The 141996-nt window shown below is 54.3% G+C and overlaps 2 protein-coding genes across 2 annotated transcripts; one reads left to right on the plus strand and one right to left on the minus strand.

Annotated features, from left to right (window-relative positions):
• Window positions 1-19323: 19323 nt before the first annotated feature.
• Window positions 19324-111045, minus strand: WLS (Wnt ligand secretion mediator). The gene is made up of 12 exons (XM_041747126.1): window positions 110835-111045; window positions 70107-70379; window positions 48726-48850; window positions 44446-44607; window positions 43202-43338; window positions 39937-40105; window positions 37864-37961; window positions 37548-37611; window positions 35721-35864; window positions 34457-34540; window positions 28886-29039; window positions 19324-20249 (listed from the first exon to the last, which is right to left on the minus strand). Exons 1-12 carry the CDS (start codon window positions 110938-110940, stop codon window positions 20140-20142), a joined length of 1626 nt encoding a protein of 541 aa, XP_041603060.1. The 5' UTR covers window positions 110941-111045; the 3' UTR covers window positions 19324-20139.
• On the plus strand, window positions 110939-112167 carry LOC121487069 (basic proline-rich protein-like). The gene is made up of 2 exons (XM_041748518.1): window positions 110939-111083; window positions 111404-112167. The coding sequence occupies exons 1-2, from the start codon at window positions 110939-110941 to the stop codon at window positions 112165-112167; spliced, it is 909 nt and encodes a 302-aa protein (XP_041604452.1).
• Window positions 112168-141996: the final 29829 nt, after the last annotated feature.

Genomic DNA, 141996 nt, shown 5'->3' on the forward strand with positions numbered 1-141996 from the left:
CTTCATTTTAAAATGGGTTTGGAATGAAATCTTGCCATTTGCAAAGACCCAGACTGCGAGAGGGCGTTACGCTAAGTGAGAGCAGCCAGAGGAGGACAAACACCACAGGATTCCGCTCGCAGGGGGAACTTAAGAAACAAGACAGATGAACATGAGGAGGAAAATAAAAGAGAGAGGGAGGCAAACCCAGAAACAGCCTCTTACGTAGAGAACAGCCTGAGGTTCCTGGAGGGCAGGTGGGGGGTGATACAGGTGGTGGGTGTTTAGGAGGGGGTGGTGATGAGCACTGGGTGCTTATGTCGGTGAGAGTCGCCGAGTTCTACACCTGAAACCAATATAACCTTGCTGTTAACTGGAATTTATTTATTCATTTATTAATTATTTATTTATTTATTTATTTATTTTTAAGGATTTTTTTGTTTATTCATGACAGACACAGAGAGAAAAAGAGGCAGAGACCGAGACCCAGGCAGAGGCAGAAGCAGGCTCCATGCCGGGAGCCCGACGCGGGACTCGATCCCAGGACCCCGGGGTCAGAAACACCTCCACCAACGTGGCTGAACTCTACCTTGGCCCGTGGCAGGTGTATCCCAGCGGTCACTCACGTGGCCTCCATGGGACCACAGTGGCCCCGGGCTAGTCGTCCTCGGCGGCCGCACCAGCACCCAGCTCCCGCGCCCGCGCCGAGTCTGTGGGAGTCCAGGGCCCTCTGGCCCCGTGGCTTCTTCCACCGTCAAGTTCATCAGCTGAGCGTCAGCATTGTAAGATTTGAGATCGAGGGGTCGGTTTACCTCGGCGTGACGAGGACCCACGCGGACGGCGATCCCGCCTCGGGCTCGTTGGCAGCCCGCCCCGTTTGGAGGCCCCAGGCCGTCACCACCCGTGGATAACTGATCCCATCTGCGTGGCCCTGTGTCTTCGACTCGAATTTATCCGGACCAGCGTGTTTCGGAGGCTAAAGGTCTATCTGGCCCTTGTCAATGGCTATCCTCTCTCCTTCCGGTTCCTTGACAGAAAAGCTGGAAGAAAGGCAGGAGCTGAGCAGTTTCGCGTTTTCTAGAATCAGTGGAAGCATCACAGTCAGTTTGCAGGGTAATGCGTTGCCCTTGTGAGAGGTAAGAGCTTAGGAGTTTGGGAAAAGACTTCCCACCTGAGCCCCCGCCTTTTGCAGATCCTCCGTTGTCTGGCCCGGCTGCGCTCCGTGATTTTAACAGCGCTCCAGGGTCCCTGAGAGCGGGCCCATTTGCTAAATTGTCGCTCAGGCTCCTCCCACGGAGAGTCTCCTGCACCACTGAGCAGAACCGGGGCTGCCTCACTGCAGAGAAAGAATCCAGGAAGGACCAAGCGATCCTGAGCGGCAGCTTTGCCCATTCTAACAGGGAGACGGGGCAGAAATCACCGCCCGGGGCCTGGGATCCAGCAAGTCCAAAGCCCGGAGGGAAAGGGACCCGAGTTTTCTCCGAATTCTGCTCAGATTTATTAGGAAACTAGCTGCCAGGTAAAACCAGAAATCCAGAAAGGACGTATTTGTTGGAGCGTGGGTGTGTGAGTCACCTCGGCCTTGGAGCAGAGTCCGCGTGGGCCTGACCCAAGGAAACAGGAGGCGGGACAGGACGAGGCTCCGAGTGTGCGTCGCCGGGGACAGGTCCCCACTCGGAAGGCCGCGGGCACGGAGACCTCGCGGCAGGGGAAGGGGCGCGGGCTGGGTGTTGAGCTGCCAGGGACGGGAGGCCAGAAAAGATGGTGACACGCCATCACTTTCCTGCCATATTCTTTTAGAATAATGACCTTAACATGGGGCACTGCTGTCCACGTTTGATTATAGGAAGCCAAGCGCATGGCTCTGGAATTCTAGAACTCCTTGGCGTAGATTCGTGCCTCGAAAGGATCCCGCCAAAAGCAACCAACGGCCACTCCCATAGCAATGCTGCCCATTTACAACATGGGTACGTCAACACTACGTGCATTCTCGGGTGACTTACTAAAAGGCACTTAGTCCTAAAGAATGTGAAGGGGGCTAGGGAGGGCCCCGGGCCCCCAGGGCCGGGGGAGGCCGGGGAGAAGGCTCCAGCAAGACGTGGAGTCTGCACGGGCAGGGATGGCTACGAGGAGACCCCAAGGGCCTTCAAAGTGTGCCTGGAAGACAGTAGTCTCCGGGTTCCCAGCACTCTGTGTGGCCCCTGCACCGGTTAGGGTTAGGGGTAGTGTTAGGGGTTAGGGTTAGGGGTTAGGGTATCTGTAGGGGTTAGGGTTAGGCTTAGGGTTAGGGGTATCTGTAGGGGTTAGGGTTAGGGTTAGGGTTAGGGGTAGTGTTAGGGGTTAGGGGTTAGGGGTTAGGGGTATCTGTAGGGGTTAGGGTTAGGCTTAGGGGTTAGGGTTAGGGGTTAGGGGTATCTGTAGGGGTTAGGGTTAAGTTTTGAGGTAGGGTTAGGGGTTAGGGTTAGGGGTTAGGGGTTGGGGTTAGGGTTAGGGTTAGGGGTTAGGGGTTGGGGTTAGGGTTAGGGGTTATGGTTAGGGGTTAGGGTTAGGGTTTAGGGGTTGGGGTTAGGGGTTAGGGTTAGGGTTAGGGGTTATGGTTAGGGTTAGGGGTTGAGATTAGGGTTAGGGTCAGGGTGCAGTGCAGTGGATGAAGACTGCACCCCTGGGCAGAGGTACAACCCCAGGCTCAGTGGCCTCAGGCCCGTAACCCACCCTTCCTTGCCTGGGATAGCGGGTTGTGGCTTTATTTCATCCAGGGGGAAAATTAATCCCAACTCTATTCCAGAAACTTGGGGAATCTAGGACCTCACCACCAGCTGCTCAACAATGCCAGGTTTCAGGGCAGGAAGTTCTGTGTTTCTCAGGCATTAAATGCCTGCGTCCTCTACACACATAGAAACACACGCACATGCACACGGGCACATGGAGACAAAGCAAACCAGCCTCACACAGTCGCTGGTACGCCTCGGGCGGGGACCTTCCACCCTCGTGGCAAACCTATATGGCACGAACTGTCCCAGGACTCGCATTTCACAGGGGTGGAAAGTGAGCCAGGTGCCCAGTCTGTCCAACCACAGGCGCGGCGCTGGAAGTGGCAGGACGGCGACTTGGACCCAGGTGCGCCCGACCTGAAGCCCGGGCTCCGAGGTGAACTCGATGCAGAAGGGCTGTCCCACAGTTTTGCAGAAAGCCAGCCTAGAAGCATCCCTGCCCTCTGTACCCGGCTCTCTGGGGGACAAACGGAGTCTGGCGGAAACAACACTAAAGGCAAAGTGCTCCTGGTGCGCCTCGCAGCCAGGCTCAACGGGGCTTTGGCCGACCTTGAGGATGGCGGATAATGACCCCTACGTGTACTGGACCCGGGTCCACGCGGCAGCTGTGCCCTCCATCCGCTCCCTCGGCCCCGGGAGCTCTGCCGCGGGCGCGCTAAGCCTCTGCCGGGACCGCTGGCTTCCCGAGCCTCTCGCCGGCTGGGTTTCGGGATGGAGAGGACTCTGGACGGCCGGTTCCCAGCTCACTGGACAAAGCTGCCCCTTAAAGGAAAGACCTGGCTTTGAATCTTGGCTTTTGCACGTGATAACTATGCGGCTGCGGTCAACTCCCTTCACTTCTCAGGTTCTCAGATCCCTCATCTTCTAGAAGGGGTCATTAGTGGGGGTCATCATGCTATGTCCCAGGACTGAGGAGCAGAGCGGTCAGAGAACTCCAGGAGTGTCCACCACTGCCCTCGCCCCCCAAGCCAGTGCTCACCCCTCCCTACCAACAGTCCCACGCGTCTCTAGGCTCCACAGGGTCTCGCCTGCTTCCTTCTCCGCTACGATGGGACCGAGACGGGCAGTTAACAGGTGGTGAGCTGAACTCAAAGGAACCCATCAACATGCAGAACGGAGTCACTCAGAATCTTCCTCTTTTGAGATCTTTTTTTCACGGAGAACTGAATTTATTTTACTTCATTTTAATCAGCCCCATGGTGGGGGGGGGGGGGGAACCGGGTGGTACAGTCAGTTAAGTGGCTGACTCCTGATTCGGGTTCAGGTCACCATCTCGGGGTCATGAGATGGAGCCCCCCATTGGGCTCTGTGCTGAGTGTGGAGCCTGCTGAGGGTTTCTCTCTCCCTCTCCCCCTCCTCACCCCACTCTTTTCTCCCCCCGCCTCTAAAAAAGAAAAGAGAGAAGAAGAAGAAAAATAAATAAGTAGTCACATGGAATTAGTAGCTACCACATGGAACAGCTCAGGGCTATAGGCTCATTCTCTGGAGAAGGTAAAACAGAAGTCAAAGGACTGAAAAATTTGGGGGAGATTTTTGTATCATTAGAAAAATTAGCACACCCAGGCGGTTGTGAATTTGGAGAAAAGCCAAAGGAAGATAAAGGGAGGAAATGGGAATGTTTGAAGGTACTCAAGCACTGGCTGGGAGGGAGAGATGACTGCGAAGATCAGAGAACTTCTGTCTTGAGTGAACATCGACGCCGAAACCCCATGACAGCAGAACCCCGAGATTGAAACGCATCCTGACACGACGGAGAACTAGCTTGATGGAGCGCTTGCTACCGTAAGACCCACACGGCCCGAGACCATGCTTTTAATTCGATCTCCGGGCTTGTGGGAAGAGATGTAGGACGCCTCCCCTCCCGCCCCAGAACCCCGCAACACGTGAGAAGCGGAGGTGCGAGCAGTGCACCCACAGCCCTCCGCAGCGGGCCCGCTGGCAAACGCGGGGGTTAATTAAAACCTCAGTGGAAAGCTAAGTAACAAGGCAGAGAGATTAAGCCTGGGCTTCGAGCTGGGGCTCGAGTTTTTAACAGGTGGGGAGCACCCTCTGGCTCTGAGCAAAAGCAAATGCAAATGCAAACCCTGTCTAGGGGAGAGCTTCCTCACTTTGGCTTTCTAGGATGGTCACTGATTAAGATCAATAAGGTAAATATCAGCTCTGCAGAAAATAGAACCAAACACACAAGAAGCCAAACCACTATGAGGAGAGGAAGAGGAAACAAAGAACACCTAGTTTAGATCTTGAAGGACTTTAAGTAGTGGAATAATCACATATTAAAGCAAAATAGCTATGGATTAAATCGTTAAATAGAATGTAAACTCACAGAAGTAAGCATGCAATGCCATCAAAATGGGAGATTTCAAAGACCATTAGACATAACTTTTATAAAGGAAAATTGTTATTATTCAAATAAAACCCAGTGGGTGGGTTAAACAGAAAAAGAATTTGTGAAATGAAAGACAGAGTTGAAGAAATTAAACAAGGTATATCTGAGGGAGGACTAGAAGATGATAAATAAGAAAGATTAATAAATAATGATCCAGATAAAATAAAAATTAATAAAAAATATTCCAGATATAAATAACAGATTGAAAACATATAATTTTATTCCTTTCCCCCAAACCATTAAAACTACGGTAGTGGGATTTTTTTTTTAATTGCTATAAACCCACAAGGATGAGCAGAATATGAGAAAACATAACAGCAACAAACTTTTACAAAATGGAAGGCAGATGAACAAGTAATAATAGTCATTAGAACTAAGAAAGCCAAATACTCAGTTGTTGATAAAAAAAAAAAAAAGCTGATTTGGAATCAACCTGATTTTCTAGTAAAAGAAACACAAGTAAAGTAGAAGGAAGGACATAATAGAGAAATTTGTGTAATAGGACTAAGATAAAATAGAAACTACCAAAGTAAAAGTTCTTTGAGAAGATTATAAAAATAGATTAATCTCTGGTAAGATCGAGAAGAGAGAAGGTAAGAACACACATCAACAAAGGGCCATATCCACAGATAGGCAGAAGTTTTTAAAAGGTGGGAATAGAATAAAGTATTCACACCGATACTTTCAAAGAAATGAAAAAAAGATTCTTGGGAAAATATTACTTCTGAAAGTAACTGAAAGAGAACCAGAAAATCCAAATAGCCTTGTCATTACGAAATAACTTGGCACAGGAGCCCAAAATCTTTCTGCAAAGAAGTTCAGATAGTTTTACTGGCACATGATTATATGATGAGATGGAAGAGCAAATGTCCAAGAAGAGCCAAGACGTTTTGAAGACAAACAGGACAAAGGAGCTTGATTTTCTAGACTTGCATGACTAACTACGGAGCGAAGGTAATTAAGACCCCAGAGACACAGAACTACGCGAACACGGTAAGTTCCGGGAGGAAGCAGGTGGTAGGAATCACGGGTGGACGGAATACACGGGGCGAGGTCACTGGCTGCCAGATAGGAAGGAAAGGAAGGACTACCCTTATTTTCATATCCAAAAATTGATTTCTGATGGCATAAAATCTTACACACGGAGAGTGAAGCTTCAAAACTTTTAGAAGAAAATCTGAATATCTGGGCAGCCCCGGGGGGCCCAGCGGTTTAGCGCCGCCTTCAGCCCAGGGCATGATCCTGGAGACCCGGGATCGAGTCCCACGTCGGGCTCCCTGCATGGAGCCTGCTTCTCCCTCTGCCTGTGTCTCTGCCTCTCTCTCTCTCTCTCTCTCTCTCTCATGAATAAATGAATAAAATCTTTTAAAAAAACTGAATATATTTATAACCTTAGGATTTATTAAAAAGATAAAGTACCACCCCTCAAACTGATAAATCGACTACCCTGACATCACCAAAACACACCATAAGAAAGTGAAAAATATCAAATGCCTTGGTGAAGGATATTCATACAGATATCACAGATGTACCTGACAAGGAATTACGTCCACATTGTATTCTTAAAAATTCTACAAATCAATTAGGACAGCACAATAAAATATAGAAACCGAATGCAAATAGGCATTTTACAGAAGAAATAACATAAATACAGATATGAAAGTATGCTTAATCTCAGTGATCAGGAAAATGAAAACTAGGACCAATGACACACTATTTTACACACTAGATCACACACTAGATTGGGGGAAATTAATACAAAGGCAAGTGTTTATGAGGATGTGGGTTAACGGGAGCTTTTACGCACAGCTGATAGCAGTGAAATCTGTATGATCATTTTCCAGACGATCAGCATTTAATAAAGTTGAAAACTTGCATTTTCTATGGCCCATCAGCTCCACTCCTCAGTGTGTAACTAGGGGGATGCCGGCACACACCAGCGAGGAGGCGGTAGGAGAAGAAGGCCCAGGAGAGGGGCGTGGGGGGCTCAGGCCGCGGGGGCTCTGGGGGCAAGCTCCTCCTTGGGGTTCGCTGCTCAGCTGGGAGGCTGCTTCTCCCTCCCCTCCCTGCTCCTGCTCCTGCTAGTTCTGTCCACTCTCAAATAAAATTTAAGAATCTTAAAGAAAAAAAGAATGTGAAATGAGTAAAACTAACTATATGACCAACTCAGGATGCATCCCAGGTAGTTTCCGATTCTAGAAAAAAGTAGTTCGTGCAGCTTATTACCTTTCCCTGATGTCCAAAGCAAACAAAACATTGTTTAAACGTCCACACGGAGGTGATACAACGGAGGAATCAGGCAAAGGAAAACTAAAGCAGAGGAAGCCTTGGGCGCTTCCCCGTGTCACCTGCCCACAGCTCAGGGGCGGGACAGCGACTTTGGGGGGCTTTCGCAGGCTTTGGGGGGCTTTCCGCATTTCCTCTAATTGCTCGCAGGAACGTCCACAGCCGCACAAGGACCCCTCTCGGGGCTGTGACCACCACTGGCTAGTAGCCCACGCCCGGAGCCCCAAGCTCGCCGCCTGGGGCGGCCGCGGAGCCCCCGGGTCACGCAGGGGTGCGGGGAGCGGCGCGGGGCCTGCAGGGGGGCCCCTGGGCGCAGGTGCCCCCCCCGGGAGGAGCCTGGGCCCCTCGGGACTGAGGCACCAGGGCGCTGGCGGCGGCACCTGCACCTGCACCTGCACCTGCGGGGGGGGGGGCGCCCCGCGCTCAGGGCGCGAGCACAGGGCCTGGACGGCTGCCTAGGCGGGGCGGGTGGGGCCGGGGGACCCCGGGGGGGGGGGAGCAAGGGCGCGGAGGGGGCTCCGGGGGCCGCAGGGGGCGGGGGGCACACCCGGGGAGCCCCGTGCCGCCGCCCGGGGGAGGAGCGCTTGTCCCCGGCCTAGGCCCCCGCCCGCCTCGGGCCGCGGTGTCCGCGTGCACACGTCCCCCCGCCGCCTCGCAGGTGCTCGCGGTGACTGCGGCTGCGGCGAGGTCCTCCCCGAGGCGGCGAAGCGGCGGCGGGCGGTTCCGAGGCGCGTCCGGGCTGGGGGCTGGGCCGCGCCCCCTTGGCGCTGTGTGCAGTGCGCGCGCCCCACAACGGCACCTGGGCGGCCGCTGGGAGCCCCCGGACGCAGGTGCCCCCGCCCGGTCGCCGCAGCTGCGTGGGGCCCAGCTCTGCTCCCCGGGGGCGGGGCGCGTGGGGTGGCCGCGCCCGGGCTGGCGGGAGGCGCGCCCCTAGCCCCGGCGGCCGCAAGGAGGAGCCGGGGTCGAGCTGGCGTCCACGGGGACCCCGCGGCTTCCCGGCTGGGCCGCGCCGCCGCCGTCGGGTTCTCCGCACAGACGCCGTGTCCTGGGCCGCGGGTGCGGCTCCTCCGAGCAGCTGGGCGCCTCTTAGGTCCTGTCTGGATGCGGAGGCCCGGGGGGGGGTGGGCGTGGGAGCGGCGCTGCCCAGGACCCCGCGGCCCTGACCCGAGGCACCCAGCGGCCGTGCCACCGGGGTGCATCCAGGGGACGTGGCCGCCGTGATGGGAGGGGCGCCTGGCGACGGGGCGCAGGGCAGCTGCGTCCTAAGAGCCCGGGGGTCGCCCGCCAACGGATGAAAATGTGGCGGGCGGGCGTGTGTGCGCGTGCCTGGTGCATGGGTGCGCCTGCCTGTGCGCGTGCATGCGGGTGCGTGGATATGTGTGTGCATGTGTGTATGTGTGCATGTGCGTGCGCGTATGCGCGTGCGTACATGTGTGTTCGTGTGTGTACGTGCATGTGTGTGTGCATGTTGTGTGTACGCTTGAGTGTGCGTGCATGTGCGTGCGTGTGTGACTGCATGCGTGTGTGCATGTGCGCGTGTGCATATGTGTGTGCATGTGCGTGTGTATGTGCATGCGTGTGTGCATGTGCGCGTGCATGTGTGTACGTGCGCGTGCATGTGCGTGCGTGTGTGCGCGTGTGCGCGTGCATGTGCGTGCGTGCATATGTGCGAGCGTGTGTGTGCATGCGTGTGTGCATGTGCGTGCGTGTGTGCATGTGCGCGTGCATGTGTGTGCGTGCATATGTGCGTGTGTGCTTGTGTACATGTGTGTGTGCATGTGTGTGCGTGTGTGCATGTGCGCGTGCATGTGTGTGCGTGCGTGTGTTCGTGCATCTGTGCATGTGCGCGTGCATGTATGTGCGTGCGCATGTGCGTGCGTGCATATGTGCGTGCATGTGTGTGCGTGCATATGTGCGTGTGTGCATGTGCGCGTGCATGTGCGTGCGTGCATATGTGCGTGCGTGTGCATATATGCGTGCATGTGTGTGCGTGTGTGTGCATGTGCGCGTGCATATGTGTTCGTGCGCGTGCATGTGCGTGTATGTGCGCGTGCATGTGTGTGCGTGTGTGCATGTGTGTTCGTGCGCGTGCATGTTTTCGTGCGCGTGCATTGCGTGCGTGTGTTCGTGCGTGTGTGCATGTGCGCGTGCATGTGTGTGCATGTGTGCGTGTGTGCATGTGCGCGTGCGTGTGTGTGCGTGTGCATGTTCGCGTGCGTGTGCGTGTGTGCACGTGCGCGTGCATGTGCGTGCATGCGTGTGCGTGCATATGTGCGTGTGTGCATGTGCGCGTGCGTGTGTGTGCGTGCATATGTGCGTGCATGTGTGTGCATGTGTGTGTGCATGTGTGTGCGTGCATATGTGCATGTGTGCATGTGCGTGCGTGCATATGTGCGTGCGTGTGTGCATATGTGCGTGCATGTGTGTGCGTGCGTGTGTGCGTGCGTGTGTGCATGTGCGCGTGCGTGTGTGTGCGTGCATATGTGCGTGCGTGTGTGCATATGTGCGTGCATGTGCGTGTGTGCATGTGCGCGCGCATGTGCGTGCGTGCATATGTGCGTGCATGTGTGTGCATGTGTGTGTGCATGTGCGCGTGCATGTGTGTGCGTGCGTGAGTCCCAGTCAGGCGTCAGGGCCCCTGGGGTCCTGCCCGTGCAAGGCCGCCGTGCAGGGTGTTAGGGGAGGGAAGGAGGTCAGAGGCGGGGCAGCGCCACGCGGTCCCGCTCATCCAGGAATCTCGGGCACAGGGTCACGGGGAGGGGGTGACACGAAGCACAAGAGACTCGTAACCCCGGGGGGCAAGCTGGGGGTCGCTGGAGGGGGTCACGGGGCCGGGGTCACGCGCGAGGCCGGGCGGGCCAGCACGGGGCGAGTCTGAGCGCTGCCGGGGAACCAGTCACCCCCACGCGGTAACTCAGGAGCCGCGTGGCCCCCACGCAGCCCCGGGAACAGGTCCCAGGGGGTCGCCCGCCGGGATCCTCCCCCCGACCACAGCACAGGCGACTGCGGGGGCAAGGGGCGCGCCCGCAGGACCGGGCCGCGTGGCGGTCAGTTGCCCACGCGCGAGCCCCTCCAGAGCCCCGGGGTCCGCGCGTGGGGTGGTCGCCGCGTGGGGGACAAGCCTTGGCGCCGGCTCGGGTTGCTGCGTGGGGCTGTGGGGCAGACACGGGAAGGCTGCGCGCGGGAGGAACTCAGGGGCCGTCACTCACCTGTCCTCGAGGGCACCAGGGAGGGTCCAGAGCCGCAGAGTGGGGGGGGGGTGTCATGGGGGAAGGGGGGGGGATGGGGGAGGCGAGGGGAGGGAGAGGAAGGGGATGATGATGGGGGAGGGGATGATGGGGAGAGGAGGGGGTCATGGGGGAGCGCAAGGGGATGATGGGGGAGGGGATGATGGGGGAGGGGATGATGGGGGAGGGGTGATGATGGGGGAGGGGAGGGAATGATGATGGGGAGGGGTGATGATGGGGGAGGGGAGGGAATGATGATGGGGAGGGGTGATGATGGGGGAGGGGAGGGGATGATGATGAGGAAGGGGTGATGATGGGGGAGGGGATGATGGGGGAGGGGAGGGGATGATGATGGGGGAGAGGATGATGATGGGGGAGGGGATGATGGGGGGAGGAGGGGGTCGTGGGGGAGGGGAGGGGATGATGGGGAAGGGGATGATGGAGGGGGGAGGGGATGATGGGGGAAGGGATGACAATGGGGGAGGGGGACGACGCTGGGGGAGGGGAGGAGGGCCCGGCTGACCCCTCGCGCCGCCCCTAGGAGCCAGCGCCGCCCTAACTCCTCTTCCTTCCCGCGACGCCTGCGCTGAGCAGTGTATTGAGGTCCCACGTGAGGAAACTGAGCCACAGGCCTGGCTCCTGGTTTCAGCCCCTCTACGAACCGGGACGCGGAGATCCAGGTGCCAGGTGAGTGGCGGACACCAGAGCAGCTCCAGGGGTGCTCCCCGTCCCGGGGTCCCCGCCCCTAGAGCTGGGAGCCGGCCCAGGGCCCCAGGCCAAGGCGGGTGGGGCTGGAGCGCGTGACCTCGCAGGGCCGCCGCCCGGGTGCCGGGGCTCCCTCCCGCTGCCACCGTGGCCCCCGGCGGGTGCCCATGCGGCCCGGAGGAGCCCGCGGCAGGTGCCCACGCAGGGCCTCGCCGCCGCCGGGCCGGGGGGCTGGCTGGCCCCGGAGTCAGTCGGTGCAGGCTAGACCGCAAGCAGGACTAACCCGCACCGCTCGGCTTGGGCCCGGCCGCGCTGGCCACAGCGGACTTCCAGGGGCCTCCCGCGCCCACGCAAGTCCGTCCTCCTGCCCTGCGGGGGACGCCGCCCCCACCTGTCTCCTCGGGGTCCCTTCCCGGGCCGCCGGGCCTCGGGCACCTGCTGGTCTGCATCCCGGGGACCTGCCCCGCCCGTCTCCGAGGCGCCCCCCCCATCGCCGCGCAGCCCAGGGCCCGACGGAACCCAGGGATGCACCTTCTCCGCTTCTCAGGAAGCTACTTGGGGGTCCCTGGGCCCCACAGGCGAGCGCCTCAGTTTACCGTGCTGCCCTCACTTGGGGACGTAGTCTGGAGCGGGGGTACCGAGTCACGCCCCCCACCCGGGTGCTGACTGTGCACGGAGTGGGGGTACCGAGTCATCACACACCCCAGTACTGTGCACAGAATGGAGATACCGAGTCATGCTTCCCCCAGTACTGACTGTGTCTGGAGCAAGGGTACCGAGTCATGTTCCCCACTTGGGTACTGACTGTGCACGGAGTGGGAGTACCGAGTCATGTTCCCCAGTACTGACTGTGCACGGAGTGAGGGAACCGAGTCATGCCCCCAGTACTTACTGTGCATGGAGGGGGTGTACCGAGTTATGCCCCCACCCAGGTGCTGACTGTGCACAGAGTGGGGTACTGAGTTTTGCCCCCAGTACTTACTGTTCACGGAGCGGGGGTACCAAGTTGTGCCCCCCAGTACTGAGTGCACAAAGCAAGGGTACCAAGTCATGCCCCCCAGTACTTACTGTGCACGGAGGGGGGTACCGAGTCATGCCCCCACCCAGGTGCTGACTGTGTGCAGAGCAGGGGTACCGAGTCATGCCCCCCCGCCCTGGGGGCCCCGGGGATGGTGGCCCCTCTGAGCCTCAGGTCCCCGGCCAGGCTGACCGCCCCCCCGCCCGCCCCCAGGCCCCCGCTACCCGCATCCGCGTCCTCCCGCGCCCACAGGTCAGAGGCGGAGGCGCGTCGTCTTCGGACACCCGGAGCCTGGGGCTGCGCCGCCCCCAGGTGGAGGAGGCCCCCGAGCGCGGGGCGCACCCCGAGGCCCGCCCTGTGTCCTGCTGCCCCGGGCTCTGGTCCGGCCGGGAGGCGTCGGGTCATCCCGTCCCGTCCAGTCCCGGCGGGGGGGGGGGGCGCCCACTGCGCGGCAGGAGACGCACGAATCCCAGGCGCGGGTCGGGCCGCAGCAGCTTCCAGACGCTTCGGGGGCGGGAGAGGGGGCGGGGGGCGCACCTGCCGAGCCCGGAGCTCTCCACGGGGGGGGGGGGGGGGCGCCTGCCAAGCCCGGAGCTCTCCACGGGGGGGGGGGGGGGGGGGAGCGCCTGCCTAGCCCGGAGCTCTCCACGGGGGGGGGGCACCTGCCGAGCCCGGAGCTCTCCACGGTGGGGGGGGCACCTGCCGAGCCTGGAGCTCTCCACGGGGGGGGGCACCTGCCGAGCCTGGAGCTCTCCACGGGGGGGGGGCACCTGCCGAGCCCGGAGCTCTCCACGGGGGGGGGCACCTGCCGAGCCCGGAGCTCTCCCTGGGGGGGGCACCTGCCGAGCCCGGAGCTCTCCACGGGGGGGGGCACCTGCCGAGCCCGGAGCTCTCCCTGGGGGGGGCACCTGCCGAGCCCGGAGCTCTCCACGGGGGGGCGCACCTGCCTAGCCCGGAGCTCTCCACGGGGGGGGGGCACCTGCCTAGCCCGGAGCTCTCCACGGGGGGGCGCACCTGCCGAGCCCGGAGCTCTCCACGGGGGGGGGGGCACCTGCCGAGCCCGGAGCTCTCCCTGGGGGGGGCACCTGCCGAGCCCGGAGCTCTCCACGGGGGGGGGCACCTGCCGAGCCCGGAGCTCTCCCTGGGGGGGGCACCTGCCGAGCCCGGAGCTCTCCACGGGGCGGGGGCGGTGCTGGCTCGTGGTCGTCCGGGGCGAGGCCGAGCCCCGTGTCGGCTCCGCGGGGCTGCTGCTGCCCGGCGCTCCCGGGACCCACGGCCTCTGGGGCCGCAGCTGCTCCGGGGCCACAGGGGTCGGCGGGCACCTCGCCCGGGAACAGCAGGTCGCGGTGCGTGGCGCAGGTCACGGCCGGGGCTCCGCGGTGCAGCGCCTGCGGGCTGGGGGGGGGCCGGGTCCCGGGATCGAGTCCCGCATCGGGCCCGCAGGGAGCCTGCCCCTCCGGGAATAACTAAAATCCTTTAAAAAAGGGACTAGTGTCGTCAACCCAAGTTCCGTGTCCTGGGCCCGGGCCTGGGACAGCGAGTCCAGGGCGAGTCCAGGGCGCGGCTGAGTAGATCGGGGCGCAGGGGCCTCTCCGCGGCCCACCGGCTCCCCAAGGCGCCACGACGCGCCGGCGCCGGCAGAGGGCGGCAAAGGCCACGGCGCGCGGGGCCCGGCGCAGCGCTTCTTGGGGACTTGGGGCCGTCCTGACCCGGGGACCCTCCCCCTGAGCCCGGGGACCCTCCCCCTGAGCCCGGGGACCCTCTGTCCTGAGCCCCGGGGACCCTCCATCCTGACCCAGGGACCCTCCGTCCTGAGCCCCGGGGACCCTCCCCCTGAGCCCGGGGACCCTCCATCCTGAGCCCCGCGGACCCTCCATCCTGACCCGGGGACCCTCCCCCTGACCCTCGGGGACCCTCCATCCTGACCTGGGGATGCTCCGTCCTGACCTGGGGACCCTCCGTCCTGAGCCCCGGGGACCCTCCATCCTGACCCAGGGACCCTCCCCCTGACCCCCGGGGACCCTCCATCCTGACCCAAGGACCCTCCATCCTGACCCAGGGACCCTCCCCCTGAGCCCCAGGGACCCTCCGTCCTGACCCAAGGACCCTCCGTCCTGAGCCCCTGGGACCCTCCATCCTGACCCGGGGATCCTCCATCCTGACCCGGGGACCGTCCCGCTGAGCCCCGGGGACCCTCCGTCCTGATCCCAGGGACCCTCCCCCTGAGCCATCCACACTCACCTGCGTGTCACCTGGAATGACTGGCAGCAGTTGGACCTCTGGCCCCACCTGGTTTACTCCCTTTCCCCGCAGGCCCACCCTACCTGCACCCCCGCTGTCCGTCCTGCCCCTGCCCTCCGCTGTCCCCGCTCTCAGTGTCGTGGTCACACCCCCACACCCCCGCCGGAGCCAGCACAAGGCTCACCCCCGACGGCACCTGCTCTGCGGCTGCAGCGGTGACACGGGCAGCGCATTTCCGTGGCCGGGCCTCCCCGCCGCAGTGAACTCGCTGTAGGACCTGATGGGCCCGCACCCCGGCGGCTGTGGACTCGGGCGGGTCCCGGAGCCACAGGTACATGGGGCACCCCGCAGGGCCTTCGCTCCTCGCCCCCGCCCCCCCCCGCCCCGCATGGAGGCCCGGGGGGCCCCTGCGAGCTACTGTCCGGCTGTCACTGTGCCCAGGGGCTGTGGCTGTGCCCTGGGGCTGTCACTGGGCCCTGGGACTGGGGTTGTGCCCTGGGGCTGAGGTTGTGCCCTGGGGCTGGGGCTGTGCCCCGGGGCTGTTGCTGCCCTGGGGCTGTCACTGGGCCCCCGGGACTGGGGTTGTGCCCTGGGGCTGAGGTTGTGCCCTGGGGCTGTCACTGGGCCCCCGGGGACTGGGGTTGTGCCCTGGGGCTGTGGCTGTGCCCCGGGGCTGTTGCTGCCCTGGGGCTGTCGCTGTGCCCTGGGGCTGTCACTGGGCCCTGGGGTTGGGGTTGTGCCCTGGGGCTGGGGCTGTGCCCTGGGGCTGTGCCCTGGGGCTGAGGTTGTGCCCCAGGGCTGTGGCTGTGCCCTGGGTCTTGGGCTGTGCCCAGGGGCTGTTGCTGTGCCCCGGGGCTGGGTCAGAGCAGGGCGGGGGGGGGGGGTGCCCACCGAGCCCCCGAGGGCCGCCCAGCCCCTTCCCAAGGCTCCCGCGTCCCGGATGGAGGAGGGCCGCTTGGGCAGCGCGGGGCAGGCCGTGGGGAGCAGGCCCCTGCCCGCGGGGTGGGTAGTCGGGGCAGGCGCAAGCTTCCTACCGAGAGGAGCTCCCGGTGAAGAGGGCAAGTTCTAGGTTAGAGGGAAGTGCGGGCAGTGAGCGGCCTGGCAGCCTGCAACAGCGCAGCTCTGGGCGGGCGGGGGTCGGTCCATGAGGCTCCCCCACCCGCTGTGGCCAGCGCCTCCAGCCCCGGTGTCCCCCGCAGGTCCCCGCTCCAGGTCGCTGCCGCCATCCTCTGCCGCCAGCAGAGGGCAGACACCTGCCGCGGATGGAGCCTGGGCCGGAGCTTCCCGGAACCGGAGGAGGAGGCCCGCGGGGGAAGCTGCGGCCCACGGCCCGGGGGCTCCTGCTGCAAACACGCCGTCCCCGCGGGGACCTGAGCGGAGGCCTCCTCAGCCCCCATCCGGTCACGTCACGGCCAGGCTCGCTCCCTAGTATGTGACGCAGGACCTTGTCCTCAGGACCGTCGAGGGGACATTAGGGCAGCGTGTGCAGCACGGAGTTCCTCGTCACGGAACCACCGAGGGGGAGCGCAACAGCCCCGGCCGTGTGCGGGCACGTGTGGGTGGGGGCGCATGTGTATGTGCACGTGTGTGCGTGCATCTGTGGGTGCGTGTATGTGCGTGTGTGCCTGTGCGTGCACATGCGTGTCCGTGCATGTATGTGTACGTGTGTGCCTGTGCGTGCGTCTGCTCCACGTGTCTGTCGTGCACGTGAAGAGCGGTGAGCACGGGGCGCTGCCGAGCTGCGGGAGGCTCCTCGGTCTGGGTGAGTGTGTGTGTGAATCACGGGCACCGCGGCCGCACCCGCACCCGCACCCGCGCTGCACGAGCAGAGGACCTTCCCGCGCACTTGCATCAGGCTGGGCCGCAGGCTCCGCAGGACAAGTGACGGGTCACCGGGCGGCCCACGCAGTCCCAGCACCGCGGTGACGGACACTCCTCGCCGTGAAGGCAGGGCTGGCGACCCTGGTCTGCAAGGGGCTCAGAGCACCGCAGGTGGCAGGCGCCCGGAGGGAGCTGCAGGGGCGCCTCGGCCACGGCCACTCGGGTGGTCCCTGCGGTCCCCGACTCTCGGGAAGCAGGTGAGCGGGCCCCGTGGCTCCTTGGCCGACCTCCCTCCGGCCGCGGGAAGACCCAGGGCGCCCGCAGAACTGGCAGGGAGGCCGCGGTCCTCCCGGATCCACGGCCCTTAGTGGAAGCTCCCGGGGCACCTGGCTCACTGGCTGGGGTCGGCGTCTGGCCCAGGCCATGACCCCGGGTCCCGGGATCGAGTCCCGCACCGGGTCCCCGCAGGGAGCCTGCTCCCCCCTCTGCCTTGGTCTCCACCTCTCTCGATCTCTCATGAATGAATAAATAAAATCTTTAAAAACAAAAAGGAACAGCTCCCCGACCTCTGGGGAGCCGCTCGACTTCCCTCCCGTCACTGGCGGTGCCCAGCCTGCGCCCGGAGCGAGGTGCCCTCAGAACCCCCGGCGGCCCTGGTCTGCGGACAAGAGGCAGCGCCGAGGGGGTGCCCCGGACGTCGCTCCTTCCCTCCGGTCTCAGGGTGGACGTCACCTTTCCCTCAGAACCGACCCACCAGCCAGCGCCCCTGATCCCACATCTGTGTCCCTGGGGCTCGGGCCTCCTCTCACTGACCTCACAGCGGGCTCTCGTCCGCGGCCTTACAGACCCGCCCGGGTCTCTCCTCCGGGTACAGGCGCAGCCTTCCTTTTAGGTGGGCGCCTCCTGGAGCAGCCCCCCAACTCCCGCCTGCCCACATGACCCCGTCCAGCTCGTGCCCCCCACCACCTGCAGGGTCACAGACGAGCAAACCACCAGATCCAGCAGGTCTCATCCCCTCAATGCTGCAGCTCCCTCGGGATTCCTGGCCTCTTCCCCCGTGGACCCGGCTCTTTGGCTTTTTTGGACAACTTGCCCTTTTCCGGGCAACCTGCCTCCTTCCTCAGCGCTCTGGCACTGCCCCTCCCGAGGCTCCGAGGCCCCGTCCTCGCTCGCAGTGCCAGCGGTGCCAACGTCCCGCCCCGAGCGCGCCACTTTCTTTATCTCTGCTTTCCGATGGCTGCTTGTCGCCTCTCCCACAAGGTGGCTTTTAAAATTCAGCCCCGGCAAATCCAAGCTCCCGTCCTGCCCGTCGTGGCAGAGCCTTCCGGAGTGTTTGCTCAAAGTGGGTTCTCTAGGAACTGACCCCAGTCCACGGGGTGAGCCACTAGCAGCTACTGGAGTTGATCTGAACGCAGTTGACTGCGAAGGGACAGGAGCCACCCGGGGCTGAGCGGCTCATTCTCCCGAGACGAGGACGGGGGGTGGCTGCTGGGTGCAAGGCTGGGGGACAGGGCCGGGATTCCTGGTGCAGGGTCTCTTACAGTGAGTGGCCCAGCTGGTCACCTTTCTGGAGGATCCCACTCTTCCACGGACCCAGGGGATGCCCCAGGAACCTTCTGGGCAACTTCTCATGTTGGCCAAGGCTGCTGGAGTAGGCTCCTTCCGCTTAGACCCGTAAGTAACAGACCCCCTGGGCCAGCTCTAGGAAGCTCTCGCTCAGCAGGGCCTGGAGGCTTGACTCCACCCTTTCCACGAGGCTCCCGTTCATGTCTGTCTTAGCGCCAAGTCACCCCTTCCTCTCCACGTCCTCCACGGCCACCCTGGTTCCGGCCTTGCCCTCCCTGCGGTGCTCATCCAGCTTCTCCAGGCTCCAGGGGTCGCCGTGGCCATGCGGCTTCTCGGCCCAGAGCCTTAGGGGAGGCCCTACAGCCCGTCGACGGCGTCCAAACCCCACCTCGTCGTGGCTCACGGCGCCACGGGGCCCACGGATGTCGACTCTGTGTACCGAGCGGCCAGGCCCGGGGCCAGCCCCAGCCAGTCTCCGCAACGTCCCCTAGGGTTGCCGTCCTGCCGTCCCCTCTGCCCCCTGGTCTTGCTAAACTCCTATCTCCTGAGGAGAAACTGTCCATCCCTCGGGACGGGGCGATCAGTCACGCTTCGGGCTCCCCCTCCGTCCCCGACGGTGAAGCGAGGCCGCGCTCCATCCCTGGCACCACAGCGGCCCATCACAAAGCAGAGGCTGAGTGCCCGGGCCCCTGCGCCATCACGTGCTGACCGGCCGGGAAAGGCCCGGCCGAGAGCCAAAGCCAATGTGTCTCCTTCCGTCGTGGCCTGGCGTCACGTTAGCCAAAAGCAGGGCCCAGGAGCGGCGGAGCTGCGGAGTGGGTACCTTACGGGGCACGCGTCCCGGGCCTGCGGCGAGCAAAAACGGTCACAGAATGGTTCCTTGGCTCCCGGAAGGACATGTTTCCGTGGCCTCGAGCTTCAGGAACATCCTGAACTGGGCCGCAACCCCGCGGAGCGGTTCAAGTTTCCGAACCGGTTAGTAGGCGAGGACAGCCCGGCCCGGAGGCTGCACCAAGGTCACGCTGGGAGGGACGCGGGGGTAAAACCATGGGCCGGACGGGCTGCTGGGGAAGGGAGCTGGGGGGAGCTGCCCGCGTCCTCCCCGCGCCTGAGGCTGCCCGTGTGAGCAGCCCCTGCCAGCCGAGGCAGATGAAGCACCTGGCACAGAAGACACTCCCCGGCTTCCAGAAAGACCTCCCGGCCCCCAGACACTGGCTCTCCACGACCCATTTCCCCCCACCCCCCACCCCAGAGTGAGCAGGGCAAAGCCTGGGCGGGCCGCGTGCGCCGGGCGGAGGGCGACGTGTGCGTATACAGACGTGCGTGTACAGACAGGTTTATTCAAACGGTGGGATCTACACGTTGGGAGGCTGTGGGAAGCATCTTATCCAAAGAAAACACATTTTAAGCAAGAGGTAAAAAAGCTTTTCAGACCCAAAGGCCATTTAATACAATGAATCCTACTTGGGTAGTTTAGCAAACAGTTTTTCAAAACCCACATCCGACTGGTTAGTACTGGAAACACAGATTTGGTTTCAAAGCTGAGATGCCCCTGGCGTAACAGACCTTCTCATGAAATGCAGTTATTTCATATTATGCCATAAAAAATAGGGACATGTATCTATTGACAACTTAAATATTAACTCAGTAGGCTACCTGGTGATATAAATAGAAAAAAAATGAGACCAAAAAAAAAAAACCCCAAGTGGTCACAGACTAGGTTTGAGAAGACTAAGCCACCAGCCTACCCCGGCCTGCAAAGGTGTTAAAATCTATCCTAGAATCTAAAACAGGAAAAAGAGTCAATATTCCACTCCACAGAGACCCCTCCGGCCCGAGCCATCCCCTGAGGAGAGCACCCCAGCGCAAGAGGCTTCCTGAGCACCTGCTACGGATGCTCCTACGTCACTAGCTCACGACGAGCAGAGAGCGTGTCCCATCGGAGGCTGTTCCCACGCGCACGCCCTAGTGGCCGCAGGGACCGTCCTCCGGGAGCCGCAGCCGAAGGCCAGCGGACACGCGTCTAGGCCACCAGCCCACGAAGCCACGGCTGGAGCCCCGCGCCGTCGGCCCCGCGCTGGCACGCTCCCCACTAGCTGGCGGGGCCGTGGGGAAGTCCGGCGCGGCGCGGCGCTCCTACTCCTGGGCCTCCTTGCGGGTCAGCTTGTAGATCTCGGTGGGGCCGTCCACGTGGGTGATGGTGGTGGTGAGCTGCACTTCCTCCCCGCTGTGGACGCCCAGGTCACCTGGAACAGGGTGCGGGCGTTAGACGTGCCGGAGGCCCGGGACCGGCCCTCCCCCCCCTCCCGGCCTCAGACGCCGGCGGGGCGCCAACGTGGGCCACATCCACTGTGGGCCACATCCACCCTCGGACTCGCACCCCGCGGGGCTTCCAGAGCCTTCCCGGCCCCCAGAGAGGAGACCCCAGCGACCATGCGCCTGCACCACGCTCCGTCCCCGCGGTCACCAGGAGCGCATCAGGAGGGCTTACCCTCCTGATCCCGGTGCTTTCCAGGGGCTGGTGTCTGCCCCCCCCCCAGGGCCACACGCAAGAGGAAACAGGGAAGGGCAATAAGGACACGGCCCGGGGCAGGGGGGGGGGCACCACAGAGAGATCAAACAAATGCACAACTGGCAGAGGGGAAATGGAAAACCAAGAGGCTGCCGTCCTCCGACAGCGTGTGTGGGGCGCACGTGCACTTGCAAATTTGCAGACAGGGAGCGACGCTGGAGAGAACCAGCCCAGGGTGGGGTCTGCGACGTTCACGCTCTGTTCATATTTATATTAGGTATTTTTATTATACACAGTATCACGTATTATTACAGCTTATATTTGTAGTTTTATATCTATACTGTGGAGACCTATTTTCTGGGACTAAGATTTTTCCTAGTTCAAAGCCCAGGATTAAGGAAATACGTGCTATTTTCAGTTGGGATGGGAAGTTGGAAGAGAGCTTTGGCCCTACGCCCGCCACTAATGTCACCGATGGTGGGCATCAGTGCATTGCACGGGCTCAGACCCCTGGGCGTCACCCGGACACGGGTCCCGCAGGCTGCAGGGCCGGTGCCCTTCACACGTGCCACACGCCGCCAGGGTTCCCCTGCAGACCCGTTTGCCAGCAGCGGCGCGGCCCAGGCGGTCCTACTGAACGCTGGCGTGCAGTGCTCTACCCAGGCCTCCCTACTTTCAGCAGCAAGGTCCTCGGCTCTTGCAGGACTGCTGATAGGATTTGGGGCCCTGTGCACTAGGTCCAATCCACAGGCTGGGGGGCAGAGCAGGTAACGGGAGGCGGCGCACACCAGCGGGGCGCGAGGGCCACGCTGACCCACTACGTACACAACAGGCAGGGCCCCAGCCCGCCTTCTCGCTGCGGCGGCTTCTAGCCCACTCCCGGGCCTAGCACCGTGCCAGGGCCTCAGGTTTCTCAGGCGAAGCCGGTTCTGGATCTGGGTGAGCCCTGGAAACCCCAAAGCCGCCGTCAGGATCTGCGTGTCTGTGCAAGTCATCACAGTTCCAAAGGGAGGCCTGGCCACCCCCGTGGACCCACCAGCACCGCCAAGTGTTTACCCGAAGAATCCCTTTCACCAAAGACTCAAACCAGACACCAGAATGGAATTGTACTCAGGCTTCGAACCCAAGGTGCTACTCTTCAGGCTTACAATGCCGACTCTCCTCACATGTCCCACAAAATGTGCAGGATCCTACAGCTCCCTTGGGCCAAAATGACTTCAGCTTGTTTTCATGAGCTCCCGCATCAGTGTCTGCCGCGTGCTGACCCCGTCCAAACACTCTGCAGACACTAACGCGCTCAGTCCTCGTGCCAGTACTTCGACAGGGACGCTGTCATCATTTCCACTCTATTCACGAAGAAACAGGCACAGAGAGGTCAGTCACTGGCCCAGCCAAGGGCCGGCTTGGTGCACTGGGATGTGGGATTCAGACTCCACCGCAAGGCTCGGAGCCGGGCTCTCAAGCCTGGAGGTAAACCTCCCGGTTTCCAAGGTCCAGTGGGTCTGCCGGCAACGCAGGAGTCCACGTGCAGCGGGTCGTGGCCATAAACGCACGCGGGGTCTGGATAAACTGCTCAGCACGTTAGCTCTGCCTCTGTATCCGATGAAAGAGAATCCAGAGCGCGCCGTACGGGCGCCCTGACGGTCCCCAGAGCTGGGACTCGGTGTCTGCCCCGCGGGCGGCTCCTGGGGCTCTGCGTGCCGGGAAGACGGGGAGGCTTAGCCATCAGCTCCTCTAATGGGATCCCGTTTGAGGACCCAGGCCAAGGAGGCCCAAGCGGCCAAATTGTGGTTTTTTGTGCCCTGAAAGCCAACTCTTCCCCCTTTAGGGGGAGAACATGGGAATACGGCAGGAGTGGGGACCCTCCGTTTCTTCCAAATCCCATCAACCCCTACCTCTGCCAAGGTCTCGCTCCACCTGCTGTTCTCCCTCCCTCTTGGATCCTGCTACTTAGTGCACAGAAGGGCTTAAAACCTTTTCTAAACACAAAATAAAACACCTTTTCGAAAATGTGGTATGTTTCTTATTTTGGGAAGAGGGGAGAATAAACGGGGAGACAACGGAGAAAGGTGAAGAAAGGAATCCTTCAGTTTGCAGAAGTCTCCTTCCCTGGGTCTGGTGTCGGCTCCTGTCGGCTGATGGACAAGACCAGGGCCTGTTCTGTGCAGCTGTTGTGGAAGGAGGCTAACCTCTGGCATCCGATTCCATCACTAAGGACCATCGCTGGGTCCGTATTTACGACCTGGCGTCCGAGGCACGCGGCTACCTGCCGGCACCTGCGGCTGAAAGCCTCCTGGAGACCCGGAACGCTCGGAGGCCCCGCAGGGAGGCCCCGCAGGGAGGCAGCAGTGGCCGCAGCTCCCCGCCGCGGCTGCATCTCGACGGCCGTCCCTTGCGCGTCTGCGGCTACCGTAGGAGAAGGGAGAACCGCCCCGGCTGTTCCAGGGGTCTGGGAGACCCGCAGCCTCCGGCCATTATGGGGCTCCCAAAGCAGGCGGACACCCCACTGCCTCCATCTGGACGCCCGGGAGCTCTCACGCCCCGAGGTCCTGGCTCTTCACGACCTGCTGGAGCCGGATTCCAGACCACCTGTGTGTACCCCCAGAGCTTACGTCCTTCCTGTAACACTCTCGACCCCGTTCTTCCCTGCGGAATTTCCTCTAGTCTCGTACTGACCAAACCCCTACTCACCCTCAAAGCTAAGCTCAAACATAACTAATAAAGTCCAGCCCGGCTCACGGCACGATGAGGAAAACGAGGAGCAGGTGGTGTTTGCAAAGCTAGATGGTTTCCACGTAAAGGATTATGGTTTACTCTGAGGTTACGTCCTTCCTACATTTGGGATGTGAAGAATACAGTGGACAGTGGGTGTTAAAAAAATCTGTAAAAAGTTTTTTTTCAGGTGATCCCTGGGTGGCTCAGTGGTTTAGGGCCGCCTTCGGCCCAGGGCGTGATCCTGGAGTCCTGGAATTGAGTCCCGCGTCGGGCTCCTGCATGGAGCCTGCTTCTCCCTCTGCCTGGGTCTCTGCCTCTCTCTCTCTCATGAATACATAAATAAAATCTTTAAAAAAAATTTTTTTTTCTAAGAACGTGAATAGCCAGTGCAGTAATCTGATAGGTAGTAAGTGCTCATTAAAACCCCCACCACGACGTCCGGGTACAGGCCGGTCCAGATCCTCCCGGCTGCACGCACACGGCGAGCTCCAGCCCTGCAGGGACGGGCGCAGCGGCCTGCAGCCAGCCGCCCCTCGGTCGCCTTCGGCAACTGAGGTGGATTATTCCGGGAGGGGTGAGCCACTGCCCCCCGGCCCCCAAGGACCTCCAGGGACCGGGTCCCTGGCGCCTGCAACAGGGTGGGCACAACCAAACCTACAAGTTTTGAGTGAAATCCTAATGCTATGGGCCGAACCCTAGCCTTGCCGAATGTAGCTGTTCAAGTCCTGGCTGGCAGCCCTCGGGACGTGACGTGGGGAGACGCGGCCTTGCAGGAGGTCTGGACGTCACCATGAGGTCACGGGGCGGCCCTCGTCCGGCCTGGCCTGAGTCCTCATGAGAAGAGGCCGCGTGACGGCACGGAGGGAACACGCAGCCACGAGCCACGGGGAAGCCGGACGCACTCGGTCTGGGGCCTCGAGCCTCTGGAGCCGTGAGGACATGCCCACGCTTCGCGGTTTCAGCTCCACGGGCTGCGGTGCTTGACGGAGCCCGGCCATCGGGCAGCTCGGGAGGCGCGACGTGCCCCAGACGACGAGGCGGCCGCCACCCACAGGGCCGCAGCAGGGACTGGGCTGCCCACTCGCACCTTCACCGGGAAGCGGCTCCGGCGGGGGCCACCTCGGGTCCGCGGGCTCCCACCACGTGCGTCGCGCTCACGGGCACCACGGGGCCGGGTCCCCGACACGCCGGGGAGAGGCCCGCTTGACAGAAACAGAACGGGACCGGCTGGCAATGGGCGTCTCCTGGTCCCTTCGTCAGTGTCATCCGGTCAGGAATTCCGTGGCTCAGGTTTTCTTTCTAAACCTTCTGACCAGAAGTCTACGGACGAAGGCACGGAGATGAGGCCTGTTGTTAACCAGTGTCCACTTCATAAGCAGCTCCGACGGTTCTCCCCACGATCCCAGGGAGACGCTGTGGTCGCTCGGCCCTAAGGTCAGTGCCGGCCTGCCCGGTGCCTGCCCGCTGCCTGCCCGGTGTCTGCCCGGTGTCTGCCCGCTGCCTGCCCGGTGTCTGCCCAGTGTCTGCCCGCTGCCTGCCCGGTGTCTGCCCGCTGCCTGCCCGCTGCCTGCCCGGTGTCTGCCCAGTGTCTGCCCGGTGTCTGCCCGGTGTCTGCCCAGTGTCTGCCCGCTGCCTGCCCGCTGCCTGCCCGGTGTCTGCCCGGTGTCTGCCCGCTGCCTGCCCGGGTCTGCCCAGTGTCTGCCCGCTGCCTGCCCGCTGCCTGCCCGGTGTCTGCCCGGTGCCTGCCCGCTGCCTGCCCGGTGTCTGCCCGGTGCCTGCCCGGTGCCTGCCCGGCGCACACCCGGGTGCTCCACAGACCGCTTACGGCGATGCTGAAAACGACTTGAAGGAAATGGCAGGAGGAACAGGGCAGAGGATGTGAATGGTGCTTAAAAGAAAGAGGCCGAAGTGATCTTTGCTAAATCAAAAGTCTGCGTGTGTTGGGACGTGTGTGTGCACAAACGTCCCTACACACGCACAGGACATGATCCTATTTAGAGCCCCTGGTGGCTCAGTGCTTGAGCGTCTGCCTTCAGCTCAGGGCGTGACCCCGGGTCCCAGGATCGAGTCCCTCATCAGGCTCCCTGCATGGGGCCTGCTTCTCCCTCTGCCTGTGTCTCTGCCTCTCTCTGTGTCTCTCATGAGTAAATAAGTAAAATCTTTAAAAAATAATAAATAAAAAAATAAATACACGCGTCCAAAATTTCACACGCGTATGTGTGAAATAACTGACGTGGCCGCAACGGTGCCACCAGCTGGTAAATCACCAGCAAGACAGAACCCAGAGCCCCACAGCCTGGGAGCACCCAGCAGCCGCCGCAGAGGGGCCTCGTCCCTCCCTCGGGCTTCATTCCACCCCATCTCACCCAGCCTGACGCCGGGCCCAGGTACCGGTGGCTCATTTCTAAGGGTCCCTGCCCTGTCTTATCCACACAATAAAAGAGGCACAGACGTGCAAGGGAAAATTTAAAAAAAAAAAAACACTTTTGGGAAAACAACCCTTTCTAGGACCTGCCATCCGCTGTGTTTCTCTCAGTCCGTTCCTTGAGCAAAAGGGAGACGCCGGAGTCTCTGCTGCTTTCGTTTCCGTCCTACCCCTGCCCCTCCTGCCCCCTCCTGGCATCTCTCTCCACGTCCAAACACAATGACCCCCTCAATGTTCTATTTCCTCGTCCCCTTTGGCTGCATCAGAAACCACCTGCCAAGTCCCTGGAGACGAGCTTTTTCCAGAGGTCCGCCCAGGACCCACCTCAAGAAGGCAAGAAACCACACACCTGGGATTCATGCTCCACAGCAAAAGGCCTGAATTCTTGGCTTGGACCTTACAAGCAGGGGAGCAGGGGAGCCCAAGCCAACTCAAAAATAAAAACTTTGCATGAGAAAGGAAAAGGAGCATGGGGCGGCTGGGGGAGGGGAAGGGATGCCATCCAGAGGCCCAGAGAATTCAAAAAATACAGCGTATCCCCCGAGTTCATTTTCTAGGTTTCCATGTAATATTTCAAACCAGCTCTTTCCAAGGAGCTTCAAAATCCTGGCAAATGCTCCGTAACTCCTGGGAGGCCTTGGGTGGCTGGCGCCAGTCGAGGAGACAAAAAGTGAAGGAGGGCAGCCGGGGAGCGGGATCGGAGAGCCCACGTGGCACAGCCGCCTCCAAATGCACGAGGCCACGGAACCACGTGGGAGCGAGATGGCAAACGAGCTGCCGGGGCTGCGGGTCGCTGCGCCGTCACAGCTGATCGTGTCCCCATCGCACGGCTGCTAAGGTGTGTGACGTGTGTTCGTGACCGGGACAGGGTCCCAAGGGGTCTACCTGCTTGGCCCTAAGTACCAGGGGCACCTCCCGGTCACAGCGGCAGATCCAAGACCAAGCAGGCATGCACAGTTCTGGCGGGGGGCCTGGGGGAGGGATGGGACCTGCTGCTGAGAACTAGCTTTTGAGCTTTCTGTGAAACTCCAGGTCAAGCTGCCTTCAACCAAAAACAAAAACAAAAACCAAACAAAACAAAGAACAACACACAAAAAAACAAAAAAGCACAACGAAAGAAACACCCACGGGGAACAGACCCGGTGCTAGTGTCAACCGCAGGCCTCAAGCCTCGGGGTGGCTGTGGTGCAGGGTAGGGCGTCCATCCTGGCGGAGGGGCCGACCCTGGCCTGCAACCCGGGCGACTGGCCCGGCGGGCGGCAAGCGGTCAGGCAGCCTGGGCAGGGCGGGCCGCAGCCCCGGCCCCCACGGCCTAGAAGGGCTGGACGGGCAGGTCCTCGCCAGCGGCTGGAAACCCCTGAGCCGTGACACAATCAGCCCGGGCTGCCGCTTCCCGGCGAGGTTCTCTCCTGCCCTTTGGCCATGAGGAGAAACGCAGCTATAGACGTGCGCGGCCCCGAAGGCTCCAGGACAGCACCGCTGGGAAAGCGGCGCGGAGGTCAGGCGGCAGGAAGGAAGCACCTCACCTCTGGGCTCCTGCTGGAGACTCTCAAGAACATGCCCACGCGGCTGGTCGGCTCCGGCAGGAGGACCACGACACGAAACCGGACCCCTGATCACAAGCCCGGCATCCCTTCCTGCTGCGAGGAGGCCCACTTTGAGGGGCTACGTGCCCCACGTCCATGCTCAGGGTGGCGGCCAAGCAGCCGGAAGGACCCTCCGACGCGGTGGCGGGCGCGGTGCAGAAGGTGGAGGGTGGCTGAGGGCTGGCCGCGGCCCCAACCCTCAGCAACGGGCCCTCTACCTCCCACACCGTCTCATGCCGTCGCCCCTCGTGTTAACCTCAACTCTCAACATCACCGGCCCCATCTGTGAAGTCTGAAAACGAAGCCCGAACTCTTACTTCTAATGCCTCGACTCAATCAGCACTTCCCAAGCGCCCTCCAGGACCTGTCGTTGCTCAGGAGTTAGCTCTCCAGCGGAGCAGGAGACACGGGAAGCTCATCTAGGACACTTACGGGGTCCTCTGAAGGGTATAATCGTGTTTCCCCAGGACTGTTCCTTAGAACACGATTTCCAAAAAACAAACAAACAAAAACCCCCAAGAAACCTAAAACAAAACACTGCCTGGAAAAAGGAGTATAGGGCCAAATGATTTAATAATTTGGGGAAAAGCTGTCCGTCCCACCCATTTAAAAAAGGCCTATGGTACAAATTAAAGTACTAACAGCATTAAGATGTCTTGCAGGAAAAGCCTCATTAATGCTGATTAAAAACCCAATGACTCTCAAAGTCGTTTGACTACTCAGACATATCAATATCCTACAGCAACAACATTCGATTGAATACAGTTTGCCGGACTCCAACGAGGGCGATCAGGAATAGGTTTCTAGAAAGAGAAAGCATTCTGAGTGGGCCCAGAGGATGAGGAGGGTTTTATTAGGGCCCAGGTGGAGCCAGGAGAGGAATCCACTCGTTCAGAACAGCAAGGACACGGCTCGGGTAAAGCAGGGGTGGAGCCAGACAGCGCAGGGCTGAGTAGTCAAAGGAAAAGGAGCTCTCCGATCTGTCCTTTCCTGGGCCACCAATTCCAAATCCAGGGCACACCCTAGGCAGCGACAGCCGCTTCCCTCTGCCACGGCTGGTGGAGAAGCCCCAGGTCCGCGCCTCCCTTCTCCGGACCTCAGGTCCCCATCTACAAAATAACCAGGCCGGCCAAGTCCCCCGAGGCTCCTGGAGGCATCAGGAGCCCCGCAGGAGGAGGAGGCCCCGGGGGCAGGGACTAGCCATCGGCCGAGGCGCGTCAAGAAGGAGCAGGAGAACCGCGACGCCGGCTCAGTCTTCAAGTCTCAGGACCCGGTCCCAGGCCACCTGGTATCTTAAGATCATGCTTTTCAAACCGGAAGAATAAACGTGGCTTAATCCCAGAAAGTCGATTTTGTTCAAGAAATTGAGGAAAGAAAACTTAAGCTTTAAAATAAAATGGGCACATATTTCAGACTAGAATGCTTAAAAATTTAAAAAAAAAAAAAGAGAGACAGAGAGAGACGACGACTGAAAGAAGTATCTGCCTTGTGGTGGCTTTCGTCTCACGGCTCCCCAGTCCCCGGGGGGTGCTCATGGACACCTGGAGGGAGCCTGACTGGGGACCCCAGGGCCTTTGCTGGGTGAACCCCACAGGGGCTGAGCCTACTTATCCTGAACGAAGCTGTGCTGAGACTGGGACTCACCATTGGACTGGTCCTCCCCGTAGTTCTTATGGGACGGCGCGTACAGGAACATCAAAGCAAAGACGTACAGGTTCCACATCCCATAGATGCCCGTGAAGAAGGCGCTGTTCACCTGGACCGTGACGCCGCCCCACTTCCAGTGGCCTTCGGTCACCTACGGAGAAAGGAGACGACATTCAGCTGGAGCCAAGAAGAGACAACAGCGAGACCGGAACCAACCGACACAGGCTTTCGTGTGCGTCGCAGCTCTCCAAGACCGCGGTGAGGCTGCTTTTGTCTACGTTCATGACCTGAGCGTGGCTGGCAGGGCTGACGGCCTGTGGACCACGCCAAGCACCGGCAACTAACAACCTGTGCCAGCTCTGAGATGAGTGGAACGGCTCCGACCACCTGTGCCAACCACAGGGCATCACCGATGGCCAAATGCCCCTGTGAGAACATGAGCTGGGTTATGTGAAGCGTCTCCAGGAGCCCCTTGTAGGAGCTACAGTGGAAGACAGAGGACGATGGAGGACGTAAGGGCCTCGAGCTGTATCTAGGTGTTAATGACTCAGCGGGCAGGTGGCTTTCGTGAGCCTGGATCCACCTGACACCTCCTCGTAGCTGTAGCCCACGACCCCCTGGGGCCCCAGGCGGAAGAAAGCTGGAAGCACAGGCGTTTCCTTCTGAAAGACCTGGAGCGTCAGTTCACTGGGTCAACAAACTGCAGACTAACCCGTTTTAGTTGGGCCCTGGTGAGCATTAACTTTTCATTTTTGTGATGCACAAACCACTATCGCGAACCCTTATTTTCGAAGATAATTCATTTGATATAATGTACTCGGGAATATATTTTTTTTTTTTTGAAGAAGAATTTTATGACCATCACTGGTTTTGGAACCATGTGTGAACGTTCAAGCTACTTAGAACTAACTTCTTAGAAAGGTCGCCAAGTGTCACTTTTCTTAACAGAATATCCTAACTTTATAAAAAAAAAAAAAACAAAAAACAAAACTACAGTAGTTCAGCAGTTAGGGCATGCTTAAAATGATTTTTAGGGATCCCTGGGTGGCTCAGCGGTTTAGCGCCTGCCTTTGGCCCAGGGCGTGATCCTGGAGTCCCGGGATCCAGTCCCGCGTCGGGCTCCCTGTGTGGAGCCTGCTTCTCCCTCTGCCTGTGTCTCTGCTTCTCTCTCTCTATCTCTTGTGAGTAAACAAATAAAATCTTTAAAAAAAATAAAATGATTTTTAATGCATATAATGGAGGAGGAGAGGAAGTCTTAAGATAATTCCTGGAAATTCACGTACCCGCTTTCACAACAAAGGGACCTGTTCTGTAGGTGACGCGGGGGAGGCTGGGTGGCTCCAGGCTAATTTTCCTCTTCTCTGTGAAGGCTGTAGGCCCCAATAGGTCTCCCTCCTGCAAGAGACCCTACTTCCCATGACACAAAGTGGGAATACTCGGTACTGAATTTTCCTGAAATGGACCCTTACTGGGACTGGCATAACCAGCCCAAGGGAATGTCCACCTGTCCACCTGGTCACCGTGGTACTCGACAGACGGTATTAGCTGGATGAACATGGACAAAAGTACAGGCTGGGCGGGAGCGCCAGGGCAGGTGCACGGCAGTAGACAGGGACAGAGACAGGGACTCTGAGGAAGTATCTGATGGCAAAGGGAAGAGACTGTATTCCCCGGTAAATAATGAGAATTGCCCTTTAAAGTAAGCCCATGGGCAGTCCGTGTTATTTCACTTAAATATTGCAAACACAGATATCCGCAAAACTAAGACTTTCTAACATAGTAACAAGGGGGATGATAGTTGACATTTATTCAACGCTGACAGGTCAAGCACTACAGTAGGGACTTCACACGGACGGTACTAGGGCAGGTGATATTCCCACTCATCACGTGGGAAAACTACGCCGTGTTGAGGCACGTTGTCCTTCCCCAGGTTGCTCCGTTGGAAAGTTGCGGCTCTGACTCCAAGACAAGGGACTGTTAACCGTCACGCGGCGTCAGAGCAGGGACGTTGTCTTCAACGGGGGAGTCTGTTACGTTGGCATATGGAGCAGCTACCGCGGAGCCCGAACTTCCTTCCAAGGTTGACTTGATTGACCACAAGGCCCCTTACTGTGCAGCGTGTCCATATTCACACACACACGGACACACACAGATTTGCACACCGAAATCCACACAGAATCCAGTAGCACATGCACATGCGCCCTAGAGATCCTAGACGTAGGAACGGGCGGTGCTCAAAGCTGGACGTACACGGGAGCCACAGCTTCCCGGAGGGGCCACGGGATCGAGAGGCCCACACCGCGGGGCGCACACCGGTGCTCCGAGGGCCCAGGCACTGGCGGATTCACGCCCATCCCACGTCTGCCGTGCGACACGGGCACCTCGGGGAGCACCGAGCTGCAGGACTGCCCGCACCATTTACCCAGTACCTCCAAGTGCACTACTTCCTAGGGCAGTGGGTGTCCACCTCCCCTCTCGGTCGTCCCGCCTGGGACCCCGAGCTCACAGCCCATTCCCACCACCACGAACCACAGTACACGGCCTCAACGGAGCAGGCCTTGGAAATTCGAGATCTTACTAATGCCAAGGCAGCGGCGAGGGGACAGTCCCCGCATTTTAACTCCTGGAGGGGGGAGAAAAATCAGCCCCAACCAGGAAAAAAAAAAGAAAAAAGAAAATCCTCTTCCCTCTGCAGAAGTCTTATTTCTAAAAGTCCCTGCTTTTCCCGATTTAACATTCGAACAATTTACTTTTGTGTGAAACCACCCAATTATACCCCTGGAGCCAAGTGCAGGTCACATCCCTCTACACCCAGTAGTCTTGACAACCAACATTCCACTTAACAACAAGATTTCCGAATCCCAGACACAGGCTGCCTTGCTGGAAACACTTCCTCTGTGAGTGGCGGAGGCAGCGACCCCACACGGAAGGGCCGGGCAGGCTCGCCGGGAGTCTGCTGCATGAGGCTTGACCCGGACGTCAGGCCCCCGGGGGTCCCCTTGGCGAAGGTTGGCGACCTTCTCCCCGCACCGCACTTCTGTCCCCTGCTGCCCGCCACCTCCACGCCGAACGCCTCTTTTCCAGACGGAAGGGGCTGAAACACCAGACTGTGATGTGCCATCCCCTGGCTGCTACGACTGAGGCCATTAAAATGCCCGGCATTAAAGCGCTGCCCCTCAGGGCCAGCTACAAAGCCTCAAGGTCGCCGCACCCCACAGCGTCCTGCGGGTCCTGCATTCCCGGCCTCGGAGCTTCAATATCCTGGCGAGATCCCCTCGCATTATATTTCATGGGGCTTAAATGCAAGCTCTCTCAGCAAGCCCGCGAGTATAATGGGAGTTTTCATACAGCCCTTTTACCTAAGGCTGGGATCTATTTCAAAAAGTTACCCAATGGGTTTTCTTTCAGGTGAGCTCATTGCTGAGACATTCCAAAATGACATTAAAAAAATAAACCCTCTGATGACTATATTAGTACAGTACCCGGGACATTGAGACTTATGCCTGAAAACGTCTTAGATATCTATAAATAAACCTTAAAAAAATAGCCCAGCAGGAGGAATGTGAGGACCTAATGGAATCCGAAAGAGCTCGCTGCTACCCCCTTGGAGCCGAAATCCACTTCGGGCCGACTGTCGCGGCGGATATAAAAAGCCAGCCACGGGCTGGAGCCCTGATAGAAAATACTGGGACAATGCGATATTAATCCTTTCCCCCCAAGAAAAGCCACCGACTCTGCTCCTTGGAAGAACTGGCGTCCCCGGCTTCCAAATGGTGCACCAGTTACTTAACACGAGCACGGCTACGTCGGGCACGCGTGGCCTCCTCGGCCAGCCGTCAGGGGGCGGGGGTGCTGCGGGGCCGTGGGAGCGTGGCTTTGGCTCAGGGGACGGACACGTGTGCTGGGACCCAAAGTGCCCTTTGTTCCCGCCCCGAGAACGCGCCTTGGGGTCACCTCTCCGCCCTGAGCCCAGCCTTCCTGAAGCTTGTGCGCCCGAGCCCGGCGCCCCGCGGTCCCTCACGCCCCACCCGGCCCTGTTGGCGCCACCGCGCTCTCCCAAGCATCGGAGGGCCGGACACGCTGGTCACGGGAGGATCAGCCCCAGGACACGTCAGGCCTCAGACGCCCTTGCTGGAGCCTCAGCCGGGTGAGCAGGGCTCACCCAGAGCCAGGATACTTTGCTGCACTCGCAGTGGGGGCGTCTCCAGGGCTCTATAAAGGGCCTGATGCAAGCACAGCCCCGGTGAGGCCCCGGCAGACACGGGATGAGCGGAACCCACGAGGACACGATGATTAGGGATCCTTTTTCCCCACGCTCGTTTCAGCCTCCAACCCCGACACTCACAGGCCCGGGGGCTCCTCGCGTGGCTCGGGGCGCCCTCGGGTGGCCGCGCGTCCCATTCACGGGGTCCGCGAGCCGAGTGAGGAGAGCCGAAGCTTGACCGTCACCAGCCTCGAACTCAAGTTGTTTCAGTTACAAACGGAGAAGACAAACTGCTGCTTGTACCCCCCCGGCACCACCTGTGATTCTGTCTCCAGCAGAAGCCACGACGCTTCCGTGTCAGCCACAACACAGACCCGTGGCGTCTGTAACACGTACAACCGCTCGTATCTTTGAAACCCCAAGTGCTGCAGGCCCGAGGCGTGTGCCGCACAAGGGAAGCACGGGAGCCCTCCCCTAGGAGGAAACGAGCCCCACGGGGAGACAGCCCCGTGCTGGGCGTCCCCCCAGGAGGAGGCGAGGTTCCGGGTCTGGCCCCGGCCTACTCGGTGTTCTTTGGCACGACGCTCACCCTTGCTCACCGCGTGCCACACGCCCTGCAGCAACCGCTCTGCAGGCCTCGCTTCCCGGGCCCTCACGCCCGCCTCTTGCAGCGGTGCCATTAGCACGTCCACGACACGGGGGAGAAGCGCCCACCTCGGGGCCGGTAAGCAAGGTGTTCGCCCCCAACCCCCAAGCTGGGAAACAGCAGAAACGGGAAATGCCTCTCAGACCTTTAGATCTCGTATCCTAGCAATGGGGTGCCCGCCCCCACCGCCCTGCCGAACCCGCGGGATTTTTGTGAAGCTCAAGTGAACGACAGGCCGTACGTCGGATCTACGCGGGGCTTTCCGCTTCCTAAAACCAGTCACCGACGTTTTTGAATTATTATCACTATTAAGGTTTTCAGGGAGAAGCCAAATCTTGAGTGTGGGCAATCACCAGCGGAAAGGTAAGATCCCAGCAAGGGGACCTCTGAATCCTACTTCAGTGGAAACAGAATTATTACCGAGAATGGCCGACGGGCTGTCAAGGGATCTCCGTGAAGGCGGATGAGGATCAAGTCAAGCTAACGGGCTTGTTAGGGTTCCGCGTTAGGGCCTGAAAAGTGTGTTTTCTTCAGTGAACCAGGGAAGTGCCCTGCGATCCGGCTGCAGGCTTGTCGTTTACGCAGCGACTTCCTGCTCCTCCCAGGAGCACACAGGCCGGGGCCTTGGAGCGCCCTGAGCGGCCTTCTGGAACCTTCTGTGCAGAGCCGAGGCACGGCTCCAGGGACATCCCACCGCGACCCTGCAGGGTCCACTCACCTGACTAACGATGAAGAAGATGACGGTCATAGCAGCACAGGCCAAGGTGATCAGCATGAGGAACTTGAACCTGAAAATCAGCCCCTGTTGGGAAGGAGACAGAGTTTAGTCGACCCTCCCGTGGCTAGACCGGCACGGACCCTTTTCTTGATATAAAAATCTCTATAAAAAAAATCTAATTTTAAAGAAATCCATAAAACAAAACCCCTCAGAGCGACTAGTAAAATAACTGCACGGAGTAGACATTTCCCCTGCAGAGGTGAGGGCGGCTGAAACCTTCACCGGCCAAGCATCTCCCGGGCTCTTATCTCCCACAGAACACGGATATCAGAGCCTGGGAAATTACATTCACGGCACGTCGTGAGGCTGCTAATTTCCCTGCTAAGCTGGTTATGCTTCTCTGCAAGGGTTCAAAGTCACCAAATCCAAGTTTTCTGTGGTTGTAATAAAATTCTGCTCCAGTGAACAAAAAGAAATGTGCATATTAATCAACATGAAGTGGATCTGGTGGAGTTTTCTCGTGTGTCACTCCAGCTCTGGAGACAGCAAAGCTTCGGCAGGCGCCCAGGGTTTCCCGAGAGCAGGATTTAAGGCAACCTGTGTTGCAGGGACAGACACGTCTTATTCAGGGGCTCACAGCTGCAGATCCGCCGCATATAAAAAACCCCAGGGTGCTGCAGAGGAATTAGGCCCACGTCTCCAAGGACAGCCACTTAGGCTGAGTCCAAGGGATCCTTGAAAAATTAAGACTGTGTTGCCTGCATGAGGTCGGAGGATGTTGAGCGCTTTCCCTTGCATGAGGCACATAATCTAAAAAAAGGAGATTACTGAATTTTATCTGATCACCTGCTGGATATTTTAGGGGAAATGTGGCCTCTTAGAGTCTGAAAATCAGATCACCTGGGCTGCAGCCCGGGCTCCAGGCGATTCTCAGCAAGGGAACCTTGCCTAAAGCCTCCCTGAGCCAGGCCCTGACCCTTCCCCCGCCCAGCTTCCCTTCTGGTGTCAACCACATTCCACCCCAAAGCTGCAGAACCTGTCCAGCAAGCTCCCCCCTTCTGAGGACAGAGAGACTGTAAACCTCAGAAAACATCCACAGGGGCTGGCCTCTTACTTGGCCCAGAGGTCGTCCTACGGGACGGGAGCGCCTCTCGTGTGCAGCGACGCAGGGTGCGGACCGCCTGGTGCAGGTGCGTGCTGTGGTCGACACCAGCGGGGAGACTGGGCCCCCCCCCCGCCCCGCGCAGCCTGGGGGCTTGCTCACCTCGTAGTGCAGCCGCCGGACTTTGCTCATGGCAGGCAGGCTGGACTGCTTCCCGCTGATGTTGCGGAACACCTGGAACACCATGAAGCACAGGAACAGGAAGTAGAGGCACAGGCAGATGCCGGCCACGATGATGAAGGCCATCTGAGGCGCCCAGTAAAGGAAAGTGCAGGCTCACGGTCGGCACACGCGCCTCTCGGCTCCGCGGCTGCGGCGCCCTTCGACTCCCAACGGTTCGGCAGCTTTTGGGGGGACCGACACTGGCACCTACCTACCTTCCAGCGCCAGAGGCAGGGCCTTCCTGACACTGAAGCCCAACAGAGGGACGCTCCACGTCGCTCTCTGAGGCCAGGAAGAAGCGGAAGGAAGGGAGCCCCCTTATGAGAAATGCAGACCCAGGGGCCACCCCAAGTCAGCACCCACCTCTCAGCAAGATCCCCAGGAGACCTGTACGCACGTCGGGGAAGCGCCAGACCCCTGGGTGCTGGATGCCAGTGGCGGCTCGCGTAGGACCGACGCTGCCTCCAAGTCAGCAGACGGGTCAGCGCACGGCCCAGGTTCCAGGGCCTTCCAAGGGCAAGGAAGCCGAGCATGGTCGTGCTTGAGGACCGCTGGGCTCCCCCTTGGACGTTTATAAGGCCCCGGAGCCGCCGCGGCATCGGGAGGTGACGCCGGGGGTGGGAGCAGCAGGGGACGCTGGGCCGGGGTGGGGCTGGGCTTGCCCTTCTCGGTCAGCACCAGGGCAGCCCGTGGCCTGAACGGAGAGCAGGGCCCGGGGGTGGGGGCAGGAGCCGCCTAGAAAGCTCCACGCGAGGACCACGCAGACCCAGGGCACGCTGAGCCTGACCCAAGTCCTTTCCGCGATCGCCCACCGCGAGCCGCCTAGTCCAAATCACGAGCAAGCGTGAGCTCAGGGCGCGGCTCCCTAGGTGGCCTGCGGGCCGCGGCTCCTCTCCTCACGCCGGCCGGCCCGAAGGAAGGGCACGTCGCCTATCACTCCGGGGACACTTTATTTGCCTCCTGGGACTTCACGGCTCCTGCGCAACGGACGGGCGGAGGACAGCACGAGGGAAGTCCACCCCGCGCAGGGACGCCACAGTCGCGGGGGGGGGGGGGGGGGCCTGGACTTGTCGTCAGGCGAGGCCACGACGCATCGGCCTGCTCCTGCTCCTGCTCCCCCGGGCCTGCGACACCACGGCGCCCGCACAGGCTGCACGGCCAGACAGGCGCACGGCCCGCGGGGAGGGACTGCCCGGGACCAGGACTGCCGCCGTCCGCCCCAAGCACCCCAAGCACGGACACCTCACTCAGGGACACAGAACATCGGATCCAGCCTCCCGGGGGACAGGCGGCCTGGCGTCGGCCCGCGCAGATGCTGCTCGCGGCTTACCCAGGGCCGCGCCAGCCCCACCGCGCCCTGGCCTCACCCCTGCGCTCGGCCAGGAGCACGCGAGGAAGGAGTCTCGCTCACGCCCGACCTCGGAAACGGGCTGCCCACAGGGCCCGGGGGGCTCCGCGGCTCCGGGGACGAGCCAGGCACGCCCGAGCGTGCGGCCAACAGGCGGCCGGCAGGTCACCGCGAGGCCAGCAAGGCCGGCAGCCGCCGTCCTGCCCGAGGACACGCCGCGCCCTCCGCGCTCGCCCGCTCTGGCCCGGCTTAAAAGCGAGCATTCGTTCTTCGGATGATTGGCCCTAACTGTGCCATTATCACTGGTGAGGATCAGAGCTGCGGCTGGGCGCACGGACGTCAGCAGGACCCACAAGTGGTCCTGGGGCACCAGGCAGCTGCGGCAAGAAGGAAGCCCTGCAGCCGTCACGGAAGGATACGGCCAGCTCCGTTCCCACATCTGTCGTCCAGATGCTGTAGAAGGGGTTCGTGAGCTGTACCCCCCTGCGAAGAGAAGGAGACGGGAAGGAGCATTAGCCCACGGGCAAAGGGGAGCCGCCCCGTCCACCCCCTCGGCGCCTCCGCCCGGCCGGCCCATGTCTAAGCTCGGCCGTACCGAGCCTGGGGCTCAGGAGCAGCGGGGCCGATGCCCGGACCCCACAGGCTCCCGCCAGCCTCCCACCTTTAGGATGCTCCTCCCAGAGCCGCGGTGGACCCGGGGTGCACACTGAGCCCAGGCCCCCGGCACCTGCTCACCTCTCACACATGTCAAATATGAAGAGGCAGAAAGAGCCGACGGCAATGGGTCCCACCTGCTTCCAGTACCCGGCTATGTGATTCCGCTCATGCTGATCCTGAGGCAGAGCAACATGGAAAATGAGGGAAGAGACAGCGAAGCCGTTCCGGGTCCGTCGGGCCCTCCCACAGCCCCTGCGGACCACCTGCTCATACCAAGCACACGGCCAAGAGCAAGTCCAAAACCCCCGTCCCAAAGGACGGAGGATGTCTCGGCCCATCCACAGGGTGAGCACAGGATGCCCCGGACACAAAGGGCCTTGCACCCTTAGCAGCCCAAGCTCTGTGCAAGATCACGCATTCAAATTAAATTCTTTGTTTTTCTTTAAAGATTTTATTTATTTATTTCAAAGAGAGTGCGCATGCAAGCATGAGTGGGGGGTGTTGAGGGGAGAGGCCGAATGACCAGGCTCCCCACCGGGTAGGGAGCCTGACATGGGCTTGACCCCACAACCCTGGGATCATGACCTGAGCCAAAGGCAGATGCTTAACCACTGAGCCACCCAGGTGCCCCCAGAACTAAATTCTTTTTCTTTTTTTAAAGATTTTATTTATTCATGAGAGACAGAGAGAGGCAGAGACACAGGCAGAGGGAGGAGCAGACTCCATGGAGAGAGCCCAGATATGGGACTCGATCCCGGGACACGGGGGTCATGCCCTGGGCCAAAAGCAGGAGCTCCACCCTGGAGCCACCCAGGCGTCCCCAGAACTAAATTCTTTTTTCTTTTCTTTTCTTTCTTTTCTTTCTTTCCTTTCTTTCTTTCTTTCTTTCTTTCTTTCTTTCTTTCTTTCTTTCTTTCTTCTTTCTTTCTTTCCTTTCTTTCTTTTTCTTTCTTTCTTTCTTTCTTTTTCTTTCTTTCTTTCTTTCTTTCTTTCTTTCTTTCTTTCTTTCTTTTTCTTTCTTCCATTTATTTATATTTTTTGTTTTTAATTTTTTAATTTTTTATTTTATTATTTATTTATTTATTTATTTTTTCCCCAGAACTAAATTCTTATGTGAATCATCACTTGTGTTTGTTCAGGCCGCCGATGCCTAGAGGACAAAATAAAGACTCGGAGGCATTAAAATATGTCAAAAGATACCTCAATGTGTTTCATGGTTAGGAAACTACACATATGTTCCCCACATCTCCACTGCAAACAAGCGTGGTTCCTCTGATACACAAAGACGCTAAGAAACAGAAGACGAAGGAATGTAGAGCGAGGAAACGGGGAAAGGCAGAAGACAAATGTCAGCATCCAGGCTGGAGCCCGGGTGGGACGGTGCACACAAGTCCCCCCGGGCCGCCCACCCGGCTGCTGTGCTGCTGCTGGGCCCGAGGCCCGGGGCCCCCACCTCTGCCGCAGGGGGCTCTGGGTGCATCACTGCAGGAGCAGCCCTACGCCCACCCCGGCTGCCCCAGCTCTCAGCCAAGCTGTCTCCCCTCACGGCTCCCCCAGAAGGGCTGCGAGACTTCAGACGCGATGACCCACCCCGATGGAATTCAAGAGCAGTGCACTGCCAGGAGGCCGCTGCCTGACGGGAGGCCCCGCTCCAGCTGGCAGCGATCGCCGCAGCCACAACGTGATGACGGCACCGCTCTTATTTTTATCCACGGTACCTTCAGTGCCTCCTGAAATAGGATGTGATGCCTGTGCAGGCGGAGCCCAGGGAGGTCCGTATGTCAGGGTCACAGGGGTTACTGGGCCGCCTGGACACACCGCCAGCTGGAAAGAGTCAGGCCCACATGCTCCGGGGGTTACCTTGGTCCTGGGATGAGCAGAGCTGAAGCCAAAGCAGAAGTGTGTGGACTTTCTGTGAAATACTCACGTTGTCTCGCTTGAATCTCAGGAAAGCTCTATGCCAGGCCTTTAAAATCCATTTTACAGACGAGGAACCTGAGACTCTGAGCCACAGTCACTCGCCTAAGGCCACCTGCCTCGTCACAAGCAGTGGAGGCAGAGTGTGAACCGCTGTCCCGACTCCACGGCTCAGTTCTGCAGCCACTAGCTCACCGGCCCGCGGCCTGCCCTTCCATCCTCGGGAGCTCTTACCATCATATGCTCTCCACAGAAGATGATCCAGAAGGACAGGAGCATCGCGTAGAAGATGCCCTGTCGGATGTCGCCGAACAGCAGCATCCAGGTCCAGTCGAATCCAATGGAAAACCATTCCACGGGGATGTTGATAAAAGTCATGGAAATCCCAAGAGCAAAGATGACTCTGATCATGAGAAGATACCAGGAAAGCCATTTTATTCATCCCCAAGGCAGATTTTCAAAACAAAAAAACAGAAACTCCCAACCCAGTTGCTTGAGAATTAGGACGGTACATATTGAAACCACAGCCACGTGACGGCGTCCTCAGCTCTCACCGTCAGTTTCTACACTGAGGCCATGTGCCCCACGTTGTTCACTCCCCTGCGGAATGAAGGCGTGTGACACTAACCCTCCCGTACAACTGAGGCTCACCTCCTTGTGCCCTGCGCTGCACTCTGGGCCCACGTCAGATCAGGAGTTCTGTGGTGCTGTCCCCTCCTCTGCCTTCATTTTTCTTTTTTTAAAAAATATTTTATTTATTCATGAGACACACAGAGAGGGGCAGAGACACAGGCAGAGGGAGAAGCAGGCCCCGTGCAGGGAGCTCGATGCAGGACTCGGTCCCGGGACCCCGGGATCACGCCCTGGGCTGAAGGCAGATGCTCAACCGCTGAGCCGCCCAGGCGTCCCCTCCTCTGCCTCCTTAAACAGACCTCACTGGACATAATTATGCTCTTTTACGTCTTCAGATAATCATTAGCCTGATCATTCACAACATCCACGATGACGACAATATCCTCAGCAATCATGAACTAGGCGACCACATTGGTTTCAGTAATAAATTCCCCCAACAGCAAGAAATACAACTTCTTTTAGCAGCTTGCTTACTTTTGTGCTTGCTTTTCCCCGTGTTGCACGACTAACTGCCACCGCTCTATCAAACATCGTTCATTGTTTAAGGGGCTCATCCCTACTTTCAATCACACCTACGGAATATGCAAGTGCTGATCACGCAGGGATCTCAGGCTGGGCATTTGCGGGGGGCCTCTGATAACTGGGCGACGTAGGGCTCCTCAACCCATGGAGAAGACTCGGCGGCAGCTGAGCCACGTAAAGAGTGACCGGAGATACTGGCGAAGCGCGCACAGGCTGCCACGGGGACTTCTACCCCTGACAGACACGGAGACTGGGAGGCCTCGTGGGTCGAGACCGGGGACGTGGAAGGGCCTTCCAAGCAGGGGAGAGCCTGCATGAGGCCCAGAAGCCTGGACAGCCTCAATCATCTGGGCAGCTGCAAGCCGGACATCGAGGAAATGACGGGACACAGCACCAGAGAAGTAGAAAAAGGCTGAGCTCATGAAGAAACGTGCCCGCCCCATTAGAGAATCTGAAATTCAGCTTGAAAAAACGGAGGCTCCAGTAAGAAGTTTAAACAACGGGGTGACGTCATTCGTTCATTAAATAAACCCATACTTCTTGAGCTCCTACTATGTGCCAGTCACTATTCTAGGCGCTGGGGACATGGCAGTAAACAAAGCAGGCAGGATCCTGGTCTAATGATGCTTGCATTCAAGAGGGGAGACAGGGGTCTGAGAGGAACGAACGGTAACTTATGAACTAGGAATGTAATGGAGAAAAATAAAGCCAGGTAAGAGAATGGAGAGACAAAGGGTATTATAGGAGGCGGATAAGATAAAGGCTAAAAATAAAAGACATTACGGCTGGCCTGAAGGACACTGAGCCACGGAGGTAGCTGGAAAGAGCATTCAGGTGAAGAGAGCAGCAAGTGCAAAGGCCCCGAGGTGGGAGCATGTCAGACGTGTATGAGCATCATCAAGCTGGCACAGAGGACAGCAAACAAAATCAGGGGTAGCAAGGGTCCAGGTCATCAAGGGCTTTAGAGGTCAGAGCAAAGGAAGTAAGAAGCCAACAGGGAGCTCTGAGTAGAGGAGTGACAAGATCTGATTTACACCAGAAAGGGAACACTGGCTGCTGTGACAACAGACCACAGGAAGGAAAACAGTGGAAGCAGCAACAGTGGAGAGGCGCGTGCAACAGCCCAGGTGCGGACTGAGAGGTGATGGGGTGATAGATGAGGGGGCAGCGATGGATACGGTGAGACGTCCTGCTGGGCTGGATGAGGGCTGGGGAGAAACCCGGGAAGCAAAGATGAACTCCCACTCCCTAACCCGAGCAGCTGAGAGGCTGGAGCTGCCATTTCCATCCCCATTGGACGGGGCTGCCGGGGAGAGGAGCCAGTTAGAAGCAGGAGGGCACAGAACACTGTCCTTGCATGTGTTACATTTTCGGAAAGTGAAGACATTGAATTAACAGCTGGAATATTTGGGTTTAGGGCTGAGAGGCCGAGGGTAAGGACAAGAATGAAGAGTCATCGACACTAGATGATTTTCAAGACCATGAGGCTAGACACCACTCCAGGAACAAGCAGAGCTAATAAAGAGAAGACGTCGAAGACGGAGCCCTGGCTCCAAAGTTCAGGAGGGCGGGAAGCCGGCTGGACACGGCTCCGGAGACCATGACGGCCAGCGGAGGAGGAGGAGAACCGTGAGAAGGCGGAGGAGGCTCCGTGCACAACAAGGAAGTGACCGAAGACGCTGAATGCTGGTGCCAAGTCTAGAGAAGTGAGAGCTGAGCCGTGACCATCGGATTAGGAGCGTGAAGGTCACGGATGACCCTGCCAAGAGCAGGCTCAGTGAGGGGTGGGGCGGGCTCAAGAGAGGGCCGGCGGAGAAGAGGGCAGACGAGGCTCTTTTTAGGAGGGTTGGTGTAAAGAGGAGCAGAAAAATGGTGCGGTGGCTTCCGGGGGGAGTAGGAAAGGTCAGAGTCTTGTCCAAGAAAGCGAAGGATACAGCACGTTTGTAGGGTGATGAGAATAACCCGGCAGAAAGGAGAAATCGGGAACGTGGGACAGAAAGGGAATGTGTGGACGAGAGTATTGTCCTCCCGGGGATGAGGGGGTCGGACTCAGGCGCAAGAGCGTGTGTCCCGTCTCTGTGACAGAGACAGTTATGACTCAGACCACGGGAATGACAAGCAAAGAGAGAACCGAGAGCCAGAAACAGGAGGTGTACGGTCCCCAGGGTTTAACGGTGATTTGCACGTGAAACCTGAAGGAGTAAGAAGAGTCCGGGATGACCGGGTCCAATCACCAGCCCGAGCAACACACGGACCACTGGAGGCAGACCCCAGGGAACCAGGCCCACGGCGGGCCGACCCGGGGAGCCCGGAGCCTTACGAGGGCTCTGAAACCAGCTCTTACTTCTCCAGAAGCACGGGCGGTCGGGACATCATAGTGATCCTCCTCCAGTACCACACCATGATGATGAAGATGCTGGGCGTGAGGAAGGTCTTCATGGCAAACCACACCTTGGTGAAGCCTCCATTCTGGTGGATCCCCTGGACAGAGACCAACCATAATTTTGAAGGTGAGTATATCTTAGTGCCGCTTTCTACCAGCAAATGCATCTTGGGGAGACGCGAGAGGAGCTATTTTCTGCTGAACTTTCAATCCAGAGCTTTAGCACTCAGGCATGGACCCTCTTCACGTTCTCCCAAGCCCCTCCCTCAGGCAGAAATCTAACTAAAAGGCAAAAAACAAAACAAGACAAAACAAAATGGACCCAGTCTATACAACAGGAATCCTTACAAACATGATCAAAGATTTTTCCTAAGTTTTTTTTTTCCCCCTAAGGTTTTTTAATTGAAAAGTTGAGATATTTTAAGATGCCCAAAATGTTGGGATTGGTAAAATGCATTAAGGCAAATCTATTCAGTGGAACGCTAGGCAGCACTGCCAAGTATATTATATTCTCAATATACTATTAAATGAAAAAAAGCAAGGAACAAATCAGTTGAGTGTGATTTTTTTTGGGGGGGGGGGGTTTGGTAAAAAAACCATATGCTCCCATCTATCTATGCAGGAAAAAGATCTATAAGGAGAGACATCAAAACCTCAACAATGATTCTTTCTCTACGTATTACAGGTAATTTTTATGTTTTTTTTTTTAATTTTTATGTTCTTTTTTTTAAATTTTTATGTTTTTCTACATGCCTGTACTTCCTAATTTTCTACAATAAATACATATTTCATATCACTTTTTTCAGATTTATAAAATGCCTTTCGCTTCATGTTCTACTTTTTTTTCCATGTTAAACAAAATCGAAAAAACCTAAAACGACTGCTTTAACACTTGTGCTTGTGAGGTGAGACATGTTAAAAAAAAAAAAAAAGGTTCATCCTGGTGTTATGATGTCACTGTGACCATTACGATAAGATCTTCAACGGGCACGTAACTGAACTGCTTTCCACGTCTGCAGTCTCTCGTGTACATGTAAGCCCCCAGTCATCGTGGGGATGTTATTCCTATTTCTCAGGTGGAGCAGCTGACACACGGAGGTGCCAAGGGTGACCCGGACCCCCTTCTGATATCCTTGCTCACAGCCCCGTGTCCTGAGCCAGCGTCCCAGTGCCACATGCCGCTTGGGTCCATGAGATTCACTCACCACCAACTGAATATCCTTTATCTCCCCGATCCCAACGTTGATTTTCTTCTTCTCGTTCACAGGCAGCCGGATGTTCAGAAGATAGTACTTGTGAGCTACGGACCCAATTTCCATGAAAGGAAGGACATCGCATTCGTAGTAACGGCCCTCGTACTCTGGGGTCTGCAAGAGAGCAGGGGGTTTGAGGCACAGTCACGATTTCCACAGGCTACGGGGGATCGCTCTGGCCTTGGCCTCGCGTCACCCGTCCTCACGAGCTGATGCTTAACGGTGCACCGCAGAGCTCCAGGGGACAGGGCACGCTGGAGGCTCGGCGTCCACCGGCTGCTCCTGCCCCCGCCCCCCAAAACCCAGCCACATTTGAAGTAGAACCAGAAGTTTTAGATAAAAAGCGACTCTCCTCTATCTCTTAACACTTCCGCGGTTCTCCAGTCCTCACAGTCCTCGCATCAGACTAAGCTGGTCTACGAGGACCGCAAGGGCCTTCTACGCACAACGCATCACTGGAGACCTCGCGGCTGCGTAGACCAGTCAGCTTCTAAGACATTCAGGGAGAAGCCGCTGCTGGTGTTCATCACACTTTTCGATGACGGCTAATTATTTTCACGGTTTGGGCCTGAAGGAGAAGCTACAAGAAGGCGAAACGATCCTCTTTTTACGGATTTCACAGAAAAAACAGTCAGTCAGGGAGCACTTAGAATCTGGGGAAGACCGAAAGGGCAAAAGGTAATAATGGGGTTAGTCTGCTAGAGACGCACACTTGGGGTTTTCTGCCCAAAAGGTAAGATGGCAGGAGGGAGCAGAGATTTTATTTTATTTTTTAAAGATTTTATTATTTATTCATGAGAATACACAAAGAGGAGACAGAGAGAGAGGCAGAGGCAGAGGCACAGGCGGAGGGAGAAGCAGGCTCCATGCAGGGAGCCCGACCTGGGACTTGATTCGGGGTCTCCAGGGTCACGCCCTGATGAAGGCAGGTGCTAAACCGCTGAGCCACCCAGGCTGCCCAGAGATTTTAATTAAACCAAATTTAGCCCAATTCTGAGAAAAAGTCTTAGATTTCCTGCCAATGATTGAAGAGCTACTGCCCAGAGCATGGTTATTAAAGAGTGTGTGTGTGGGGGGTACAGGTTGCTTTTGAAAACTAAATTCCGCTCTGACTCACCCAGGACCCTGGGCCGTGTGCCCCGGCCAAGGAGCTGGGGGTGGGGGTACATGTGGGAGTGAGGAGGCAGGAGCTTTAGCAGCCAGGGACTCCCCTTGGGAAGAGTGAAGTGTCTGCCATCAGCGGAGGGTTCCTGTGCCAGCATCAGTGCTTGCTGGCATGCGGCTCTTGAGCAAGTGTGATTTGTTGTTCCTGAACCTATAATCTCATGACCCACACAAATATTTTTCAGTCTCAGGAGTAAAAAGTCCAGGGAGAAACCAGAGGAAGGTACGAGGAGCCTGCAGCCCAACGTGCGTAGAAGGGCCTCTGCTCCTTTTAGGATCTTGGGGGATTCTTTACTGGACGCTCAGAGCTTGGAGGGCAACACACAGAATTTCAGCAGACCAACAGCTGAGTGCACAATCCACCCTCCCATTCCTCACTCACAGCAGCCACTACTAGTCACTCGCGATAGTTCTTCGTCGTCGGAGGTTCGAGGGGCTCTCAGCAGTCGCAGTTGACGACTCTTGGCTTGCGAGATTTAAAAAATCCTCCTGTAGAGAGCTTCCTGCTTCTCCCCAAACTTCAGCCGCAGCCTGGATGAACCTTCCCACACAGACTCCTTCCCTCCCCTCTGCTCCTGCCTTTGTCCTTCTGAGTCGGGCCGGTCCGGGCCCTGCAGGCACTACTGACAATACACTGGAGGCCCTGATTTGGCTCCAGATGAAGCTGCGCCGAGGAAGCGGATTACCCTCCGTGGAAACAGCATGAAAAAGATTTTCTAACGTGTTTCCATTGAGGGTCTCGCTTTATTTCTACAAATTGAGAGTTTTGAGAGGGAAGGGAACCAAAACTGAGTGTTAATGCCACTGATTCGTTTCTCGCCCGAGGTCCCACAGTCGTAGCGACATTGGTTTGGGGACAGGGGCCTTCCACGTCCAGCCTCCAGCTCTGACGGCGAAGAGGACCCTCAAGTACATCGGGGAGGAGACAGTGATGCCGCCTCAGACATGCTGTGCCGAGGGAGGCCTAGATCTGCCCCCGGCTGGGCAGCTGTGAAGGTCACCTGCCTCACTCAGCCTCTGTCCTCCACGTAAAACACGATCCCTGGGGTTCCTTCCAATTCCCCAGGACGGTCCCCGGGGCGTCCCCCACTGCTCGGTCCTCACGGCGGGGTAACACTACCACTCCATGAGACGTTACCGAAGCTCAGCAGATCAGATACATCAGCTCCTGGGACCCTGGCCCGACCTACCTGTCTCAGGGACAAACCCGCTGAATCCTGTCAGGGACTCTTCCTATGCAGAGGTTCAGCCTCTGCCAGTATTTAGGGCATTTAAGAAGAAAGACACTCCCCCCCTTTCCCCCACCCCCCTCAGCCCTCCCCCAACTCCAGCATGAGCCTGTCTAATTAGGACAAATTACAGCAGGTGGCAACTTGACTTTTTTTTTTTTCCCTCTCGACTTCACAATCCACCAGGGACTAAAAAGCTTTAGAGCAATTTCTCATTTAATCTTCAGACTCAAGACTAAATTTCAGTGCAATCAAAAAGCAGAGATTTGATGATTCATTTCCTTCACACTTTTCAAGGTTTAATATCTTTCTTGAAAGGGATCAACACATCCTAAAGATAATTAAGCAGCCATCATTAAGAAGCAGTTGCAGGCTTCTTAATGACCTCCTCCTCGCTCTGCTGCTCGGCGCCCTCCACGTGTTTAAGTAAGGTGAGAAATGAGTTTCCCCCTTTCCGAGGATGAAATTCCATATGCCAGAGCTTCATATCCTTTAGGTTAGGCATCCAACCAATCTCACCTCTGGAAGATACAATCAGCTTGCAGTGACAGTTGAAAAGGTTTTAATTAACTTCCCCTATTGCATATAGAGATCTGAAAACGTCAGATGCTCCTCTCTCCCGCTACCTCCACTTCCTCTCGACCGTTCACTTTCACCCGCACATTATCCTGCCACTCCCAGGGAACCCCAGTTCTGCAGGGATAGGCCACGGTGAGGTCAGGAAAGGCCACTGCTAGGAGAGAAGAGGAACCAAATTCATCAGTGGAGTAGGTACTACCAAGCAGTCCAAATCCTTTAAAAAGGAACTGACCAAAAAAAATAATAAAAATAAAAAAAATAAAAAAAAAGGAACTGACCTGAAGATGCCAAGTGACAAGGGACATGATCAAGAATGTGCTTCGGTGCACCTCACACACACACACACACATAAAATGAGACCATTCCTGTACCTGAAGGGACGTCAGAGGTCCCCTGGCTGCCGCTGCCCCGTGTCAACACCCTTGAGGGATAGGAGTAACACTGATGGCGGCTCCATTTCATCTTCACAGAAACTCTCAAGACTGGGTGGGAAGTGCAGGTCGGGGGGTCGGGATCTCGGGAAAGCGTGTGCGGGAGGACAGCCCCCGCCAGTGAAAACGGCCCCTGGCCAGCTGTGACCTGGTCCTCGTACCGTCAAATCTTACTGTCCTCTGAGGGTCCCTGAGTCAATCTCTGCATTTTCATTGAATCATGAAATTAAAGACCTCTGACTATTTTCAACCAAGAGGGTAACCTCCTTCCCTAACGTCCTTCCGCTGGGTGACTGAATGAGAGCTCCTGGAAGAATCAGAGAAGACAGAGCCTTAAAATGGGTTGGAAGACCCAGGTCCCCAGTGAAATTGGATTCCCTTCCTCAGGGCCTCTGCTCGTGTGCGGTGTTCGCTGGGAGTTTCAGTCTTTGTACCTGCACATTAACTCTGGCAACAGGGATGCCTACGAAACAGGGAAGCAGAGACGAGCACTGATCCAATACGAACAGATCCTTGCGCCTCAAAATAACTTAGCAACGTTCTTCAGACGCTCTCGGCGCAAGGAACCAAGAGTTTGTTTTTATGGAGGTAGTTCAGAGAAACTACTACGTCGCTTCAGACCGGCATCCTTCTCGGCCTCCTCCCTGTGCAGGGACGTAACATCTCTGCATCGCCCTTTTCTCTACTAAGACAAAGATGACGACTAACCGACCTCTGCGGTCATGCACACTAGGAATAAGGAACGTATCTACGATCTGTAAAGTGAATCTTCTCTTGTACCTGGAACCCAAAGACAAACCCCATCAATGTAGACGGCGAGGCGTCCTACCTTGGGGGATGTGAAGGTACATTTGAGCTTCCGGGGCACTCTCTCATGGGCCATCTCAGTCCACTCAGCAAACATATCGTCGCGGTAAGCCAGGGAGACATCCATGGAAACTTCCGCGTTTTCTCCTGCAAGACAAAGGAGGCACAATTCAGAAACGGTATCTGGGAAGGTAATGGGGAAATAGCTCAAAGGTTCTCACAGGCTCTGCCCTGGAGCCCAACAAGGTAAACAGAACACACTAGTTCCTAACAAACTCCAAATCCAAGTCTCCAAATCTGAAAACTTAAAAAAGTCGCAGGGTGAACGTCCAGGGTGGAGGCCGGTGCCCCCAAGTCCTCCGGAGACAGGCTCTCACCCGCTCTGAAGCGGCTCACACGGGCACCCGGGGACTCGTGCTCGACACTTCTCTCCTGGGACTTGCAACATTGGTCCTAAGTCTGCCCCTTGGGGTCACACGGAACAGGAGGTCCTTCCTCCACAAAAGTGCCCACGTACCTGGAACCCACGCTTCATCTCCTGGGGCTTCTTCCTGACAAGAATTTTCCAACCACCCCCCAGAGACATGACAGAGAACTTCCGTGCTGTCTCCTGAGCATTCTCTAGTCTCGGGGCATCCTTCTTACGGGTTACTCCCCAAGCAGCTCTCCATATGGGACCTGTTGCTTCTCAAAAGCTCAAAACCCCTCTGCAAATTGTGGGGAAAGTTAATGTGAAAGATGAAGGGTTTCCCCAAAATCAAAGACTTCTACACAGGCAAGAACACGATAACGAGCACGTAACTGGGGAAGTGGACGTTCACATGGACTTCCGTATTAGTAAGGGCCGTAGCTGGGTGTTAAGGAGACTCGACGAATAAAATCACATCTACCCATTTTGTCTATTTTTTACCGGGCTGAGCAAGTTCAAGAACAGAAGAGTGTTAATGGGGCAAAAAAAGGCACAGGTCACATTTCCAAAATGGAGAGGCAGCCGCCACTGGGGCTAGGAGACGGGCTCAGCTCTAGGCTCCGCACCCGAGCGCCTGACGGGTCACAGGAGGAATGGAGCACAGGTGCTGTCTGGAGAATTCGGGCTTTCTATCCACTGGCCCAGTGTGACTTCCTTAAAGCCAATTTGACAGCGTCCTCTGAGAGCACAAGAATGCAAGAAAGGCAGGAAAGGCGAGATCTGAGGCCATCTGGATCCAGATGAAACCCTCAGTCAACACCTGCACCCTGCTACTTTATTGGGACCACTTCAGTCCTCCGACGTGGTGAAATGGCCATTCCCATTTTCTTCCTCTCCCTCCCGCAACAGCACAGAAACAACAACAACAACAAAAAAAAAACAGTAAAAGGAAACAAAGGATATTAAATCTCAAGGGCAAAATAATGGTAATGGCACGGGCAGACCAGAGACTGCAACGACTTGCTTAAATATGAGAAATAGATGGGCAGCCTGGGTGGTGCAGTGGTTGAGCACCTGCCTTCAGCCCAGGGCCTGACCCCAGGGTCCTGGGATCGAGTCCCGCGTTGGGCTCCCTGCATGGAGCCTGCTTCTCCCTCTGCCTGTGTCTCTGTCTCTTTCTCTCTCTCTCTCATGAATAAACAAATAAAATCTTAAAAAAAAAAAAAAGAATTAAGAAAATGAGAAGTAGCTGAGGCAGGACCTCCCGACAGCCACAGGGAGGGGACCTCCTGGAAGAGTGAACCCTCCGTCCGCCGGCCGTCCAGGGCACTCGGGACCTGAGCACAGCGCTGGTGCAGAGAGGCAGGTGAGGTGCTGGTCACAGGTGACTGGGCCAGAGTGTGCACCTGCAGCCCCTGCACATCCTCCCACCTGGGCTGGAGGTTGCCGGGCCGCGCAGGGACCCAGGGCCAAGCACAGGAGCCGTGGGCCGCCCTGCTCAACAGGCCTCCTGCTGGGCGCACCCACCCGCCGCTCCATCAGGCCTCCGCGCTCTGCTACAGGCACGGGCTGCGGCCTTCCCGGCCCGGCGCACAGGCTGGGCCTTTCGGACCCGGGGCTCAGCGCAGGCCTGGAAAGCTGTGCGAGGGGGGATCAGTCCTTGGAGCCCGGGGCTCGGAGCACCACTGGCCGGGACGCCGGCAGGAGGGGCCCTTAACCTGGGACCCACGGTTTATTTAATATTTTACTTATTCACTCATGAGATGCGGAGAGAGGCAGAGACGCAGGCAGAGGGGGAGCAGGTGCCCCACAGGGACCCGACGCAGGACTCGATCTGGGCCCCAGGTCACGGCCTGGGCCCGTGGGTCACAGCCTGGGGTCCCCGCGAGCCCCTGCGGCCTGGACTCTACATGAAGGGAACCCTGCAGTGGGAGCCTCACCCGGGCCCCGGGACGCCCCGACCCAACCCAGGGCACCGACCTCGGACACGGGGCAGGGGAGCCCGAGCTGTGAGGTCAGCTGCCTGGGTCATCTTCCGTCTGGCCTGAGAGTGGACTGAAAGTCCAGCTTTAACGACCGTGTTGCACGCAATAAAATGCTGGTTTTGTGCCCCCGGTACCACGTGGGCTACAGGCTCCCCCACCGGGACCTCATGAAAGCCAAGACTCCAGTTTGCAGGCCCTGGGACAATGGCAGGACGCCGAGGCCGCCTCTGGCACCTGGAGGACCCAACCCTATAAACGAGGACACTGGTTCCACCAGTTCCATGGGGTGGAGGCCTAAGGTTATCGATGCAGGGTGTGCAGAGACCCGGGACGCCGCTCTCCTCATGGCCCCAGACCAGCAGCTCGCTCTACTGTGCGCTACCCAAGGCCCACATTGCTCAAACGGCTTTGGAGACACACTTCAGTTGGGTGGAAAATCCGCTCGGAACACGGGGAAAGGAGGTGTGGAAAGGCACTAGGGTCCTGCACCCAGGACGGCCGCCCTGGTCGAGGCAGAGCCCTGGCGGGAGGAACTCTGCGCTGCGAGGGCGGAGGGTCAGACGGGCGGGAAGATGCGCACCTTCCCCCTGCGCAGCTCCGACCAGTCGGGAAGCACAGAACCTCGTCCCTGGAGCCGCCCACTCTGCCCACGGCCAGCACAAAGCCACGAGGAGGGCAAGTGCTTTGCATCAGCCGGAAGAGGTGGGGGGGCCCAACGGGAGGAACCTGAGCGCCCCAAGAATCTAGGGCAGCTGCTTCACAGTAAGAACAGGCCCCGGGGGGCGACGCAGAGAAAGATGGGGCCGCGGCGCGCTCATCAGGATGCTTCTCACTTAGACTTGAAACTGGCGCTTGCCGGCCAAGGCAGCAGTGTGCAGGCCAAGAGATGTTCTGTGACTGTGTGTCTGCGACTTTCTGGATGAGCGGCCCTGAATGAGCCCCAGCCTCCCTGTCTGCGACATGGAAATCGCTGGGCCTCCTTCCCAAGGCCGATGGGACCATTCGCTACCCTAAGTACTTGAAAATACGAGTTTCCCCTCCATCCAGGCTCAAGACGGTCGGGTTGACCTATTAACTGGAAATAAAGGGGAGAAAGGGGAGGGCGAGCTGCATTAAGAGTAAATAAAGAATTATTTTAATGGTTGTCAGAAGCTTTTAGGTTCCCTGAGAAACCCGGGGTTTCCCTAGGCCCCGGCCCTGGGAAGAAAATTAATTTCCAGACGCTCACAGGCATTCGCACATTCCACAGGGAGCTGCCAGTCACCAAGGCCCGTGTGGGCAACCTCGGGAGGCCGCACAGACCGGCCTCCTCCCGGCCCCCGCCAGCCTTGCTCCTTCCTCCCCCATCAAAAACTCTCTGACCCGGCTGGTATTTTCTTGACGCCCTCAATTAAGGAAATCACAAAACCAAGCCCGTCCTACATCCACGGTGAGGCCTGGCCAAAGTGGGCTCGGCTCATTATAAATTTGGCCCTGGCTGTTTTCCTAAGATGCCCTCGGGGCCTGGGTGTGCACGGTCATAAAAATGAATGAGGACGATTATTTCGCAAACCGGCCTAACAGTTTAGTTCACAGCCTCTCGCCTCCCTCCTTTTCCTCCATCGCATCAAGCCTCTGCACCTGGGAGCAAGATTTTCCAGGTGTGAGGAGGCAGGTTCGGAGCGGCCGGGCAGCGTGAGGGGAGCGTCTGTCCCCCCCTCCCCCCGGGCCACTCGCAAAGGGAACATCCTGGGAAATCAAAGGGACCGTCCTGGGAAGTCCGCCGCTCGCTGCTCCTGTCCCTCCCGGAAGCCGCTGGGGAGGTCCCCTGCTCTGCGCGCGAACGGCCCCACGGCCCCGCGGGATAGAGAAGCCGCGGCGCCGCTCAGCAGGCTGGCAGGGGCTCCCTCTGCCTCTGCCTCTGCCTCTGCCAGGCCGCCGCCGGCCGTCTCACCTGCGTCTCACCTGCCGCTGGGGCACCGGCCCCCTTCCCAAGTCCAGGTCCCCCCGCCAGGTCCCACAGCTGCCTGCCCCCTCCCCACCGACGGCTCTGCCTGCCGGCGGCCGAAGCCGCGGACCCCGCTCCTGCTCACGACCACCTCCGTTCCAGGCCTCAGCCGCCCGCCACGGGCCCCGCTCCTGTCCCTCTGCGTGCTGCCAGGAGAGGACTCGGAAGGCACTGCCGGTGCCCTCGCGGGTCCTCCTCAGAATGTTTAACGCGGAAACTCCTTCAACGGGAAAAAGAAAAAGGCGAATATGGGGCCCCGGTTGGCACCCCGGGTTCCTACCTTCGGCGTTCCTCTCCATTGGGGCGTAGCTCGGCGCCCCACCCGCGGCCTCGGGACACGCTGAGAGCTCAGGCGGTGGCACCGGTAGCCCACGGGGCCGCATCTGCGTGCGCAGCGGGGGCAAGTGCCTCTGCCACCTACGGATGGGGACGGGCGACGGCCACGCCCTGCGGTTGTGAGGGTTAAACGAGCTAACGTGGGACCTGGGACGTGCTCGGCACAGCCCCGGCAGACAGCAAACACTCAGTAAACGCGGACGGCGGTCCTCGGGGCTGCTACTCGGGGTCCCCGCGCTGGCTGCACTCGGGGCCTCTGCTAGCACCCCAAGCTTTAAGCAGGGGTCTCCTTAGGCTGAATCACTGAAGGTTCCCTTTCCTGTGGCCGTAGACAACACTGCAGCCCCTCGCGGCAGACTCCCGTTCACCTCTGGGTTCCCTGCCCACTCCCGCCTCCCGCACTCACTGCGCCTCGCCCCAGCGCCCCCTTACCCCTCGGTACCCGGCGCACCCAGCTCTGTCGCACGTACCCCCAGGACCCCAGCCGTGCAACCACCTCACCGTGCCTTTCCCCACCCACCACCCCGTGCACGGAGAGGCTCCCGGAAGCCGGGGACTGCTCGGTCTTGCTCACAACTATCCTCGCTCACGTCTTTATGGGACGGTCATGAACTGTCAAATTACCATCATCCTTCATCCTCCGGGGACCTCACGACCCCAGAGCTCTTCAGTATACCCCACGCGTGTGGTCTGCCGTTCGCTGTCTCGGCGGCATTCACTCTTCCCCCGGTGCCTGCTATGGTCCCCCCGCCCCACGCACACACGCGCCCCTCAGGAAGGCGGTGCCCTCGAGGTTGGCCCAGTGGTCCCGTCAAGGAACAACGCACCTGTTCCCCAGGACTGGGAAGGGGGACTTTTAAGGGAAGTGATCCCGAGGGAGGTGCTGTCCCCTCCCCCTCAGTTATAATACGGGGCTGCACTGATGCTCTGCTTGAGAGGGCTCGTGAGGGCAAAGGAGGAAACAAGGTGTGACTCGGAGGCTACGGATCAAAGGAGTCTCTCGGTTTAAGGATCAAGCAAAGTAGTTAAAGGGTGGCCCTTGGAGGCATACGTCACGCCTGCCCAAGTCTGGAGGATGAGAACAGACGGGCTGCTTGCAAGAGCTCCAGAGGAGAGACCGCGCCGAGCTCTAGCTGCCGTGTCCTTGGTAACCTACTGAGGCCTCCCGGGCCAGGCGGGAAGGGAAGCCCGAGGATCCCGGAGCCCGTAAGAGCCGGCGCTGCCAGGACGCAGTCGAGATGCCTCCGAAACCTCTAATACTGGATGCACCGTCCAGGCCGATGCCTTTTGTCTTCCACCAGGTACTTTTAAGCACCTCCCAGTTTTCACCAATGGTGGAGGATCACAAGGACCTACGAGGCACTTTGGCCTGAACTGCCCACGGTGAAGCAGGACGCAAGCGTCAACACGAATCAGGACAACCACGGGGGCTGGCTCTACGGGAGAGCCTGAGGCGGACGGTCAGCACTACCACGGCGAGCGCTGGCTGGGGCCAAAGTGGCTCCTTGAGGGGACCCCTGGGCCTCCCTCGGAGGTGACGTCTAACTGACGCACAGGAGTAAGGTCGTTGGGTACCGAAGAGAAAGAACCACAGGCAGACGGACGTGGAAGCGTCAAAGCGGCCTATAGTCGGAGAAACCAGCTCCCACGTGGCGGAGGGTGGGAGAAGGGGTGCAGAGAACGGGCAACGCTGGGGGGGCGGGGGGTGATGGCAGGGGGACCGGCCTGTTCACAGAGATGTCGGAGCAGAGACCCGGCAGGGGTGTGAAAGGCAGAGAGGAACCGGGCAGGGTGAGCGGCTGGAGGTCACCGCGGCTCCCACCCGGTTCTCAGCAAGCGCAAGAGGCCTGTCCCTCCTGGCAACGATCGCCAGCCGCCCTCCCTGTCTTCAGCAGCGCACTGCTCCCTGCTGACCGGGGCCCCGGGACCCCGAGATTTCCTATTTGACCACGATCGACACAAATGTGGAGAGAAAAGAAACCTGCGGCCCAAGGAGGACTAGGCCCAGGCTTCTCTGCTGCTCCCCCGGGACGCCCCAATGCCAGCGCCTTCAGAACAGCTGCCGAGACCCCCCCCCCTAGTCAGGGGAGGGCTTCACTCACACTCCATCTAACCCGAGCCCACGGCAGGTTCGGACGCAGCCGCCGGCCGCCCACCCCAGTAACTGAACGAAACGACTGCGGAACCGACAACCGACGGCGCACAGGCCGTCCCGGCTGCACGGAAACCCAGCGGGCAGGTCTTCAGGGGCTGCAGGGGTGCGGGCGGCCCCGTGGCCCTTCATCGGCCCTCCCCAAATCCTGATGAAAGCAGCCAAGGCTTTGGCCAGATCCGCCGGGCGGCCCTGGGTGCCTGCCCCTGGACTCCTTCCCGCACCACCGGCCCCGCACGCGCTCAGCTGACGCCGGCTCCGGACTGCGTGGAAGAGGCCCCCTCTGTGGGGCACCTGGCCTCGCCCTCCCCCACCGCGGCCCAGGCCTGCCGCCTTCCCGGGGCTGCCCGTGACCCCGGAGGGAAGCCGGGACGGGGAGGGCGAGGCCAGGTGCCTCACGGAGCGACCATTTCTCTTCCTCTCCTGGTCCGACAATGTCTGAGTTTCTCTGCTCATTCTGAGCCACCCACGGAGAGAACGAGCCTTGGGCTTCAAGAAGCAAGGGAAGGCCTGTGGGCAGGAAGCAGATGGGGGGGTAGAAGGGGGGCAGACTCTGGGAGGCAGACCTCAGGGGGGGTACAGACCCTGGGGGGAGACAGACCTGGGGGGGACAGACCTCAGGGGACAGACCTCGGGGGACAGACCCTGGGGGGAGACAGACCTGGGGGGGGACAGACCTCAGGGGACAGACCTCGGGGACAGACCTGGGGGGGGACAGACCCTGGGGGGGAGACAGACGGGGGGGCGGGTTACAGACCCTGGGGGGAGACAGACCTGGGGGGGGACAGACCTGGGAGGGGACAGACCTGGGAGGGTACAGACCCTGGGGGGAGACAGACCTGGGAGGGGACAGACCTGGGGGGGAACAGACCCTGGGGGGAGACAGACCTGGGGGGGACAGACCTGGAGGGAGACAGACCTGTGAGGGGACAGACCTGGGAGGGGACAGACCTGGGGGGGTACAGACCTGGGTGGGGGACAGACCCGGCGGGGGACAGACCCTGGGGGGTCAGGGCCCGGCAGGCCGCCCTGGGGCCACTGCAGCCAGGTCCCGTCGAGCTGCACCCCAGGTCCGGGCAGGGCCGCGTCTGCCGCTGTGGCACCGGTGCTCTTCGCACGGGGATGCTTGGGGAGGCGGCAGCGGGCATTCGGGGCAGAGGCTCCGCGTGCAGCTCGGGCTCTGCGGGGGACTAGCCAGGGCCTTCCCGACCCCGCCGCGGGCGGCCTCCCCCACCCTGGGCCACGGCGGCGGCCTCGGCCTTCAGCAGCGGGCACAGTGGCCACCGCGCAGACGGCGGGCGCGCAGCGTGTCGGGGGCTGAAAGCCACCCCGGCCCCGGGACGGCACCTGCTCTACGGGCCCCCGTCCCGGTCCCCGCCCGCAGGAAAGGCAGCTGCCAGGCGGGATTCCGCCGCGTTCACGGGAGAGCTTTGTTTCCCGCAAGTTCCGCAGGAGACAGGGGGCTAGCGCGGCCTTTCATTTCCGACGCACCTTTTCTTCGTCCCCGCGCGAGGAGCGGACACAGATGAAGGCGGGCGCCGGAGGGAGAGGATGTGCCCGGCGGTTCCTGACCCCTCGGATCCCTGCCGCCAGGGAAGCCCGGGAGGCCACGTTTAATTGCGGAAAAACCAGCCCTGCTCCTCTCTCATCTTTTTCCTCTGCGGCTTAAACCCACAATTACTGGCAGCCCCGGATGCGGGCCACCGAGCTGCGGCTGCGGCTGCGGCCGAGGGGCCTGGGGTTCCACCGCCGCCCGGGGCGCCCCACCCTGCAGCGGCCCTGACCCCGCGGCCCTGACCCCCACGGCCTGACCCCGCCGCCCGAGGCGCCCCACGGCCTAACCCCGCAGCCCTGACCCCGCGGCCCACTTCTCCCACTCGGGGCTCAGCAGCCTTCCCGCCGCGAGGTGCCAGTGCCGGCCCAACCCAAGGAGCAGGCCCTGAGGCCCACATCCTGAATTCCACATTTCGCACCTCAGCGCTCCACCCGCCAGACCAATTCCTTTTAAGGATCAGACTCCGATTTCCTTGCCTGGCCATCCTGCGAGGCCCCAGGCCCCCCAGGTGTGTCAGGAGCTTATCTTCCCTCGCCCAGAGGGAATTCTGCTGCAGCCTAACACGCGGGCTCACTGTCCTCCTACCACGGGATCTTTCACAGCATTTCACTCAGGAAACCCGGGACCTGGGCCCTTTCTCGCGTGCAAACCCCGTGACCCTGGAGAAGTCACTTCACTGCCACACGTTCAGCCTGCAGAGCTTCAAGAGGTCGTGTCCAGACACTTCTGCTCTCATCCTATTCCAAGACCTTTAATCTTCTGCTAACGTGTTTACAGTCCCGCGTAATTAAGCCCCTGCCTCCTGGGCATACTCCGCGGAGCTGAGAATTCTCCGCATCTTCTACCTTACAGTGTCTCCGACTGCCTAAGTGCTGACCGATACGTAACTTGAAACTCACGGGGTCAACCTATCTCACGAACTTGGAGCCCTTACCCCGAGAATCATGAACCTCTGAGTCCCACAGATGACCTTCGGGGACTCAGCTGAAATATGAACACAAAACACCTGAATGGGACCTACCCACATTTTCCCCCCAAGGTCAAGGTCCTTGATCCAAGTTAAGAACCACCGTCCTCGGGTCGCCTGGGTGGCTCCGCGGTTAGCGCCGCCTTCAGCCCAGGCCGTGATCCTACAGTCCCAGGATCGAGTCCCGCACCCGGCTCCCTGCATGGGGCCTGCTTCTCCCCCTGCCTGTGTCTCTGCCTCTCTCTGTGTGTCTCTCATGAATAAATAAATAAAATCTTTAAAAAAAAAAAAAAGAACCACTGTCCTGAAGTAATGAAAGGCCGATGCCAGCGGCCCCGCAGGTCCTTGTTCTGCACGCTTGGACTTGCTAGGCTTCTGCATTCTCTCCAGAACTCACACCCCTCCTCTCTGCCCAGGTCCAGGAACAACTCACCTTTATTGAGCATTTACCACAAACCAGCACTTTCTATGAAAAAGCCACATACATGGGATCCCTGGGTGGCGCAGTGGTTTGGCGCTTGCCTTTGGCCCAGGGCGCGATCCTGGAGACCCGGGATCGAATCCCACATCAGGCTCCCGGTGCATGGAGCCTGCTTCTCCCTCTGCCTGTGTCTCTGCCTCTCTCTCTCTCTCTGTGACTATCATAAATAAATAAAAATTAAAAAAAAAAAAAAAAGAAAAAGCCACATACATACTATTCTAGTTTCATCCTTAAAACAATCCTAAAGGATGGCCCTACAATTATCTCTATTTTATACTGAAGAAATGAAGGAAGTTCATGAACTTACCAAAGGTGTCACGAAATCGACAAGTGCCAGGACAAGAATTTAGCCCAAACACTCTGGTTTCCCCGAACAAAATACAGCTGCTCTGGGGCTGTTTCTTGGCCATCATATATGAGGCAGTCATGAATCTCAACAACTCCTAGAAGATTCCACCCTTCAAAACTCAATTAAAAAAATAAAAAAAAAAAACCTTTTCTGAAAAATGAGAGAGGAAGACAAACCATGAGAGACTCCTGACTCTGGAAAGCAAAGGGCTGGGGGCGGTGGGGGGGTGGGGGTGGGGAGGGGGCGATGGGGCAACTGGGCGACCGGCATTAGAGAAGGCGCTCGATGAGATGAGCACTGGGTGTTATACTGTACGTTGGAAAGTCGAATTTAAATAAGACTTTTTAAAAACCAAAAAAAAAAAAAAAAAGAAAAGAAAACTTGCCTTTTCAGTAGAAGTTAATCATTTCCCCCTTCTTTGTTCATGCGATACTCTGGGCACTTAGCACTGAACACATCGGTATGATTTTTTGTTTCTCGCTGGACTAGACCGTGAGCTCCTAATTAATTATTTTGAGTACATCCTTGAGTATTTATACGGCCTGGGGCTATGCTAAGTACGGAGACAAAAGGAAGAACAAGATACAGGCCCTGCTCTCAAAACCCAGTCTTGCTGGATAGAGACAAGTAAACAAAGAAGGGCCATTGAAGTTTTCTGACACTGTAGTGTAAAGGGTAAGGACTTAAAGTAAAAAAAAATGCCAGCACATAGTAGAAGCCCAATAAGTGACCCTGAATGAATAAAGGAAGCTGGGAAGAGGGCCTCAGGAGCCGGGCTGTTGAATTAAAAGTCTACCTTCCCTTTATGAAAACTCTTTGAGGTTATTTATACACTGACTCACCTAAAAACTGCTTCCTGTGTTGGTGTCTATGATACATTTTTTAATGTCAGACTAAAAATACACTTCCAGTCCACCAGCCCGTCTGCCTACCCAAGGACTAGAAATGAACACAAGGTAAACACGTAACGGAAGAAGATACTAGAAAACTCACTCATGTCAACACCAGGCTCACCCACTAGCGGCCGGGCATCGTCTAAAATGGCTCATACGTGAGGGTCTGAGAAGCCGCCTGTTTACAAAGCTGGAGGGACGCATACTCACAGGCTTTTAGAAAACCAGAGAATCTGAAGTGAGTCATGGACTCGCAGCAGAGCTGGAGTAGGCAGGACTTCAGGGGCCATCTGGGGCCATTTCCTACCCAGAGGAGGGGCACGCCCCTGGCACTACAGACTCAGGCTGGGGGTCGAGGCACTGGAGCCCCGAGATCGCTTTTGCTTTCAATCCCCCTATTTCTCAGCTGTGAGACCCCGGACAGCTCAGGGAACCTCTCTGGTCTTCCAACTCCGCTCTCTGCCAGGGGGACCTGCTGAGATGATCGGTTGAAATAAAAGTCACGTCGTCTTAATCGGACATGGTTTGGTTGTGGGTAGGAAGGTTCCACCCACGCGAGCTCCCACGGAAATTAGCTGGAAGGAGACGGATATCTCAAGAAATTTGAGGGCACAAAGTGCTACCAAACCTGAGGAACCTGAACCAGCAAGAAGGCCACCGCTGGTCGGTCGTAGTAACCGCCCACTCCACGTCCACCCGTCCGTGGCCCCTGGCTCCCCGCTCTGCCAAACAACCTTCTGTGCTTCTCCAGGCGTGGGGTGACGGATGGCCGCCCGGGGAGCCCTCGGGACTTCCCAGGCACTCGCCAGTGAGGGGGGCCTGGAAATACGGAGGCCCGAGCGGGCACACGGGAACCCGCTGGCTCTCCTTGGGTGAAGGCCCCGTCCTAATCCCATCATCTGGGGGAGGGGGGGGCAGGCACGGGGAGGCCCACACCCTGAGGGAGGGCAGGGGGCAAGTGCTGCAAGAACATGGTGTGAAGCCAAAGCAAATGGCTGGCAACAAAGACAACCATCAGCATCTCTGGTACAAAAGTACTTTGTAGGGACGCCCGGGGGGCTCAGCAGTTAAGCCGCCTGCCTTCGGCCCAGGGTGTGACCCTGGAGTCCTGGGATCGAGTCCCACGTCGGGCTCCCTGCATGGAGCCTGCTTCTCCCTCTGCCTGTGTCTCTGCCTCTCTCTCTCTGTCTCTCATGGATATATAAACAGAAATAAAATCTTAAAAAATAAAAAAGTACTTTGTAAAGAGAGGGCCGCCCAGCATAGGGTATCACTGTGGTCATCCTGGACTCTCCACCCCAATCAGCGTTCGCTTGATACCCACCGTGACAAGCTGCTCCGTACTTGAAGGGACAAGTCCAACCATGTGACAACACCTTTTTTTTCCCAAGATGCTTCATTTAAATATTTTCAATCTTCCCCCCCCAAATCTTACCTCCTTAAAGAAGATAACAATCTTGCTTGTTAGGTTAGGCCTGGGCTTTCCTGATGGCCACACAAATGAACAGTTAAGGCAGCAAAGATACACTGATTGGGTAATTATTTTGAAATAACCTAAACCCAGAAAAATTTAAAAATCAGAACCTCCTCTTGCTTTAAAAAATTGCTATTGCCCTCCAACCAAATTAGCACCAACTTGCCAAAGCAAAAGAGGAACTGGAACCACGTCTAGCATCAGCGTGCAAACTACAGGTAGATACTAAGGGAAATTTTTTCCCCAAATGTAGAGTCCCTGTTACTTCTGCAAGTAGAATTCTGCTCTGCCTTGTTTATCAGAGGATCTTCCTCCCCCACCTCACTTATTTTTGCTTTGAAAAGCATAATCCAGAAAACAGTTTTTCTTCACATGTTCTTAAGTGAACCAAAATAAAGATACGCACGCTTCTCAGTAAAATAACCTCTCACTAGCTATGGGATGACTGACGGGCATTTAAATACTGACAGGAATACTCCAAGTGAGGAGAGGAGATAAAAAGAAAAAAACAACGAAACAACCCTAAAACCACCTTATACGTACAGTGGGGGTGCTATCAAGGAATCTGCTGCTGCTTTGCTATTCACATTCTTCACTGATGTCACAAGGATTTATTTTAGTAACCAGGATATACTTGTTATGGATGCAAAGAGAATCTCCTCGTCTATATTCTAAACTCAGAGCAGGAAATCAGACACGTGGGTGATGTGCAGCTGTGGCACTATAAACAGATTCTAGCCTGCACTACATTCCCTCAACTACAGATTGGGAGATTTAGAAACGAAAAACAGAAAATACACCATTTTAGGGAGACCAGTGCAACTTCTGTCCAGGAATATTTGGGTGCTGTTGGGTAGAAGGCTCAGGACCTGCATGTGGGAGCGCGCCTGTTGCTATGGAGCGTCCACCCACCTACGTGGTTAACAACAGCGACAAGGTCCTGCTCTGTCTCCGCCAGCTGTGCCACGGTGCGCACCTATCTCGGGGTATAAGGCTTCCTGACCCAGTAAATTAAAGGATTAGTCCCTTTAACATTTTGGCATTAAGTAGCCAATCTGAAACCTTGACAAAAGCCACAAACCCTCTTACTCCAAAAATACATATAATGAATATGACCGAAATTTTACATAGAATACCAGGGGGCTGGCCTGGCCCTTGGGATCCACCCCCGGGCTTCTTGGTTGAAGATCTCCAGACTAAGGCACTGTCAAGTTCCTTCAGTGCGGAAGTCTGCAATCACACAGCTGGTGTTTAATAACAATTACTGCAAATCATTCAAACCACAGGTGAGCGTTTTGTTGTGACTAAACACCGACCCAATAGGATCTCCTTTCCAATGTTAAGACCGGATACACCAAACTCTAAACATTAGTTTAGCAATCTGGGAAGGTTTTAGAGGAGCCCAACCCCGTCTCTAGGCTGTATTTCTTCGTTTGGATACACATGACCTCACACGAAACCTTCCGGCCACATGACGGAGATCCTGAGGGTTTTCTAGTGATGCCGCCACATAACGAGCTTACCAATAATCACACCCAAATAAAACAAAGCCGAAGGTTCCCACTTTCCTGCCAATATAAACTTGTTCATAACGGTTAATTCCATAGTTGTGCCTGAAGAGTCCCTCAAAGGGAAAGATAATCCATAAACGAAAGCAAACAAACATGATGTCCCTAATCTCCACTATCCTGGGTGAATCAACAAAATAGTCTTCTCCTGTGATTTACTTTCTTCCTAACCCAAGTCAGTAGGTAAAACTGATTCACATTAGAAAATTCTAGGTTCTCATCCGGGTTTGAAGGGGTACGTGACTCCATAAGAAGAAAGCAGACTGGCCCCATAAGCCCACCTCAAACACTGACGACCCCCTAATTTTACCCACCTCTGCAAACTCTGCCACATTTAAGTCTCCTGGATCTTTTTTGGTGGATCTTGAGCTTTTTCAGTTTATCGTTTTAGGGGAGGGAGGTGAGGGCAGAGGGAAAACGTGAGGTCATTTCTGCTCATACTGACTCTGATTTAGGTAAAGAAATTTAATAGATAATTTAAAAATATTGGTGACACCGCCTGTAACAAAAACTATGCAATCAGGAGCACCTGGGTGGTGCAGCTGGTTAAGCCTTGGACTCCGAGGCTTGGGTGGTGATCTCAGGGTCATGAGATCAAGCCCTGCGACCAGCCTCGGATGGACTCTTTCTCCCTCTGGGCCCCCCTCGTCCTCCCTGTCTCTGTCAAATGTATAAGTAAACCTAAAAACAACAACAAAAACCCTATCCGATCAGAAATGTTTGTTATAAACAGAGACCGTAACATGGTCAGGACTCAAAGGTGTCTTTTTGAAAGGACTGGGAGAATACGATCAGATTTCTTAGTAGTTGCTTCAACATATTTTGTTAAAAAGGACTATCTGATAAAGCACGGAAATCCAGCCGCATGAATGCCATCTTACCAATGGCCTGGCGCCGTTATTAGCAGGCGCGTGGACTCCTCCCAAGAGGCGTCTGAAAATACAGAACTGATGAACCACAACCCTTGCTAATGGTCCAAAAGTCCACAGACTTTCCTCCTCCTATAAATCACCCCTAATCATTTTAGATAACATGACAGTTGGTTTTTTGTTTTGTTTTGTTTTTTGTTTTTTGTTTTTTGTTTTTTTTCAGTTAGCAGACTGGTCTTTTTTATCCCAAGTGTCTTCATGTGGTGCCTAACATTCCATCATAGAAGTACAAATGGCAAAGCACAATCCCTTTGTAAAGAGTTAGGACTCTCAGCTATGAAACTTGAAAAGGGGGTAATATTATCATTGTAATTATTTTTTGACTAGAAATTTGTTTTACAGAAATGTTGAGAGAAGAAAAAATCACTTGTCAGTTATAGAAATGATTCCATCATTTCATGTAGTCATTCGCGGTAACGAAACAACCAAGAAAGGCTTAATACTCCATCGTGACGTACAGCACAGGGCTCAAGGCAAAACATAACGACTTCATTACCTAAGAACAGAACGGATGTGCTGGCTTTTCCTACCCCACAGCATTTTCCAGTATTTTTTCAGACTAAGGAATTTCTCAACCCCTTAAAATTCTAGATTTACTACCCAACACAGATCAATCCATCTTGAGGCTTTCCGCCAATGACTCTCGGGGCTGCTATTTCAACGGCCTGTAGATGTGAAAGCTGGGTAGACACATGTCAGAAAAACCCAACTTTCTTTGATCTCTGCGCCCAGGTTCCTCAGAAGAAGCCCCATGGAGAGTCTGAGGTTATGCTAAGTATGTGACTTGCAGTGGTAATCAGCAGAGTGACATTCCTTTTTAGGAGCAGGCACCATCTTAGCCAATCCAAACCTGGCTTTGCAGAAAAATACATAAATTGAATGACTGATAATACACTTTAAAATGAAGGTACACCCAATTTATTTTTTTTAAGACTTTATGTATTTATTCATGAGAGACACAGAGAGAGGCAGAGATATGGGCAGAGGGAGGAGCAGGCTCCATGCAGGGAGCCCGATGGGGGACTTGATCCCAGGACCCCGGGGTCACGCCCTGAGCCAGAGGCAGATGCTCAACCCCTGAGCCCCTCAGGTGTCCCGAGGTACATCCACTTTAGAAGATATTTTCAAGTAACAGAATTTGGGATCACAGAAAAATCGATGCCCATCACACAGAAAAGCATTCATTTCCCCCAGTGATTATAACCCTTATCCAGAGGCCAGAGGGCTCGGCCCACTGTTCCCGTCTCAGGGCACTCCTACGACCCTACGGAAGCACCACGTTAGGGCCCCGACAGACAGGCTAATTCCAAGTCTTTGAAATAGTCAGGAAAAAGTGAGCACTGACCCAATCACAGATCCTGACAGAGGGGTCTGCTCCGGACCTGTCACTGCTATTCACCAACAGGTCGGTCACTCCTGCTTCCAAGCATCTCTGAGTCTAGATCCCCTCCAACGGGCTTCCCCTCCCGGCTCCTGCAGCCTGTGGTTTTAAAACTGTCACCGCTTCAAAGTTCAACCCGCCACTTTTTATACTTCTCCCTTAAAGACAATTGTTGGTTTTAAAATGCTTATGTTTTGGGATCCCTGGGTGGCTCGGCGGTGAAGCGTCTGCCTTCAGCCCAGGCCGTGATCCTGGAGACCCGGGATCGAGTCCCGCGTCGGGCTCCCTGCATGGAGCCTGCGTCTCCCTCTGCCTCTCTCTGTCTCTCATGAATAAATAAATAAAATCTTTTAAAAAATTGTAATGGTGAAAAGTAGAGGTTCTGTTTACAATTGCTTTTTCAAACAAGGATTATGTTTTTTTACATTAACACACATGGGATTTTTTTGTTTGTTTGTTTTTGTTTATGATAGTCACACAGAGAGAGAGAGAGAGGCAGAGACACAGGCAGAGGGAGAAGCAGGCTCCATGCACCGGGAGCCCGACGTGGGATTCGATCCCGGGTCTCCAGGATCGCGCCCCGGGCCAAAGGCAGGCACCAAACCGCTGCGCCACCCAGGGATCCCCAACACACATGGGATTATCTTCTTTGTCAACAATCAAATATAATTTGCACATTCTCTAACCACTTTGAGGACAACTTCCCCGTAATATCACCATTTTCCCCCCTAAAGGCATCGATGTGATGAAATCGTGGAACTGATTAAGTAATGACAAGCTCTTAAAGAGTCAGTCAATGATTTCTGCTTTCTGGGGTTTGTCAAGACCTCAAATTCCAGCCAAAACCTGTATCGATATAAATGGAAAAGCTTAAAAAGAATATACATTTAACACCCAAGGACTAAAGTCACTTAAGATACATAGTCCTTAGATTCTTTTATCTGCTCAAAGGCCCTTCAAAGGCAGCTGGAAACTCTGGCCATGCTTACGTATACCCGGAAATCTCAATATTAATTTCATAGCCCAAATGTAAAATCTCTTCTCATTATCTAAAATCAGGAATTCATCTCACAGACTGCCTAAGAAAGTTCGAAGAAAAAACAGAATCGGTCCTGACGTTCCCTTACACTTGAGATAATACTGTTATGGCTCAATCTCTGATAAACAGGAAGTCGACCACATGTAATAGGATCTTGTTCACCACATTCCTGATCCCTTTCCTCCTGTCCTACTTACTGCTGCCAGAAAGGCATCCAGACTAATGGTAAAACATAAACAGAACTTTCATGCATTCTTAACATAAGAATCAGAGGAAAACAGACCTACGGGGCCTAATAAATGTTATTATAATTAAAAATACCTCTCTGTGAGCAAAGACACACCATCCCTATTTAATATTTAATTTAATGGGTGCCTCCCTCAGTGTCCATAAACAAAGGCACAGAGAATAAATTTTAAGGAAAAAAGTATTCCCACAAACCTGACACATGGCCAGCCTTCTCAGAGTAAAGGTAACAGCTCCCACCCACAGCTACTGCCCCCAGAAAGCACTTTTTTGACCTGGTTTTCTTGATGGCTCTACGGTGTCAGTTATTTTATACATTAACTGAAGGAGCTGTTGGTTAATTTTTTAATGTGCCCCTATGAGGTATGGGCCCTCCCAGTACAAGAAATTTAACAATGTTTTAAGATAAGAATCTTTAGTACAGTCTTTTTTTCTAGATGAAGATAAAATATATTTTCGAGGCAGGGTACATACTTGAGAGAAAATAGAAGACACATTCAAATTCATTTACTTATAGAAATGTTTTAGTTGGGACCCCTGGGTGCCTCAGGGGTTGAGCGCCACCTTCGGCCCAGGGCGTGATCCTGGAGACCCGGGATCGAGTCCTGCGTCAGGCTCCCGGTGCATGGAGCCTGCTTCTCCCTCTGCCTGTGTCTCTGCCTCTCTCTCTCTCTCTCTCTCTCTCTCTCTCTCCCTCTCCCTGTGTCTCTCATGAATAAATAAATAAAATCTTAAAAAAAAAAAAAAAAAAGAGCTGTCTCTTAAAAAAAAAAAAAGAAAAAAAGAAATGTTTTAGTTAAAGCCTCACCAGTGAAGGCATTTTTAATGTCTCGGATTAATATTCGCTGGGAAGTAGGGGCGCTTGGGTGGCTCGGTGGGTCGGGCATCTGCCTTCGGCTGGGGTCATGATCCTGGGGTCTGGGGCCCGGCCCCTCGTTGGGCTCCCTGGTCAGCGGGGGGCCTGCTTCTCCCTCTGCCCCCCCCCCCTTGCGTGTGTGTGGGCTCACTCTCTCAAATAAACAAACACAATATTTAAAAACAAATATCTGCTGGGACGTGATTCATTGTTAAAACATGTGATCGCTTCTGACCACCCAGTAAGATGGGGGGGGGCCCCACATACCCAACAGTTCTCGGACACCAGCGGAGTCCTACAACACAGTTCAGTTCTGACCCCGTCTACCTGGAGATGTTACGGGCCCAGTCCCACAGACTGTACCCACTCCAGGTGCCAATCTCAAGCCCGGGGCGTTACCTGCATTTCTCACCAACTGGCTTTAAAATTAGAGGTTCCCAAAAGCCCCCACTTGGGTTTAATTTGCTAGGGCAGTTCAAAGAATTCAGAAAAACCCATTAACTCACTAGATTACTGATTTGTTACAAAGGATATGAACCAACAGCCGGGTCAGAGATCCCTGGGACAAGATCCCTAATGAAATTCCTTCTTTCTGGGGTGTCTGGGTGATCAGTTGGTTAAGTGTCTGCCTTCGGCTCAGGGTCGTGGGCTGGAGCCGGGCTCCCTGCTCAGCGGGGAGTCTGCTTCCCCCTCTCCCTCTCCACCCCCCCCTCCACTTGCCCGTGTGCGTGTGCTCGCTCTCTCTCTCTCTCTTTCAAATAAATAAATAAGGAAAATCTAAAACAAAGAAATTCCTTCTTTCCTCACAGAGTTTGGGGCCGGGAGGGTAGCAGAAGAAAGCATTCTGGTTTCCCAAACGGGTAGCTCTCCGCACTCCCTTCCTTTGGGATTTTTATGGAGGTTTCGTTAATATTCACAACTGATTAGATCCTTGGCTACTGGTGACTGAGTCGACCTCCAGCCCCTCTCCCCTCCCTGAAAACCAGGAGTGGAACTGAAAGTGCCACCCCTCTATTCACGGTTGGTTCCCCTGGCAACCAGCCCCCACCCCTTAGGTGCTTTCCAGAAGTCACCTCATTAACACAAGCCCAGTTGCGGCGGAAAGGGGCTTGTTATGAACAAGAACACCCATTTCACTTTTATGGCTTCTGACGCTCTTTCAGGAACTGAGGACAAGAGACCAAATATTATAACAAAAGATGCTCCCATTATTCTCATCACTCCGGAAATTCTAAGGGTTTTGGGAACCATGAGCCAGGAACTGTGGGTAAAACCCAAAATATATGAGAAATACGTGTTGGTGATCTGGACGACCAAATACATATTTCCCGTAAATCACTATCACAACACCGCCTGTTCCCCTTACTAGAGCACATGCGTACACACACGTACAGTTTGGTAAGCTTAAGTGTCTATTTCCCAACCACGGTCTCTCCCAACTCCTTAAAAGGACGTTTGTTTTCCAGTCCTGCATCCTCAGTACTTCGTGTTTAACATACGGTTGAGACATAGTAAGGTTTGAATGAGTGAATGAGCGTGTTACACAACCAACAGAGGCGACAACAGATACGAGAATGTGGACATGTGAAATGCAAAGTACCTCTGACTGCTCCCAGCTGCGCTCTAACCCGGACTGAGCCACCCGGGTGCCCCCAGGGTCTCCACTCCGTGAGGCTCACTCCAGAGATCTATTTGCTCAGCTCCACACACACGCGCGTGCACACACACCTGCTCACACGTGTACCAAGGCAAGCTTCCCTCACCGTGTTCCACAGCCTCCTGCGCATCACACTGGCATGATCATTCATTTGCCCGTCATTGCACTTGAGTATAAACCCCTAAAGGGCAGTTGTACCTTCCCGTCTCCGTATGTCTGGCCATCAGCACAGGGCCCGGCAGTGGTAGGCACCGCAAACGGTTTGGAACAATGGGGTGCACTAAATGAATGGACGGGGCGGGGCGGGGGGGGGCTTTTCATTCTGGAAATTATCTCAGCATATCTGTTTGTTCCCAATAAGATGTCAATCAAGCACATATACTAGCAAAAGTACTAAGCAAAATTAATTTCCTGATTATATATGGGGATTATTGCTGATACAGGAAAATCAGAATTAGATAAAGTGCCTTGATCCAAGGACAGGCCCCGGGCAGGGAGGCCTCCAACACACGTCTTCTCTTTCCATCTCACCCCTAATCCTGGGTTAGTAAAAAAAAAAAAAAAAAAAAAAAGTTTGTCTCAACCTAACTTTTGCGTCTGAGAAACAGTATAGGGGACGTTAGGTTGAGACAAACGTTTTTTTCTCCCGCTCAAGAGATGTCTGCATGTCCCACGCCCTCAGAACCCTGAGCCACAACCGAGTAAGATACAAAAAACAAAAACAAAACAAAACCCAACCCCTGTTTTATGGGAAAATGGGTGCTCATGGGTTGGCATTCCCATTTTGACAGGGACCCTAACCAAGATGACGCCTTTTCCCAAAGTCTAGTGGGAAAAGACATTTTGAAACACGGGACCTTTCAGAATTCTTCAAATCGCTCTGCTGGGCGGAGCTCCGTCTTCACAGGACGAAGGCGATGAAGCCCGGTGGTTAGGGGACGCTCGGAAGCCAGGCGGCCCGGGTTTGAACCCCAGCCCTTCCACTCTCTTAAGCCTCTGACCTTGAGCAACCTCGCGGGGGCCCGAGGTTTCTATCCACAGGAAGAAATAGTAAGACCTACCTCAGGGAACCGCGGAGAACGTGAACCTGAAGAGGAAAACGGCCGAGGCCGGAACGAGCGAGGAGAGAGAACACTTACTGATTTGGTTGTTCAGCTTGAACGCGATGTCCAGCTGCAGAATAAACAGCATGAACTGGAACCACGGACTCATCTCCATGGAGGGCAGGGGAATGTGGACAGAAAATACAATGTCGTTGGCTTCGATTTCTCTTGGAATCGCTTCCTCGATGTCCCGGATCTTGTCGCACTGGTTGGGTCCCCAAGGCATTAACCATTTTGCCTTGTGATGGTTTTTACGGACGTCCACACATTTCACGGACATGTAGGACACTGCCGTCGTGGGTCCTGGAGCTGAAAAGAAAATGTTTTTCTGTTTTAGAAAAATCTTCCACTGAAATGTTCATTTTTTTGGCTGACATTTGCCTCCAATTTTCACACTGCCTTCTATAATTGGGATCGTAGTCCCCAGGGAGCCCCCAAACCCAGGTGAGGATCCTTCAGGATCTCCACAGGTGTCACCAAGTTTCTCCAAGAGTCTTCGCACTAGGTTTTCAATCACTGTCATTTTGATGGAAAGAATATATTCGTAACCACTCTGGTTCAGTTACTTCCTTTTTTTTTTTTTTTTTAAAGATTTTATTTACTTATTCATGAGAGACAGAGAGACAGAGAGAGGCAGGGACGCAGGCAGAGGGAGAAGCAGGCTCCGTGCGGGGAGCCCGACGCGGGACTGGATCCCGGGACTCCGGGATCACCTGAGCCAGACGCAGACGCTCAACCACCAAAACACCCACCCGTGCATCCCTGGTTCAGTTACTTTCTTCCTCCAAACAAATGTGACAAAAATCGACCGACCGTGCTGCAGCTCCCAGCCACTCGGGCTGGAGGCCCCGGGACTTCAGCGAGCACAGGGCCTGAAGCCCGCGTGAACCGCCACTGAGTCTCGGGCAAGCGGGTCTGATCTGGTGGCTTTAGGACCCTCATCTGAGAAACAAGACGGGCCGTTCCTAAAACCGGCCAAGGCAGCTGGTTTCCGAGACGCTCCTGAGCTCTACGCTGCATCCGACGGACAGAAAGAGCCACGCCGACCCCGGGCCCCGTGTGGCACGCAGCTGTCGGGAGGACTGAAGCACAGGCCGTACATCGGGAGTATCTAACCCACGCACTTGATCTGTGCGTCGCAAAAGAGGTCGGCACATCTAACTACGGAACATTCAAGAACACACCGTTTTGTGATTATCAAATGGTCACACGATTATAAAAGAAAATCTGCGAAATACAGAAATTTTAAAGTTCAGGACATCATTTACCCAAAATCCCACTAGAGGGAAGTAACCGCTGTTGGAAAAATATCAAAATACTATCTTTTCTAGGAGGGTGTAATTAGATAAAATTTATAAATGAGTTACAGTCTGTAACTTCATAATACATACTAACATTAATGTACATTTCTAGAAAACAGGAGCACACCTGATAGAGTTTTTTTTAAAAAACGCATGTTTTTACTTATTTTTCTTTTTAAGATTTTATTTATTTATTCATGAGACACAGAGAGAGAGAGAGGCAGACACACAGGCAGAGGGAGAAGCAGGCTCCATGTGGGGAGCCCTACACGGGACTCGACCCCAGGACTCCAGGATCACACCCTGGACCAAAGGCAGGTGCCAAACTGCTGAGCCCCCCAGGGATCCCCAAAGTTCCAGATTTTATACAGAATCTCTCTCTACCTGGGGTACCTGGGTGGCTCAGCCAGATAAGCATCTGACTTTGGCTCAGGTCCTGATCCCAGGGTCTTGGGGTCGGCCCCGTAGGGAGCCTGCTTCTCCCTCTGCCCCTGCCCCACTCTCACATGCCTGCTTTCTCGCTCTCTCTCAAATATATGAAATCTTAAAAAAAAAAAGGAATATTTCTTTAGCTTTAGGTTTTTCCCGTGCTTTTGTGCTTGGACCTTCTTTATCTCCAAATCCAATAAACAGCCACCGTTATTAATTTCTATTTTTTTACAACTTAATTTTTAAAAATATTTACATAGTTGGTCCATCTGAAATTTGTTTTGATATAAAAGACGAATTGAGGTCCCAAGTTTTATTTTTGCTAAACATTTACATTATTCTTTACTGAACGGACTCTCCTTTCTTGTTGACTTATGACCTCACCTTTATCTCATGTAGGCCTATAGATGTTTTTGGACAGTCTGCTCGATTTCATGTATTGAACTGTCATGTCACTTCATGGTTCAATACAACATTGTGCTGAATCCTATAAATTAGCTTGTATCAGTATCTGATAGAGTAAATCCCCCCCAATCCATTTCAAATTTACCCTTTTTATCCTTTTGCTGGGATTTGACTGAAATTACATTAAACCTACAAATGAATATGGACATCCTTTCCCAACATTTAGTTTTCCTGTCAAAGAACAGCGATTCCTTCCCCATGAGCTGGAGTCCGTTTTGATATCTCTTTGAAAATTTTTACAATTTTCTTCCTGTAGGTCCTGCGAGTACAATATACTTTTAAAACAGATTAATAGGGCAGCCCCAGTGGCTCAGTGGTTTAGCGCTGCCTCTGGCCTAGGACGTGATCCTGAAGACCTGGGATCGAGTCCCACGTCGGGTTCCCTGCAGGGAGCCTGCTCCTCCCTCTGCCTGTGTCTCTGCCTCTCCCTGTCTGTGTCTCTCATTAATAAATAAATTTGTAAAAATCTTAAAAAAAATAAAATAGATTTATAAAATGTATCTCTGAAAATGAACAGGGAAAGGACAACATTATAGATCATGGTAGCTTAAGCACGTTTACTTCTGTGCATCTGATCCCTGGCACACTGCGCTTTCACACCTTTTATGAACAGAAATCATTGCCTATGTGACAGACATCAGGTAACAACCAGAGAAATAATAAAGCAGGAGGAAGGTCACTTAGGAGACAGCGGTCTGGGTGCCTGGAGGGCTCAGTCAGGGGACTGCACAGCTCCTGATCTCAGGGTTGTGAGTTCAAGCCCCCTTGGTGGGTACTGAGTTCACTTAAAAAAAAGAAAATCTTAAAAAAAAAAAGGAGGCAAAAGTGTGCATTATTAATATTTGCCCTGCTTCTAATGCTCAGATACATATTTTTTCTATCCCTAAATATCTGTCCTAGCAGTAAATTTTTGGCAAAATGTTATGTTTGCAGAAAGGTGTGGCAAAGTCTACTAAAATGTATCAGGAAACACAGCACCACTAAGCTCTAGCTGAAGGTCCTTCGGGCACCACAGAACCACTAGTAATCCAGGCAAGGGAAGTTTTTCTTTAAAACTCAAAACTGTATCACAAAGACATTTTATACCTAATCCACCTAAAATCAGACATCTGGCTTATTAGAAATATGAATCCATCAAACTTTGGTTATCCCGACCTAGCCAAACCGCCCCCTGACGTTGGAAAAACCAAATGGTCCATTTCACTGAACCCTTTTTAATGTAGCTAGAGAAATAAACAGGGAGACAAAACTCATGAATTTTATTTTTGACTATAACATACTCAGCCTGACTATTTGCTGCAGAAAATAGTTACTACATTTTAAACCTTCGATTCTTCTAAAACGAACCTTTTTTTCATTTCTTTCCTTCCCCTCCCCACTTTTGAAAAACAAGTCTCTCTCTCCTTAGACCAAAATGAAAAATAACTGAGTTCCTCAGCTAAGCTCCAAAACCACATTCCAAACTTAATAACAGAGAAGCTGAACACTTTACGGGCACAAAGGCTGCATTTTTAATGGACACAGTGAACGCCTGCCTTTGTAGCAGCCTGAATTATTTTCATTCTTTCGTTAGTCTAGTGTATCTTGCATAAAGAAAAAAAAATCCCAGGAATACTAATATTTTCATAAATCTCATGGCAGCGAACTTGGAGAAGCCTCAAGTGCATCTCAAGCCGTATTATGGGAGTCACAAACATTTTTCTTCACTTGAATAAATTAGCCCTCTAGTCTCAAAAACCTTTAGCATAGGTTCAAAACCTAAAGATAATTCAACATTCTTGATTTTCCAGCAGTGCTTGTAATTTTTGAGAAAGTAATATTCTGATATTCAACAGCTGATGCTCTCCCAATAACATATTTATAACTTTTTTTTTAAGTTTTTATTTATGTATTCATGAGAGACACGCAGACAGGGGCAGAGACCCAGGCAGAGGGAGAAGCAGGCTCCATGCAGGGAGCCCGACGCGGGACTCGATCCCGGGACCCCGGGTCACGCCCCGGGCTGAAGGCAGACGCTCCACCACGGAGCCCCCAGGCGCCCCTATATTTACAACTTAAGACAACTTCCTATACCAGCTACAGGTGAACTCCTGGATGTTTCTTTATGTAGAAAAAGTCCATCAAAGTCAACTGAAAGCAAAGCTTCTAGCTAGGAGGCCGTGTTTACACTAGCTATAGCCAAAATTGTGACTACACGGATCACAGAACAGTGTCTAAAATTAAAAAAAAAAAAAGCTTGATTTCTATCTTTAAATCAACAATAACAAAGAAAAAGTATGAGGGGTTTTACTGTAAGAGGAAAGAATAAAATGGAAAATGTTGACATTATCCGCGACCTTTGAAGACACCACAAGCAACTAACGAGCAGGTATAGGTCACGAAGGCCCTACTTAGTCACTAGCGTGGCTCCGGGAATTAGTAGAGTTTGTGTATTTAGGAAGGGCCTGGATGGATTCAGGTCAACACACTGAGTCATGTTTGCTCAGGTGAAAGCTCAAGGTCACCACTCCTCAGAGCTCCCGGACGGGACGGTAACGCGACACCATCCGCTGCACCCGCTGCCGCACACGCGTCCTGCATGTCCCCTCTGCCCACCCAAAGCCTTTAACTGGGGGGTAAGACGGGCCAGAGGTGCCCCCAGCATCAGGACGGAGTCGTCAGGGCAATGTGGCCGGAGAGGAGCGCGCGCAGGACGGGGCCGGCTGGCTCGCGGTGGCTCCCAGTGGCTCCCAGTGGCTCGCGGTGGCTCACGGTGGCTCCCGCCAAGCGCAGGAGTCATAAAGCCTTGAGCCCTTCCTGGAGCGCAGTTCTCTCCCCGGGTGCCACATGGGCCGCTGCCTTCCTCGCGCACTTGCACGCCCGTGTCCTCGGCCCGCGCCCGTCCCCCGCGGCACAGCGATCGGGAGACGCGATTCCCACGACACTGGATGCGAAAGGAGACGAAAGCAGCGGGACCTCCAGCTCAGGGCCCTGAGACGCTGCAGACACCCCGGGGCCCCCGCGGCACAGTGGCTCGCCTCCGCATCTCGTCCTGACGCCACCCGAGAAAGGGCACCAGGGAGACGCCTGGGAGCTAAGAGAAACGAATTCACTAGAATGAGGCAGAAACTCCAGTCGTGCCAACAGAACCTCGAGTGGAAACGTAAGGACCAGTGACTAACCCTGCCCTCCTTCTGGAGCGCTCCTGGCCCCGGGCCGCTTCCCGCTGGAGCATCTCCAGCGGCCGCCCGCTCGCAAATTGCCAGCCAGGCCCCTGCGGCCCCGGCCGGCCGAGCTGAGTCAACGGCAAATCCTTGGCCCCCACCCCTGCCCGAACCGGTCATTAAAGAGCCGGACGGACAGACGAGACTTAGTCGCCTCCTAGAAAAGTTAAAATAAAATTAAAACAACACGCTGACATGACACATGGTCTCCGCTCAGGTCAGCCCAGGCCAGGCCTCCCTTCGCCCCGGGGCGAGGCAGGCGGCGCCCGCACGGCCTCCCGCACGCCGGCCCAGGAGTACCGCCGCCGCGGGCACCGCGCCACCTGCAGGGACGATGACTGCCCCGGCCCCGAGCTGCTCACAGCCGCGTGGGACGTCCCTCCAGATTGCAACCCACCCAGGCGGAGGCAGCTGGGACAGGGCGGGGAAGAGCGTGTGCCAGGCCACGGACACCTGGGGCGCAGGGCGTTCTGGAAACACCGGCACCTGAGTATCAGAATTTATGAAGAGACCATTCGGTAGCTGGAAATGCGGCGCCGGCGGTCAGGCAGGCGCCTCGGCTTCCCCCGCCCCGCGGCCTCCGCTCCATGCTGCAAAGCAACGGAGAGAAGACGACGGACGAGATCTGCACATGGCCCCGAACCTGTACTTCGGGGAGCTTTCCTTCCCAGACGCCCGCCTCTGTCCTGCAGGCAGCCCCAAGGCCAGCCGTGAGGGCTCCTGGGAGGAGGAGCAAGGGGGCCTGGGGAGGGAACGGGTGGGGACGGGGGCAGGGACGGGGGTCGGCGAGGCTCTGCCTCCTACTCTGGCCACCGGGCCTCCAAGGAGCCTCCGGAGTCTGGGTCACCTAAACCAGAGAAAGCGCGTCTTCCTGCGACAAAGACGTGATCCATGTCGGCCTTGCGAGGGGAAGGGACGTGCAGAACGGACCATCAGGGGGTAGAGGCGCGTTTACAAACATTAGCGATCAGAAACCCTCACTTGAAAAAGTAATGATTTTAAGTAAAAATGGTCAAACGCTTCGGAAACACTTGAGAAGACACTTGCGCTTTCGCCGCAGCAATCAGCTAACAGAGATGAAAACAAAATACACCTCCCGCCCCCTCCCCCCCCCCCCCCACCCCCGCTTAACAACACACGGGCGACTGCTACCACAGAACTTCTTCCAGGGATCAGCAAGGTCACTCTAACCGCGGAGCTCTCACCGCGGAGCTCTCACCGCGGCGCTCTAACCGTCTCACCGCGGAGCTCTCACCGCGGCGCTCTAACCGTCTCACCGCGGAGCTCTCACCGTGGAGCTCTAACCGTCTCACCGCGGAGCTCTCACCGCGGCGCTCTCACCGCGGCGCTCTAACCGCGGAGCTCTCACCGTGGAGCTCTAACCGTCTCACCGCGGAGCTCTCACCGCGGCGCTCTCACCGCGGCGCTCTAACCGTGGAGCTCTCACCGCGGCGCTCTAACCGTGGAGCTCTCACCGCGGCGCTCTAACCGCGGAGCTCTCACCGCGGCGCTCTCACTGCGGCGCTCTAACCGTGGAGCTCTCACCGTGGCGCTCTAACCGCGGCGCTCTAACCGTGGAGCTCTCACCGCGGCGCTCTAACCGCGGAGCTCTCACCGCGGCGCTCTAACCGTGGAGCTCTCACCGCGGAGCTCTCACCGTGGCGCTCTCACCGCGGAGCTCTCACCGTGGAGCTCTCACCGTGGCGCTCTCACCGCGGCGCTCTAACCGTGGAGCTCTCACCGCGGCGCTCTAACCGTGGAGCTCTCACCGCGGCGCTCTCACCGCGGCGCTCTAACCGTGGAGCTCTAACCGTGGAGCTCTCACTGCGGCGCTCTAACCGTGGAGCTCTCACCGTGGCGCTCTCACCGCGGCGCTCTAACCGTGGAGCTCTCACCGTGGCGCTCTAACCGCGGCGCTCTAACCGTGGAGCTCTCACCGCGGCGCTCTAACCGTGGAGCTCTAACCGTGGAGCTCTCACTGCGGCGCTCTAACCGTGGAGCTCTCACCGTGGCGCTCTCACCGCGGCGCTCTAACCGTGGAGCTCTCACCGTGGCGCTCTCACCGCGGCGCTCTAACCGTGGAGCTCTCACCGTGGCGCTCTCACCGCGGCGCTCTAACCGTGGAGCTCTCACTGCGGCGCTCTAACCGCGTAGCTCTCACCGCGGCGCTCTAACCGTGGAGCTCTCACCGCGGCGCTCTCACCGTGGAGCTCTCACCGCGGAGCTCTCACCGTGGAGCTCTCACCGCGGCGCTCTAACCGAGGAGCTCTCCCCGCGGCGCTCTCACCGCGGCGCTCTAGGCTCACTTAAGGTTCTGCTGCCGCGGTCCCTGCACCTGTAGACACGCTGATGCTTCGTTTATTTATCTATCTCTTCTAATGTCATTTGTTTACTTTCTAGCTCATTCCTAAAAGATCTGGGGTTACTAGAAAGTAGACTTTAGACTTTATTAAAAAAAAAAAAGAATTGAGGCTGATCTGAAAGGATAGGACTCCTGCTGGGGGCGGGCGTGGGGGGTAGGGCGCGGAGAATGGCTTGGCCCAGGTCCACAGCTACAGAAGCGGAGGACAAAAGCTGGAAGCCGGAGCCCCCACCACGCTCACACGGACTACAAAGCTGAAGGTCGCTAAAAGCTACTTTTCATTCTGTATCGTGGACACAACTTCCACGGCCTCACAATGAGCGGGATTTCAGATTCGTTAGAGATTATACACTAACGTGGGTCCCAGGCCTTTCCTTCCCAACATCTATGTTTGTCCTAATGAGAACCTGTACGAAACGTACTGGGCTCCCGGGCCCTTGCACGACTGCAGGGTTTGTTTGGGACTTTCTGATGTGCCTCAGGGAGGGGAAAGGACCACAGGTGGCAGAAACCACGTGGACCCCATGAATTTCTGTTATTTATACAACTACGCTTTTTACTCAAAGGCCCCCAAAAGCACTTATTTCACATAAAGGAAACTTCGGCAGGGTTTAGAAATTGGCTTTTAATGTATTAAACGGAGTTCCCTCAAAGACGCTGCCTCCCTTTCTCAAGCTCAAAAGCCTCCTGCTTTATGTCTGGTTAAAAGGCAACGTGTGGGATTCACGGAACGAATGAAGGAGCCAGGTCATGTTATCCGATTGCGTTGCGAGGCTTTAGACGACCAGCGATTCCTTGAGCCGAGTCTGCGTATGGTCCCCCCCAGGTCAGTCCTTTCTAAGAAGCTTCCTTGGTGTCTGCTCCAGCAGGTTGCACATTGTAGGATGTCCCGGTGGAAGGACCGCTTCAGATTGTTCAGCTAAAGTGTAAATACTTGGGTTAAACAGCCTTAGTGCCTTGGAATTAATTAACCGACTCGGTCTGCTAATTCCTTTACTGACAGTGCGCCGAAGCCGTACAGGGCAGGCGCTCGCTGCACCTCGGCCACTGGCCTGGAAGAGGGAACCCCCATCTGTCAACCATACCATTTGACCCCACTAGGTTACTAGTTGAGATAGTACTTTACGATTCAATCTCAAGTGCCGGGGAACGGAAAGTGGGTCCGCAGGGCCAAGGCCTGGAGAAATGATTTTCCGAATGGTCCCCGCTGCGCCCTAGCGCGTGTAACGGGGTCTGCCGAGTGAAAGGAACTCGTTCTCACCAGCGATCTTCAGTGAGTCTTAATTATGCTAACATCTGTTCTAGGAGAGCTAAATTCTCCAACACGGAACATTCCTCTACGCTCAACTTCTAGCACCAAAACACACACACACACACACACACACGGCAGAGTCGAACGCAAAGTAACTCGTGCCGTACACACAAGTCAAGCCCTTAAAAGTAGTTCCCCACGTGACAAATTCAAGGATAAATGACACATTCTGACAGCGATGTCTCAGAAACCGTAGCAAACACTGGTGTAATTCATTCTGATAAAAAAGAAATATTGAAAAATATTATTAATTTTAAATAATAAACATTATTATTAATATTAATGCTTACACGTTAGGCTGATGAGAACTTTAAATGCGTGGCCTGCAACCCCAATTGTTCTGGAGGCAAAGATGTGACAGCTTTGAAGAATAGAAGAATTACTCCATATTTGTCAGGATCTATGCGGCAAGCAAGCAGCGCCACTTGGCTTCCATTACTTGGCCTGGCTTGGATCCCGTGGAAATGAGGAGCGTTGGAACCAAGAGGGGAAAAAAAATGAAGAGTGCTGTGGGACACAGAGCCAAACTCTTACATCGTCTCTGAGATGCTGTGGTAAACATGAAATTACTTTAGGCTCAAGATTGGTGTTAGTTTTTTGGGTTTTTTTTTTTTAATCTTCTTGAAAAAAATAATAAAATGCACATAAAGGGCCCCGTACAAAAGGGCACATAAAATCTGCCAGCCATTGGATAGGCTATTTGGGGGAAAAAAACCTCAAATCCTGAATGCAGATTAAAAAACCGACCCTCAGGGCGCCTGGGTGGCTCAGTCGGTGGAGCGCCTGCCTTTGGCTCAGGTCACGATCCCGGGGTCCTGAGATCGAGTCCTGCGTTGGGGTCCCTGCTGAGTGGAGAGTCTGCTTCTCCCTCTCCCTCCGTGTGTGCACACACTCTCTCTCTCTAATAGATAAATAAGATCTTAAAAAAAAAATGACCTTCACCTTTAACATCTAGCAGCAAACAGAGACTAAATCAGGAAGCTCAAGGTAAATACATTAAATTACTAATTCTAACCTCTGTGTCTGAAAAATGCCTGCAATTCCTGTTTCTCCATCACTCCAGAAATACCCAAAACAGTAAAAATCAAACGCACATGAAGTAAACACCAAAGACCTCCACAGAAAAACCAAACGGCTCATCTGCCGACGCTCCTGCTCACTGCTCGCAAGCCAGTCATCTGGGCCGAAGTTCTGAGTCTGGGCCAGGCTTCAAAACCAGCCACCTTGCAGCCAGAAGGCCGGGAGCGCAGCCAAGACCACCGACGCACCTCCCCGTCTGCTCCGCGGCCGTGATCTCAGGCCGCCAGCGTGGGAAAGGCCTCGGAGCCGGCGGCCGAGCTGGGGGTGGGGAGGCGACGGGGGGCGGCCGGCCCTCCCTGGCGAGCAAGCCCGCCGGCACCTCAGCCTTAGGACCGCGGGTTCCGACGGCCCCGACGGCCCGGTCAGGAGGCAGGCTCTGCTCGGAGGCCGCCGCGGCCCGTCCGGCCCCGCTTGCTGCCTGCACCCGCTCACTTAGGAGCCACGAGAGTCCACTGGCGGCGGCACTGCCAGGGTTGGCACGAGCACAGATGCCGCCCGTGGACCGCAGGTACCTCCTGGAGAGCGCTCCCCGGGGCCACGGTCACGGGCGGCCACCCCGACCTCCCATCCCCGCCGCCTCCCTGCGCACCGCCCTGACCCGGGATCGGGCCCTGCTGCCGCTCGGCCCACAGGACGCACGGACCGCCGGCCAGCCGCCGGGGCCTCGCTCGGGGACACGGTTCCGCACGGGGACGCCGGGGTCACGCGCTGCCAAACAGCGGCGATCTCCCTGGAGGCCGGGGGCTGCCGTCCCGGACCCACCGGACCCAGACCCGAGGACACAGTGGCCGGCCGCCAGCTCCAGGAGCCTAACCCAGGCCTCGCTGCTCATGGGGCACACTTGGGGGAGGCGACGGCCACCCGCGGAAACCTTAGCCAGCCGAGCCGCGAGCCCCTGACCAAGCAAGGTTTCCTCGGGGCCACCACAACCAGGACGCCCACGACACTTGGGGGTGCCAGGGAACGGAGGCCGAAAGACCCACTACAAAGCACCATCAACTTACCCATTTATTTTCCCCACATTCTGACCCATCTCAGAACATCAAACAACAGACAAAGCAATCAAAGGACCGACACACGGGCCGGAAGGGCCACAGCTTCAGCGCCGGATCATTCAAGCTGAAGCCAAGGTCAAGCAAGACTCATTTAGGGCTTGATCTGGAATTTCAGAAATGCCAGGAATCACCATGTGTCCTTCCCTGAATATTCAAAGAAAAGGTGAGACCTCAGGACTTCTGAATTCCCTAGAACTGGAGGCAAAGAGGCAAATTTTAAGGGTGAACTGCAATTTTAACAGCCACACTCTTAGGAACTGTTTTTACAAAAACACTGAAATGACAAAATAAAGCAAAATCACTATGTATTGGTAAATATTCTAATATTTTCATCAGTTCTAGGTTCTAGCTCCAAGGCCACCTCCCTCCACCTGTTCAGTGCTTCCACCGTGCCAGCACGTGAGGCCTTCACCAATTTCCCCTCAGCAACGAATGATCCCTACTTCCTCTGATGCCAAGAGCACCTGGCCCGGGTCTGCCTTGCAGATTCCACTTTATTTGCAGATACAGCTTCTGAACGCTACAAAACTATAGGCTCCGGAGAGCAGGGACCACATCTTATCCTTCCTCATGGCACCAAGCATAAGGATTTGAACACGCCCGTCCTCCAAACCTGAACACAGGTCCCTCCGCCCTAATGAGCACATTAGCATTACATTATGCTGATTTACAGGTGTCGGGGCTGGCTCAGTCAGTAAAAGGGCGGGACTCTTGATCTCGGGGGTTGTGAGCTCGAGCCCCACATTGGGTTGTAGAGATTACTTAAAAATAAAATAAAAAATAATAATAATAGATGGGCAGCCCCGGTGGCTCAGCGGTTTAGCGCCGCCTGTAGCCTGGGGTGTGATCCTGGAGACCCAGGATCGGGTCCCACATGGGGCTCCCAGCATGGAGCCTGCTTCTCCCTCTGCCTGTGTCTGTGCCCCTCTTTCTCTCTCTCTCTCTCTCTGAATAAATAAATAAATCTTAAAAAATAAAAATCTTTAAAAAGTAATAATAATAAATAAATAAATAATAAATTATGCTGATTTACCTAAGAAGCTTTTATCAAACACCTAAAAGGCATTTTTGAAAGATGCCATAGTGGGGCACCTGGGTGGCTCAGTGGGTTAAGCGTCCGCCTTCAGCTCAGGTCGTGATCTTGGGGTCCTGGGGTGCAGCCCCGTGTCAGGATCCCTGCCCATCAGGAAGTCTGCTTCTCCCTCTCTCCGCTCATGCTCTCTCTCTGTCTCAAATAAATAAAGGAAATTTTAAAAATAAATCTAAAAAAAATAAAAATGCCATAGTGGATTAGATCCATAGCCTGCCTACGTGGAAGTACGACCGAGACAGGCATTCAGAGTTGGGGAGACGCCGTGGCTGTCTTCCATGATGCCAGCCTCTCGGTGCTACACCTGTTCCCCAGCTGAGGTTCACGGCGGCCACTTAGGATGGTTCCTCCATAACTGTCCCGACCTACACATAAACTGAATACTAAATTTTGAACATCAAAATGGGGTGCCTGGCTGGCTCAGTCAGAAGAAGCCTGTGACTCCTGATCTTGGGGTCCTGATCCAAGATGGGTATAAACATTGCTAAAAGAAAAAAAAAAAAAACTTTCAACAACCACAAAACGACCTCTTCCTAAACTGAAATGCTATCATCCCAGTCCACAGGAAATAAAGTAAATTTACACATCAAAAGACTGTGTAGGAGACTGACAACAGGCAAGCAAAAACATGGGAATTTCTGAAAAAAGTCCTCCCTAAAGGGATTGCAGCCAACATTAAAATTGTGGAAACATGTTTAGGTAACTACTGTTGAGCATATTTTCTGGAAATTGAGGTTCTCAAAAGGAAGACTTATAGTTATTTACCATATTGGAGCACTGCTCTAAGGAGATCAAAGCCCACATGCTGGAGAGAAAACAGGAGACAACGTGAGATAAAATATTCGCACCTTTGCCTTAAGTGCGTATAATTCACAGCTGCCTCTAAAGTTTTTACGGCAAAGTCTATATTGCTCAGAACACGCAGAGGGAGAATTCAGGCCATTTCATTAATATCCTCTAAACACGTCCTACCAGAGAGAAAAACAAACACCCCCCACCCTGCCCAAAGGCATCAATTCCTACTTTTGAGGTCAAATCTACAAACAGGCTCAGACAGAAATATGGGCCAAGGACCCCATTTTCCTCGCAGCTCTAAATGCGTTCGTTCTTCTCTCTGGTTGAATGCTTCACGTCTGAAAGTTCCCGAAGAACCAGCGCGGAAAAGCAGCGGAGGACGAGGTGTGAAGAAACCGTGGTGGGCGGCCCGGGGGGCTCAGCGGTCTAGCCTGCAGCCCAGGGCGTGACCCTGGAGACCCCATGGAGTCCCACATCGGGCCCCTGCGTGGAGCCTGCTTCTCCCTCTGCCTGGGTCTCTGCCTCTCTCTCTCTCTGTGTGTGTGTGTTTCTCAAAAATAAATAAAATCTTAAAAAAAAAAAAAAAAAAAGAAAGAAAGAAAGAAACCATGGAGCACGGGACAGGGACCAGAAGCCTCGAGGGGACACACGGAACTTCTGGCTGGTGACAGGTAGATGCGACGTGCAGGGAGGGAAGCCCTACTCAGGAGGAAGAGTCTGCAAACCCTACTGACTCCTGGGGATGTGAGTGAGAAAGGGAGGGGTGTCCCCGAGGGTCCTCTGGGGAGCAGAGGGGACAGCGTCACTGCTAGGGAGAGGAATGAGAGGAGAATCGGGCCCTTGCAGAGGCCGCAGAGCCTGTTAACAGGGAGAGCTAGACTTGGAGGGGGGCGGAGGGGAATGGGTTACAGATCCAAGGTCAAACACTTGGCTGAGGGGGCCCCTGGGGGGCTCCGCGGTGGAGCATCTGCCCTCAGCTCAGGGCGTGACCCTGGGTCCCGGGATTGAGTCCCGTATGGAGCCTGCTTCTCCCTCTGCCTGGGTCTCTGCCTCTCTCTCTCTCTCTGTGTCTCTCATGAATAAATGAATAATATCTTTAAAAAAAAAAAAAGATCTGTTAGAAGAATTAGATTTATTCCAGATGGTCCCAATGCTGCAAGTTCCAAGGAAGGAAATCTGAGGCCCGTACAATCTGAGGACCCAAAGTCAACCCGAGCTGGAGACCCTGCGCTGCCCACGCCGTGAGTGAGGCGCACCTGCTGTACCCCTCGGGAGGGCAGAGCGAGCAGAGGACATCTGAGCACTGGACGGGGAGGACAAGAGCCTCTAGGGCTTCCTTCATCACTGTGACCACCCCTCGTGCATGCAGAGCCCCACCTCCGCGCCACCAATCCGTCTGCTACTCCTGAACTCCTGCGCCCTGGGAAGATCTGGGCAGAAGGGATCGCCCCACAACGTCAGATCGCCGGGGTCTAGTGCCGGACACACGACGAGGCAGGCAACCAACTGACACGGGGCCCCAGGTCTCTCAGCTGGGAAAGGCAGTATTTTACCTGTCGGTCACTCCTGACTTGGAAGTCCCGTGCCTCTGAGGGGAATGTATATGCTCTAGGTTACGGTAAAAGTCATTCTTTTAAGGTTAAAAAATATCCTTTTAAGTCAGGGTCAATTTATACACCCAGAGTAGAGGCCACCAAGCCTCGTCCGTGGAGGCCCCTTCCTTCTCCCCTCGTTTTCCTTCTATGTTCACATTTGTTAGAGGAAAAGGTCTGAACCCTCCTACTCTGCTCCGGTGCTCTTAGGGGTCCCGGGGGGCTCTGGGTGTTTTCTATCTCTCAACAGCTGGTGAGACCAACTAACTCTTCTGGAAGCAAGGGCAAACCAGAGCAAACGTAGACCTTCATACGCTGATGTATTCGGCATGACGAAATGCATCCCCATAAAATAAACCACGGGAAGGTGGGTCTAATCCAATCATAATGAAATCATTTAAGGCATAAAAAAGCAAAACTCCGTTCCAGCTTCCAGCCAATGGCCCGTACGCTCACCGCGTAATACAACACAAAGACATTCCAATACAATGAAATAATTTGGAGCCAGTCCAACCTCTATTTTTCAGGGTGATAGAAATAAGCTCGCCAGAGCCGACTCTATTATTCAGAAGAAATGGAAGTCGTGGCACACGCTGCCCTAAGCCAAAAGATCACTGACAAAATCTGCTAATGAGACATCACTTCACGACATTCAAATTTTCATTTAAACTGCGGGATTCGGAATATATTTCAAAATTTACCCCCAGATTACCCTTTACAAAATAAATATTCCGTAGGAGAAACACCATGATTACAGTGCGACAAGGGAACGAACTGCTCTTACAGGAAGGGCTCTTTGTGCTGCTGGAAAAAAACCAAAGTATTCTATGAAATCAGAATGAGAAAAAATTGAAAGCAAAAGCTGTAGAAACAAAAAAAATTAAATTAAATTAAAAAAAAAAAAAACCAAAACCTTGGGATTCAAATCCCAGTTCTGTTACTTACTAGCAATTCAGTCAAGGAACTCGCACAGCTTCACAGGCGGCCAGCTTCCCTTTGTGAAATGCCACGAGGAGCTCCCACCCCGTAGGTTTCTAGCGAAGATAATTAATAGAAAGAGCCTATTCCAGCACCGTGCACATAGTGAGGCCCTAAATGTTAGCGGTAACGGTGCTGCCAACACACGGAGAAGGATGATGTGGTGGAAGCGGGCACCATGCTCCTTGTTCTCTATCCTATGGACGTGTAAGCCAACGTGTAGGGAACTAGAGGGTCTGGATCTGGGACAGGTACAGGGGGATGCTCCTCTGTTGCACGCCCTCACCTGCCCAGCCACCCCCCACCCCGTGAGAGTTAAGCTGTCGCTAGGTGCGGCCCCTCTGGGTTTTCATGAGACACAATCAAGACAGAGGGAGCAGCAGAGGAGACCGGCTAAGGCTGGGGGGACCGTTTCACCAGAGGAGGTCTCTGAGAGATTCTGGAAGAGGCTAGAAGTATCAAATGGAGGGGAGGGGAAAGGAGGATGTCTAGAAGCATTGCTACAAACTACAGGTCTTCCCTACCAGGTTTTGGCAATGTAAGTAAAGAACTGAAGTTATGGGATTATTTGGAATTGATTTTTGGTTGATTGTCCATTTCTGTGACACAATCAGTGCTTCAAGACTGGACCAATTAGGTCAGGGACGCCTTTAGTAGGGGCGACATAAAAACATAAGACGGCAGGCACAAACCTCTCAAATAAGCCTTTGGCAGGATTTAATTACCCCAGGACACTGGAAGCTGGAAAGGAGGGACATCCTAGAAAGGCACATTGGGATTATGGGGCTAGACTACATGAGGTTAGAGCTGCAGCTACACCAGGTCATTATCTTATTTCAATATTTTGGTCAAAGTCTGGGCTCCTCACCATCAGAGAGCTGCACCTGCCGGGTCCTTCTTAGTCATCCTGGAAGATGCTTCTATCCCAGGTTTCTCGACCTAGGCGCCACTGACACCCGGGGCTAGATGACTGTCTGGGGGCCGTCTGTGCATCGCAGGATGCTACTTGCTACTCCCACCGGTTGCTAATAGCATCTTCCGCCCTCCTCCAGCAAGTCGTGAAAATAAAAAACGTCTCCAGATATGGCCAAACGTCCCCTTGTGGGAAACCGCTCCTGGTTAACCACCCAGGCTTAGAAGGGATACTTAACCCCACAAGCCATTCCGTGACCCTCCCTGTACAGAGCTGACAACTCGGGGCTTCCAAAGTCTCAACAGTCCATGACCATTGCAGTTGCCCACCTGCCGGACTTCCCGCATCAGGCTGTCACCTACACGCTATAAAGGATTATAACAACCACCATCTGCTGGAAATTTCTTATGTGCCAAGCATTGGCCTAGGGGATTTAACTCGATTGATTTGCGTCTACACAGAAGTAGTAGTTACTGTCTCACTTAGAGATGAGGAAAATGAGGCTCTGACATGTAAGTGACTCATCCAAGGTCACAGCCAGTAAGTGGCTGAACTGGGGTTTGAACCTAAATTCATCGGAGCCTACAGTCTCTCTTTGACTCATGCCACATGATGTATCCTAATGAGAAAACCACCGCAGAGAGAGATTTGGGAAACGCATTTAGGGTAAGTTACGGGAGTTAGAACGGGGAGGCCGGCGCGTAGGCCGCTGCAGACGTCACGGGCCTCCGCAATAAACTGGCCACCGGCAACGCAAATGTCGATTTTTTAATTAAAGATTTTCTACTGAAAACAGGAAAATGGTGGTTTCCTCTGAGTAGAAACAAGCAATAGCTAGTTGCCATAGTAGCCGAGATAAACTTAATCTTGACTGGGAATACAATCACCCGAGAGGGACAGCAAGTTCGGGAAGGAGTCAAACCGGATGAGGAATGTTTTTTACCTGGAAAATAGAAAGTCATCGGACAGACATGGTCATTGTTTTCAAGTATCTAAAGGCCACCAGCCCACAGAAGGGGAGCATGTGTTCTAGATTATTTCAAAAGGAAAATCCAGGATCTGTAAATGGAAATTACGACGTGGTAATGGAAGTTTTCCGTTTTCCACTAAGTGATGAGAGAGGACACTTAACCATCAGCGTTTCAACTGGACTGAAAAGTTAAACAAGCACTGGAATGAGAAGGTGATGGCAGGGAGGTGGTCCCTGTGGGCAGACCCCAGGGTGGGTGAGGCCGGACTGGATAATGCTCATGCACCTGCTTCTCTGAAGAACTGGGAAATCGTCGATTCCTGTGGGAAACAGAAAAATGGCGGGAGGGGCGGTGGGAATCTCCACTGGGCGGAAAGCGCCAGCACAGCCGCTCCCCGCGGGGGGAGGCGTGAACCCCGGCCACGCCTGGGAAGCAAACATGTAGGGGAGACAAGATACAGGAGGCGAAGGCTCTGCGGGGGACGTTTTCCTCCTGCCCTAGACAGACGACCAAGACAGGGCACGAGGGCTAAAAGAGAGAGCAGGAGTCAGGCAGCTTCCAGCCCTAAAACACGGTGTTGCCTCCTCCTTGGGATCCGCGGCCACCTCTCACTAGGCTTCAAAGTCCATGAAGAGGAAGTAGCGGACACACAGCGAGGGGCTCGCTGGAGCAACAGCCGATTAGCTCTCTTGTAAACGCGAAGATCGCCGTGGTACCACTACCCTTGGTTCGCGCTCAACCAAGAGTTCCTTAGAGAGAACCCCTCACCAGTAGAGTCGGGGGATGGGGAGGACGGGGCCACCCTCAAACTCGCCTCTTCGAAAACCAACCCACGTCGTAAACTTGCGGGGCCTGTGTTGGAAAACTGAATTCTTACAAAGTCAGCCTCTGCTCAGGCACACATCCTCTTGTAAAAGGGAGGTGCTCAGAGCCCAACAGGTTAGAGAAAAAAAAAACCCTATACTGATTCATCTTTCCATATTAAATATGAATAATACTTAAGAGAATCTTCCCTATCTCTTCATCTCCAGGGCACTCAAAGCATTTACAGTCTCATTACTTCACACAAGGCTGGTTAAGTGGGTACCAAAGATTACTATCCTCCTTTGATTTCTAAGAAAGCAACTACAGAAAGATTAAGCAAGTGAAGTTGTCCAAGGTTGCTCAGTAATTGAGATGCTTGGAGCTTTCCATCCAGTGCTTGTTTTAGAGACTCAGTACTAAAAAGTGACTGAATCTTGTAAACGCACCCAAACCCCCAAGTCTTACCCATCTCTTCCCCACTTCTCACGCTCACATCACGTTTTCATCATCCTCGAAGCACAACGCTGCCCCCACATAGACCCTGGACGAGGGCAGCCTACCAGGCCACGGGCCCCGACCACGGGAAACCTGCCCTACACCTGGTTTGGTTTTCCCGACCAGAACCGTCCCGCTCCTTTAGCAAGGGAAGTGGATTCCGCCTGGCTGTGTCTGGGAAAATTTTAACCCCTCAATTAGCTATTAACAATTGGCTTAACTCAGACGAGACAGAGGACAAAATAATAGTGGCTGAAAAAAATGCCCCTACCACTCTGATTACAAAGGAGGCATGATTAACGAAGTTTCCTTTGTGTCTAAGCTCCATTCTGAAAGCCAGAGAAAGAGCTTTCCACTCGCTTTGTTGACTGCTGAGTCTTTTCCTACTTGTCTCATCACCCACACAATCTGTTCAGAGCTCACAGAGACAATCCAGCCAGTCTGTGGAGAGTCCCTAAAACATTCATGTCGTGCAAGCAGACAGGATGAACAGGACCTCATCTCAACAAAGGATGATGGGACATTCAGCAAAAGAGTTCACAAAAGAAAATACCGACCGAAGGCCCTGGGCTGAATGGATTTGCCCACAATGTCCAGCATAATGCCTGTCCTTACGGGTATTTGTAAACCCTCTGGTCGATTTACAACCACCTCCAGATCTTGTCCCCCAAACTCCTTTGCTTTGAGAATTAAGAATTAAAAAAAAAAAAATACCAGTTAACAAGTTAAGAAAGTCCAAACCACGGCTTTAAGGATCCTCCTATCTCTAAGACTTTTGAACATAAAAACAAAAGTGAGACAAAGATTCTAGTTCCCAGCTCCACGCACCTTAGCAGTTGAGAGAACACATGTTAAACACTTAGCATGCTGCAGGCACGCGGTAAACGCTCCAATTAATACCACTGGCGTTTCACCATACGCCGCTGATTTATTAAGGAGAGTCTTGTTCACATCCTGCCTATCTACTCCGCGAACGCAGCGCCACTTGGTCTTCGATCCATTCCAAAGGGTAAGCGCCATCTACACCATCATCAACACCTTCTTGCACATCATCATCCTAGGTCCTGCCGGTCTATGGCACGTGATGGATGGGACACGGAACGCAAACCTGGTCTCACGGCGGGCAAGTGGTCAATTCCCAAATTTGTTCATTTCACATCCGGTGCTTTCTTTCCGTGGACGAGCGCGTGATCACTTCTTGTGGCTCTTGATATTCCTCAGGATTCAGCAACGCACTAAAATATACCTTAATCGCCATCTAAAATTTGTTTAGGTTTTCCAAACTGTGGGTAACCTAAAGGCTCTGAGGATTTATTAAGGATTTTCTAATAAAAAGAAATGGGTGGAAAAGCCAACCTATCTGGCTTTGAGAAAGACATGGCTCTGTTTTTATTTGCCAAGGAAAAGCATTACCAGGTCCATTTAGCAAATAATAAAGACAAGAAGCAGCAGGGGGACTGAAAGATCCGTGTAAGGGGGCAAAAGGGGCTAGAGTCAGATCTCTGGATAATCTGCTCATGGCTTTTTCTATTTAGCTCAATTTTTCATTCAGTGCCTTACATGCGGTGAGTCTTGTCATGGATTACGCACATCAAGTTCTGCTTCAAATGCCCACCCTGTACTTTACAGGACCAGGTCAAACTCTCTAGTTCTTAAAAAAACCCTTTTGATCTGATCTGAAAAGTGCTTAGAACACACTCTATTTCCCCCAGCGTTGACCTTAACGACAAACTGTCTCATGTCATCGATCCTGCCTCTCCAATCAGATTTAAGTTGCTCGAAGCAAGGGCCACGTGTGCACTTCCGTCTGTAGCCGTCACTAACCGGGTTCGGGGACGATGGGAACACGTGCCGGTTCGGTCTTTGTTCTGCTTCAGACTCCTTCCTGGGTGTCCTGAAGGAACCTCAAGCCACTGCAGCATCTCCTCGAGCTTCCCAACCATCCCCAGAAACACAGCTCTGCTTGGGCAGTCATTAAAGCTTCTCCGATGCCGTCGAGAACCTCGTTTTAGCTGCTGGGACATCCTGTTGCCATCCATTTCACACAGACATCCAGCTCAGCAGGAGTACGTGTCGCAATGAGCTTCACTTCAAAGCCAGCAGCCTGGCCGAGCTCCAGGAATTGTCACTAATGATCTTCACCAGCAACTTGATGCTCCAACAGTGTACAATACGCACACATACACATCATTTCAACCGCTACCCTGGTTGGATGAGCTACGCCTCACAGAGGCTGGTTTCATACCTGATTTGATTTTTTATTGTTACGGAAGACTTACTGCATAAAACATGAGCCAACTCTCTGAATACGGCCTTCTGCAGTATACGGATGGTCTCCACCAACTTATCCTCAAACCAAAGTGCAGTAAAGTGCATCAGTCTGGGTCTTCGGGTTGCAAGAGAGATGGAAATCTTGCTCAAAGTTGCCTTAGCAAAAATTAATCAACCGATTAACAAGGTGAAGCTGAAAAATGTCCAGAGACAGAGTGGTCTTTGGAGAGGGATTGTTCTGAGAAATGACGACATCCTGTGAACAGATCTCACTTCTCTACAGTCCCTGAATTCTACCGTAGATCTTATTAGCTTCATTCTTGGGCTTCATTAGAGGGACTCCAACAGCTCTGGGCTCCCATTATCCAGGTTCAAGGTCAGGAAGAAAAAGAAGAGACCTGTCGTGGTGGTGGCCTCCAACAAGCCTCAGAACTCAGTCCGAGAAGACTACTACCGCGAGCCGGGTGTTCACTGTGGCCTGGTTACGTGCTCATCACCGGAGACGCAGGTGAAGATTCTCTTCAACCACACAGTTGAGGAGTGGGGAGGGGGAGATGCAACAAGGACACTCAGGGTCCTGCTACGGACAGGATTAGGCTGAACCACCCTCCCCAGGAAGTCTTCTCTCTTGCCCTCATCTCTAAGAAGTTGTATTCACAGGGATGGACATAAAGAGGGAAATAACCAGGCAAGTCACAAAAGAGTATAAACAGCCAGAAAGCATATGAAAAGAGATGCATCCTCACCAGTAATCAAAGACATGGAAATTACAAGATATTCTTGGCACATCAGAAAATTTTTAAAAATAGAAACAATGTCAGGACCGGCCAAGATGCAGGGAGATGGACACTTCCGGACTTGACCAATGGGTTATATGGCGGTTATCAGGGATCTGAAAGGCAAGTTGGCAGGCTCCATCAAAATCCTTAAAAATGAGCATGCCTTAAAAAAATATTTATTTACCTATTTTAGAGAGAGAGAGCACATGTATGTGCGAGCAGGGGGAGGGAGAGAGGGAGAAAGAGAGAAGCAGACTCCCTGTGAACGTGGAGCCAACCTCGCAGGGCTCAACCTCACAACACGGAGATAAAGACCTGGGCTGAAATCGAGAGCTGGACACTTAACCCGCTGAGCCACCCAGGGACCCCTTAAAGTATGACTTTTGACCTAAGATAAATTCACAGAACGGAGTTTGTTTTCTTGTTTTTTGCTGAGATTTTATTTATTTGATGGAGAGAGAGCGCACAAGCAGGGGGAGCGGCAGAGGGAGAGGGAGAAGCAGGGAAGCGGGGAGCCAGGCATGGGGCTCCACCCCAGGACCCCGGGATGGTGACCTGAGCCGAAGGCAGGTGCTTATTCCCGACTGAGCCACCCAGGGGCCCAGAAGGAAATTTCTAAGGAAATAATCAATCAAGGGTATCAACAAGAATTTAACTGCCAGAGGGATGTCCCCAGTGCTGCTAACACACCGCCCCCCGAGGGGAAAGATCAATATCCAGCTGCAGGACCCCGAGTGACCTAGTCACAGGACCTCGACTCTACGGGTATCACACCAGCACCAAAGAGGGCCCTCGGACGCCTACACGGCGGGCGGCATCAACGGAAGAAGGCGCCCGGGTCAGCGCAGCGGGGACCCCACACGCCACCCGCTCGCTAAACCTAGCGAGTCAGCACACTCCAGCCGGGGGCTCCCCGGCTCCTCCTCAAGATTTACCACAAGGTTCTGAGGATCCAGATGCTGCCCAGGAAAGATCGCAACATCTGGATGTTCCCCGACCCCCGAAGTTAGCGGATCCTTCAAAGGGCCGTTCCTCATACTCGGCAACTGTTCATGGGGCATCTCCGTGTCCCAGCAGGTTAGGGTGACGAGAAGAGAGTGCTGAGGCCCTGATCATCCCTGGGGCAGCTCGCAGCCCGACGCTCGGCCAACACGGGGCTCCCGTGACAGGTCACCCTCCGCAGCCCCACGGACGCTCGGCGGCCACTGGACCGCAAATCCCCGTGATTCCACCCGGCCGGTCGCAGCGAGTGAGACGTCACCCAACTCCCCGCCACGGGGCCGCGCGCCCTCGGTTCCCGGGGGTTTAGAAGGCGGCTGTGCTCGGGGGCCCACCTGACGCCGCCCGAGGTCTGACCCGCCGCCCGAGGCCCGACGTGCTGCCCGAGGCCCGACGTGCTGCCCGAGGTCCTGACCCACTGCCCAAGGTCTGACCTGCCGCCCAAGGTCTCAACGTGCCGCCCAAGGCCCGACCGATCACCTGAGGCACCGCCCAAGGTCCCGACGTGCCACCCGAGGTCTGAGGCACCATCCGAGGCCCCGACCCGCCACCCGAGGCCCGACGCCCCTTCTGAGGCCGAAGGACGCGCTGTGAGGAAGGAGGAGAGTCTGAAGGCACGAGGTGGCGAGGGCAGGGATTCACCGCCTAAACGCAACACGCACCCACAAAGTGCCCGGGCGCCCGCGTGGGCTCCACGCCCCCCGCCCGGCCGTTTCCGAGGAGCCAGGACCACCCTCAGGGCTGCCCTGCGACCCGACCGAGCGCCGGCGTCCCCTCGCCAGTGGGCCCCGGGCCATCCTGGAGGCCTGGCGCTCCCAGCTGTGGGAACGGGGACAGAGTCCCGGAGGGCTCCAGGGGCAGGGCCACGCCGAGGGGAGAGGGGACAGGACGGGCTGCCGGCGGGGACGGTCCCCGAGGCCAGGGGCTCCCGAGGGCGGCAGGCCGAGCGCTCCCGATACCCCCCACGGAAACCGCTGCTCGGGGCGACGACCACGACGACAAGTGCCTCTCGGCGGCCCGCTCCTCGGTCCTCCAGGCCTCCGCGGCGTCCCCCGCAGCCTCCCTCCCGCTTGGAAGGACGGTGCACGTTTAAATGAAGCGCGCCGGGTCAATGGGAAGCAGGCTGGAGCGTAAGCGGCGTCCTTTTAAACCTCTACCCCAATTACATCCCTCCCTCGAGGATATTTACAGTCCCCCGTGACACATGCTCTGTACCTTCTCGGTTCAAGGAAAACACACCTACAGCATTTCAAATTAACTACTGACCCTTGCTCGCACACCATAAACAAACCCCTTTCACAGCCTCGGTCGCATTGTGTCCGCGCTGATTAGAGCCCGCAGCCCGGTGACCTCATGCGGTGTTAACTTCTCCCGGCGCCAGCAGCCTCTGCCTTTCTACTCAATTACCCCCTTTGGAGCCCGAGGAGCGCTACCCAGTGAACACACACAATGCGCTTCCGCTTCATTACGCTAATCAACAGCGGGATGGAAATAAGCAGAAGAGGAATAAACAAGCTAATTTATCAGGAGGACAGAGCGAGCTTTCACCAGTCGCGCCGCGGAGAAGCGCGGCGGCTACGGGCCCCGACGGCCGGGGTCGCGCCGACACCCCCGGCCCCCGGGTCCCCGCAGAGGCGCAGGTGGGCACACACCACACCTGCCCCCCGAGCGGAGGCCCCACCTGAACCCGAGCCGGCGGCGGCGGCGGGGCAAGCCCGGAGGGGGCCGCGGAGAGCGTCCCGGGAGTCCGCCCCGAGCGCCGACCCCACGGCGGGCGGCTCCCATCCCTCCGGGCCCAGGCGGCCACGAGGGGCCCGACGCCCCGTGGGAAGCTGGGCGCCCCCCCGCCGGCCGGCTGAATCAGCCACCTCGGAGGCTGCGCTCGGTTCCCAGACATTAGCACCATCATCCAGAACAAATTAAAAGTCTCACAGCAATTAAGCCGATTTTGAAAATGAATTTCCCATGGCTCAGTGGTTCAGCAAGCAGCCGGGTGGAGGCGGCGGCGGAGGGCGGGGGCGACTGCTGACCTGCCCGAGCCGCCAGCTCCTCAGCCTCTGCCGCTGGGCTTTTCTGCTTCTTTACATGAACTTGGAAACGTTCAGTCGCAGAAAAAGAATAAAAAATCAACACGGATTTGTACTGAAATGGTGGCTTTCCGGAGGACCCTTCTCTTCGCTTTTAATGCCCTTACCAGCATCGTATTCTTGTTCGAAAACATCAGTAAAAACGAGGAGGAGGAGGGAACAAAAATATGTGACCCTCATCTCTAGATTTTAGATGTCCACAGGGCACCCCCCAGCCGACCCTGGAAGCGCCTACCTCCCCGTGGAGCAGGGTGGCGGGGACCCCAGGCACTCCCCCTGGCCCAAACGCCTCCAGCCACGAAGCAGCAGCACCTCGCACCCCACACGTCCCCAGCCCAGGCCCTGCTCCTGTCTCAAAGCTTCATCTTCTTCACTTACTAGGCCCTTTAATCCTCGCAGAAAGGTCGGGAGATGCGCATTCCCGCGCCCTATTCACCCATCTGAGGGACCAGGCAACTGAGGCTCTGGGGTGGGGTGTCGCGGGGGCCACAGAGCCACGTGAGGGGGGGCTGGCCTGTGCGCCCAGTGCTGCTCCCCACCCCTCAGTTCTGGGGCACAACAGAACAGCAACCCCCTAGCCAGTGCAGTTTTACCCAGGCTTTGGAGCCTTGGATGGGGCACTGTGAGGAGGAGGGAGGGAGGAGGGAGGGGGGAGGGAGGGGGGGAGGGAGGGGGGGAGGGAGGGAGGGAGGAGGGAGGGAAGAGGAAGGGAGGAGGAAGAGGAGAGGGATGAGGGGGAGGAGGGGGGAGGAGGGGGGAGGAGGAGGAGGGGAAGAGGAGGGAAGGGAGGAGGGGGAGGGGAGGTGGGGGAGGGGGAAGAGAATCTTCATTATTTTAGAGGAAGACAGTGACACGATGACCCAGCTGGGGAGGAAGGCCCGGCACCTGCTCTCCAGCCCCAGCTCTCCCAGCACCCCCCCCCCCCCCGCCCAAGCTGAGAGCTGTCCCTGTCCGGCATCCCGGTCCCATCCCACGTCCCGTCCCTGTCCAGCGTCCGTGGGGCTTCTCTTTGGCTTCTGTCTCCATCCCTGTCAGATCACATCGGCTTCCTCAGTCTCTTCCCACGTCCACCTGCTCCGCTGGATGGTCGGCAGGCCCCCATCCCTCTCGGCCGGGCCGGGGCCTGGAGGCCGGGGACACTCGCCCGCACACAGGCGGCCACCTGAGCGCCGGGCTCTCCTGTGGAGGGCAGGACAAGGGCGGCCATCCTGACGCATCACCCATCCCTCCGAGGAGCTGCAAAAGCGTCTGCACAGTTCTTAGGGGCAAACTGGGCAATGGGAGTTTCCCAGCTTGAAGAGCTTACAGGACGTCACACAAACCATGTGCTCTTCTTAAAGAAGCCCCTGAAACCCAGCCTTCCTGGGGCAGAAGAAACGCATTTACTACGAAGGAAACGTAGACAGTAAAGCACAATTGCCAACACCGGTCAATGTTCTCAATCGTATGGTCAGTCTGGAGACCAAAGTCAGCAGCCTGGGCTCCCTGCCCCGCGGCGGGCTTCCCTGACCCTGGGCCCGAGCTCAGGGGAGGCCCAGTCGAAGGGACAGGGGAGGCCCATCCTCCCTCCCTCCCTCCCATTTTCCCTCTCTCCCATCCTCCCTCCCTCCCTCCATCCTCCCTCCCATCCTCCCTCCCCATTTTCCCTTCCTCCCATTTTCCATCCCTCCCATTCTCCTCCCATCCTCCCTCCCTCCCATCCTCCTTCCCATTTTCCCTTCCTCCCTCCTCTTTTCCATCCCTCCCATCCTCCCTCCCATCCTCCCTCCCTCCCTTCTCTATTTCTGGGCACCCATGCTGCACTGCACTGTGGCAAGCCCTCAAGATAGAGGCAAGCAAACTAGGCCCTTCCTTGCTCTCATGTAGCTTACGGTCTCATAGAGGTGAGATGTTCATCTTTATTTTTTGTTTACGATTTCTTATACAATTCTAAGTCTAGCTAATGTATCAGAAGTAGTTAATATTTTATAAGAAAAAGATCATCATCACTTTTTTTTCCCCTCGAAGTTTGACTTTCAAAGGTCTTTGTCATTTATATCCTATCTACAAGCAGAAAATTTCCCAATGGATAATGACTTCAATTTTATAATTTAAAACAGAACAACTGGGATTCAATTTTGCAGCAAGCATGGATGGACTACACCTCTTCCCATGTACTGAGTGATATCCATTTAAGTCTTGCTACCTGAGCTTCTCCATGCTATAAAGAGCCATGAAAACTGGTCCGGCATTTTAAAAGAAGGCAAAAATTTAGGATTTAAACTAAACCTTGGTGAAAACTATCACTAACTGGCTCAAAAAGTTAATTGCTCTAATTCACCAAATGGGTAAATGACATGCTTCTTAAATTGCTGGCTATAGCATGGAAGGTGCCTAACAGAAGGCTGTCAAGCAGAGTTGCTGGGTTTCTAACTTTACATCCTCCACTAAGAAGCAGAAACACTCTGCCATGAGCCTAACCAGACAGAGGAGGACTCAAAAAAGGAAAGAAAGAAGGAGGGAGAGTGAGAAAGATGGATCAAAAGAAGCAAAGAATCAAAGAGCAAACCTTGGGAAGTTAATTAGTGACAACTCGTCAATCAGGGAAATAGCTAAATACACAGATTGATGTGACACGTAGGTGTAGGTCACTTAGGTTCCTCAAACCCTACAGCCTCCCTATAAAGAGGAAGTTTTATCTTATTTTTTTAAGTACGCTCTACACCAACGTGGGGCCTGAACTCACAATCCTGAGATTAACAGCCGCACGCTCTACCGACAGGTGCCCCAGGAGACATTTTTAGATGAGGAAACTGAGGCTCACAGCACGTACATGGTTTATCCAAGTTACAAAGCAAATTTGTGAACAAACCAGATGATACCCACTGATCAACCATAAAACCACATGCCGACAGTCAGAACGCTGATCACTTTGAATGGAAGGATCAGTATGTTTATCGAAACACAGAAGCATCATAGGGAAAACCCTGAACCAACTGCCTTGTTTATACAGTGACTGTTCCCTAGGAATCCCGTCAGAAGCCCAAGTCATCAAAGGCAACGTCGAAAATTATCGCAGCAGCTGAGGTTAGCCAGGAGACTTACTATGATGTGAGGCAGAGGACTTCCCCAGAGGGGGCTGGTGTCAGGACGTAACCCAAGAACGTAGGACGTAACCCGACAAGAAATATTACCGTCTCAAATATATACGTATGCTGATTTTGTTCGGATCCCAAATGGATTGCTCATCCTTCTCCCAAACTCTATTTTCTCTCTTGCCTTTTTTTAAACAGGTGGGTGAAGCAGGGAGGAGGGGAATGGGAGGATTCTTCTGATACCTATTAGAAAGAAAAGAAAGAAAAGAAAAAGAAAAAGAAAAAGAAAAAGAAAAGAGAAAAGGAAAGGAAAGGGAAGGAAAGAAAAGAAAGAAAAGAAAAGAAAAAAGAAAAGAAAGAAGGAAGAAAGAAAAGAAAGAAAAAGAAAGAAGAAAGAAAGAAAGAAAGAAAGAAAGAAAGAAAGAAAGAAAAGCAAGCAAGCATACTAATTGAAAAGTGACCTTAAGTGTCCTTTGAGGTTACAGATCTTGTGTACAAATTATCCTGTTTCTCTTTCATCGATTGTCCAGAAACGTCATGTTCTCAGTACAAAACTCTTTTGTGTTTAGGCATGTTCAAAGGATGATGCTGGGGATGTGACCCTGGCTGGCTCACGGACCTGCAAACTGGGTAAATGAGGAGGACGGGTGAGCAAAAAGATGCCTAAGGTCCCGGATTCCCGTGGCAGTCGCAGGCGAGCCCCACCCCACGCCCTACTTAGAATTCAGAAGCTGAGCCTTTCTAAGCTTAGAGAGGTGTGTTCTGTGAGCAGCAGCCCGGCCCCACGCGGTTCAGCCTTTTCAAAGGCTCAGTAAAAATCTTATCTACCCGTTCCCTTCGCCCAGGCAGGCTGGGGCTGAGGCTGGAGCCCATTTCACACAAGCCAGAACGAGCTTAACAGAACAGAGAAAAGAAAGGAATGTGGGGACATGTCTTTTCCACATTGAAGGCATTCCATTCTCGGGCAAGTTACGACCTAAATGAGAGCAGATAAAATCTCTAAGAACCCAGAGTAAAAAGAACAGGGCTTCAAAAAGACCCGATTTGCCTTGAGAAAGGGCTGGATTTAATAAAATATGGAACCCAACTTTTGGTTGTGATCACCTAAAGGCAAGCATGTGAAACAGGGACTCAAAAGCCAAGATTTGAGGCAAAGAATGTACAAGGGGGAAGGGACGGTCTCACCAATAAATGGGAAAACTGAACAAAAGAAGGAAATCAGATTGCTCTCTTCCACCACGCAACAAAAACGAACTCAAAACGGATTAAAGACTTGAATGTATGACCTAAAACCACAGAACTCCTAGAAGAAAACATAGTTGGTAGGCTCCTTGACACTGGTCTTGGCGATGATTTTTTGGATCGGACTTCAAAGGCAAGGGCAACAAAAGCAAAAATAAACAAGCAAGGCTACGTCAAACTTAAAAGCTTCTGCACAGCAAAGGAAACCATCAGCAAAATGAAAAGGAAATCTACTGAATGGGAGAAAATATCTGCAAAACACAGATCCCCAAAGGGGCTAATACCCAAAATACATAAAGAACTTGGGGTGCCTGGTTGGCTCGGTCAGCAGAGCACGCAACTCTGATCACAGGGTCCTGAGTTTGAGCCCTGAGTTAGGCGTAGAGACTACTTTAAAATCTTAAAAAAAAAAAAAAAAAGAAACAAGAAAAACAGGGATGTCTGGGTGGCTCAGCAGGTTTAGGGCCTGCCTTCAGCCCAGGGCCTGGTCCTGAAGTCCCGGGATCGAGTCCCATGTCGAGTTCCTTGCAAGGAGCCTGCTTCTCCCTCTGCCTGGGTCTCTGCCTGTCTCTCTGTGTTTCTCATGAATAAATATTTTAAAAAAAACAAAAACAAAAGCCACATCACACAACCGAATAACGACAGCAACAACAAAAAACAATCTGATTTAAAAATGGGCAGAGAACCTGAATAGACATTTTTCCAAAGAAGACATACAGATGGCCAAGAGACACGAGAAGATGCTCAGCAGAACTAATCCGCATGGAAACGCAAACCAAAACCCACAGAAAGATATCACCTCACCCCTTAGAATGGCTACTACCAAAACGACAAGAAATAACCAGTGTTGGCAAAGACGTGGAGTAAAGGGGACCCTTGTGCAGGGTCGGAAAGGAAGCCAGCGCAGCCACTGTGTAAACAGTGGGAAACCTGCGGAGCTTCCTCCAAATATTAAAAATAGGATGACCGTGTGATCCAGCAATTCCACTCCTGGGTATTTAGCCAAGGAAAGTGAAAACACTCATTCAAAAAAATACATGCATCCCCTCGTTCACTGCAGCATTCTTTACGACAGGCTACGGACACATCCCAAGTGTCATCGACACATGAACGGGCGCGGATGTGAGGCCTGTGCGCAACGGAATAGTCCTGAGCCATGAAAAAGGGTGAGGTCTTGCCATCTGCAGCAACACAGACGGCCCCTGAATACATCATGCTAATAAATGAAATAACCCGAAGACAAATACCCTACGGTGTCACTTGTATCTTAACCTGCAAAACAAACCAGATGAAGACACGAAACCAAACTAAGAGCTACAGGGAGCCGACTGGTAGTTAACAGAGGGGAGGGGGTTGGGTCAGGCAAACTTGGTGAATGCGGTCAAGGGGCACTAACCCCCAGTGATGAAATAAGTCAGTCACGGGGGTGTGTGCAGGGTACGGCAGGGGCCGCAGCCTCAGCACTGCAGCGCTTGGCTGGGCGTTGCTCAAACAGGAGATCTTAAAGGTTCTCATCGCGAGAAAAATCCACCGTGTACGCTTGCATGGTGACCGACGGTAGGCAGACTTCCGTGGTGACCACTTCGCGGGACAGACAAGCACCCAGGCGTCGTGCTGCACGCCGGGCACTTATGCTCCAGGCTCATCAGACGTCACTTAGGAAGTCCGTACTCTCCTGCTAAATCAGAGGATGCGGGGAAAACTCATCTTTGTGACAGAGAATTCACGGTGCCCTGCGTGGCCCTGTGGAATCACAAACATGCACGGCAGCCCTCAAGGCACGGAGCGCTCCACTCTAAGTCCTACTGGGCCAACTGGAACGTTCTGCTTGCGACTACCGGCGGGGTAAAGAGGTGGTGGAGATGAAGAATGAGCAAGTGCAGACCAAAAGAATTTAGGGCATGTGGACACCCCCAGACCCACTGTGACTTCAGATCTATCCCCGCCCCAGACGTCCCTGAAAGTAGAAGAGCGAGTCACAGACTCTCAGACAAGGACGCCTGCGACTGGTGACGTCTTAAGACTCAGCACAAGGACGGAACTCCAGGTGGCAGGAGGAAGGACCAAGGTTGTGGGGTTTCTCTTTTATCATTAAGTTTTAAATCCGCAGGTTCTCAAGCAGGACGCAGGGCCCGGGCCACACTCTGCACGCAGGGAAGGAATTTAGTTATTGTCAAGTTCTGTAGTTTCTTCAAAATCCGCGTAGAACAGCGCAGTACTGGGTGTGATTCTACTGCCACGAATACCAAGTGGAAGGCAAGAGTGAGAAGACATTCGTGTTGTTCTTTCCTTTTTCTTTTGTAAGAGAGGAGGGGGGGCGGGGCGGAGGGAAAGGGCGAGAGAGCATCTCAAGCAGGCTCTAGGCTCGACCTCACCACCCCCAGACCATGACCCCACCCAAAAACGAGAGGCAGATGCTCAACTGACTGAGCCCCCAGGCACCTCGAGCCCCCCAGGGGCCTCACTATCACATTTTCAAGTAACAGCAAAGTCAACGGAGCTCTAGGAACCACGCGCGGCGGTTTCTGCACACAAACCACAGGGCCTTCCAGGTGAGCCTCACGCTGAAGCTCGGCAGATACGAGCTTGCGGGGCTGACTGGCCCTACGCTCAGTCCAAGCCGTGGCCCTGCCTCCAACTGCGTAAGCCGAGGCCCCTCCCCCTCCTGGGACTCTGATGCCTCCTCGATGGACGTCAAGCAAGATGGTCCCCAAGGCCCCTTTACAGTTTGATAGCAGACCCACAGCCTCCACTCGGGCCAAACACCACCACCGTGCAGACTCGGTGGACCCGACGAGCTGCACTCCTGCAGGTCACAAGACCCACGGCTGGAGAGCACAGCTGTCACGGCGGCCTGCAATGACGCCGCCCGGGGGCCACCGAGGTGCGAGACGACGCGCCTGTATCCCAGAGACCCCAGGACCCTGGGCCTGCTTCCTTCGTCCTCGTGTTACCTGCTACACGTCCACATCTCCCTGCCGCCAGTGAATTCGGGTGGCGAATCACCCCAACGACCGTAGACTTAGGAAACGGCACACCTGAGCTCTATTAAAATGGTGTAGAAAGCAGGGGCGCCTGGCTGGGTCGGTGGGTGGGGCGTGTGACTCTTGATCTTGGAGTTTGAGCCCCACGCTGGGTAGGCAAGTTACTTAAATGTTTTTTAATCGTGTATGAAGCAAAAGTAATGAACAGGCCTCAAATAAAAGCATGAGGAATTCTCCTGGGAATAAAGCGCGCTTGCTCAGACGACCACGTAGACTTGCGTTCTGACTGACCATCTACGTTAGCACCATCTGGGGAAGGCTCACTACGAGACCCAGGTGCTAACGGGAACTGCAGTTTGGAAGCAAGATGACCTCTCTGCGCACTCTCGAGCCCAAAGCAGCTATGTTCTGGGTCATCCCCAGACCTCCCGAATCTGGAGGTGTTGGACAAAGTGGTGCTGACTCAAGGAAGACGAGGAATAGGAAATAAACGATATCATAGGGAAGTTGCCCCAGATCCAGGAACGGAGGACGGGGAAAGAAGAGTAGGCGATGGACGTGAGGTCAGGCAGACGGCTTCGGTGGAAGTCCTCTGGGAATCGCATCTTCGCTGGGCCTGCTCCGCTGAGACAGCCCAACAGGTGCCATGTCCCGGAGAGGGTGGCTCCTCACGGCCATCACCATGACGCAGGAGGGCCCTGTCCCACAGAGTCGAGGGGGGAGGCCAAGAGGCTTTTGTGACTTGAGACCCTTGAGACCACAGGAGGTTTGCCGAGGTCAAGCCAGGTTTCCCTCCACCATGGGGAGCTCCTCCCTCTCTCTTTGGGAGCAGCTCAGCCAGGACTAAGGCAGCAGTCAACTGGGCCCCAACCAGGCCTGGTGAGCTTGGCTTATTAATCTGGGCTTTGGGGGAAAAGAAGAAAAGAAACAGAAGAAAAAGAAGAACCAACCACTTGCAGCTCCATTACCTTCCTTCTAATGAAAATCATAACTGAGCTTGCAGAGCAAATATAAGAACTTGGCCTCTTCTTTAGTTACTTGGGCTCTGGAAATGCGTAGTTGCGGATAAAGCCTCTGAGTTAACCCAGGGCACTCCCGGGCGTTTCAGAAGGCCCCAGACTCCCAGGGTCCAGGGAAGGAGGAACACCCGTCTCACCGAGTGGGGGAGGGAGGAGGAAGAGGGAGCAGGAAATCGCCCTTGAGGGCCGGGGTTTAAAAAACACAGGAGACGGAAACAGCTCAGGTTGGAGGCGGCGGACGGCATCGGAGATCGGTTTCGGAAACCCAGGTACGACCTAAGTCGTGTCCCAAAGAGAGGACCTTGAGTTTCCCTCCCTCGCCTCCCCTGCGCTCAGGGGCTATACTCAGGACCTCTCCTGCGAGCTGGGTCCAGGAGGCATCGCGGGCGTTCGGGACTTTGCGGTTATCTTGAGTCCTCTTCAACGACAACTCTCAGTTCCCGTCGCTGTGTGGGAGAACTTCTCTCTGGAGGGAGCTGGGGTGGTACTTTCTCAGGTCCGCTCTCTCCAGCTCGGCCTGCAAGCGCTGGTCAGCATTTCCAGCGGCCGCTGCACTCCAAATCAGGATCATCGGTTTAGGACGTAACTAGGTCAACGATTAGTACCCACGCAGCGACGAGGGCACGTGGTTTGGGAAAGAGGTAGAAACAGAAAAGGGGGAGGCTGGACTTCCAGCCTGTGCCGAACCTGTGCGGAACCGGTCTTATCACGCTCAACACCTGGTCTCCGTAGAACTTGAAGGAACAATAGGGGAGCGGCATTGGACTTACGAGCACGACTTCGGAGGCAGTGGAGAATCACGCACTCGCGTGCCTGCCTTCTCGTTTCCGGTCTCGGTCACCTCTGAAACGCTCCTTAGATGAGCATCTGGTTCATCTGAAAACTGGAGAAAGCACCTGCTTCTCCAGGTCATGATGGTTAAAGGAATCCACACGTGTAAAATACTTTCCGTAGCCTCCCAATGAATCCTCAAAAAGCAACAAATCACAAGTAGGCAGATCCCTCACTACTGGTCCGATGACAATCTGATTACTGCTTTTGCTCCCCTATAAAATTTAATTAGAGGTGGAACATGGTGGACGCAGGGAAGAAGAGGTAGCAGTAAAAGGCAAAGAGGTGAACCAAGTATTTCTGTATTCTCAAACACAGGGTTGCTCCTTTCTGGTATTTAGCAATCCCTTTACATTAGCCCTATTAGGAAAATGAGTGATTGCAAAACATTTCATCATCAATTTTGAAATCATTGGGGCGCCTGGGTGGCTCAGTCAGTTAAGCAACTGCCTTTGGCTCGGGTCATGATCCCGGGGTCCCGGGCTGGAGCCTTGCAGCACACCCAGGCTCCCTGCTGGGTAGCGAGCCTGCTTCTCCCCCTCCCCTCGGCCCCTCCCTCTCCCGCTGCTTGTGCTCCCTCTCTCTCCCAAAGAAATACAATAAAATCTTTTTTTTTTTTTTCAAAAAAGCCATTTAAAAAAAAAAAGTTTGCAATCATCAACACGTCGAGGTCCCCTCCACTGCCACCCGCTCCCCATCCTGGCACTTTCAGAAGCGTCCACCTCGGGCGCACGTGTGTTAGGCCGCCCCGACCACACCAGGCATGAATGAATCAGACACAATCATTTCACCTCTCGGTGTCCCGTCTCCCACCGTCTCCCAGAGGCTCTATCAGAACGGAGGGCGGTACATCTTTGAATAGAGAAAGCCCGTCAGCATTTCTCCCAAAGAACAAAATGTACCTATTCATGGTGTCAGCATGGAAGCCTCCGGTCCGACATGCTCTCTCGTTATTATGCACGGGCGTGTGTACAAACAGAAATTTCCCTTTGGAGAAGAGAACTTTCAACTTTGAGTTAAAGGCTCTTCTTTCAAGGCTCTCCCATCGCTGCCAATCCACACCCTCTAAAAGCCTCTCCACCCAGTGGATCCCTTCTCTCCTCTTCTTTTGAAAAAGCCCTGATGTATATAAACTGTGTAAATACGCTAAAACCACCAACCTGGGAAGATAAAATCGGGTAATCTTTCTTAAAGTAGAGCTCAAACGCTTTTATGGATAATGAACTTGGCTGCTCAGCCAACTGGATGATTCAGACAATTACAGGAACTAGCTAGAACCTGTAAGAAGTTGGTCAGAGAGGCACATGCAGAACTTCTCGAAAGGTGCCCTCCCCTTAGCCGTGGTCAGGCACCGCAGTCATAAAAAGCCGAGCTCCGTTTCACTCATCATCGTATTGGATTTTTCCCATTTGATATGTCACGTAATGAGTAAAATGAGAAAGCAGCTGCATTCACAGCGTTACTCATCGTCTCTCTCTGGATTTGAACCGCATCCGTTTGATCTTCAAGGCTTTGGAAGGTGGGGGCAGGATAACCCGATGGTTGAGGACTGTGGCTCTGATGTCAGACCGACTAGAGTCCACACGGAGCTCTGACCCCGACCAGCTGGGTAGTCTTGACTCACTGGGTCATCTCGGTTTACTTACATGTAAGGCAGGTTCGGGGCTACCAATCCGCCAAGGCTTTGCATGGACCGAACCAGGTAGTCTGGCTCACGGCGCACGTCTAACACACACGCTAAACATCCGCTGTGCTGCTTTAGCGATACGTCTCTTCGAGATGAAAGATTAACCATTTGACAGTGTAACTGACAGGGCTTCGCATCTCGCGTGTTCTCAGATTCTCGGTAAATAAGCGAGAATTATCTTGATGCTAGAACTTCATGGTAGGAAATCTTCTGCCAGTGCACTTGGACTAAGAAGCACCCCCTCCTACCTCTGGTTCTCCTGGGCTACCCCGGCTTCAAGCCTCCTCTTTCCTAACCCCCAGGAGGCATTGCAGCCCCGTCCTGGGCACACGGCTGGCTCTCACCAATAGTCGGCATATGAGGCAGGGGACCCACATGAGCTCTGAGCTAAGGACTTTCACAGAATCTCAAATTCTAAATCTCCATAGAAACACCTTTACGAGGATGATAAGAATCTTTCCTCAGTCTACATGAACTTAAAAAAAATGTAAAGGCCAAATTATTGCAAAATGTCAACTAGCTAGGAAAGGCTTTGAGTCTAGATCTGAGTTCAGGCGGGAGATCTGAAAAAGCCTTCCAAAGCCCTACACGACATGATTATCTCAAGGAAATGTTTCTCACCTTGAATAAGGAAAAGGGAAAGTTCCAGTAGAAAGGTAGACGGGCGGCTAGCGATTAGATGAAAGCGTGATGAGAGATTACGAGAACAAGCATGGTTTTGCTGCGATAACCCAGAGGATAATGAAGTTTTTTTAAAAGTCAAATAATGTAATTCCCACTGGAAAAAAAAAAATCTCCCACCTTTTACAAGCAGAATTTTTGAGATTGCACGGTAGTCCCACAAACCACACCAGGTACTCCAGTGGTTCAACAAAGAGAAAAAAATTACATGGTTTAGCCAGATATGAAATTCTGCAAAACAAAAAGGAGACTCCAATACAGAAAAAAATGTAGGCTAACATCCGCCAAATGCCAACTAATTAGTTCTTTTTGAGATTCTCACCGGATACCCAAACACTGCAGGGTTACAGACATTCCATTATTAATATATGCGGAAATATAACGTACAGCACAGCAAGCTTAAAACCTAACGTCCTGGGAAGCAAACCTTCACATACTCTGCGTAGCTCTCACTTTACTTGGTTTCTTAAAATCCTGCAACTGCCGGCTAAACAACAGTAGCAGAAACAAAAATCCACATGAATGGACCACAATCAAGACTATCAATAGTTCCCATTTAAATAACAATAGCAGCGTAACATGGGCCGTATCACTGAAAAGCAGTAAATAAGTCCACGTACCAACTGAGAAAACTGATTATATGTTGTTTATAAATATGGGATATTCTCGGCATTAAGACACAAGGAAGGCTACTCATGGTAAGCTTTGGGAAGAAGGCGATCCTCCCGGAAGATGAAATATTTGGCGATTTGTTGATACTTATCTGGAGTTTCAGTTTGGAATAGCCTCGTTTCCGGCCTGCTCAGAACAATGCAATCATGTTTTATTCATTCAGCTCTGATCTCCACACTCTTCCTCGCAGGGTTAGAACAGGTGGGAACGGTGACCTGCTTCTGCAACCATTATATCCCCCAGACATGACTAATTTGAAGCTGAGCAAATTGCACATAATGGGCCAGGGATTCAAGTTCATGATTTTTAGTAGGCTGCACTCTTGTTTCAGGGCACATGGCCCCCTCCCCCTCTCCCCCTCCCCCTCCCTACCACCCCTGCAGCTGCCTCTCCCTGCAGGAAATCAAAGGGAAATTATTTTTTTTACATTTTCTGCAGGCTTCTTTTTAAGGAGGATAAAGATTAGGCTACATCTTTTAAAATATCTTATTTTCCTTTAGGGGTTCTCACAGTTTTTAAATACATTCTAAAGACTAAGGAAGCCAGCCACTTAAGAACCCTTCTCAACACGTAGGAAAACAATCAGATGCAGGATTTTATAGTGGCTCAAAGTTTTTACAGAAGCATGGCATAACTGTGAATTTCTGAATACCCCAAAGGCTATCATATAAGGTACTGGTTTCTAGAGCCTTTTTACAAAATACCGGGAAAGGTCTGCAGCATAAAGAACTGGCAAGAGAAGAGCTGACGACCAAAACAAGCAGAAACCGAGACAAAAACTTGGTTCAGAGGAGGCCCCGGGAAGTATTTAAGCCGGCTAAAGGAAAACCCAATCCCTATTTGCTTTTATCTAACGTTTCCATTTTCCCATCCACTCTAGAAGGCTGCAGCCAGACACCAGTCTAAACAGCCCATGAAACTCCACCGAGGAGGGAAATGAAACTTGTTGGCTAAGTGCCTGGTGGCTTTGGGGTGCACAGTGTGCCGCGACCCAGGGGGTGGCTGGTTGCTGAGCTTGGTAGGTCCACACGCGGGGGCCTTGGGCTCTCACGGACGGGGCTTTGCCCTTCAGACCCCCCTTTCCTAGGCTGCCGCGTTTCCCTTTCGTGGGGGACAAGAGTGATGAAAAAGAAACAAATATTAGGGCCGATTCAAAGCAAGGATTTTCCTTTCTCACTTGGCCTCTGCAGATGAGGTGAAAAGACACTTCACACACACACACACACACACACACACACACACCCGCTTCCCACTCAGCAGGGGCGCTGAGCTGCCAGGGCTGCTCTTCCCACTGGGGACAGTGGAGGGGGAAGGAGGTTTCTCTGCGGAGCTGCGACTTGGCAGCCTGGGAACCGCGTCTTCAAGCACCGGTGCCAGCGGCCCAGTGCTCAGCTCCGGCCCTGGCCCTCGCCCTCGCCCTCGCCCTCGCCCTCGCCCTCGCCCACCCGCTGCCCGTGTCAGGGACGTCCTGCGGGGAAGCATCGCCCTGGCCTCTGCCCCTATTTCCCCAGCCCCCTGCACCCCAGTTCAGATGGGCGGACGCAGGGACAGGCTCTAGCCGGCGGGGCCGGGCTGACCCAGTGAACTGGGTCTGGTCTCGCAGCCTCGGGCAGGGGGGCACAGGCCCTGCACCGGAGGGGGGGAGGGACGGAGGGAGGGAGGGGGGGAGGGAGGGAGGGGGGGCCGGGGTGGACCCGCAGGCTGCCCCAGCCAGTGCCCCGCACAGGGGTCCTCCTCCTCCAGGGAAGTGGGACCGCGGCCCCGTCCCGGAGCGATCCGCAGTGAGGACCCAGCGCTGACTCCGCGCGGTGCCGCCCGGGCCCCCAGCTCCGCGGGAAGCAGCCCCGGCACCGCCTCCCCAGGGGGCCCCTGGAACACGGCGCGGCCCCCCCCCCGCACCCGCTGTCCGGCCGCCGCGGCTGCCCCCGCACCTCTGTCCGCGGCACGACGATGCCGACACCCCCGAGGGCGGCCCCAGCCGGGCACGGGCTCCCCGAGGCCGAGGCCGGGACCAGCCTCGCGGGGAGGGAATCGCGGGAGGGAGGGCTCGCGCCCGGCCCCAGCAGCCCCGCGTGTGAGCTCCGCGGCCTGTGCGGGGCCTCGGGGACGGCGGGGTCGGGCGGGGCACGGGCCGGTTTAGTCCCGGGGCACGAGGCGCGGAAGTTCTGGCCCCGGCGGCCGGCGGCGGCTCCTCAGGGGGACGAGGGCTGCGGCTGCGGCTGCGACCGGGGTCACCGCGGGGGGCCCAGGGCTGCGGGGGGGCTGCGGGGGGGCTGCGGGGCTGCGGGGGGGTGGGGGGGCTGCGGGGCTGCGGGGGGGGGCTGCAGGGCTGCAGGGCTGCGGGGGGGACGCTCCGCCCCTGCCCTTTGTGTGAGCGCCTGCCCGGGAGCCCCGGGGACCCGCGGGGCCGAGTGCCCTGGGGCGGGGGGCGGGGGGCGGGGGGGGCTCCGCACGGGGCGCCCCGCACCCCCCCGCACCCCCCCGCACCCGCGCCCGCCGCCAAGTTGGCGCCGAAGTTTGCGCCGCGCGGTCCGAGGCGTCGGGGTCGGGGCGAGGGGGCGAGGCCGGGACCCGCGGGCAGGGGCGGCGGCGCCACGACGGGGCGGGACGCCTCCTCCAGGAAGCCCGCTGGGCCCCCCCCCCCGGGCGCGGCGGCGCTGGCCGGCGGGGAGCGGCCACCGGGGGTGGGGGGGGTCCGGAGGGAACGGGGTGGGGGGGGGGGTGGGGGCGGGGGATGGGGATGGGGTCGGGTCCCGGACGCGCTCGGGCGGGGGCGGGGGCGGGGGCGGGGCAGCTCCTCGGGGGCGGGGCCCCCTCTCACCCCCCCGCCCCGCCCCGCCGCATCCCGCCTCCCGGCCCGGGTCTCGGAGCCCGACCGCGGGGCGCAGGGGGCGCAGGGGGCGGTCGGGGGGCCCGGGGCGGGGGCGGGGCGGCACCTCCGGGGCGGGTCCCCCCTGCAGGCCCCCGGCGCCCGCCCCGGACTCCCCCCCCTTCGCCGCCTCCGCCTCCCGCCTGCCGCGTCCCGCCGGAGTCTGCAGCCGACCGCGGGGCGCGGGGAGCCGGGGCGGGGGTCCCGGGGGCGGGGCAGCTGGGGGCGGTCCCCCCTCCGGCCCCCTCCCCCGCCGCCTCCTGCAGGGTCTCGGGGCGCGCGGAGCCGGGGCGGGGGTCCGGGGGGTCCGGGGACGGGGCAGCGCCTCCCGGGGCGGGTCCCCCCTCCGGCCCCTCCGCGGGCTCCTCCCCCCCGCCGCCTCCCGCCGGGTGTCGGGGCGCGGCCGCGGGGCGCAGGGGTCCCCCAGGGCGCACCCCCGGGCGGCGGCGGGGGCGGGGGCCGGGGCCGGGATGGGGCCGGGGCCGGGATGGGGCCGCGATGGGGCCGGGATGGGGCCGCGATGGGGCCGGCCCCCCCCCCCCGCCCGCCGCCGCCCGGGCGCCCCCAAACTAGGCCAAAACTTTTTCGGCCGCTTCCGCGCGAGCCTGGAGCGGAGGGTGCCCCGGGCGCCGGGCGGCCGCTCCCCGCACAATAGCGGCGCTAATTAGCTCATGGAGGCGGCCGCGGGCCGGGCCGCGGGGAAAAGTTTGCGGCCGCCACTCACCGACCAGGCCTCCCACCAGGAAGGCGGCGACCTGCAGCGCCAGCAGGGCGCCCCCGACCGCGCACAGCTTCCTGGTGCTCATGTTCTCGATGATGGCCCCGGCCATGGCTGCGCCCCTCGCCGCGCGCGCGCCCCCCGCGCCCTCGGGCGCCCCGACTCCGGGCTGCGCGGCGCGGGGCGCTCCCGGGGCGGGCGCCGAGACTGGGCCGCCCGCCGCCGGCCGCCGCTTAAAGGAGCAGGAGCGGTCACGTGACGCCGCGCGCCCGCCCCCGCCCCCGCCCCCTCCCCCCGCGCCCGCCGCCGCCCCCCGCGCCCGCGCCCCGCCCGCGCCCGCCGCTCCCCCCGCGCCCGCCGCTCCCCCCGCGCCCGCCCGCCCCAGCGCAGCCCCGCGCCCCGCGCCCCGCGCCCCACCTGCACGCCCGCGAGCCCCCAGCGAGCCCCCAGCGAGCCCCCAGCGAGCCCCGGCGCGCCGCGGGGGGGGGGTCCCCTGGTGCAGCCCCGGGCCCGCCCCCCACGAAACTCGGCCCCGCGCGCTCCTCCGCGAACTTGCGCGGGCGGGACCACGCCAGGGCGGAGCGAGGCCCCGCGGGTGCACGCGCGTGTACCTGCGGCTTCCGGGGGCGGCGCGGGCCTCCGACGGCTCCATCCAGGACGGCCGCGGCCCCACCGAAGCCTTCGGGGCCTGGGCCCGGGCACACGCACAAGGTCGCCGCCGCCCGGACCCCGGGGCCCTCGCGCCCCCGCCCCCGCACCCCCGCGCCAGCGGCACCCCCAGCCTCCCCCCTGCCCGGGGCAGGTGCCGCAGACGCCCCCGAGGCGAGGACCCGTCTCCAGGCCCCCACCCGGGCCCACGCGCCGCGGGGACACGCACCAGCCCCGCGTGAGAACGGCCCCTCCTGGGAGTCGAGGCCCCGAGACCACCCCGTCCTGCGCCCCGAGCAGCCGCTCCCGGACCGAGCCCGGCTCACGCTCCAGGCTGGGCCTCAGCCCCCAGGAGGGCGGGGAGCGAAGGCGCCGAGGCCTGCAGGAGCCGGCCGCTCCCCCACCCAGCACACCCAGCACACGCAGCCTTGACCCCGATGCCCCAGGCCCGCCGCAGGCGAGCAGAAGGCGGCCGAGCAGGGTCCGCAGCGCCTGGCACCCCGCACCCGCACCCGCACCCTCACCTGTCTCCACCGTCTCTCCACGATCTTGCCTCATTTCTGCTTCCCTGGACGACGGCAGGTCCCGGGGCCCCGTGAAGGCTGGGAAGGCCCCTCTCACCCGCGCCCAGGCCACTCCACGGGCTGCGCCGGGCTCGGCAGGCTGCCAGCTTCGCCCGTTGGAGCAGTAATGATGCCTCTAGGTGAGACGTTCCTTTTAATACCAAGGAACTTAAGTGAGGGCTGATAGGGCACAACATCAAGACTCACCCTCCACTTGATCCAATGTTTTGCTATTTAAGAAAGAAAGGAGGGCGCCCGGGGGGCTCAGGGGGTTGAGCGCCTGCCTTGGGCTCAGGGCGAGATCTCGGGGTCCTGGATCCCATCAGCCTGCACCAGGGCTCCCTGCCCAGCGAGGAGTCCGCCTCTCCCTGTCTCCTGCTCCTGCTTGCTCTGTCTCTCTTAAATAAATAATAAATAAAATCTTTAAGAAGAAGGAGAAGAGGGAACCCCGGGTGGCTCAGTGGCTTAGCGCCTCCTTCAGCCCAGGGCCTGATCCTGGAGACCCGGGATCGAGTCCTGCATCGGGCTCCCTGCATGGAGCCTGCTCCTCCCTCTGCCTGTGTCTCTGCCTCTCACTCTCTGTGTTTCTCATGAATAAATAAATAAAATCTTAAAAAGAAAAAAAAAAGAAAAAGGAGAAGAAAGAGGTGGTGTTTCTATGCACTTGAAATGTGACCTGGATCCACAAGAATGTGTTTAGTCGTCTGCCCCGTATCCTCGCTTGGTTTTCTGGGGTTTCACTTACCTGTCGTCAGCGGGGGCCCAATGGACCCAAAGCAGGTGATCCTCGTGCCCTCTTGTCAGGAGGTCGGTGAGCAGCCTGAGGCTCTGGCACAGTGATTCCTCGCTCACGCACCTGGTTCGGCACGCAGGTGTCTTGGGCATGCAGGGAGGCGGCATGCGGCACAGGGAGGCATCTGGAGGGCCAGACCACGGCACGCAGCTTGACCCGCCTGCTGTGTCCCCTTCTCGGGTCCTGCTGCAAACCTCTCCCGGCACCCACGGCCCATGGGGGGCTCACAGCAGGAAACACACGGTGCCCTGGCGAGTCTCAGGCATCCAGCAGTCCCAGCACGCACCTCCCGCGGGTGACAGCCCCAGCTCCTGGGCTCCCTTTCCTGTGGGCGACAGCCACACTGCCTCCCCCAGCCCCGAGGGTCCCCTCAGAGGAACTGGCCTCAGTTCCTGGGCTCCAGGTTCCCCATCTGGAAGTGACAGGCTGGAGATAAAATACTGCGCACCCACCCACGCGGTCCCCTTTGCTTCAAGGGCACTTAATTAAAAAGAGGTGCATACAGGACAATGTCTCTTTGAGAGGAGAGCGTGAGAGACACAGGGACAAGGCACATGAGAGGCCGCAGGGGCGGAGGGACAGAGAGCCTGAGGCGGGCTCCAGGCCCGGCTCCTCCTCACAGCCTGCACCCGGGGCCTGAGAGCAATCCAGAGTGGCCGTGAGGGGGTGGGCCTGCAGTTGCAGACCTGAGGGTGCGACATGTGCCACCGTGGTCGCCACTGCCACTGGCTTTAAGGAAAACCCAGTTTCTATCAGATCTCTTTAAAAATTAAAAGTGAAGGACACCTGGGGGGCTCAGCGGTTGAGCACCTGCCTCCGGCCCAGGGCATGACCCCGGGATCCCGGGATCGAGTCCCGAATCGGGTCCCCCGCGGGGAGTCTGCTTCTCCCTCTGCCTGGGTCTCTGCCTCTCTGCGTGTGTCTCTCATGAATAAATACATAAAATCTTTTTAAAATTTTAAAATTAAAAGTGACTCCGATCTGTATTTCCCAAGGGAACAACACAGACAAATAGCCACGCAAGGGTTGTCCGGGTTTGGGCTGCAGCGTGCAGCCGGCTGGGCCCTGGCTGGGTGCTGGGCAGCGGGCGCTCTGGAGCTGGGCTTTGTCACCTGGAAACCGGACTCAGTGACTCTACCTGCCTCCCGGTATTCTTGTAAGAGAGGGCGGTGACGGTGATTGTGTTTAAGAGTATTTTAGAATCCTTAAGGGGGACCCCTGGGTGGCTCAGCAGTTTAGCGCCGCCTTCAGCCCAGGGTGTGATCCTGGAGACCCGGGATCGAGTCCCGCATCGGGCTCCCTGCATGGGGCCTGCTTCTCCCTCTGCCTGTGTCTCTGCCTCTCTCTGTGTGTCTCTCATTAATAAATAAATTAATCTTAAAAAAAAAAATGCTAGTAGCACTTTCACAGTCTTGGTGAGCATTAAACAGACGTCACCAGGCCTAGCAGGGAGTCTGACATGGGGTGGGCACTCAACAAACATTTTGCATGTTATAAAAGAGGAGGTTTTTGTTCCCAAATAGAGAGAGAGAGAAGAAGAAAAAAGAACTATAAAACCCCTAATTATTGTCTCTTATGAAATTGCTTTTTGAACCAGGGCAACTTGGAAGGGGCAGGTAAAAAACTTTATGGGGTTCCAAGGCCTGCAGGGGGGCAGCTGACACCTGAAGGAGCAGCCGGGCCCCTGTGGTTTCCTGGGCCTGACAGGGGCTGCGGCAGGGTCTAGGATGGCAAGGGCCTCCTCCTGGAGCACGTGTGGGGACGGCCTCTGCCTGGAGCATGGGAGGGATGGGCCTCCACCACCATTAATCCACACCACAGTTCTGTGAGGTACGTACTGTTTTATCATTTTATTTTATTGTTTTTTTTAAATATTTATTTATTTGAGACAGAGAGGGAGAAGAGAGAGAGCATGAAGGGGAGGAGCAGAGGGAGAGCCAGTGCTCGTTCCAAGCCCACTCGTCAAGCACAGAGCCCACCCGGGCTCCATCTCACGACCCTGAGACGCTGAGCTCAGCAGAGGCCGAGCGGCCAACACACCCCGATCCATCCCCAAGCACCCGCATGTTTGTTATTTCACCAGGAGGAAGCGGCCAGAGGGCCCGGTGGTCCCCCAGGGAGCTGCGACCCTAGGGCAGCGCGGCATGGCAGCCTCGGTCAGCCACCCAGTGAGCAAGTGAGCACTGAACTCTGCGAGCGCCCACCCGGCCTAGACGCCTGGGAGGGGCCGCGGCCCAGGGGGCGGACACACGGGAAGGGCCACGGCCCACTGGATGGACGAAGGGGAGGGGCCGCGGCCCACTGGATGGACGCAGGGGAGGGGCCGCGGCCCACGGTTGTTTTTATTTATTTATTTTTTTAAATGAATAAACATCAAACTACAGGGACTCCTGGGTGGCTTAATAGTTGAGCATCTGCCTTTGGCTCAGGTCATGATCCCAGGGTCCTGGGATCGGGCCCCATGCCCAGCGGGGACTCTGTTTGTCTCTCCCTCTGCTGCTCCCCCTGCCTATGTTCTCTCTGTCTGCCAAATAAATTCTTCGGAAAAAAAATGGAAAAAAAACAAACTACAAACACATAGGTGGGACACTTAAAGGCAGAGAACATAAGACTGCACTTCGAGAAGGACAGATTTTCCCTATTCTCCTACCCAAGGCATGTCTGCGGAGATGAACCCAAACGAGTGACACCGTGAACCTGCCCTGCCCGCGGCCCAGGGCTTCTCCGTGGCCCTCTGGGGACCTGGGGCTCTGCCCTCGGAAGTGCAAGCGGCTTTGTTGTTAGGCCAGGACATCACGCAGACTCCCGGCAAATCCAAGCAAGCGGGCAGGTGCCCCTGGCAAAGGGGAGGACCCCGAGAGAGAGGGAAGAGGGCTGTCCCCCTGGGCCGAGCCCCCGAACACATGCCCAGTCCCACCACGCTGCTATGAAAGCGTGTACCCTCCCCTGCAGACCACCCCCACGGGAGGAGCCACGGCCCACTGGCCTGGACTCAGAGGAGGAGCCGCGGCCCACGCGTCCTTGACCTCGGGCCAGCGCACCGGGGAGCCTGCATCCGGCCTCCCTTGGGTCACAGGCCCTGAACCCGGCAGAGGAAAGAGCCCTGCAGGGTGGCGGACGCAGGAGGCCAGCCCTGGTCTGCAGCCGGGCCTCCCTCCGCGTTTCCCTGGGGACACGCTCACGCAGAAAGCCCCTTTCCTGCCAGATTGGAGACAGGCTTTGGCCCTTCCTTTGTTCACGGTCGGCTCCGTTTCCTCCTCATCTCCTCGCCCCACTTCAGAGCAAACTCCCACCAATTAAGCCTTAAATCCCTGCAATTCATTCTGTGGTAGTATTTGCCATTAAGGCTTTTCCAAGCTGAAGATCAATTTTCAAGTCAAATGACTCATGAAGTAATTAAGCATAATTTCGGTGTTTTGAGGACCTTCTTGAGGCATCCACGCTGCCAGACGGTCCCGGGCACAAAACCAGGTTGGGCTTAGCTCACCTGCAAATGGATTCCTAAGCTACTTGTGTTTGCTCACTTCCTTTGCTGCCATGATGTGAACCCCTAATAAAGACCCCCCTCCCGAAGACTTCAATCGCTTGATCGATGTCACCGACTGTCAGGTAAGAGTTTATGAGGCTGAAAGTGCCCAATTTCTGACACATGTTCTTACGTTTCCGGGAAATCTGAAGCCTGAGTGACTTGATGATGTTTTCTTCCATTTCTTTCGTAAATATTCATGTTTCCCACATGCCAGGTGTCCAAAAAGTGCTGAGACACAAATAGAAAAGCCCAGATATGCCCTGGCTCTGGCAGCACTTAGCGAGTCGGTGCGCCAAGGCGGGAAGCAGCAGCACCCTCAGCCGCGAGTGGGTCCTCGGGAGGCCGGGGCACGAGCGGCATGGGGGAGAGCTCAGGTGGAGGACGGAGAGGACGCGAGGCGCTCTGCTGGGCTTGGCACGGGCCTCCCCGCTCTGGGGCAAGCGCTCCGTGGCAGGAAGAGCTTGCCGGGCTCTGGAGCCAGACTTCCTGGGGTCTGATCCTGGCTGCGGCCCTTGGAGCGCGCCCTGGCCAGCTCGGGTGCGGTTCTTGTCGCTCTGTGCCCTTGACTGTAAAATGGGAATAATCCTACCCTCCCCAGGGACGCCTGGCCGGCTCCGTCGCTAGAGCGTGCAACTCTTGATCTCACGGGGGTGAGTTCAAGCCCCACGTTGGGTGTAGGCCTTACTAAAAAAATATAAAAGTAAGTTTTAGAAAATAAGATAAAATATGCTCCCCATATAAGATTGTTATATGGATTGAATGGGATGATCTGTTCAAGTATTGAAAACAGTGCCTGAAACATAAAGTCTTTTTTTATTTTTATTTTTAAAGATTTTTAAATTTATTCATGAGAGACACACAGAGAGAGAGAGAGAGGCAGAGACACAGGCAGAGGGAGAAGCAGGCTCCCTGCAGGGAGTCCGACGGGGGACTCGACATGGGACTCGACCCGGGTCTCTGGGATCAGGCCCTGGGCTGAAGGCAGCACTAAACCGCTGAGCCACCCCGGCTGCCCTTAAAGCCTTTTTTTTAATTCTAGTAGAATCTTAGGCTTTGTAACAATTCTCTCAGAGCTTTGCTAATTGCAGATTTTTGCCTTTTCACCTCCGTCTCAAAACAGATGTTCTACCCTACTGGGAGGTGGCGAGAAGGAGACATCAGGCATAATCTCGCACCGTGATGCGAGGGTGCGGGTCCTGCACCCTGATGACCGTTTTCCCACGGCTGCTCCCCAAGGAAACAGTGACCCACGTCCTGCACACAGCACGCACCTTCAGGTGGGCACATCCGCCTGCACCCGCGCTCGGACCTATTAGAGAGCCGCCGGGCGCAGCCTCCCAGTTAAGGGCCTGTGCTTTGTTCACTGAGTTAGCACATGGCAAGTGCTTACTAGGGAAGGTGCTGAGCACAGCGCCGCACTCAGTAAATCTCAGCTTTTACTCTTAATTATCTTCCATCACCTTCTACGACTCGCTTCGTCAATCATCTTCTTTCGTGTCTTTCCTCAATCTTCCATCCACGTCTTCTCTGCCCTAAAAAATATCCTTCTCGACCCTGCCTTCTCCTTAATCAGTAACCTTCACTGGCTTCTTTGCTTTAGCTGTAAGTCACACTTCTGAAAAGGACAGTTCGCACTCACCGGCTTTGGAATCTCCCTTCCCATTCCTCGCCGACCCCCTGCACACCGTCCAGATTCCAGATTCAGCATTCCATTGCCTCTGCTGTGACAAAGCCCACTGGTTGCCTCTTTGGTGTCCACCTTCCTTGATGCCTCCGAAGTTTAACACTCATTCTTTTGAAAAAAAAAAAAAAAAAAAAAAAAAAAACCTCACCTCCCCAGCTGCAATAACTCTGCTTTCTCTGTTCTCCTACTTCTCTACCATCCCCTTCTCTCACTCATCAGCTGTTTCTTCCGTCCAGTCCCTGAAAGTCAATGTCCTTAACCAATCTCTCCTTAACCTCATCTCTTCCCGTGGGTTCTGAGAACAAATGTACCTTCAGGCTTTGACCTTTTGCCCAAACTTTAGGTTCATGGAGCCAATCACTTCCTAGATGTCTCTGCCCAGACTACGTGCACGTCCAGGTCAACCAGATGCCTTCCCCGAGTTAATGGCCCAGCTCTGCAACCAGCCCCACAATTACATATCTCAAGCCCGGCCTCGAGTCGTTACCCACACATACAGCCAGTTAGCCAGACCAGATCCTACCCCCTGCTACACGGGCGGGCCTCTCCACCTCCCTTCTTGGACGATTAAAGATCTCCCCCATCAAATCGCCCACCGCTAGCTTCTTACCACAGATAACCCAGTCTGTGTACAGTTTCCTAAGTGTGATCATTATAAAATACGGATCTGCTTTCCTCACTTTCTGAATATAACTCTGCAATATCGCCCCACTGCCCACAAAGAAAGCCCGTATCTAGTACAACCTCACTGAGTACTCTAAGGTCTAGCTACTTTGGATTATCCCAGGCTCCCAAGACATGTCTCCGCACATCACTGCCTATAACTCACAGGGGAGCTCTTGTCTCTCTCCTTATAACAATCTCAGGGATAGAGCAGTCGACCTTACTGTGGTGTCACAAGCGATGATTCTGTGCATTCCTCTTCTCGTATGACCTATTTCAAGGTACTGGCTGTCCTAAGACCCAAATGGAAACCAAGAAATCATCCTAGACTTCTGTTTTATAAGTGTAATAAACAGATACTGAGCATATCATCTGCCAACCCACGTAAATAATACGTTGTCATAATAATACCAAACACTTATATTTACAACGTAATGAGCGTTGTTTGCCATGAGATGGATGGATAGGGGCAGCCTGGTGGCTCAGCGGTTTAGCGCCACCTTCAGCCCAGGGCATGATCCTGGAGACCCGGGATCGAGTCCCACGTCGGGCTCCCGGTGCATGGAGCCTGCTTCTCCCTCTGCCTGTGTCTCTGCCTCTCTCTCTCTATCTCTCTCTCATGAATAAATAAATAAAATCTTTTAAAAAAAAAAGAGAGAGAGAGATGGATGGGTAGATAGATGAGTATACAAGTGTAGAACTAAAATAGTAAAATAAAAGTATATGCCTCAAATGTCTATGGCGAGGATTAAAGTGTTGAGTGTGCTCTTGCACATGCCACTTACAACATTTTATCCTCACTGCCATTGAGATACAAACTATTATTCCATTTTAGACACCGTGGAAGCTGTGGTTTAGATAGGATTAGTGATTTACTCAAAATCACAGAGCTAGTAAACACTGGGGCTGTACTTTGAACCCAATCAATGTGGTACCAAAGTCCGTGCACTTAGCAGTTCCTCCCTTCCGCCTGTGGTTCAAACAGCAGTCATAGCAACGTCCCTCGGCTTTCCTAGGCATCGGGCGCTGCTCTGAATATATTGTGGATATTACTTCATTCAATCCTCACAACACCTTCTGTGAGGTAGGTGCTATTTTTCTCCATGATTATGTGGCAAATAAACTTGGCTTGAAGAGAGTCAAATAAAAATTCCAACTGCAAACCCAGAATAATCTGGAAGTGAATACTCACTTCAAAAAAGTAGGCAATTTTAAAAAAAGCGGGTGGGGGGGAGTGGATCCCTGGGTGGCTCAGTGGTTTAGTGTCTGCCTTCGGCCCAGAGCATGATCCTGGAGTCCCGGGATCCAGTCCCACGTCGGGCTCCGTGCATGAAGCCTGCTTCTCCCTCTGCCTGTGTCTCTGCCTCTCTCTCTCTCTCTCTCTCTCTCTGTGTGTCTCTCATGAATAAATAAGTTAAATCTTTAGAAAAAAAAAAAACCTTAAAAAAAAAAAGTAGGCATTTACTCTCCTAAAAGCCTGGTTCTGGAATTCCTTTTTAGATTTCCCAGATAATCGACAAGGAGGTAACTTGCAGGATGAACGTGAAGATCTCCTTACTCATTCAACCTCCCACCCACTCGGCAAGCACTTATTGAACACCTACTGTATTTAAGACAGTAAATACTTCAAAAAAAATGTTTCTTTTCTCAAGAAAATAAAAAGCTAGAAAACAGAAGGGACATTAAGGCCAACAAACACGATAAAGTGTGACCGGTAGGATTGCAGAGAAGTTAAGCGAATAGACCCAAGCGCTAGACAGACTGTTCAAAGCCTAGTCTCGCCACTTACTTCCTGTGTGACTTTAGGAAATTCATTTAAACTGCCTGTGCTTTATCCTTTCTCAGAGCACCTACCTCATGTGCCAAGACTTTACGTTTTAATCACGTAAAGAAATCTGATCAGTGCTTCAAACACAGCAACACTAAGGGCGGCCATAGTGAGGAGGAGGAGGAGGAGGAGGAGGAGGAGTCGTCGTCAGTGGTGCTGCCGCGTAAGGGTGCCCTGGCATCGGGCCGCTTGAAAAAGAGAGGCTGACTTTTTACCTTGCAAGAAAGGAGTTCAGATAAGTCTTTAGAGAAAAACATAGCCCCAGATGAGTTTTAGAAGGTGAGTAGATATTCTCTCGGTAGACGAACAGGGAAATACAGACGGGCAAGGTTAAAATCAAGGAACCGTAACTTCTAAAGCTGATATACCCGGCGAAGGGGTGATGGTCCGTCTGTCTTCAGCTTGTCGCTTTGGAGACCTGTGGCCATGGGAGATAGGGACATAACAAGGCGAAGCGATGTTCTTATTATGATTACAGATCTTTAAGAGCTATCATTTGCAACCACGTTTATTACCAGATGGAGAATAATAACACCTTATCCTGTGTTTGTATAGGACCAATTCTGTGCAATTTTAAGATAATATCTCGGTAATCTGCACAACCTTGGAGGTCTGTCCAATTATAATTATCACCATTTTTCATATGGGAAAGTAGAAGTACAAGGAGAGGAAGGCAGAAATCCAGGGTTGCTCAAAACGTTGTTGGTGGATCTAGATTATCCACCAATAGTTTGCAGCTCACTGAAGTGTCCAAAATAACAAGGTCATAATAACTTCACACCCGCCCCACCCCCCATGTGATTTTTGGTAATCACAAATTTAATATAAAAGTCAAGTCAAATACTTTAGAATGATGATTATCTCTCAGAAAACAGAATGGAAGGAAATGCCTCATTCATAGTTACTATGAAGAGTTGAGATTTGGGACTCTTGCGGGGCTCAGTTGATTAAGCACCCAACTCTTGATCTCAGCTCAGGTCTTGATCTCAGGTCAAGTCCTGTGTTGGGCTCCACGCTGGGTGTGGAACCTATTAAAAAAAAAAGGTTGAAATTAAAAATAAAAAAGGAATGAATAAGAAAGCACAAATTTAAAATTTCTCAGAGGTACATAAAAAACTTAAATAGATGTAAAGATGCCTTTAATTTGGATATAGGATTCAATATTTTAAAAGACATCAGTTATCTTTCAATCAATCAAAAATATGAGCAAGGATTTTGGACTTTTCTTGAAACTTGAACTAAATGATACTAAAATCCATATTAAAAAATACACATAAGAAAATTTCTGAAAGAGAAGAATCACGAGGGCAATAATAGATAATATATTTAAAATTGTGTTTCCCTAACCTTGGACTAGACAAACATATCAATGAGACAAATGAGAAAGTCAAGAAATCATCCTTATTATCAGAATTTAATAAATGATAAAATTTGCACTTTAGTATATGAGGCAATGCGAACTATTGAATAAACAATGCCAGCAAGACTGGCCAAATGCTTAAGGAACATAAAGCTAAATTTTACTCTTTTCCTTCTATTCTAAAACATGAAAAACAAACATCATAAAATGTCTAGAAGAAAACATGGAATAATATTAGCTCATAAATAATTTTGGCATGGGAAAGGCCTTTCTCAGTATTTTCAGAGTCATCAAGATATACAGGAAAAGTTAATATCCAAAATTATATCTTCGTATTTAAAATTTTTATCAATTTTAAAACTACATATAGTAAAAAGGGGCAAAAGGAGTGACAAAAACAGATTTTAAAAAATTGCCATTCATGTGACACACCATCTTTATAAGATTTTATTTATTTGAGAGAAACAGAGAGAGTGAGAGAGAGCGAGAGAGTGAGGATGAGAGGGAGGGGCAGAGGGAGAGGGAGAAGCAGACGCCCCACTGAGCAGGGAGCCGATGCAGGACTCGTCCAGTCCCTGAGATCCTGACCTGAGCCGAAGGCAGACGTGAACCAACTGAACCCCCCGAGGTGCCCCAAACCATCTTTGATATACAAAAATTCTAACAAGCAAACAAAAGATAACTCAGTGGAAAAAATGGGCACAGGTTCATGGAAAAAATATTTTAGACAATTAACATAAGAAAAGATACTCAACCATATTAATGTTTTTAAGTGTACAAATTAAAACCAGGATAGTCATTTTTCTTCTGTACAATTAGAAAGTTAATTGATTAGGTAGGTCCAAGTCTCCAGGGAAATAGGCATTTCTCTGCATTGTTGATAGTATAAATCGTTACGAAACTTTTATAGAAAATGTATCAGTATCTTTCCAGATTACTAATGAGCATATCCTTTGATGTCTACCTTGAAATTTATCTTTCTCACGTACCTGCAAAAGTTTTCAAATATATGTACAGGAATTCCAGTTTTCTTGTTGTATTGCTTTTCGTAGTGTTGTGGGCTGAATTGTGTCTCCCCATAATTCATGTGTTGAAGCCCGGAATCCCGGAATGTGATCGTATTTGGAGATCACGTTTTAAAGAGGTGGTTATATTGAGACAAGGCGATTTTAATCCAATCTGACTGATGTCCAGATAAGAGATTAGAACAGAGGAAAGACCACGGGACGACGGGAACCCAAGGACAGTGGCCTCAAGAAATTAACCTTGTGAACACCTTAATTTTGGGCTTCTGGCCCCAGTACTCTGGGAAAATGAATTTCTGTTGTTTAAGCCACCCAGTTTGGGATTGCGTTATGGCAAATCTAGCAAAAATAATACAAACAGTAAAAGTGAAATATTTTAAATGTCTATAAAAGGAAAAAATATGTTACCAGTGGTTATCTCCAGAAAGTAGGACTACAGAGTAGAGAGGATAGAAAGAGGGGAATTTTATTTTACTTTTTACCTTTCTATTCTGTTAATTTAAAAAATATTGAACCTACATTATTTTTGTAATAAAATAATTTCTTAAAGCAATGGGAAATTTGTGTCAATTTTGTATGTGTGTGTGTGTGTGTGTCAGTTTTTAAAGGCCCAGAAATTCACTGAGAAATAGTTGAGAGCATAAAATCGTCTCGCATTTTACTTATTTTTGATTTGCTATTTCTTCACGATCTAGCTTGAAAAATAAACGCAAAAAAAAAAAAAAAAAGAAAAAAAGAAATGCAATTCATTTTGATTCAGGTCTGGTTCAATTGCGAGTAACCCAGCAGTATTGTTTCCCATTATTTTTCTTTCACGAATGTTTGGATTTATTTAATGTTCTCCCCAAAACTTGAGAATGGTAATTTTGAGCACACAAGGATTGCTTTGGAGTATTTAGAAAAATCTCTCTGCTTGAAGTCGAGTTCTTTATTTTTCAAGAAGACATCAACCAACCTACCGTAACATGAAACAAGTAATAACCATGCAGTGGTAACAGCCCTCGCTTTTAATTATAATCTAGGCGAGAAGGGCTGGGGATAAGTATACGGTAGACAGCACTATTAGTGGGCAATATTCCACTTTAAACACAAGTCCACAGCCCTACTTCGTATCGCCTCACAAACACGATCCTCAGATAATGGAGGAAATAGAAAAAATGGTATAGCCGCTCATTATGGGTTGGCCTTCAGCAGGACTCCAGCGCCCACGGCTCTATGTTAGAGGCCACCGAAGCAGGTAACTGTCCCACTCTCATGATGAACACGGAGGGAGGCGTCGGTGAGTCAATGGGGGAGCGTGAAGTTGGTGAACACCCCGAAACTGCTCGGGCGTCCTGCCAGCAGAGCTAAGAGAGTAGGAGCGGGTAGGGTGTCATCACAGGGCCAGGAATGTCCCTGGGCCTTCTCCCTGGCACAGGTCCCCCTGCCTGGGGCCACCGGCTCAGGGACATTGGCATCCAGTTGAGTGAGGTAGTTTCCTAGGCGCCTCCTCTGGGCCCCCCGAGGGCTGCGGAGACAGGTGGACTCTGAACCGCCAGGCCCGTGGGCAATTATACATCAGGCAGCGGGCGGAGAGGAGAGGAGGCCTCCCCGGCTCAGCCCGAGTGTCAGGGGGAAGGACAGGAGGGGAAGAAGTCTGCGACTTGTTGGGAGGTCTAGGCTGCTGGCTTCAGGGCTCCGGTGTGGGATGCATGAGGCACGCACGTGTGGCTCACTACTGGGCCGCTCCTCGGGTTCGACGGGTGTAGACTCGGTGCCGTCGGCCGGGCCTGGTGCCCGAAGCCTGGAGCACGTGTCTCGCCTGGTTTGCTGACCGTCGGGAGCTCACAGGTAAATAAGTGGCATTGACACAAAGTAAAGCAGCGACTAGGTGTTCTAGATCTCGAAAGGCAGCTGGAGGAGTCCCGGAGTCGTGTGTAAACGGGGAGTTTTCAAAAAATCCACAGTAGGTCTTCGGTTCCTTGTTGAGAGACCGTGAGCTGCTTGCTCTGCGTTTGCAAAAATGTTTGGCACGAGGTGCAGAGAAAGGAGAAGAGAGTGAGAGCATTCCGGATCTGAGCCTCGATTCCGCAGCTTCCTGGGATGCGAGTTTGATCAAAGTAGCGGCACGTCTGTGCTCCGGTTTCCTTATCTGAGGGTAGCAAACTGAGGATAACAGAGAAGCCTAACCCAGACCCACTGTGAGGGTTAAATGAGTTATAAACGTGGGGCACCAGGGGGGCTCAGCAGGGGAGCACCTGCCCTCGGCCCCGGCCGTGACCCCGGGGTCCCGGGATCGAGTCCCGCGCCCGGCTCCCCGCAGGGGGCTGCTTCTCCCTCTGCCCGTGGCTCTGCCTCTCTCTCTGTGTCTCTCATGGATAAATAAATAAAATCTTTAAAAAAATGTTTATGTAAAATGTTTATGTTTTAATGGTGAAAAGTAGAGCCCACGCACAGAATGATTTTATTGCAGTAACACCTATTATTTTTTACTGTTAAAAGATTTCTAATAACTTCTGGCCTCAATTCTCGGGGGAAAAGTCATATACATTTTGCATTTGTTGAGAAAGTCAACAGAGGCTTTTCCACTAAGAGATTGGGGTATTAGGAGGGATGCTAATCTGAAACAATCATTTTAAAGGTAGAAATTAATCAAATCCCTGAAAGGTAGCATGTTTTGACCATTCTTTGTCTAATGTTGCTGCAACCGACTGCGAATATTCAGAGTTCACGATAAACCACTCATCTCTGCCATGAAGGCAAATGTTGCCTTCAGTCTCATTGACTGATTTCAGAAATTAAACCGAGGAAGATTGTCATGATATTTTCTTTTGGGGGTTTTCATTGACTAGTAGGGTTCCTCTGATTAATGTCACTCATTAGTCCATCTTTTTTAAAGAAATTATCTGGTTGATAAATATAACAAACATTTAAATAACAAATTGCATTAATTGCAATTAATTGCGTCAATGGTTGTATCACTGTCAGAAATTTGAGACTTCACCCTGGTTAAGGAAATTTGCCCAAGTGTTTGCTTCATTGCCTGGTCAGAATCAGGTACCCAGTCCTTCTTTAGGTGGAACTAAAGTTCATAAAATGAGTATAACCCAAAATTAAACCAAATTATGAATTTTAACTTCCACTAGAAGTGATTCAGACTCTTTCTAGGTTGAATAATTTGGCTCATGTTACTTTCTTGAGACTTACAGCATAAGAGAAATATTCAATTTTATGAAACTAGGCTGACTTCAAAATTATTTTGCCAACACAGATTTCATCAAAAAATTTCTAAGATTAATTGAACAGTAGAGGACAGCAGCAAAATGAACAACTTAAGTCTTACATTTCAGATTTCTTTGGAACTTTGCAAAGCAGTGGAATCAATATTTTAGTACCCAAATTAGCATTCTAGTAATACTAAAGCATTCTAGTAATACCAAATTAAATTCTAGTAATACTAAAGTCTAGTAATACTAAAGTAAATACTAAAGTCTACTAAATACTAAAGTAATTGACTTTATAATGTTTTATTATTCTTCTAATTAAAAAATTCCAATTTTAATAGTATACGTAAGTCAAAAAATTTTGAAGTAAAGAGGAAGCAGTTGGTCACCTACAATTTCACATCTAAAACATAACAAGTGACTATTTCAGTGTATTGTGGAAAAGTATCAATGGGAGAATAACTCACAGTTTAAAATAAACTCAAACTTGTCGTTTATTTAAGCTATGCCTAGACTTGTAAGGTGCAGTGGCTTAAACAATTTATTTTTTTTATTCCCTCATGATAGAAATGATTGAGTTTCTCGAGTTTGTTTTCCTCATCATTTGGTTTCTACATGTCTATAAATCTGGTTTCTATATGTTTGAATGACGGAGAAGTAATCTCTGAATTCACTGATTCCCCAGGCCATCTTGGTGTCCTATGAATAGAAGACACATTATTAAAGGGCAGGAAATGGGCAGAGTCTCCAGTTTTGGTTGAAAAAACTGGGGAGTCTTTCTTTTATCGGTCACTAGCTTAGAATGTTTATCCGATAACAACGACAACAAACCTAACATGCCAATTCACAAATCCCTTCTTTTTAAGTACTTAGGAGTCAATATACACACATCATCTGTATGCAGAGCTTTTCAAATCTGAACAGAAAATGGAGATTCAGGAATAGCTCAGAGGGAATGAAAAGGATTAAGTGTTTGTGTTCTGAGGAAGACAAATATGCGTTGATGACACCCACCGGATTTGTTTGTCGGGTTTCTTTGCAGGGAGGGGAGCAGTGGAAGAGGTGGGTTCATTGTCTGCTTATTTTATAAGTGATTCCAAACCATGACTAAAAGAGCATCAGAACTCAAGGGCAACTCTCTTCAGTTAACTTGTAAATGATACTTGTTTGGGGAGTTGAAAAACATATATGCCTTTTAAAAAAAATTTTATCCATTTATTCATGAGAGACCCAGAGAGAGAGGCAGAGACACAGGCAGAGGGAGAAGCAGGCTCCATGCGGGGAGCCCGATGTGGGACTCGATCCCGAGACCCCAGGGTCACACCCTAAGCCAAAGGCAGATGCTCCCCGCTGAGCCACCCAGGCATCCCCATAGCTGCTTTTGATTTAAAACTTTTGATCACAAGAAAATGAAGAAACTTTAAGTTTAACCTACTCTCCCTAAGAATGAATTGGTTTTCAAATTGACGTTCTCTTTTTAAACACAAAGCTGGCGATTACCATTGGTCGTAGGGATTAATGGGAAGAGAGGCCAGCCTCAGTGGTACCTGCTGGCCGGCAGCCCTCCCCGGGGGGCTTCCTCAATGCATTTCTCTTTTTGTCCAGAAATATCTTCATAAAACTTCAGAACTAAAAATAAAAACAATACACATCATTTTAATAAAAACAAAAAAAGGGGGGGAGGGGGAAGGACTACCCCTCTGAGATCAAGAAAAACATTGTAGAATTCTTGCTTATCAAAAAAAAAAAAAAAAAGAATTCTTGCTTATTCATCGTGAAGCATCCTGTTATTGATGCTAAAAATTTCCAGGGCACTTCAGGTCTGTACTCTGAGGCTTGCTAAGTCTCTAAAGAATTAGGAGTGTTAGGTTTCCGTCTGATATTTTTTGTTGCTATGTCCTCGTTCCTCAAGATCTTTTTATAAATCACAATTTATGGATCCACTGACACTAATGTCAATGGTGTATGAGTTTGTTTACTCTTTTTTGATACTAGGAATGACTTGAATAAAAAAAAAAAACAAAAAAAAAAACCCCAGTGGTCTAGACCATTGCTAGCAGGGCCCTAAAGCGTGTGCTCCACAAAGCCTTATAAGACAGTAGTGTTCCCACACAGCATCTCACTGATTTTCTTAACGCAGTGAGATTGTCCCCAGTCTCCATAAAGACACTGGTTATAGGGCACACGTATGGTCCTGCTGGTGCACGTGAGCCCGCCCTTCAGCATACACTGTCCTCACCAGGGGGGCAGAGTCCCCTGGGAATGTAGAGGAACTCCCGGGGCCGTCACTGCTGAATGGTCAGGAAACGACACAGAAAACCCAAGCGCCTCCTCTCCCCACACCCCACCTGTAATATCTTCCACCTGGTGTATTTGACTGTGGCAGCCAGTCCTGGGGGGGGGGGAGCAGCGTCCTTGGGAACGTAGCGGCTTGGGTGTGGGGAGCTGGGCGGCGGAGGGGAGGAAAGAATTGGTGCGGAGGAGCCAGGCCAGGTGTTGGCAGGATGACGGGTACAGGTGCACCACATCTCTCTCTCCTTTTTTGTTGTTGTTTTGAAAGATTTTATTTATTTGAGAGAGATCGCGTGCAGCTGTGCACAAGCAGGGGAGGGGCAGAAAGAGAGGGAGAAGCAGGCCCCCACTGCGCGGGGAGCCCGCCTTGGGCCTGGGTCTCCAGCCTGGGATCGTGCCTCGAGCCGAAGGCACGTGCTTACCCGAGTGAGCCCCCCGGGCGCCCAGTGCACCCCACTTCTTACCCAGTGCTGGAACTCGTCCTCTGCTGCCTGGCTCGGGTGCCCCCAGAGCTTCCCGACCTAAGAGCCACGTCACTTTGCAACGACCGAGAAGGGTTCTGCCGAGCCGCGGGCCATTCCCCTCCCTTGGTCCTACTAAAAAATATTGCTGGGAACCCCATCACTTTGGGGTTAGACAGAAGAACCTGTGCAATCCCTATGAGAAGATCCACACCGGCTGTTACGAGCGGTTACTCCCGGGAAGAGGAAGATTTGCACTTTGAGCAACTTCTGTAGCATTTACGTTTCTTTTGATGGCATCGGAGTTTGCGTCAACGAACACGACTAAATACTTTAAAATCTGCATAAGCCCTATGAGCCGTGCGGTGACAGCCAGCAGTCCCTTTGCCTTTGGACATTTCTTCTAGAAGCTCTCGCTGGTGCCTGTTACTGTCGTCTCCACGGATGTGTGTTAAAAGGTGCTTTGAGGGGCGGCCCGGGGTGACGCTGCCGAGCGGGGCCACGACGGGACCGAGGCGGGGCGCTGGCCCCTCCGGCCTTGCTCCCCCCGAACAGGCCGACCCCCTTGGGCCCGGGCCCCGCTGAGCCCACAGGAGGCCCCTCACCAGAGCCCCGGCCCCGAAAGCTGCTCCCCAGGCCCCCGAGCGGCCAGCGTGCCGGGAGCGGGGCTGGTGTTCCCAGCCTCTGGGGGTAACTCTGGAGGCAAGAACATGTCTTTCCCCGCATCTCGCCCCCTCCTGCTCGCCCGGATGCCGCCTCGGGGTGCAGCAGCGACTCCCCGTCATCCGTGGGAGGGGAGCAGCAGCATTGAACCCGAGGCCGAGAGAACCTGCGGCCTCCGCTGAGAAGCTGCCCGCTCTCCCCTTGTCAGCAGGACGACTTATGGGAGACGAACGCGCTTCCATCCTAACTTGCTTCCCATAAGCTGGGCGTTTGGGTCGGCGGGTCGGGGGGGTTGGGAAGCGCAAGGGACGTCCAGGTCCTTCCTGCCTTGTCCAGCTGCGCTTCAGTTTGCTCTTTTACTCTTCGGCGTAACTGAGTCTACTCCTCTGGTGGCACCGACTCCCCCGGACTTGAACATGTGGCCCCCCAGCAAGAACTCCCAGCCCAGGGGGGCCCAGGCACATCCTCGCCGTGCCTCCTAGTCAGCTTGTTCAGACCGTGGGTCGGGGCCCAGCTGCCTCTTTGTGCACATGTTTGACGAGACCCACACGACTGGGGGTAGAGCGAAGGCGCGTGTCTTGCTCGTCCTTTTCTCCACGAGCGCATCCCGCCGAGTCCGGCGTATTGCAAACGTTCGCCGAGTAAACGTGCAGTCACTGCTCCTGTGACAGATGTCGTGGTGAGTTAAGTAGGGCAAGAACCCCGACTTCCGGCTCCAGTTCTCCCGACTGGGGCCGATGCCACCCGGCTGGTCAACGAGGCTGGTGGCTGCAGCGTTTAGGTGGGCGACGGGCAGCCGGCAGGGCCAGGTCCATCAGAAGCAATTCCTCCAGGGTTTGCAAGGGTGGGCGAAGAAAGGCTCCCATCTGGTCGGGGTCCTGCGGTGCAGCTGCCAGCCACGTGGAGAGGCCTCCGGGGAACAGAGCCCACCCAGTGCAGCAGAGCTCGCTCAGAGGGAGGCGCCGGGTCGGGGCGCATTGGTCTCGGCCTCTGGATCCAGCCCTACCCAGGAATTTTTCAATTAAATGAGCCAATACATGACTCTTTGTTTTGTACGGTTTCAGCTCATCCTAATAAACAACACCCGGATTCCAGTGCTAGACTGTTGGTCTTGGGGAATCACGTCACCTCCCCGAATACTTTCGAGCGCTGGGCTTGATCTCTAAAGTGCTTGGGGCTGTACTTTGCATCATTCTCGCGGGCACACGAGTCGGCGAGGGTGATGCCAGTGGCTCTAGCAGACGGGCACCATGTCCAGGAACAGAATACGAGACGGAGTCCTTTCTCGCACAGTCCGGAACGGGTATCTGATTGGCAGGGGGCTCTCTTCCGAGGTCAGCTGCAGGGCTGCTTCCTTTATCTCGCGGTTCTGCTCTCTCCACCCTGGGGCCTCCCGGGGCACCGTGTTGACCGTCACCAAGCAGGAGGCCTAGAAAGGAAGACAAAGACGACGGCGTGTCACGGAGCCGTGGAAGGTCACCGAGTGGGCCTACAGTCAGCACAGCTCCCTTGGGTCCCCCTTCTATTAGCTAAAACGTGATCACATTTACTTATAAGCAAGGCCAGAGAGTGTTCCAGGGAGGAGGGAGAACAGCTCTGGTGAACGGCCCGCAGTCTCGGCCGCAGTCGGCCCGACCTCTGCTCGCCAGATGCTCTGTGCCCCGACTCCGCCAGCTGACCCTGGGTGCTCGCTCTTGCCTCTCGGCAGTGCGTCCCGTTGGCCCCGAGAGGGAATATATTTAAGAGAACTCACTGGGTCTACTTGACAAGTTGTATAAACAGGGGTGCCAGGCTGGCCCGGTCGGTGGAACACCCAGCGCTTCACCTCCGGGCCGGGAGTTCAAGCACCACGTGGGGCACAGAGCCTACTTGATTCAAACAACAACAACGGGGAGTAGACAAAGTTTATTTGCTTGTAGAAAACGCTGAGCGGGGACAGTTGGGTGGCCCAGCAGTGGAGCATCTGCCCTGGCTCAGGGTGTGACCCCGGGGTCCAGGGATCGAGTCCCACATCGGGCTCCTTGCACGGAGCCTGCTTCTCCCTCTGCCTGTGTCTCTGCCTCTCTCTCTGTGTGTGTCTCTCATGAATAAATAAATAAAATCTTTTTTAAAAAAGAAAAAGAAACGACAAATGCAATTATTTGGCACCTTCCAACTTGCATAAGGATTACTTTCCACTCCGGCAGGACACACCAGAGCCCACATTTAAAAGAAAACTTCTCTACCCGACGTGCAATACTTAAAGGGTCGTATCCGGACATGCAGACCTTGGCCGCGCCCTCGGTTTCTCGCCTCCCTCCATCTCCCGCATTTCCGTATTTGTGCTTCCATTTGAGGCTCCGTGGCTTAAGGCAGCGTTGGGTTTTTCCCTCAGCTCCCCGTCCCGCGTGATGTTTTCTCTCGGACGTCCCTGGGCCGCGGTTCTGAGTTAACAGCCCCACGGAACACGCCTGGGCACACGAGGGCACACGAGGCCGCCCGCAGAAGCCTCTCCCGCCGGGTTGCCAGGTTGGCGCATCGCCGGGGCAGGTTCCGCACACCTTCCCCCGTCGGCCCGGGTCAGGGGGGACAGGGCTCCGGGGGGACAGGGCTCGTATTTTTGTCACACCCGCTCTCCCAGCCTCTCCTGGTAACGGAGCCCACACGGGCTACCAAGCGCCCACACGAGCTTTGGGGCGTGATGGCCTTGCCGTTAAGGCTACGGTTTACCCTCCGCAGGGACGTGGGAAGGAGAGAAGGAAGGATGCTGTGTCCCTTCTGAACGTCTCAACCAGTCACACGCTTCTGCCACTGAAAGGGCAGCGCAGACACCTACCACACGGAGCTTTAGCTGGAGAGAGGCCACAGTGGCCCGGGCGCGCTGTGACTCCGGGGCAAAGGATCCTCGGGCCGGTTTTGGTTTTTCTTCCTACAAGACGTCTACACGACGTCGGCATCTTCAATGAGTTAAATCATCCTTGTCCCCTGCTTCCTGCCGAGTGGCCGAGGCGACGGGGACGGGCTTGCTGGGAGGGAGGCCGAGGGACCGGAGACGCCTCGGCGATACCGCGGCCCAACAAGGGCACACGGCGAGGGGCGCACGGGGGACCCAGGCGACAGTCCTCAAAGCGCTGAAGTCTAATCTGCGGAGGGCACGGGCTGGGCGCCCACGGCGGCCTCGGGGCTCCGCCGCTTTCCTTGACCCCAAGTGCTTAGAGCGGACTCGGCGGCTGACTGTTCCCTGCACCTTTAAAAGCTTTATGACCGCAATTGGTGCTCCCGCTTCTCCCTCAGGAATGACGAATACACGTACACAAAAATATTATACGATTGTGTTATTCTATATGAAAAAAACCATAAGGAATACATATAAAGGAAAATACATGAGAGGTATTACCTGGACTCGGTTACGTGGCCTTGGTCACCCGGATCGTCCTCGTGTATGGCTGTTGTTCCGGCACAATCGTTACCGAGGACGCTTCAGCCTCAAGAGTCACTCTAACTGGATCAGCTGCAAAAGGGATCTTGGGAAAGATCCGGGATAACTAAGTGCTGAAATGGGGTGGGGCTATCAGAAAAGGTCCTATAATCTTCTTTGCTGGAACTTGCTAAAATAGTCAACTGAAGGTTCCAAGGGAATCTGTTGCGTCTAGGAGGCCGGACGGTGCATGTTGTTTCTGGGGCAGCCGGGGACACGTACCTTTCCAAATAGGTCCTGGGTCAGCTGACGGTCTTGGGGATACAAATTCATGTTAAATGTGTGCAGAGGTTCCTAATTTATGCCTGGGTCATCTTAATATTTGGCCTCCTGTCTTTCTTAGTGGTGCTTTGGTTCACCTTTGATTTTTTTCACGACACAGGCGGACGTCAGGGCCTCGCTGGCTCTGGGAGACAGCCTCGCTGTTGTCCCCACCCGCCTGTCACAGAGCCAGCAGCCCAGGAGCAAGCACGGGGCCACTCAGGCGGAGCACGCCCCGACCGACACTGAAATGGGGGGCTAGCAGCCCTCCTCGGCCGCGGCTCCAACAGCTTCTTGCTAAAGCTGCCTTCCAGGGTCCAGAGTCACATCTGGCGCATATTCCTACGTTCGTCCTCTTGCTTAAATACGAGGTCCTGCCTCCTTAGTTTCGTGGCGCAGAAACTAAGTGAGCCCTGGATTCCTCCATCCTGTTGCTCCATCGTCCCCGATGAGTGCTCGCCGCTCCCCGATGTCCGTTCTCTCTTTTGCCACGGGGATGGCACCTCTCCTCTCTCTCCCGCACTTTGCGGCTGCGGATGTGGCTGCCGCTGGAGGTGGAGCCCGCTTGCGAGCCCCCTGGAAGCAGGATGGGCCATCTTACTGTCTTTAACTTCTATAGATTTTTTTAAAATTTTTAAAAAGATTTTTAAAAGTTCATCTAAGAAAGCAAGAGCATGAGTGGGGTGAGGGGAGAGGGAGAAGCAGACTCCCCGATGACCCAGGAGCCCCATGTGGGGCTCGATCCTGGACTCTGGGACTGTGACCTGAGCTGAAGGCAGGCGCTTCGCCGACTGAACCACCCAAGCGCCCGACTTTAACTTTTTAATGCCATCAGAAGTGTGTAAGCTATTTCCACATTGTTTGCTTACAGGAAACTTCTTGCCCTGAACTTTTTTTTTAAATTATTTTTTAAATTTATTTTAAATTTATTTTTATTTTTTTGCCCTGAACTTGTTCTCTTCTCTTCCTGAGAGCGGGAAGCAAGGTGTCCCAGCCGCCCAGCTCAGACCACGCAGGTGACGATCGGGACCCAGGGCTCCGCTGCCCAGAGCGTGTCTTTGGATTGGCCGCATCAACTGCACATGGACACTTTTTCTGTTATCTTTTTAAATATTTATTTATTTATTTATTTATTTATTTATTTATTTATTTATGATAGACAGAGAGAGAGAGAGAGAGAGAGAGAGAGAGGCAGAGACCAGAAGGAGGGAGAAGCAGGCTCCATGCAGGGAGCCCGATGTGGGACTCGATCCCGGGACTCCAGGTTCACACCCTGGGCCAAAGGCAGGCGTTAAACGGCTGAGCCACCCAGGGATCCCCTCTTTTTGTTATTTTTTAAGTTTCCTTATTTATTTTGGTATCTCTACACTGAGTGTGGGGCTCAAAACTCATGACCCTGAGAGCAAGAGTCGCTTGCTCTTCTGACTGATCCAGGCAGGCGCCCCTCACCTGGATAACGTTTTAGAACTGCAGAATCTTGGGCTCCATTCAAGACCCACCGAACTGGAGTCTGCATTTTAGCAGGATCCTCAGGTGCTCTGAAGGCACATTTGAGAGGGACGACGGAGCAACAGGATGGAGGAATCCAGGGCTCACTTACTCGGTTAGAGCCCGGCTGTCTCCTCGCCCCACCTGCCTACCTGTGGCCTGTTACGAGCGAGCAGATAAAATTGCATTTTATTTAAGCCATTAAATCTGGGGCTCCCTTTTTGCCCTCCACTCTAACTTATCTGGTTTTTATTCCTTGCGGTAGCAAACCTCGTTTTTAAACCTCCTCCGAAGTCTTACGGAGAAAGAGATAAGAAAGGATATTTCCTCTCTGAATGTTCCGGAGCGCTCGCTCCACCCCTTAGGAGAATATCTAAATTTAACTCCATCTATGTTGATTTATCTGGGACCGGGAGAGTGGGGAGCGCTCCTGCCCCGTCCTCCTGAGTATCACTCTGCACATTGCAATGATCATTTTCGGTCTCCTCGAGGATGCTGAGTTAAGAAGCTCAATATAAATATTAAATGAACTGAATACACAATGTCTCCGGAGATGGTTTCATCATTTTTTTTTTCCAGTGGACCCAAATTCTAACTAGCAGCATTAATGAAATAGACCACATTCATTTTAAAGCACATTAGGGCATGCGAGCTCTCATTTTAATATATAGACTCTGAGACGCTGTTTAATTTAACAACCACCATTTCCCCTTCCTTCTTCCTTTCCATCTCTGGTTTGGTAAATGTGTTCTCTAGGCTTGCAATTCTCCTGCTTTAATCCAACAAATATTTACTTAATGCCTCTGAAGTGCTCGGCATTATATCAAACGCTAGGAAAATAGTAGTGAATTAGATAAAACAGACCTGGCCGTGCCTAATTGGGCCGAAGACCAGTGAAGGAGTAATTACGCAGCCGAGGAATGTTCAAAAGTGGAGTGTACTTAAAAATACTTGCAATAGTGTCCATTGACTGAATAAATGGAGAAATAAAGGAGTCATTAACACCTTCACTCCGTACCTTTGTGCAGATAAAGAGCACCGCTCCTTGCTCCTTGCTCTTGCCCTTTCCTGCCCCCCCTCGTTGCTTCGGGTTCATACCGGCCTTTGGGCCTGTGCTAGAGAAGTGGGATAATTAAGCAGCTAAAAATAGGGGCTTACAGTTAATGCACATGGAAAGTGACTGGAAAGGAACTTGGCAAATGGAAATAGGTGATTGTGGCTTATTTTACTCTTTTCCTTGTCATTAAAATATTGATTGTGCAATACATTAAACCTAGGACTAGAAAGGGCATGTTTGTGCGTGTGTTAATCTTTACGACTTCACAGGGATGTGAGGCTGTTTCCTGTGCACTGCCCGTATCTCATTGGGGTTTGCCGGGACCCGCTATGTCCTTCTCCTTCCTTCTTGCCTAATGCAAACAGGCCGCCGTGACACCCAATCTCTGGTATTTGGTCCAGAGGGGGCCCAGCTTTCCACTTCTGTATTTCCAAACGAGTTTTAGATGTTTTCTTCGCCTCCCTGGTACTCGCACCTGGCAGCCTCCTCGGAGGGCATCAGCCCGAGGCCGAGGCCGAGGCCTTCTCCGCCCCCTCACGGATCTTCCTCCCAAGTCCGCGAGTGGCAGACAGCCGGAGCGTGCCGTGGAGCTGACGAAGTAAAGAGGAAGTTGCCCAGGACACGCGATAAAATCTGAGGCAGACAAAACTGGCCCTACGGGGTAGGGACGGCCCCTTCGGAGGCTGCGGCCCTGCCGCGAACTGGCCATCAGTGGCAGACTAAGGAACGTCCCCAGGTTACTGGCTTAAAATCACAATAACCATGTTTTTGCCCGAGTCTCTGACTGGGCAGGTCTGGGTGGCAGCCTACCTCTGCTCCCTCCGGCATCGGCTGGGGTGGCCCACGTGTCCCGGCTCCCGTCGGGGTGGCTGGAAGGCCAGGGATGGGCAGTGTCTGTCCATGTGGCTTCTCTGTCCCGCAGGGTAGGGGGCTCCTCTACTCCGTGGTGCTTCAGGGCTCCCAGGGGACTGAGGACGCTGGTTTCAACGCTCCACAAAGCTCGTACAGGGTTACTTCTGTTCCACTCTCTCGGGCAAAGCAAGTCACGAGGCCCTCCCGGCTTTAAGAGAAAGGAAAATAGACTATTCTAGATGAGAGACCAGCAGACATGTGGGAATAGGACCGGCTGTCGGTGGCCAGGTTTGCAGATCACCTACCACATTCTGTGTGACCCTCAGTAAGACCCACTGAAAACCCGCCGAGCATCTACGACCCTCATGAAGATTACAGTTCGGGGACTAACGCCACCAGTTGTGTAAAGGTAGAAACATGAGGTTTCCCTACTGGCCTTTAGGATGATGATTATGACTGTTAAACTAAAAGGTCTAAAATGTGTTGACCTTAGCAAGTTATATCACCTGAAATCATCCAGAAACGTCCATCAACCTGTGAGGTTGGAGCCATTTCTTTTCTCTTTTTCCTAGATTTTATTTATTTATTTGCAAGAGAGACAGAGAGAGACAGAGAGAGAGAGAGAGCATGACCGGGGGGTGGGGAGTAGAGGGAGAGAGAGAAACAAGCTCTCTGCGGAGCAGGGAGCCCGATGCGGGGCTTGATCCCAGGACTCCAGGATCGTGATGAAGGCAGCTGCTTAACCAAGTGAGACACTCAGGTGCCCCAGTTGGTGCCATTTCCTAACTTATAAATGAAAAAAAAAAATGGAGCCTTTTTTCTTTATCGTATCTTCTCATGTCACCTATGTTTTCTTAGAACTTGTGTATATTTAGATAATTCTTTATTCAGTTTTTTGTACTCTTTTAAGTTGTCCTAAGAACTGGATATATAAATAAATAGTTTGCTGCATAAATATGTTACTATTTATCTACCTTAAGCCAGGTTGAGGGGGCGCCTGGGGGGCTCAGGTGGTGTCAGGCCCCTGATTTCAGCTCAGGTCATGATCTCAAAGTCAAGCCTTGCATTGGGCTCCATGCTCGGCAAGGAGTCTGCTTGAGATTCTCTCTCTCTCTCTCCTCTCCCTTTGCCCCTCTCCCCACCACGATCTCTCTTTCCCTCTAAAACACACACACAAAAACCCCCAAAAAACAAACCAGGTTCAGCTTTAGTGACTTGGTCAATACTGTACGTCCTGATGCAAGACAGAAACTAACCCAGTAGTTTTCTGGACTCAAGAGCTAAAACAATAAAATCCAAAGTGTGTTCTCCACTTTAGGTGCTGTTAGGCTCCTGGATCATGCTAGGCTTATGTGATTATTAAATACAGAGAAAACTGAATATAAGTAATATCTTACTCTGACTTCAGTTTATTTACTTATTTTTAAAGATTTTATTTATTTATCCATGAGAGACACACAGAGAGAGAGAGAGACAGAAATAGAGGCAGAGGGAGAAGCAGGCTCCATGCACGGAGCCCGACTTGGGACTTGATCCCGGGACCCCCAGGTCACGCCCTGGGCCGAAGGCAGTGCCAAACCACTGAGCCCCCCTCCACCCCGGGCTGCCCAGCCAACTTCAGTTTAGTTCAATTATACTCAGTAACTATTTATGAAGTGATTACTCGGTGCGGGGATCTGTGTGCTTGGAGCACACCAGTGAACAAAACAGGTATTTCTGCTTGTGGAGGCCTTGGTTAGTAACAATGACATCTTGCAAATAGAAAAAAGAATTTTATTGCGGATAGAAGGATTTGTGCATGTGCTTGGGCAGCAGATGGAGCAGGACTTTATGATGATGAATTTATGGTACTGTCTTTTTTTTTTTTTTTTTTAATTTTTGTCAGAGGAACTTGAGCTTTGGCATTCGTTCCCAGGCATCTGTGTGAGCTCTACCCCTGGCACTACCCCTCTCAGCCTCGAACTCGTCTGGGCGTCCGAATCACAGCACTGATTTTTACACGGACTCGCAACTCATAGTCTAAAGATTTCTATGTGTCTCCTACCACCGCGCTGTCCTTTCAGGCAGAGTCTGAGAAGAGACTCTCCACGTCTCACAATGACCTTTCACTTTGTTCTTACCCTTCGGAGCTGATGCAGATACAGGTTGAAGTTCAATACCCATCCATTTGAGGCTCTAGATCTGCCATTTAGGGGGCACCTTTCAGCTCCTAATCTTATGTATCACTTTTTTGGTTGCTGTTTTTCACTTGTTATAAAATTAGAAGGACAAATGCAATAAACTGCTCATATAACAGAACAGGCAAAAATTGTCACCATCCTGGCAAGAGATGCTGCCATTTGAGAGTTCAGATTCTTGCTCATCGGGTGATGTGTACAAGCCCAAAATTAGCTTAGAACTGCTGTTTTAGGAGCCTCCACGTGTAGTGTTTGCAGCTTCATGCATCAAAAAAAAATACAGATATGAACATTTGAGAACCCCCTTCATAAAAACAGCTCACGATCCTGCGGTTCTTATGATTCAGCTAAGGCCAGACGGATACTGCAAAATGAGAGGTAAGGAAGCAGCGCAGTATAGGACAAAAGGCAAATACGTGGGCCGGGAAGTGGGATAATTTGATGCAGATGATGCACAAGGTGCTTGGAAGCGTTGCGTCACCTAATCCTCCTTACACAGTTTTCCTGATTAGAACCCTGAGCACGAGATCCGTGGGACGTGCTCATGGACACAAAATCAGAAAGAAATAAATCAGGTTGTCTGGCTTTAAAGTTTACCTAATTAGCGTCTGAATTTATCAACAATTCAAAATACACTGAATTCAATTGAACTGAACATTTTCCAGGACTTTCTAGCTTTTTTCCTAAGGCTTTGAAGATACCACAAAGGAATATTCTTGGAGTTAGAAACACCTGAGTCTGAACTCTGACTCTGCCATTGCCCAGCACTTCCGGCGAGTCAGTCTTTACATCTTTCAGGGGAAAGGATGATAGTCCCGCACACGGCCTAGCGAGACGCCGCCGGTGACCCGGGTGACCGCGGCCCGCAAAGAGCCTGGCAAAGGGAGGGTTCGGAGTAAGCGCGAACGCGCTGCACCTGGCTCCGTTGTTGTGCTCCTTCCATCGAGCCTGGAGGCAATAGAAGAAAATGAACAGTTATCCCAGTCTGGTTCCTACATGTTCACAGGCTCAAGAAGGAGCTTGAAATAGTTTTCTAAATGAGGTTCGGGAATTCTTTGTGGATTTTAATTACCCATCCTATTGCTGGACCTCATTAGCAGACGTAATTGAAAACTGACTCTGTTTAACAAGGACAACTGGAATCTCCAGCTCGGAGGCAGTTACTTTGGTGTTATTCCTTCCCACCCTCCCAGAACACAGCAGCCGCCCCAGACACACCACCTAGAAGCTGGGAGAAAGGACTGGAATCTTCTGTTGCTGTATTTAGCGTTAAGCATCCGACTCCTGATGGTGGCTTGGCTCATGATCTCGGGGTTGTGAGGCTGGACCTCACGTTGGGCTCTGCACTGGGCAGGGAGCCTGCCTGGGTTCTCCCTCGTTAAAATAAATAAATAAAAACAAATAAAAGGCCTTGGAGAAATCCTTGACGTTGGCTTCCTGACTTAGAAAATGTATTCTTGGGCAGCCCGGGGTGGCTCAGTGGTTTAGCGCCGCCTTCTACCCAGGGCGTCATCCTGGAGGCCCAGGATCGAGTCCCATGTCGGGCTCCCTGCATGGATCCTGCTTCTCCCTCTGCCTGGGTCTCTGCCTCTCTATCTCTGTCTCTGTGTCTTTCATGAATAAATAAAATCTTTTTTTAAAAAAAAGAAAATATATATTCTTTGGGCACCTGGGTGGCTCAGTTGGTCAAGTGTCTGCCTTCAGCCTGGGTCATGACCCCTGGGTCTTGGGATCTGGCTGTGTCTGGCTCCCTGTTCAGTGGGGAGCCTGCTGCTCCCTCTGCCCCTTCCCCTGCTCTCTCTCTCTATAAATAAATAAATAAAAAATAAAAATAGATTTAAAAAATAAAAATAAATAAATAAATATTAAAAAAGAGAAAACATCTTCTTAATGGAGGATGTTACCGCCAAGGAGGCAACAACTATTTCTTTTTTTTTTAATAATAGATTTATTTTTTATTGGTGTTCAATTTACCAACATACAGAATAACACCCAGTGCTCATCCCGTCAAGTGCCCCCCTCAGTGCCCGTCACCCATTCACCCCCTCCCCCCGCCCACCTCCCCTTCCACCACCCCTAGTTCGTTTCCCAGAGTTAGGAGTCTTCATGTTCTGTCTCCCTTTCTGATATTTCCCAACATTTCTTCTCCCTTCCCTTCTATTCCCTTTCACTATTATTTATATTCCCCAAATGAATGAGACCATATAATGTTTGTCCTTCTCCGATTGACTTACTTCACTCAGCATAATACCCTCCAGTTCCATCCACGTTGAAGCAAATGGTGGGTATTTGTCGTTTCTAATAGCTGAGGAATATTCTATTGTATACATAAACCACATCTTCTTTATCCATCATCATTCGATGGACACCGAGGCTCCTTCCACAGTTTGGCTATTGTGGCCATTGCTGCTAGAAACATCGGGGTACAAATGTCCCGGCGTTTCATTGCATCTGAATCTTTGGGGTAAATCCCCAGCAGTGCAGTTGCTGGGTCGTAGGGCAGGTCTATTTTTAACTCTTTGAGGAACCTCCACACAGTTTTCCAGAGTGGCTGCACCAGTTCACATTCCCACCAACAGTGCAGGAGGGTTCCCTTTTCTCCGCATCCTCTCCAACATTTGTGGTTTCCTGCCTTGTTAATTGTCCCCATTCTCACTGGGGTGAGGTGGGATCTCATTGTGGTTTGGATTTGTATTTCCCTGATGGCAAGTGACGCGGAGCATTTTCTCATGTGCATGTTGGCCATGTCCATGTCTTCCTCTGTGAGATTTCTCTTCATGTCTTTTGCCCATTTCATGATTGGATTGTTTGTTTCTTTGCTGTTGAGTGTATTAAGTTCTATATAGATCTTGGAAACTAGCCCTTTATCTGATCCGTCATTTGCAAATACCTTCTCCCATCCTGTAGGTTGTCTTTGAGTTTTGTTGACTGTATCCTTTGCTGTGCAAAAGCTTCTGATCTTGATGAAGTCCCAATAGTTCATTTTTGCAACAACTGTTTCTTAGAAGGTGAGAAAGCAGATTCTACCCCGGCTCGTGTCACTTCACGGTACGTAAGCAGATAGTTTATCTGTGGTATTAAAAGTTTATGGGGGGGCAGTTAGGAAAAAAAGTCTAAAAAGGCTCTTTAAGGAAGGTGATAATGAAAAAAAAAGGCTCAGAAAC

Source organism: Vulpes lagopus, chromosome 3 (assembly GCF_018345385.1).
Source record: "Vulpes lagopus strain Blue_001 chromosome 3, ASM1834538v1, whole genome shotgun sequence".
Taxonomy (NCBI): Eukaryota; Metazoa; Chordata; class Mammalia; order Carnivora; family Canidae; genus Vulpes; species Vulpes lagopus.

Bases quoted from the DNA above. Each gene is read 5' to 3' on its own strand.
- LOC121487069 (XM_041748518.1), top strand. From the start codon at position 110,939: ATGGCTGCGCCCCTCGCCGCGCGCGCGCCCCCCGCGCCCTCGGGCGCC. The intron at 111,084-111,403 runs GTGACGCCGCGC...GGACCACGCCAG, and splicing joins AAAGGAGCAGGAGCGGTCAC to GGCGGAGCGAGGCCCCGCGG.
- WLS (XM_041747126.1), bottom strand. From the start codon at position 110,940: ATGGCCGGGGCCATCATCGAGAACATGAGCACCAGGAAGCTGTGCGCG. The intron at 44,608-48,725 runs GTAGGACGCCTC...GCTCTCTTGCAG, and splicing joins GTACCTTCACATCCCCCAAG to ACCCCAGAGTACGAGGGCCG. The intron at 37,612-37,863 runs GTGAGCAGGTGC...TTCTCTTCGCAG, and splicing joins ATATTTGACATGTGTGAGAG to GGGGGTACAGCTCACGAACC.